This window comes from Nyctereutes procyonoides, unplaced genomic scaffold (assembly GCF_905146905.1).
Source record: "Nyctereutes procyonoides isolate TBG_1078 unplaced genomic scaffold, NYPRO_anot_genome, whole genome shotgun sequence".
Classification (NCBI taxonomy): domain Eukaryota; kingdom Metazoa; phylum Chordata; class Mammalia; order Carnivora; family Canidae; genus Nyctereutes; species Nyctereutes procyonoides.
Genome location: NW_026575026.1, coordinates 4193777 through 4337955, shown reverse-complemented (window position 1 = coordinate 4337955; position 144179 = coordinate 4193777). Strand labels below are relative to the sequence as shown.

The window sequence follows — 144179 nt, the reverse complement described above, 5'->3', positions numbered from 1 at the left end:
GGTCAGGTAGTTGCACATCTACATTCATCACCTTATTAATCATACCGCTGCTTGGAGGGAAAGCCCAGAAATCTAGGGTCCTGGGCTGGGAAGTGGCGAGTGCCCACTTATAGAGGTTTGGAACTGGCAGGTCTCCTACAGGGCCCTCCCTGTCCTTACAACTGCCTGGGAGGGCAGGGCCTGCCTGGGGGGAGCAAGAGAGCAGGGTAGCCCCTTGGGATAACTGTGCCAACCTCACAGGATGTTTGGGGAATTAATTGAAAAAAACTTATAAAACTACCTTGCACATTAACGCTCAACAGGTGTTGGTTTTCTTACCACTTCTTTTAACACTTACCATAGGTCATACATTGACTTTAAAATATATATGTATGAAAGTGTTTGGGGGCAGCCACGGTGGCGCAGCGGTTTAGCGCCACTTGCAGCCCAGGGCATGATCCTGGAGACCCTGGATCGAGTCCCACATCAGGCTCTCTGCATGGAGCCTGCTTCTCCCTCTGCCTGTGTCTCTGCCTCTCTCTCTCTCTCTCTGTCTGTCTCTATGAATAAATAAATAAAATCTTTAATAAAAAAAAAAGAAAGTGTTTGTATGGCTTTATTTTAAGCCTTAGCCTACTCATCAGGGCAATATTAGATATAGGTGTTTATATGTAACCAAAACCAGATAAATCAATATACAGTTGACCCTTGAGCAACATGGGTTTGAACTGTGCAGGTCCACTTATATGTGGATTTTTTTTGATACATGCAGGACAACATTATAAATGTATTTTCTCTTCCTTATGATTTTCCTAATGCGATTATCCCATATTTTCTTTTCTCCAGCTTGCTTTATTATAAGAAAACAGTGTGTAATACATATAACATATGAAGTATGTGTTAATCAACTGTCTGTTATTGGGAAGCTTCCGCTCAACAGTAGATTATTAAGTAGTTAATTTTCTGGGGCTCAAAAGTTAAGAGGGCTTTCTTTCAACGGCATGGGGGATGGGTGCCTCAACCCTCACACTGCTCAAGGGTCGACTGTTTTTTTGACTTGCAAACTAGTTTCTGGTTTAAACTGCTTACCCAAAATTCAACCCATCACTTTGGAAGCTAGGAATTCTCAAATTAAATATCACTTTGACTTTTAAAGTAAGGAAAACAAAAAGCCCTCTAATAATTGGCTTGCTCAGCCCTCTCTGCCTCTAGACAGTGAGAACATGTCTTGCTAAGCCATATCAAGTCTGCAGCTCCTGAAAATTTCTCTTGTTCCTGCTGTTGGAGGAAAGAATGAATGAATGAGTAAAGAGCAAAAGAAAAGTCAATTAGAAAGTGTTTCCACCCTGAGGGTTTCAGACCTTTACTTTCAGGAGCCGTGCTTCTCTTTCCAGCTCTAAATATTAAGTAAACCATGCAAAACTACCTACTCGTGGAATCTCCCTGAAACTGAAGTGTTTTTTCCAGGGAAAGGAGCAGGGTGAAAAAGACTTAAAGTGTTGTAATGAAGTCAGTACACCATGTTTATTGGATCATTTTAAATGGCCGTGATCTTTAAAATAAAAGATTGCACTTTATTACAGCCACCGAAAATGCCATTAACTTTGCAAGCATTTAACTGTTTCTGGCCTCAGGATTTCATAATAGAATTTGGTTTTCATTAAGGAATAAAATTTTAAATCAGTCTAGGCTATGGTTTCCTCAAAACATGTTTCAGTTGTTCAGTAAACAACAAGAGAGGGGACAAGACTGAATCTTGTGGACGGCACAGCTAAGGATTTACAGGGTAAATGGTCACTGTCCCTAATAACCTATAACTTTTTGGACAAAGAGATACAAAATCACTGAGAAAAAAAAAAGTTGATTGCTATTTTTCTTTTTCTTTTTTTTTTGATTGCTATTTTTCTGAATCAGAACTCTTAGCAGCAAGTAACGAGTATGTGGCTCTCACTTCAGGCACGGCCAGGTCCAGGGTTTGACAGGATATTAAGATTCAGTTTTCCTCCATTTCTTTACTCAGCTTTTCTCTTTATTGGCTCAATAGGCTCTTAGGTGCTTTCAGTGCTGTAGACCTACAAGCTCTACAGAGACTTACATTCTCCCAGCTTCAAATACGAAATGAAAGGGGTGAGGAGGGGAGATGGGAGGGGAGGAGGAAGCTAGAAAGGAGTTATAAAAAGGAGGGTTTTGTTGTTGTTTTCCTGTGATCCCAACAAAAGTCCCCAAACTGAGCCTCAGTGGTCCAGCCAGGGTAATGTGACCAATGACATCCAGAATGTGGAAGCCTCTCTTTGTCCAGTTCTAACTCAGGACCTATATCACTTCAGGGGTCCAAAAGTACCGAGTGAAGTCCTCCCCCGTCCTGATGTTATTGGTTTACAATCACAGTTACTATGTGTGCTTCTTCTCGCCCAGGCCTGGCCTCTCTACCATGTTTAAGTTCTGCCTTTGGGTAAATCATTCCCAAGTAGTCAGCTTATATTGTTATGCCAGCAATACACACCTAGCTTTATCTCTTTCTCAAGTTTATCACAACTTGGCTTCCCATATATTATATTTGGCTCTGCAGGGAACACCATGATAATTTGGGTTGTTGCAAGAAAGGAAAATATGTGGTGGAGATAACATCATTGGGAAGATGTGTGTTAGCTTGCTTTGAGGGATGAGTCTGACTCCTCCATGCATGGGACTTAATTGGATTTTAAAGTTGTTACTGCTGAAGCGTAGCTATAGAAAACTTTGGGGTATAGTCTGAGTTTGTCTTTCTGTTATTAACAGATAAAGGGAATATCGTATTAGTCTATTTAGTGAATTTGTTTGTGAACATATTTCATGATTCATGACACAGATGGCAAGGATCAGTAAGGTGGCAATATCAGCAATGCTACCTCCAGAAGCTTCTGAAGGAAGGACATGTACACCATGTAGCACGGTAATGAGAAAGATACAGATTTAGAATAATAAAATTGGGTTTGTATTTTGGTCCTACGGTTGTTACGGTTTGTAGGGTCCTGGACGATCGTCAAGTAACCCTGCATTTCTTTACCTACCAAGTAGGAATCACATAGGTCTTAGCCTCTTTTATAAGGCACGCAATCCCATTCATGAGGCTTCACCTTTGTAAACTAACTACTTCCCTTCTAATTCTATCATCTTTGGTGGTTAGGATTTCAACACATGAATGAATTAAGGATAGCCAAAGTGAACTAGAAAATATTGTTCAGCACTAGTTCAGGGAAGTTCTGAGACTGACAACATGTTAACAATATTTCAGAGTATAGAATCCCTGTGTTTGACTCTGAACTCTTTTTTTTTTTGTTTTGTTTTGTTTTGTTTTTTGTAGGTTTCTCTTAGCAGAAAAAAAAGCTAAAGATTAAGATCTGGAAAGAACAGCAAATCTCTTCACCAAGAAACAGTCAAGAAAATTACTGCTCTCCTAGCTCAAATAGAAACATTAATTAAAGGTAGGACACAGGCAAGAAGTAAAATGGAGAACTTGTAAGAGTAAATTATATTATAATTAACACTTAGTAATTCTAAATTTTAGAGCATGACTCTCTTGTTGCAGAGGCCCTAAAATTAAAGTATTGCTGAAGGGAGACTTTGAAATCCCTAGAGATGACTTTTTACCTTTTTATAAAGGTTCTTCTCACCTCATTCAGATTCTCTGCACAAGTTCATATGACAGAGCATATGTGATCTGTAGTTTGGGAAAATGGGAATGGATTTAGTTAAACCTGCGACTACCTGCTTATTTACAATGACCTCAATTGGGGGGCGGGGGTCTCCACTATGGAATCATATTCTGTATGTGTAATCATTCGATCTCCAGAGTTATGCATCTTCGCTTAATCATTTCTGGTGAGAAAAATACCTCTCTGATTACTGTATTTAAATCATGGCAAACATAGATTCCGGTATGTATACAAAATAGTGGATGTGTGTTTGAATCAGGAAGTAAATTAGGGAGAGGGGAGCGATGCAGAAGGACTTTGAGACAGGTACTATATTATACTCTTCTCGATTCTTCAGATTAACATAGTTATGTCCTATTACTCACAGCTATAAGGACATTGAATGCATACTAGAAACATCGTCACATGTCCCTCCAGCCAGAAGTACAAGCATGAGACAGATTACCACCAAGAACTTCTGTAGTTTGTGTCAGGGAAGAGAAATACATGGAACTGGGAAGAAAGCTCTGTGATCACATTTGGATTTTCTCAAAATACCTTGTAGGTGGGAGGTATTTCTCAGCTCTGTGCCAAAGGTTTAGAACCTGGAGGTAGGTGGTGGGGAAATAGAGGTGGAATCTTGGTTCCCATCCCCACTCCTCCACTAGAAATACTCTGTTTCACCTTCCTCGCCCAGAGCATGAAGAGGAATCCAAAGTCCCCACAACAATTTGTAGACTGGTCGCGAAGGCAGTAGTGTACGGTGGGGGCAAGAGTGTTGAAGGGAAGGGTCTTCATTGCTCCCTCCCGTCATGCACAGGCATGATCTCAAACCCTGTGGTTTGGCTGGAGGAAACAACCGGCAATGAAGCCATTACAGAAATAAACTTAGTAATCCAGTGGAAATTGGCTAAAAACAGGAGCTGAGAACTTACAAGTATACAAAAAGCAAATGTCTTTTAAACACATGAAAATAACCTGGATCTCCCTAATAAGGAAAATAAGACAAAATAGAACTGTAGCGAGATCCCATTTTCATGTGACAGATTGAGTAAAGAGGTGGGCATTTTATGGCTCAGGGGAGAGATGAGGGTGAAGGCACTATTGTTGGTGGAAATGGAAATTGATAAAAAATTTTAGAAGTCTGTTTGGACAAATCTACCAAAACGTAAAATGAATATATGGCAAAATTGATAATGCACACACATCTCCAAGACTTCCTTACAGATATAATCACCCTAACCTACAGAACCGTATGTAAATTGATGTTTATTACAGCGTAAAGACTGTTTGTAAGAACTAAAGAATGCAGACAGTCTAAACATCTGACACCAGTGAAATGCTGAGATGAATTTTTGCCTGTCCAATAGGATATCACGCAGTCACTAAGAAGAGGGACTTTCTGATAGGGACTGATTTCCAAGGAATTTCACTAAACGCAATAAGGTGGGTATGGGAAAGGCCGGATACTTTGCCACTCCTCCTCATCCACTGTCCCCCAGCCTTCCCCCAGCTAGGAGAGAAGGCCTTTCTGGCTTTCTGATAAGCCAGGCCTATTTAAGCCCCAGGGCCTTTGTACTTGCTATCTCTTCTCTGTGAATGTCTTGTGATTTTCGCGTAGCTGGCTTCTGCTCATTTTCTAGGTTTTAGTGCAAATTCCTCCTCTTTAGAGAGGCCTTTTCCCTGATAGTAGCCCTATCTTACTGAAGGAATCAGTCTGTTTTGCTAGGAACAGTGTGATACTACTAATATGTCTGTGAGTTGGAGTCTGAAATAGCTACAGTGCCCCAACTCCATCACTTGTGTTGAGTCACCCAGGGGTTGATTTTCCTCATAGGACATAGCAGTACTTAAAAACATCTCATTTTAAAAATTGTTTTATAGGCTTATTACCAACCCTTCCCTCTGGCACACACTTCAGCTTATTAGGATTTAAGGTCCAAAAGGACAGGAATTTTGTCATGTTCATCTCTATGCCTCCAATATTTGGAACTGTGCCAAATATAGAGAAAAGGTTCTTTTTTGGTTTTTGTTGTTGGTGGTTTCTTTTAAAGAGTTTATTTATTTGAGAGAAAGGAACAGCTAGCGGGAAGAGGGGCAGAGAGAGAAGGAGAAGCAGACTCTGCTGAGCAGGGAGCCTGACATGGGGCTCCATCCCGGGACCCTGGGATCATGACCTGAGCCAGAGGCAGATGCTTAAACTACTGAGCCACCCAGGTGCCCCCAGAGACTAAGTTCTTAATAAATATTGAATAAATGGGCAAATAAAGGAGATTATCCTATATGCAAAAATTATTTCTAGAAAGTACCCAAGAAAATGTTAGGCTGATTCTTCCAGGGGAGGATGAGAAAGGAAACTCATGTTCTGGTTTCAGCATGAGAGAAAAACAAGACAGGACACCGTGCCTGACCCAGGTCTGCTGATAGGCAAGGAGGTATTACTCTGCCCTTGCAGGACCATCAGTGTAATTAATAATGCCTCCTTAATAGCCTTCACTTAATATTCATGCAAGAGCTGCTCTGAAAGCAAAATTGTCACTTCGCATTGAAAATCAGGGAATATTCAGAAGCCATTTCCCAGCTCCAGCCTACCTTCTCTACTAGTGGGTTGGGATTAATCAAACCATATCTCCAAGACTACCTTGCCAACTGGCTTCCTATTAGGTTCTACCAGTGGGATCACCAGAGGAACACTGGAAGCAGCAAGGAGAGGAGGACGGGCTTATCTCCTTTTTCCTACTTCCTATGAACAATCCTCAGTAATAGGCTTCAATAATAGTTAGTGACGACTTCTTCCAGCACTCAGCATTCCTTTCTCACCAAGCTGCCTAGTAGCGGCCAAGCTGAGGCCCCTGGCAGTCCTCGTAGGGCAGCACGTGACATATCCTTACCAACTGTGCTACTCCTCCTGCACCTGGGGGAGCCCACTGGGCTGTGCGCCTCCTCCAGGAGTCAAGCACCAAAACTGCATGGAGTTTTCTCCCAGAGGCCCACCCACTAGATCTGTAGGGTCCCTCCTCCTAGCTCAAAGTTCTGGTTTAGGGCCTCTTCCCTAAGTTCTCCAAGCTTGAGAGTAGTAGCTGCTTCCTACAGTCATTACTTTCTAGGCACTTCCGCATATTCCTTTTGCTCTTTCAGCCTTCTAGCTTCTACATAACCAGTTCTCTAAACAGCTAACCCCCAAACACTACATGTTTGCACTGCATGAATACACTTAGCGGATTTTTTTCCCATAAATACAGTACATCACTGTAAATGTATTATTCCTTCCTTATCATTTCCTTAATAATATCTTCTGTTATCTAGTTTACTTGGCTATGAGAATATAGCATTTAATACATATACAAAGTACATGTTACGTGTTAATTGATTGTGTTATCATAAGGCTTCCAGTCAATAGTAGGCTATTTGTAGTTAAGTTTATAGGGAGTCAGAAGTTAAAAGTGGACTTTCAACTACACAGGGATGGTCACCTCCAATCCCTGCATTGTTCTAGTCAACTATAATTCTAATTATTATGATTTTTGTTTCCTTCCTGGAATATCACCAGTACAGTACTTATTCGGGGCCTTCTCTTGGTTTACACTTTTCCCCTGGGTAATCTTCATTTATCTTGACCCATTTATACCCCTCAAAATGCATATTCAACTTCCATCTACTGTTTTCATCTTAGAATGTAGTAGACACCTCAGAATTTTATGTTGTTAAAAAGTGAATTCCTGGTGCATCTATGCCTTCCTCTTCCAGAACTCCCCATCTCAATAAATGGCATCTTCATATATGCATTTGTTCAATGCAAAATCCTAGAAGCTATCTTTGCTTCCCATCCTTCCCAGACTTCATGTCCAGTATATCAGAGTGTCATCTTGACCCACTCCAAAACCACATCCCTGTCTATCCCTTTCCATTTCCAGGTCATTACCGTAGTCTGGGTTATCTTTATCTGCCACTTTGCCTCTTATACTTGCCTTCTAGGTCATTTCTATCTTTTAACTCTTGCCTTCCTAGAGTTTTGGGGTTTTTTGGGGGGTTTTCTTGGTTTTTTTTTTTTTAAGATTTATTTACTATTTGAGAGAGAGAAAGAGAGCAAGTGGGGGGAGGGGAAGAGGGAGAGGGTGAGAGAAGCAGACTCCTTGCTGAGTGAAGAGCCCTACAACACGAAACTTGATCCCAGGCCCCTGAGATCATGAAATGAGCCAAAATCAAGAGTGGAATGCTCAACTGACTGAGCCACCCAGGCACCCCTAGAATTGTTTTTCTACATCATAGTCATAATAATATTTTTAAATGTAAGTCTCAATGAAAATTAAATCCAGACTCTTTACCATGGCCTCATACGATCTGATTCCTGCTAGCACTTCCAACCTCATCCCTATCACTAGCTGCTGGCACTAACTGCTGTAACCACATAGGCCCCTTTTCTGCCTCATACCACATGAAGCTCTTTATAGACTGAGGTCCTTGGAACTCACTGCCTCTTCTACCAGGAAGTTTCTTCTATTGGTTGTTCACATGGTCTCGGTTCTTATATTTTCAGGGAGGCTTTTCCTCACCACCAAATCTAAAGTAGCCTTCCTCCCCTAATTTTTTCTATTATAAAGTCCAATTTATCTCCTTCATACTCTTATCTATAGATTATTTGTCCTTCTCTATGTTTGTTGTCCAGCTACATGGAGGAAGGGCCTTGTTACTTACTATTGTATCTCCCGCGTTTTTAGCACCTATTCCCTAAAAGGTCCTCAGTGAATATTTGCTGACTAAATTAATGAATGAGTGATTTTGGCATCCTCTAATTTAAAGCATCCTAACATCCAAGTCCTGAAAGTATACAAAGTTTTTCACTACATTGGAATGAAAATCTGTAGGATTAGATTTGTCTTCTATCTACTCTCTTTTCCTATCATACTACCTAGGAAATTTCATGAGGAAAAGAAGCATTAGGACCAAGACTTGATAACTGGACTGGCATTTTCTTTGAATAAATTGTATATGATTACAAGTCAAGGAGGAAGATACAATAGAATCTACCAGATTTTAACGACATTGAGAATCATGCCCTTTAAAAATATGTAGAGCAAGATGAAACAAATGTTTTCGATAGATGTTCAGGTGCTCTTCCCTAAAAATAACATACGTAACCACAAATCAATGTTTAAAGCCAGATGGTTAATGAAGGCCAGCCAGGAAACAGTTCATAGTAATGAATATGGTTATAAGCTCCCATTATAAACCAAACTGCAGCATAACATACTGTACCTATTTCAAATAACAGTAACTTGGTTATTTCATATTTTTCAAAGTTCCAAACTTAATTTACGTGGAAAAATGTTAGAAAGCCTGATTGATGAAATTAATTTTATCCCCAGTTGGTCAAATGGAAGGTGGCTTGTATTTTATTAGCAAGACCTATTCAAATGTGAGATGCCATCAGAAAGAAAACAATACTCAAACCCAAATAAAACATAAGATCTTTCAAAACATGAAAGAAGCCTCATCACTGTGGTTGAAAGAAATGTTTTTCCCTCAACTCTTTGATGTCTTTATAAATAGGACCCTAAGAAAAGAATATTCTCTTGCACAAAGTGCTTTAGAGACACTGCCACTCTAGATAAATGCTAGGGATGAATTTTACTTTAGCAGTGAAACCAAATATTCCATTTTACCTTAAAGTTCACCTTGATCTCAGAGAGGTGGCCTTGAAAAGGCATTCCGAGTTACCTAAGTAATATGAGTAGAAACAAATGCAATGCTGACCATTGGATATAATTCACATGGAGTGATTCTGCTCTTGGGAGACATGTTACACTGGGCCACCTTCTCTTAAAAGGATAGGATGCTCAGGATTGAGTACTGAGAAAGCCAGGGCTTCAATACCCATCACCACTTCCATCTAATTTGAAGTTGGCTGTTCACACTTTATATGTTTGGAATACAAACCATCATGATTGATGTGTAGGTTTGATGCTTCATATTTTATTAATTATTATTAGTTATTCTTATCAAACTGTTATGTGCTTTTAGAAATTCTGAAGCATGTTTTTTCCCCAAAATGTGACAAGACTATAGACAGACATGCTTAGACAAATTCGGTTCTTTTTTTTTTTTAACATTTTATTTATTTATTCATGAGAGACACAGAGAGACCCAGAGACCCAGGCAGAGAGAGAAGCAGGCTCCCTGTGGGGAGCCCGATGTGGGACTCGATCCCAGGACCTCAGGATCATGACCTGAGCCACGACAATTTCTGTTCCTATATAAGATTTCTGAACAGACCTCAGTTATATTTACTGAGGACTGGAGGTTTATTTTCTGAATTGTGTAAGACAGAGGGTCTCTGATCTGGGAACAAAAAGAAAAAGTTGAGGGTATGAGGATTATATCGAAAATTGGAGAATTCAGTAAATATAGCCATCTTCCCCCACTCAACTCCCCATATGCTGGTAGCCAGCCCTTCATCATCCAGAGAAGAGATTAAAGGTCTTGAAAACAGTATCAACTCAAGAAGAAATTCTAAAGATGCTGACATCAGAAACTTGTCAAGTAAATAGCCCAACCTGATGACCCTACAATGGAATTCACAATTTATAAGAATGCATTAATGCACTCAGTTCTAGGAGCTATGAAAAGACAATATAGTCCATGTGAGAAGACAATAATATGTGCATTTATAATTAAATCTAAAATATTATAAAATATGAGAAGACAATGATAATGTAAGAGAAGACAACCAGGGGTTGTCAAGCATAGGAGGCTAGCATATAATTTGAAAAATAGAAACCAGAACAGATGTAAAGCAATGTGGAGATAAGAGAGACTGTGCAGGAAAAAGAAAACCTAAGAATAAAAACAAAACAGCAGTAATATCTATAGAAATGAGAGATCATGCAACCAAAAACAAGAACAGGATGCTATAATAAAGATTCAGTTCATTCTATTACAAAGAAGAGCTTTTACAAATGAAAAATATTATAGTTAGAAATGAAAACTCAGGAGAAGAGTTTTTAGGAAGACTCTTGAGAGAATATTTAGACAATTGTGGAAGAGAGGTTGAGCAGTGATTACACACATAAAAAATGAAGCAAATGAAAACAATTGTAACTCCAGGGAAAACAAAATGTTGTGCAGGAAAAGAATAGTGCTCGTAGTTTACAGGATGTCTCAGCTAGAAACAGAATTTATGTAATCATAACAATGTATTAATATATAATATTAATTTAACCAAAATTACAATGTAACTCTACTAGAGGAGAAGGAAATGAGCGGACTATGCATATGTGGAGAGTAAAAGGAGGAAGGAGAGGGGGAGAGATATGTTGTCTCATCTCCCGTAATGAGAAGTCAGTTAACAATCCAGAAACTGAAAAATCAAGAATAGCGACAAAGAGTGTTACTACCCTCAGGAAGCTGAATGACATCATAATCAGGTGAAAGGGAAGAAAGGGATTAATTCTGGGGAGGACGAGAGGGGTGGAGTTATGCTGTGTTTCCTAGCAAAGTAGCTTACAACTAGTGGAGTCTTCGGATATTATGTATGATGGATCTTACTACAAATAAAAACTGAAGGGAAAGGAGAGTGAAGGAGTGGAGGCAGTGATAGGCCTCGGGAACAACAAAGCCAGGGGAAAGACGTCTGGGTGGATGATGGCCTAACGGTAGATCCCTAAGTGTCTCCAGAACTGGTAACAAGTGGGACGAGATAAGTCAACGCCCACATGGTGAGGCCTAGTGTCAGAGTCACGGAGCGGACGTAAGGATCCTTGGCCCCTTGTTTGTTCATTTCTGGCTTTGTCCGCACATAGATGGGTGACCTTGGACAAGACGGCTAATCTGGGTGCCCCCAACAGCTCAGCTGTTTCTCATTCACTTTGCATTCTTCACAGTGTGTGGCAGAGAGCTTTGTAGAGAGTCAGCACTCAGAGGCTTCTCTATAGATTATTTGGATTGCTGTTTTCCTTAGGAAAATGTTCCCCATATTTAAACAAATATGTTAAAATACATTTTTATAGAATAACGTGTCTGGAAACTGACAAGACACAGAGGTAATCCTGAGTAATCAGCACAGAAAGCTTTTATGTGATAACCCAAATATGGCCAAAATATTTTTGAAATTTCTCTGTTGTAATCATCTTCAAAACCGAGATCACTTAAAAAAAATAGTGACTGTTTTTGAAATTCAGAATAATACATGCTTTTTATTGAAAACTTTGAAAAATACAAAACACATACAGAATCAATGTTAATTTTACCAGTGAGAAATAATCACAGAAGAGTTTGGGGATATACTCCAGTTATTTTTCTTATTACCTGCATATGCTTGTATATACTTTTTACAAATTTGGAAAACATACTGCACATTTTGTGACTTGATTTTTTTCAGTTAATATGTTATAAATATCTCCCCTGATCATTAAATATAATTGTCACTATAATTTTCATGGCTTCATACTTGTTCAACAGATGCACAATAATTTATTGCCAGGTGTAGCTTAATGTTTTCCATGATTTGTTTTTATAAATAACATTGTAATGAATAGCCTATACATGAATTTCTTTTCATGTCTATTTATTTCAATGGGAGAAGGATTTTAACTTCCAGTAGTTATTTTAATTTCTAGAGATAGAATTTCTGGAAAGGGCTGAATGTATATTGTTCAAAACTCTTGCTACTACCAACTTTTCTCCAACTGTCTCATTCATCAGCACTCCACATTCAATACTTTTGAATATACTCAAAATTGGCAAAACTTGATTTTTGGAAACACTGAAATCCCTTACTAGACAATCTACTTCTACTCATAGATTATAAATTCTGAGGTTGGAGATCACTCCCTAAATGTCCATCTTATGTATTCCCCCCCCCCCCAAAAAACATCAAGAAAAGGTCATTTTGTGTTGGGACCTGATAAATAAGGTCAGTGATCAAACCGTGTGATGCTGTTTGGGTCAAAATAATATGAATGTAAAGTAATAACACAGTGTGTTCATCACCAACACACTTCGAAACGCTCCTAAGCATAGGGAACAACTATTGTAGAAGACAAACAGAAGACAATGTGGGGTTGCCTCTGATGGCTTCTTCAAATTGGTGGGTTTTTTTTTCCAGATTATTCAGAGGTGATACCAGTTAAAAGAAATCCCCCAAAAAAGAGAACACTCAGATGATGACAGAAGTGCATGCTGGTTAGTGTTGTTTTACATAATGAGACAAAATTGAAGTAAATATGTAAAAACAGATGAATAAAGTAAACCTCCATGAAAAGCCTGAGAAAAATAAGCATTGCTTTCTGTTGCTGTTTTTAATTGTCCTTTTACTGAAAAAGAGCAAAATTGGATTCTAAAAGTGGCTCTCAAGAAAAGCTTCCTTCAGCTGCTAAGAGAATGCTATTCAGAAATTGTTCTCAAAATTGAGATGGGCCCCGTGGTGTTTGCTCCGAGGCAGCACAAACAGCAGCCGGACTTAACACCCTTCCAGGTCAAGAAAGAGGAGCCTACGAGTCCGATGACCTGTAGCAGGTCCCAGTGAGAGGCCCCTTATCTCCCTCAGACACTGGAAATAGGACTCTACTCCCCATAAACCTGTTCGGCCTCTGGGAAGCCCTTGAGGTTCACCCTGCCTGGCCTCCCCAGCCGAGGTCGGCCTTGGTGACTCCCCTGGGGCTCCTCCTCAGCGCCGGGTCACACAGATTTTCTTCTGTCATTGGTGCCTTCTCTTCATCATCCAACTTGACTGCCTTCCAGGTCGAGCCAGCCTAGAGGGCCTAGAGGGGAGCTCACGTCTTGGCGGGAAGGAGCGAGCAGCTGTTTCCCTTGCTCCCTGCATAGGCCGGGCAAGGGCAGGCTGCCCAGCTACCCTCTGTCTCCAAGACACGAACTGGAAGAGGGGGGCTCCAAGGACGCCTCTGGTCCTGTGTTTAAAGCTCTGTGGATAGTGTCGAGACCTCCGAGTTAGTACATTTTGGTCCTGTAGTCAAACTGGGGAGAGGACAATGTTTATCTTCACTTTAAAAAACAAAAAAATAGAGATCCTTCATCACCTGCTCCAGTTCTGGTGCTAGACTAGGTGTTTTCACGTTTCTCAGCTCGTCGAAATGTGACCCTTCCAGGGAGGCAAGCTCACTACTTGCATTTGAACCACATGAAGGAACTGAACTAAAAGAGAGGAAGTATTATATCCAAAGTTAACCAGTTAGTAAATGGGAAAGCCAAAATGTAACCTTGGGTCCTATTAGTTCTAACCCCCCGACCCCGTTAACATACCCTCCCCATTTTCTACTTGCTTCTTGTTGCCCCCTCTTTTTTTCCTATTCAGGGTGACTTTCAGCCAGCTACCACGTTAGAAGGGAATTAATAGCAGAATTCACAGCATATTGCCTTTTTAAGTTTTGGTTGTATTTAGGAGGCAACCACAGAATGAAATCTCAGTAGTGAAATTTTAGACATCAGTGACAGATTGAGATGGAAGATGTTTCACAATTATAGTCTCAGAAGCGGATGCCGAAGAGATGGGTGGGACACCAAATTGTCTCAATTATAAAAAAATCCTGAAGTCAGAGGCCACACGTCTTTGTCCCTCTCAGTTGTAGTGACATGGACGGAACATCCTTAAAAAATGTCTTCTGATGAGAAATGATGAAAAACTGTGTTGGAGTTTCAAGAAAAAAAAAAACATCTGAAGGAGGAGATGGTAGCAGATTAAGGATTCCTTTGTAAAACACCAGTCTCTTAAAAATTTTTTTCACTTTTTTTCACAAATATTTTTTTTCACTATTAACATGAAAACCCCACCTATCTCTTTCTACCCCTAATTCATTATTAACATGAACATTCAAAATAATTGAGTAGTGGAAATGAAACATTTTTCCAGTTTCTAGGCAAAGAAAATGTGTTATGCAATCCTCTTTAAGTGTACGTACTGGTAATGCTGAAAGAAACTTAATTGGAAGTGAAAGAAAAATTTTGTTTCTTTTAAAAATTTTGTTTCTTTTGTTTCTTCTTTAAAAATTGTTAGCTCAGACCTTATATTGAATACACAGCTATAAAGTCTATAGAGCAGATATTCAGCATCCAGGGGGGAAAAAAGTGCATGAGATCTGAGCCAGCAGAGAGCACTGGTTCTCATTCTCAACAACCAAAACAGTCTTTGAACATCTAGTAAATATAAAAATCTGAGCCAGCCCGTGAGAAAATAGAGAGGCGGTCTTCAAATCTATTTGGGGAGACAGACTGTGTACACACACACCTACACATTAAAAGAGAACAAAACAAAGTGGATGCCATTTTGCTGAATGTCTTCCATAAATGACCTCGCTCTCTCCTGTGTCTCCAGGCTGTTACGTAATTATTCTTGCTTGTGAAGAATCATCTGTTGTATTCTTTCACCTTTTGACTTTATTTCCTAGCATGGAAAATAAAACCAGGTTTTTATCGTAATGGTTGAAAAAAATAACTTACTTTTTCTTTCTAAAGGAATGGTTTTTTTTTTACTTTGAGATAATTATAGGCTTCTAGAAGAGTTGAGAAGCAATCCACGGAGTTCACATGTACACCTCATTTGGCGCCCTTTAACGTTAACACCTTGCGTAACCAAAGAGATAAGAGGTGCTTATCTCTGAACTAAGAAATTACCACTGATACGATGCAATTAACTACAGGCTTTATTCAGATTACACCAGTTTTTCTACTAATGTCCTTTTTTTTTTTTTCATCCCAGGATCTCACTCAGGATTCCACACTGCATTCTGTTTGTCAGATCTTTAGTCTGTTCCAATCTTCAGCGTTTCCAACATGTCTTTTGTTGGGTTGTCTTTTATTACCTCGAGGTTTTGGAAGAGTACTTATAAGTTATTTTGTAGAATGTTCCTCAAATTAGGTTTGTTCAGTGCTTTCTCATGCTTAGACTGAGATTATGCATTATTAGAAAGAATACCACAAATGGGCATGCCCGTCATCGCTGTGCCACCCCATGCCGTGGTAGGCCATAATGGTGACGTTGATCTTGATTACGGCTGTGTCTGCCAAATTCCCCCACCCAAACATCTACTATTTTTCCTTTGGAATTAAGTATTCCTTTACTTACGGTATGAGATACTTTGAAATTATTCACATGGCCTATTTCTCCTTAAATTTCACCCACTGAACAGCTCATTTTTTAAGAAAACGTAAATGTAACTCTGTTACGGTACTCCCAAAGTAGGGAATCTTCAAACTGCCAAAGACATGTCATGTAAAACCAGAAGCACATGCAGAGGACATAAGGAGGGAAACAATTTGCCATCAGTACTAAAAAACAAAACAAACAAAATCAACCTTCCTTTTTTTTTTTGTATTTTTTTTATTGGAGTTCAATTTGCCAGCATATAGCATATCACCCAGTGCTCATCCCGCCAAGTGCCCCCTCAGTGCCCGTCACCCAGTCACCCCCACTCCCCGCTCACCTCACCTTCCACCACCCCTTGTTCATTTCCCAGAGTTAGGAGTCTCTCATGTTGTGTCACCTTCTCTGATATTTTCATTCATTTTCTCTCCTTTCCCTTTTATTCCCTTTCACTATTTTTTATATTCCCCAAATGAGTGAGACCATGTAATGTTTGTCCTTCTCCGACTGACTCACTTCACTCAGCATCATACCCTCCAGGTCCATCCACGTCAAAGCAAGTGGTGGGTATTTGTCGTTTCTAATGGCTGAGGAATATTCCATCGTATACATAGACCACAGCTTCTTTATCCATTCATCTTTCGATGGGCACCGAGGCTCCTTCCACAGTTTGGCTATTGTGGATGTTGCTGCTGTGAACATTGGGGTGCAGATGTCCTGGTGTTTCACTACATCAGTATCATTGGGGTAAATCCCTAGTAGTACAATTGCTGGATCATAGGGTAGCTCTAGTTTTAACTTCTTGAGGAACCTCCACACAGTTTTCCAGAGTGGCTGCACCAGTTCACATTCCCACCAACAGTGTAAGAGGGTTCCCTTTTCTCCGCATCCTCTCCAACATTTGTGGTTTCCTGCCTTGTTAATTTTTCCCATTCTCACTGGGGTGAGGTGGGATCTCATTGTGGTTTGGATTTGTATTTCCCTGATGGCAAGTGATTCGAACCTTCCTTTTTTTTTTCAATAATAAGAGTAGAGCTAAAATAAAGAGATACAGAAGGAATAGAGAAGGAATTCCAGACGGATTACATAGTTATCAGAGCTACATTATCATTTGTATTTCTTCCCTTTTTTTGGAGGTGGAGGGGAGGACAAGGGACAGAGAGAAGGAGAGAGAGAATATTATGCAGGCTCCACACCCAGCACGGAGCCAATTTGGGGCTTGATCTCATAAGCCTGAGATCATGACCTGAGCCGAAATCAAGAGCTGGATGCTTAACCAACTGAACCACCCAGGTACAGCCACCCTCACTTGTATTTCTTAACTCATTTTTGCACCAGTAAGTTATATGGTTCACAGATGGTTTAAAAATAATGTTTTTGGGGTTCCTCAGATCATGTACATAAAGAACCATGGGCTTTGGGACTTTTGAGTCGTTAAACTTTGTCAGTCTATTGAATGGCACTTGTATGATTGGTTCATTAATATTATCCCAATATTCGATCAGAACACTGCAAGACCTAACTGGAAAATATTCCCTCAGAATTATTTCTGTACCAACTGCCCTAGCCATAAGAGGCAAAAAATTCATGAACCCTATCTTTGCAGAATTTAATTGAGCCTCCCGGAGTCCCAACTGAATTAACTACAGCGTACATGAAAGAAAGTTACTATTAGTTGATCACATAAAAAAGGAATTTGAAATTAACGCATATAAAATATCAAAATACCTTTATTATAATGAACCAGTTATGTACTGCTTTTTTTTTCCTGAGCTAGTAATAACCTCAATATCCAATATGTATTTAGTATTTTCTATGTGCCGGCCACCAAGTTTTATACACATAGTGTCTCATTTAATTGCCACAGCTATATGAGGTGTCGAGAATCGTGAAGGGTTTGAGATGTCACCCTACCTACAAGCTAATAAGGTGGCCTGCCCCAGCATTGTGGACGCTGGCAGAAGATGTAAGACTCTTGAGTCAGAGACAAAGGACTTCATGACCCACAGAAGTAGCAGAAACCAGAATATCAGCATTCTCTTGGGCCAGTCCCCTAAGCCCCAGTTCCCGCAGGATGACAGAAAGAAGGTCAGGTGACACATACATACACAGTGGGTTCATCGTAGGAAAGGAGCCCTGAATTTAGGGAAACTGAATATTTTAAAATAAACAGTAATCATGCCACTCTTTGCTTGAGAGGGAGACGCTGTCACTGTCGCCTGAGGCAGTTTACTCTCCAGACATCCTACTTAAACAGTAGGCCAGAGGAGAGGTGGCCAGTGCCTCCGCAGCCAGGACGCACAGAAATGCAGGACGCTCGTGGAGTTACCTCCCAACATGATGTAAGTACTATGATCATTCCTCTTACGAATGAATAACTTCAGGCTTAGAGGGAACGTAGGGAGCCATCCAACGAAGGCATAACGTACGCTCTTTTCCATGAGAGTGTTAGTAGTTAGATGCTCACCATAAAGCGTTGCGAATGGTACAGGACTGGAGCTCGGCACAGAGACGCACCCAAGGTATACTTTTCATTAGGCATTTTTTAAAAAATAAAGTGTGCTGTCCTCTCTGTGATGCCACTTTTAAAATGTAATAATTGGGACACCTGGGTGGCTCCGTCAATTCAGCATCTGGCTTCAGCTTGGGTCAGGATCCCAGGGTCCTGGGTTCAAGGCTGCGTCGGGCTTCCTTTCCAGTGGGGAGTCTGCTTCTCCCTCTCTCTCTCTTTCTCTTGCTCTCTTTCTCTCTCAAATAAATAAATGAAATCTTTTTAAAAAATCAAGAATAAAATGCAAGTATTAACTTTCACATATAACTTCACATGTACTCTGCTCAAGGAGGAGATACGCTGTTAGAGATCAAAGCACGAGCTCTCAAGTCAGACAATGCCAAGTTGGAATTTCAGCTGAATACTTACTAGCCTCTCTAAGGCTGTTTCCTCATTCATGAAATGAGAATCCCTTGCAGGGTCACTGTAGGAGTTAAATGAGATCATGGGTGTGAAGCTCCCGGCATGAGTATGCTGGGACATAGTAAATGTTCAACAATGGGGAGCAATAATGATGACTTGTAGGCTGATTGCTAGAAAAGTCCCTTCAATTTCTGTTGATCTCAGAATTTGGAAAATCCAACAATAAAATCAGAAAGAGATTTTGAAGCCCTGTTTCTCTCTGTAAAAGCTTCTTTATTTTTCTTTCTTTTCTTTTTTTTTTTTTTTTTTTTTGGCATTGGGGTATGTCATAGTGAATTTAGCTTTTTTTGTTCCAAGATTAATTTTAAATGTAGGGTGAAAACTCTTCAAACTGTCAAAGCATTAGCTTTTAGCCTTGGAATGGATGTTGTTCTTTTAATATGTTTTTTTAATGACTTGGAACAGGAAAACTTGTCATTTTCCCTAACACAAGGTGACTAAAATACAAGTGTGTGGTGGGAACCAGACATGGGAGGAGCCCCGTAATTTACACTTGCCATGTGTGTCCTAGTGATCAAGTCAAAGGGCCCTTTGACTTTACCTGGGGAAGTGTGCTGTGTTAGAGACAGCTCTGTTGATCTTTTATCCATTCACATGGGGAGGTGTTGGAAGATGAAATTGCTTTTTACTTTGACTTAAAAGTTATGCCACAGCCATTAGATAAAAGCAAGAATAATTGCCTGCTCAGTGGGCAGGCTGCTACAGAGCAAGAAACACGCTCATCAAGCAGTTGTGTTTTTCAGCTTTGGCAGATGGAACATCACATTCTTTGGTTGAGTCCCTCCACCCTGTAAAACTTAATGATTTGCCCTCCCCGCAGATTGCTGAACAAATTATTGTCCACGATAGCTTGATGTCAATTTGCTTTCGAAAGCCTCTCAACTTTAACTAATAGTTGCAATCCAAATTAACAATAACCAAGGAAGTATGGAAATTATGGGTGCATTCTGGTAATTCACTCCAAACTAAGCTTGTTATCTGCATGAAATACAACCATGGCTCCATGAATAATTCTCAAAAATGTTGAATTCAAAATGAGCCCTGGGTAGGATAAACAGTAGTTGAATAATACTTAAATTCCACCATCTGGTATTCTAGTATTGTAATGTGAACTAAATTTCTTTTATTAGGTGTTTATTTGAGATTCTTTATGGATTCTTTCCTTCTGCAGAGGGAGCGCCATAAATTGGGGAGGAATAAGAGTTACGATCCAGGACAGTTTTCTTTTATTGTAATTCTCTTAAAGAGAAACACAAGATTCAGAATCTCAGCTATTTTCCCAAGGGGCAACTGAGGAAGTCCTGAAAGAATTTGTCTTAATTCAGAGCACTTATTTATAAGATGCCCCAAGTTTGGCAGGTGTGGAGGGAGGGAAGGAGTTACTCAGGTGGTAGGATAAAAAAAGAGTATATGGTCCAGGTTAATGAGAAGAAACAAACAAAATGATTAACAGTAGGACTCAGGGCAGGACCAAAACGTAATAACAAATACACAGTAATGGTCTCTGAAAGAAATTGAAAGAATAAAATGGAGAATCTTTGAAAACGAAATGTGTGTCATGAAAGGAAGATTTAATGGGGTCACCATGCTGGGGGAAAAAAAATCAATGTCATTTCCCCCAGAAACTTTTATACTAGGCTGTTGCGGTGACTTAATGTGTAATTTGCATGAGAATTATTTTTCTTCTTCCTGATGGGAGAAAGGCAATAGAAAGTTACCTGGAGGAAGCGGGGGCAGCAACAGTGGCCTTTACACAGCTCCCTGCTGTTTACCCAGGTACCTTCACACGCATCACCCACCTCGGGAGACGTGGGGCTCCAAGCTATCACCCCATCCCACCTGTCACCCACAAGTGAGGCTATGGAGTAATAGCCTGGAGGTCAGTTTTATTTTTCAAAACTCTCAACTTTAATGGCTATGGTTCAGGGCAGCAGCAGGCAGGGTGGCGAGGATATGCTGGGCACGTGCCAAGCAAAGCCACGATCTGCTTGAAACGCACCTTCCCTCTCACTCCACATTTAGTTCTTACTGAGTGAGGCTCTTCCACCCGAAGAACCCTGGCCCTGCACCAGCTGGCCCGCACATGCACCCCGGAGCAGCCCCCTACCCTCTCAAAGCCCCAGTTTCCTGAACTAACATTGATAGAGCACTTGCAGTTTTACAAGGCCCTCTGCACCCATCACCTCGTGGCAGGTTCACAGCCACTGCGGAAGGTACACCCTTCTGGTTCTCTTAAAAGAGAAAATTTAAGTTCGGCGTTGCTGGATGGCTTGCCCGAGATCATGCCTACCGTGCCGGTAGATGGCAGTCTCCACTCAAGACCTCAGGAAATCTGGGTTTGGGTTAGAGGAGGTCTGAGACCTCCTGCAGTTCTAGGTTGCCTGACTTCAAAGACTAACTGGGACAATCCACAACTATTTGTACATCGATAGTATTTTACTAATAAATTGCATAATAATATGGAGAATAAGAAATAAAATTAAAGTCTCGTTGTTGGGGTACTTCCTGACACCTTCTTTCTACAAGTGGGGTGGAGAGAACAAAAGATAACCAAAACCTCTGTCCACCCTTAAAGCACGTGTGCTGTAGTTTAGGCGTGAGCCATGTACATCACTGCCAGCAAAGCACCACAGACAAAGTGCTCGGGGAGCAGGGCAGGGAGGGGCCTAAGCCTTAACCACGGGACAGCTTCCACACCTAGAGCCTGCAGCACGGGAACCGAGGAATGATAACCCGGAAAGATCTTGCGTGCTGTCTACCTTCTTGGCTAATCTCTTCTCTGCCAAAAAAGACATTAGAATGGCTTTTTTTTTTCTTATAAATGATAATATTATTGTTATCTTTCTTGTGATTGGCTATCAGCAGAGCCCTCCTAGCAAAAATAGTTAGGCCGTATTTATTAAGTACCTTGAAATATGATTGATGTGTGTACTCAAATCCAGAGAATCATAAATCTAAGAAAGCATGCAAATTTCAGGCACCAGCTTCACTTTGGTCCTCAAAGTAATGTTGTCTTTTTGTTGTGGTGGTGGTGGTGGTGTCCTTAACAAGAGCTGCCAAAAATTCGCTCAAGTGGGACAAGTTCAATTTTTCTTCCTCTGTGTCTCATTTCTCAAAAGACTAACGTGAAACATTGGAATGAATGAAAGACCCAAGGACACAATGGGAAAAAAGGAGCGGACACAGAGCACGAAGGCAATTATCCCTGCATGACTGAGGTCTGACGGACTTTTCTACTCTTCCCGTAATTATTCCGTGTTAGTAAGTAGCATCGTAGGACATTATCCCAAAGCCAGAATGACTGGCCCACTTACACTTAACTTACAACGATGCACACAGTACAGATTTTCTCCATGAAACTAGTAAGATCGATGTCAGAACAGGCCTCAGAGGATATTGAGAACAGAGAACTCAACAGTGGATCACTCTGGCAGCAGATTAAATAAGTCATACATAAGCATCAGTTGCAATTTAGATTTCAGCGCTGCATCCAATGTCAGGGTGACTGTGTAAGATGAAGCAGGAGCAAAGCAAAGAAGGAAATTGTTATAATGCAGCTTGCGATACGACTTCATTTCAAATAACATCTTTCATAGAAACTGATATCCAAAGTGCTCTCCTGAATAAAATAGTACAAGGAAGTGGACAGCATGTGGTATAAATTACAGAAAACAGTGGTGCAAAGATATTATACGTGGAGCAAATTGAAGCATTCTATCATGAAGCCCACAGCAGTGGGATAGAGTGTGAAGAGGTACAGCATAGTGTGTAATTTTAGACGAAGTGTAAGAAATTTGGACATTGATAAGAAAGCCATTTTTCCTCCCACTTACGGTTTTGTGTGTGTGTGTGTGTGTGTGTGTGTGTGTGTGTGTGTTTAAACGACGTACTTACCATTTTCTTCTTGTAGAATGCTTTAAGCTGTGGATTTGATAAGGTGAATTCGGATGCTTTGCTTGAGTATTGCAATCAATCAGAGTGAGGGGTTCCATGTGAGGCCTCCGACACCTTCCAAACTATGCTGCATATGCAGAAGTCGCACGTCTACAGGTGGCAAATCCCCTCACAGGCACTGACGGCACGACAGACCGATCACATCCAAATGTTACTTCCACCACCTAAGAGGCCTATGGCCCTGGACGACATACAGCCTTTCTTGCCTCCGCTTCCTCATGCCTAACGCAAGTATTACCATGACATGCAACAAGACTGTCACAAAGATCAACAACGGAATCCATATGAGATGTGTAGCAGGGCGTCAGCACAGTCTAAAATGTTGGCCACCCTACACGTTGGGTGTAGACGGGAGGCCAAGTCCCAGTAGGAACTCAAAAATCACCAGTGAGAACCTGTGGATAGGTCAAAGCCCAATGGTGTTGAGATACAGCCGTCAGGATTCACTTCAGAGCGCTCCCCACACAGGTGGCCACCCACACAGTTGCACCCAGGGTTGTTGCCACCAGGTATAGGCATTCAGGGTCATACGACCCAAGAGTCATAATGGAGACACCCAAAACCACAGAGTGCCGACCCTCCTTGAGCCCTGGTTGAAGATCCAGAGTAGGTCTTTGGCTAGAGATTCATAAGGGAGGTCGGAGCACCTGAGGTTCATCCATTCAACAAGCGATTGCTGAGGCCCCAGAGCCAGGTTTCTCAGCAGCACACTCCTCCCCTGCTCCTGCTGACTCCCTAAGTTGGCTCCGGTGGCCTTGCCTGCTCCTCCCTGTCAGGTGGTAAAGTGAACGTCCTCCCTGAGGAGCCTGTGCTGCTCTGGTATTAGTCGCATGTTGTTATATGGCACGTGAGCCCCAAATTTAGCACCTTCCAGACAACAGACAGCCATCATCCCATCATGCCTGAAGGCCAAGAATGTAGGAGCAGCTCAGCCTTGTGGTTTGCGCCCAGGTCCTGCCCGAGGTGTCTCTGGACCCAGGTGGCTAGGCAGCACTGCAGGACTGTTCCCAGGCTCACTCGAGGCCCATGGACATTTCCCTTCCTCCTCTTACAGGTCTTTTCAAAGGACCGTTCATGATACGTGAGCAGTTTTGCCCAACGCAGGCGATCCAAGAAAGTTGGAGACCAAGGCGACAGCCGCATGGTCGTCTACTGTCCAATCTGGAACATGACATAGTGTCACTTCTCACAGGCCAACGCTGGTCCACCATGCAAGGGCATGAGAGCAGGAGGCCTTCCTGGAGGCTGGCACCTCAGGGCCTTGCCAGGTGGCTGTTCCAGGCCTGGCCACCCCATGGGCTCAGCCTCTGGGTGGCTGTGACCACCCCCCTGTCGTTCCACGGCTTCTAGACTACACTGTCCTCAACTACCCAACGTGCCCAGGCCCCTCCTCAGGGCCCGAGCCCAAGCGTCTGCCGAGTCGGGGCACCTGAGCACCCTGAGGCTCTTAGCCCGAATAGCTGGCTGGGGAGCTGGGGCTCCCGGGACAAGGGGCCGTGGCCTGCAGCGGACGCCTGGCCTGTGGCGGCCTCACCTGGGGACACTCCAGGGGCCTGTGATGGTGGTCGTCCTTGCCTCGAGCAGCCTGCTCTCTGGGCCTCACCCCCCACATCCTCTGTCCGCCCAAGGCGCTGTCCCTAGGCCAGGGCCCAGGCCCAGCGGCCGCCCCTCCAGGCCTCCCTCCCGAGCGGCCCTGGCAGCTCCTGTGACCGGGGGTCAGGGCCTGAGAGGCCACAGCGGCCGCTCGCTGGACAGACCCGGGAGGCGCTGCTGGCGAGGCTGGCCTGTGGGGTGTGAGGCGAGGGACCCCAGGTGGAGAGACCACCGTCGCTGGGCCAGACGCCCAGGGTGCCAGGGCCTGCTCGCCCTGGGAGCAGCCACGCGCCTTCCTCCCCGCCCTCCGCACGCTGTGGGCCCGGGGCGCCCGGCCTTGCCTCGGCCTCCTCGGCTGAGGCGGCTCAGCAGGTGCCCGGAGGCAGCCCTGGGGAGCCCCGAACCCCCTGCTCCTGACTGTGACTCCTCCTTGTCTCTCTTTTTATCATGAAAACAACGTAGCCGCTTTCAGGGACTGCTGAAAAAATACTGGGAAAGACAAACTCCAGTAACCCCAGGGCCCACGTGCGCCCTAAGCGGCTGCGAGACGGGAAGCCATGCAGTCCGTGCGCCTAGTGAATGGGGTCCAGCTTCCTGACCCCTCTTCCTCGGCCCCTTAAAACCGTACTGCACACATACACGCACCCTCAGTCTTGGGGTGGATTTTTGGTTTTAGGTTTTTTTTGCTTCCAAGATGTGTTTCCTCATTCTATTCTCTTCTCTTCCTGGACACCAAGCAATGGCCCGTGACATCTGCTGCCTTGCCAGCCTTGTCCGTGTCCGTGTAACAGCGACGCCGCTGCATCGCGGCCTGTTAGAATCTCCTTCCCTGCTTTTGGCATTTACCGTGGGACCCAAAGCGATACTCCCCTGGCGCTTCATGACTGGGCACAGGGAGCTTGGGCGTCTAACAGACCTGGGGACAGGTGCTGCCTCTGTCATCCAGGAGTTGTAGCACCTTGGATAATCCATTAACCTCTCTGGGAACCACCTTGTCTCTAAAACAGGGTTAACAATATATGTCTGCCTTGTGGTGTCAGGATGAATAAGTGAGTTACAGGATGCAAGGTCTTAGTGCTGGCCTTTACTAAAGGTCCAATAAACTTTAAAAACAACCTTCATAAAATATACATGTTTATGCAGTGTAGTATTCCAAGTGAAAAATAAAAATCATATTTGGGATATAACCACTCTATCCCATATTTGGGATATAACCCGCTCTAATATATGATGCCACAATCTCTTTATTTTTTTTATTTTTTTTCATTTTTTTTCACAATCTCTTTAAATTCCAGCTTTACATTTTGCAATATATAGGTATATGAAATATGTTGTACACCTTAAACTTATGCAGTTTTTTATGCCAAATGTATCTCAGTACAGCTGGGGAAAAATTTCTGATTTCAACCACTTGAATCTGATGCTCATCTATTGTTGAGTGCAGTGGTCTCTAACTAGTTAATGTATTTTGGTTGATTCCCCACCCCCCTCGGTGTCCTTTCTTCCTTCATCCTGGATGCACATTGCTCCTAGTAAAAATACTCGCCTGTGATGTTTATGTTCACACTGAAGATTTTTTGGGCTGATCCCTAGGTTTTTCATGTGAGAGTCAACACTGTGTGCAATGTGAAGTTGAATTTCAGGGAAATAAGTGGTTAAGCACCCAGTAAATGAATAGAGGTTCTGCAGAGATCAAACATGTGTCAAATAAGGAAGTTGTCAACTTCACAGGTTCTGTTTGAATCCTTGGAATCGAGGCAAAAGGAAGAATGAATTCTGCTGATTACTGCAGAGAGCTAGAGGAAGCTTTGGCCAAAAAGTCCTTTTTTTTTTTCTTTCTTTCTTTCTGTTTTTTTTTTCTTTTTTCTTTTTTTTTTCTTTTTGCTACTAAAGCTCTGTAAATAAATAAACAGCAATGATTTACATTTAAAATTTTTATATTAATATCTATAAATTTGGTTGGTCTTGGTAGTAATTAAACAATGAACAGTGAAATTTTACTAGGGTTGGGCTTTGTTTTGTTTTGTTTTGCTCTGAGGAGGGAGAGAGTATCATGATTGGGATGATATATGGGGCAAAGTGCTTAATTGCAATCTACAGAATCCACACTTGCAAATTTGAGCGGAAAACGAATTGATGCAAGGATATTAGACAATTCATAGAATGTTTGGCAGGGCCAGAGGATCCAACAATAAATCTGAACATCCATGAGCAATGGTCAACCACTCCTTTTCCGGCAGAAACACTACTGACACCTGGCACCCGTGCTGCTCAGAACTGGGTTCCAGAAGCACCGCCATTCCCCGCCCTGGGAACTGGATCCCCCACCACCTGGACTGCACCCAAACCTAGGCGCATCTGCTTCCTCACATGCTCTCTCCAGATCTGTCTCCAAAGGATGGTTCCTCTGGTTGGAGGAAACGAGGTCACGTGCCTGCCCCCTACTCTGGGGAGTCTGAGATTGCAAGTGTTTGGCTTCCTCGTTGGGAAGGTAAGACATACAATGTGGGAAATTAGCACAATGTAAGGAGAGTGCTCAAAGCTGTCAGTTAGCTCAAGTGATGACTGTATATTACAAGGTTAATCAGTTTAAGTGTGCTGTCTACACTGTGGATTTCTGTCCCAGAGGAGGAATTTCTTGCTGCCAATTTCTCAGCATTCTGGAGATGGACTCCATCTTCCTCACACCCCAAACTCTTTGCTGCCACAAAGAACATTTGCCATTCTTCAAACTTCTAGCCCTGCTTCTCTCCTCACCATCATCCCTAGTGTTAGTGTGGGATATTGAGATGATAAAAATATAACTGATAAAAGTATGTGTGAGAGCGTGTGTGCGTGTGTGTGTGTGTGTGTGTGTACTAGACACAGTGGAGGAACTCATGATCTCACCTCTGGTTTATGGTTAGATAGCATTGTAACAAAAGAGAAAGGAGTACTTTGTTTCTTAGGAATTTGATGGAGGAAATTCTTAGGAATTCTTAGGAGGAAAATGGGATGGATGGGTAAGATAATTAGAATATGCCTTATAGTGCAAAAAAATCATAATTTCACCGTTATTAGGCATGCAATCCTAAGACAGAATGCTAATTACTCACTCTAATTGGAAATATAATGATTAAAATGGTCAGTGTCTCCAAATAATAACTGTAGAGTAGTTAGGTGAGAAGAAAATAAAACTTTTTCAGTGGTATATTTAGAAACCCAATCAATCTTTGACATTCATAGCCAAAAAAAGATTCAGTCTGTTTTGTTAAATCTAATTGTAAGCCAAATAATTAGTGTATGGAGAGAATTCGTGAAGATATGGCAAGGTAATCACGAAGTAGGTTTGAATAACGGTTTTTACTAATGATGAGTTTCTCACTGAATCTGTATGCTTTGGAAATTTTCTCTAATACTGCTTCATATATTTTACAATACCTTTTAAAATTATAAATATAGGGATCCCTGGGTGACGCAGCGGTTTGGCGCCTGCCTTTAGCCCAGGGCGCAATCCTGGAGACCCGGGATCGAATCCCACATCGGGCTCTCGGTGCATGGAGCCTGCTTCTCCCTCTGCCTGTGTCTCTGCCTCTCTCTCTCTCTCTCTCTGTGACTATCCTAAATAAATAAAAAAATAAAAATAAAAATAAATTATAAATATAGTGTGCTCAGTGGGAAAAAATCAAATACAGAGAAGCAAAAAGAAGAAGAAAAGAACATCTGATCACCTCGTATGTATTACTGTATGCTTGGGCCGCCATAACGAAATACCACAGACTAGGTGCCTTAAACAACAGAAACCTATTTTCTCACAGTTCTAGAGACCAGAAATCCCATTATCAAGGGCTGGCCAACTTGATTCCTAGTCAGACCTCTCCTCCTGGTTTAGATAGCTACCTTCTTCTCACAATGTCCTCACATGATGGAGCAAAAACAGGCTCTCTGGTGTCTCTTCTTATGGGGCACTACTCCCATCATGACCTCATCTAGCCCCAGTTACACAAATGTCACACCTCCAAATACCATCACTGTGGCGACTAGAGCTTCAACATATATATCTTGGGTGGGGACATAAACATTCAGCCCATAACATAACAATTCAGAATATAAGCTCTCTTGAATTTCAATTCTGTTTTTTGCAAAAGAACAAAAACAAATATTGTAAAAAATGAAAACATACTGATTTGTAATGCAACTGCTTTTCATTTAATATATTCTGAATAACTCTCCTCTTAATGGTATAATTACATAATTAAATATTTAAAAATATTTTAAGTGCCTTTAAATATTATTCTGTAGCATTAGGGTTAATAATAGCATAGAATTCTACTCTAAGTGTATACTCTAATAATTAGTTTCCCAATTTGCCTACTGATGGACATTTATATTTTTTACAATATTTGAATATTTTAAATAGTGTTATAAAGAATATTGTTGTAATCATTTCTTTGTTGCATGTCTATAATTATTCTGAATTTCTGGGCTAAAGGCTATGAATATTTTAAGGCTTTTGATAGCATTGTCAAATTTCCCTTGAGAAAGTTTATTCCAAGTATATTCTCAGGTAGCAGTATAATAAAGACTATACTTGATGTCTTCACCCTTAACCTATATTAACACAGGGCATCATCAATTTTAAATTTTTACCAAAGATATACCACTATTGTTTTAATTTAATTTTTTTCATTGTTCTACAGAAGTTTTTAATCAACCTCTACTTTTGGAGGTTCCATTTATTGTTAGAAAGGTCCTCCCCACTTCAAAATTAAATAAGCTTTCATATCATACTTTTAAAGCCTTGTGGGAGTGCCTGGGTGGCAATCCCAGATGGTGAAGCATCCAACTCCTAGTTTTGACACAGGTCACATCTCAGGGTTATGGGATAGAGCCCTGTGTCCAGCTTCACACTCCACTCAGACTCTGCTTGAGATTCTTTCTCTCCCTGCTTCTGCTCTCTCTCTCTCTCTCTAAACAAATAAGTCTTAAAAAACTTTTTTTGTACCTATAAATTTTAAATACATCTTGAGTGTATTTTAAGAGTTAAATATACTTTCTTCAGATGATTACCAAGTGGTCCCAATGCACAAAACTCTCTTATTTCCTACACAAAGAAAAAATTCTAATTAGTAAAATATAAAACTAGGTCTAATTTTAAAGGGTCCTTAACTATAAGTCAGTCCTCATGGGGTAGAGACTGTGAGGACCCTATTATTATAAAGGTCGTATGGATTGAATATGATAAAATTAAATCTGTATATACACAACTTGGCTCTAGCATGGGAGGTTGTACATAATATTCTCTGTAAGTATACCTCACTCTAATCTTGGGCAGACTGGGTGGCTCAGTGGTTTAGCGCCTGCCTGCCTTCGGCCCAGGGTGTGATCCTGGAGACCCAGGATCAAGTCCCACACCAGGCTCCCTGCACGGAGCCTGCTTCTCCCTCTGCCTGGGTCTCTGCCTCTCTCTCTCTCTCTCTGTCATGAATGAATAAATAAATAAAATCTTTAAAAAAAAAACAAAATAAAAATAATCTTGAAATCAACAACACTTAAGATAACAGGCATAATTAATTTTGGTGTGTCAAATTAATCCTTGCTTTCTCTTGACATTTCCAATAAGGTTATTGATTATTATCATGATATTTCAAACACACATAGCTATCCAGTAAAACCTGGAAGTGCATTTGCCAATTCACTTAGAACTTCAAACTACCACTAGATGGAGTTGTTAAGTCTTCACCAAATTGGATCCATTAAAATGTAATGATCTTAAAGCAACAGATCGGCAATGTTTTTGTCAGCACTCCTAGACAGGTAATGTTTTTTTCTTGTGCAGGTCATTATTAACTCATCTTTATAAACAACCATTAAACAACCATGACTTTAGCTGAATTGGAATGAATGTCAAATTTATTTAATAAAAATTTGTGCTAGTAAATATTGCAACTTGGCCATAAAAGCTTTCTTCTCAAGATGAGCATGCAAAAATCAAAAGCATTACTGTATATATATATGTATTCACAGTAACCATTTGGAAAAACATAAGAGATGATCCCATTCACAATAAGCACAAATAATATAAAGTACTCAGGAATAGCTCTAACAAAAGATGTGCTTTATATAGAAAATTGTCAAACATTATTAAACAGCATTCAAAAGTCCTGAAATAAATGAAGAGATATACAATGTTCATGGATGAAAATACTAAATAATATACAAATGTTGGTTTCTCCAGATTAATCTACATATTAAATACAATTTAAAAAATACAGTTCCTGTTAAAATACCAATACAATCGCTTGTGTAAGTTAACAAGTGGCTATTAAACTCAAAATTAAGAATCCATATATAATTCATATATAACAACACATAGTTTAAAATAGAAGTTTAAGAAGAACAATGCAGAGGTAGGGAGTAACTTGCCTTATCTGACCAATGAAATAAAGTAGAGATCCAAGAAAAAAAAAAATCCATGGTGGCATCCCCAAAATCAAAGACAGAGGTGGTTACTCATGTGGGAAAACACTAAATTTAAATAAAGTTAAATCTTAATCTCACATGAGCCAAAATAAATTTCAGGACGACTAAAGATCTAGGTATTTTCAACCACAGCTTTAAAACTGTCAGAAGAAAATATAGCGTTTATGGGGTTTGGGGTTTTTTGGGGTTTTTTTTTTTTATCTCAGCATAGGCAAGAATTTCTCATATAAGATACCAAAGCACAAAACAAAATTAATAAATTTTCCCATGTGTTTTGAAACACATTCATGTTTCAAAATATCACCAAGAGGAAAGACAAGCCTTGGACCGAGACACATGCAATACAGAAAAAAATACATATGTACTTCTTACAGGTAAATTTTTTAAATGAATAATCTAACATAAGAGTGGACAATCTATTTACAGTACAGGAAAGTTAAATGGCCAATAAACATAGGAAAAGATATTTAAGTTAACTTAAATGCAACTTAAAACCAGACTGATGAAAATTTAAAAATCTCGTAACTCTGAGTTTTGTGATAATGGGTAGAAACTGGAACTCCTGGTAGACTGTAACTTGTCATCATTCTCTAGGGCAATTTGTCAATATTAAGTAAGATTCAAAGTGTTCATATTCTACAAGCCAGCAGTTCCACTTCTGGATATATTATAGAAGCAACATCTTTTGTAACAGCAAAGATTCGGAAAGAACTTAAATATTCTAAAATAGTTGAATGAATAAGTAAGTATGGTTTTTCTCATGTTACATTATCTTACAATTTATATAGAGTTTATAAACATGACAAGCAAGTTGCTTATGGGTATTTATTTATTTATCAAATTATAAAGAAATTCCTGGAAATAAATATCAAGTTCATTAACATGTTATTTCTGGAGAGGGTGGAAGGAAAGATACAGGAAACTTAAACTGTTCCATTTCTTTTACAAAACAATAAATCCAAAACAAATAGAGAAAATGTTGAGATTTGATCAAGCTAAGTAGCAAGTATATGGGTATTCATTATATATTTAAAATAAGTCACAACTTGAAAAAAAATTTTACTCCAACATTCTAGTTTAGTTTTTTTTTTCCCCCAAGTTTGGTTTTAAAGAAACAAAACTGTTCTGATACTTCAGTTCAGCTACCCCTAATGGCCTCACAGTTTTATAGTTATTTTTGCAATACTATCTTATTTTTGTGTTCAGGGAGCAATATTAATTAAAAAAATAGCAACGTACTTCTGTTTTTTGTTTGATTTTTTAAATGTTTTAAAGTAATCTCTATGCCCAACATGGGACTCAAACTCATGACCCAAGATCAAGAGTCCTACATGCTGTATTGCCTGAGCCAGCCAGGAGCCCCTTTTTGTTTGTTTGTTGTTTGTTTGTTTGTTTGTTTTTAAGTGATTACTTCTAGCACTTTCTCACAGGAACTAGAATTTTCATTTTAGTTTTTAGTTTTTCCTTTTAAGAAGCGATGGTATTTCTATTTCTAGAGTCATGTAGACTATTAAAATTATGTTACCAGAACCCTATAATATTATTGGAAGATTTTTGAAAAATATATTTTTTGTCATCTGCTTGGCTATCAGAGCCACTCATCTTGCAGCCACCCTAGGCCAGCCAAGAAAAAGAAATTATATTCATACCTTTTGTGCAACAAAGATACAGTTCCACTGACCAGATTCACTCCAACTCACACTTCTTTCTCTTTCATATCCACTATATGCCATTTTTACATAATAAGTCTCGGCCTCCAGTTTACAAATAATTGTATTAAATTATACACTGAGTAAACAGGAAAAAATAAATCTTAGCCATAGCTCTCCAGGATCCTGGATCAAATGGCAAGAGCCACTTCTCTCATGCCATTATCAGTTTCCACCAAACAAAATTAATTTGCAACAGACTTTTCTACTTTCAGCATCCCATAAATTATACCCCAGTTACTGTGAAGTAATGGGAGGAAAATTTTAGTGATTCATTTCTGTTTTATGAGAAACAAGACTGACATTTTTATCCCTCCTTACATATCTTCCCCTTAATCAACTATCCACTGTGCCATTGTTCTTCAAAATCATGCTATTCACTAGCATATTTATCTGATCCAGAGAAAAATTCAAAATATAAATGCCAACTTTGTTCCCCATCTTGGAAATTTGCAAGGAAAGGAGGAAGTATGAAAATCAATAAGGGAGAAAATGCTCATGTGAAAGAGATAACATTTCTCTTTCCTTGAAAAAAAAATTGCTTTTAGGGAATATCCACCTGCTAGAGAAATACATGGATGTCAGCCATTTAACTGTGGCTGAGTTTTAGAAGAAGAGGAAATAGATTTCCCAGTTTCTGATTTATATGGTATGTTAAGTAAGGATCAACTCTAGGTCATATTTGCCAGTTAGATATATTCTAAGAGTTGCCCATGGAATTAATTATTCATAATATTTTTCTGATTCTTGTAGAAAATTTGGAAAATGTAGTTTAGTTATAATGCTTTCACTTAGCATTGCATTGTAAACACAGTGTATTAAATAAAAATAAGTGCTTAAAAGTTTTAAAGTTTTCATACTTGAAAATGGACCCAAATGGAAATAGAATTTAAATGGACGCATGTACTCCAGTGATGTTTTACTGGAATAGCTGGATGTAAGTTGATCGGTTTAAGAAGTTATCTACCCAATTCAAGCTTGAAAACACTTCTCAAAAATCATTTGTATAAATAACATTCTATTACATTTGAAAATATTAAATCGGTCTCAGTAGAGTTTAACATTTATTGAGAATTCACTGAGAGCCAAGTTGTTCTTTGCCCTTCTTATCTTCTCCGGTTCTTTTTGTCACAGGATTGAGGAAAATAATTAGCCCCCTATAGAGTCGTAAACTAAGATCAGTTAGGGAGCAATATATTAACTCCCATTTAGTGCTCCTTCCCAAGTTCCATTAGAATCATTATTTGTCTTACACCCTGATCCAGTGTGTTTGTGGGATCCATTTCAGTGTCACTCAAATGCTGGTCTATTTCACTTCCATTTCCTGGAACAGTACAGGCTATCCTTGTTTATGTCCACAATGCATTCCTGGAAACCACACCATATAGGGATCTGTGGTAACAGATAGCATAATAGATTATGACCACCATAATAACTGGAACTAGCGTCATAATAGAGTCATAGTCCTAAATGAGGGACACAGAAACAAATAAACTGTAACTATTGCCAGCTGACTTACCATAAAAACAAAGGTCCGAAAACAAGATACGTCCATAATAATTTAGAGTAAAAATCATACTTCACCTCTTATAAAATGAGCAAGAGGCTTCCATCTACTTTGACAGTGGGTAACATACCGATAGCGCATTACAAAATGAAATTCAGCTCTCCTACACTGACCACAAATGAATTTAATAAATTCAATCAGCATTAATCTTCTCTTCCTTTCTAGAATTTCAGAGGGGAGGCAAACTGGTTTTGAGGGGCCCTAGATCTTTAAAAAAAAAAAAGTAGAAAATAAAAAATACAAAAAATCCACAAATATATCTCCATTTTTTTTCCTCTATAAATACCTGCATACAGTTATTGAAAACCACTCCACAGAGTAGAAGGGAGAATTTAGCAAAAGATTTTAAAAAAAATTATAAGAAAACAGATAAAAACAACAATGGTAGGGACCTCTGCTGAAAATATCTTTTCCCTGTGACATTTCCCAGTGCCTCAACATTTTCAAAGCTGCCTTTGTGGCTGTTCGGAGGCCACCACATTGCTGCGAGGGTCTGACACCATCTCCTTCCTGATCCGTTGGCGCTGCCATGCAGATTTCTTTGCCTGCTCTGCACAAGAGCGTTTGGGTGGATGAAAGCATGAGGAATGGATGTGAGAGACACCCTGATGGTCGAGTCAGCAAAACTTGGATAAACATAGAGGGCGTGGTAGACTAAAAGTGTCTTCAAATTCTTTGCTACTCTTTCCATAGAATCTTTCCACTCACCTTGAATCTCAGTGGTCTTAGTCACCTACTTGATCAATGTGGCAAAGGTAACATTCTGATTGATCCCCGTGGAGCTAGAAGTCCTAAGAAGTCTTATGGCTTCCTCCTAGGCCTCCTGGAACACTCCTTTTTGTTAGTCAGCTTCTGTGCTGTGAAGAAGCCCAAGAAACCCTGTGGAGAGGTCCACCTGGAGAGGAACAGAGGACGCCAAATGACAGGTAAGCTCCTGGTCCAGAGCCAGTGCCATCTTGAAGAGTGAACTACCTTCGGCCATACCAGTTGATGCCAGGTGAAGAAAAAAAAAAAAAGCAGTCCCTGCTGGGTCCTACCCACATTGCACATTTATGAGCAATTAACAGGATATTAGTAAATGACTGTCATGAATTTAAGCTAATGAATTTTCGAGTGGTTTGTTATGCAGCGATTGGTAACTGGAAAGGGAAGAAAGGCAGCGAAGAAAAATTTAGCCTTTCAAGCCTGGATAAACAAGGGGATAATACTTTTTCCAGGAGAGAAAAAGCAATGGGAACAGTGTGGACGACTTGAGTATATGAGGCTATGGCTGCGGACCAGTGAGAATTATAGTTAGGGTTTGGTACTGCTTACTCTGTTATCCATGGTATCATATCTACCTCTATAAAGTCCAATTAAATCTAGAGCAAACTGTATGTATATCTAAAAATATGCACCACAGGAAGAGGAAGCTTTTCAGAGAATAATAATATATTATTAACTAATTTGACTGGATAGTGTATTATAATTAACTACCTTTTATAACATATGAATCGTACACATAATGAATCAGATCGCTCTTAAAATTAATGAAATAGCAACATTCAAACTTCTTTAACTTTCTCTTTGTCTCTGATGGGTTCGAGGGGCATTTCAGACTTTTTATACCTAATTGATGTCCTGCAGATTATATATTGATAGATTGTCTATAAATAAGCAGTATATCTAAAATGTTTTTACTGGGGCACCGGGGTGGCTCAGTCAGTTAAGCATCTGCCTTTGGCTCAGGCCATGATCCTGGGGTACTAGGATCAAGCCCCAAGTTGGGCCCTCCACTCAGGGGAGAGTCTACTTCTCCCTTTCACTCTCCTTCTGTTCTCCCTCTATGCTCTATGCTCTCGCTCTCTCTCTCTCTCTCTCTCAAATGGATATATAAAAATCTTTAAAAAATAATAAAAATAAATGTTTTGGCCGGAATTATGTCTATAGTTGGGTTGTGTTTAAATGCTCTCTTGGTCATAGATTGTAGCCATATGAAAATTGAAGGCCTCTGAGGTTGCCTGGGAGTTTCAGTTGGTTACGAATCTGAGTCTTGATGTCAGCTCAGATCATGATCTCAGGGTCATAAGACTGAGCCCTGAGTTGTGCTCCATGCTGGATGAGGAGCCTGCTTAAGATTTTCTCTCTCCCTCTCTCTTTGCCCCTCCCCCCTACACTCATGTGCGCACTCTCTCTCTCTTTCTCAAGAAAAGAAAAGAAAAAAAAGAAAAGACAAGAAAAGAAAAAATTGTAGGCCTCCTTTTTCCCTAAAAGTAGGTAAACTTCTAAGTAATTTATCACTATAATCAATAACTTTAGAGATAAACTGGAATAATATGAAACTAAATAGTTGGGTGGAACTACAACTTTCACCCTTACTTATAGCTCATACTGTCAAATAATTTCCTAGAAATACCTTTCATCAACCCATGCAGTGTGGAATATTTGCATTCTGCACTTCATCCACTTTGTTAAGGAAGATTATGGTAAATATTAAAAAAAAAAAGACCTCAGCAAATAGCCTATAAAGTTGAAATTGGAATTATTTCTGTTTAATCTTTTCATGTGTCAAAAAGTTTTAAGGACATAACTCACAGCATGACTCTAGTGAACTAAGAGTCAATGCATTTTTGCAGCACTTAACTTTACTTGGAATGGCTTTCACCTTTTCCAGAACAGGTCAAAATAAAAAACGTATTGGAATCCCTTCCATCTTCTATCTCATCCACTGTAATTATTTTTTATATACACAGTGCCTGGCACATCTTAAGAAAGGAAGGGGAAACAGAGGAAGGGAGGCAGAGAGGGCTCCCTTAGAAACCTGCTTTTGCCTCACATTAAGAATTAACCTGAGACATTTGTGCTGTCTCTGTGATTTACAAAATGCAAATATATGCTTATATCTGTAGGATAATATGTCATGTATTGGGAAGATCTGAGTTCAACAGAGAGACCTGGTTTGAAATGCTAAATGTGTCACCTCATTACCATTAACGCCATGTGGATCTGCCTTATGGGCCTCACGGCATGACTTTCTTAGGACTCTCTCCTCATAGCCATGGCAAAAGTTGAGATGCTGAAAATAGGACAAAAAAAGGAACACCATTTACCATTTTGCTAGGTGACTAGCATAGCATTGGATGGAGTTTGGCTTTAACTTAGAAAGCTTTAAAGGGCTTGGGTTATATGTAACCGAGTCTGTCTTCTGTACTATATAATATCAGAACACTTATAACATGGATCATGGTGACTACCACTTAGTGAGTGACCACAAGGAATAGGCACTTTGCTAAGCTTTTATTATGATGATGATGATGATTGTCATCAATTTATTACAACAGGCCTATGTGGTAGTATTGTTATGCCTGTTCTGAAGACCAGAAAGTAGAGGTTAAATAACTATAAGGAGTGGATCCCACATTTCAGCTCCAGACCTTTAGGCTCCAAAGTTCCTTCTCTTTCCACTACCCTTACATTTATATTCAAAACCACTATCTTCACTGAAAAGTTATTAAGTGGCCGTTAACATAAATAGTATTTGGTGCAGAGTACATGTGAGTTTCCACCTTTATTTAGAAAGAACTCCCAATAAAGTTGTCCTATGAAAGTCCAATCCTGAGAACTCATTTCTTCTTTTTCTATAATCAAAGTCAATGTGCTGTTTTTTATAATTTACACAAGACTATTTAAGATACCCCAACTTGAGGACTCTAAGAGCAAATGTTGGATCTCAGAATTTCAGGACAGGGTTGGTTCATTTATTCTACACTTAGTATGTATCAAGCACATGGTTTGACATAAAGGATATAGCAATAATGACATACAGTTAGCTTGACCTTAATGAGCCCATGGCCATGCCTCTCCTTTAAAATCCAATGAAACGGCAGCCCGGGTGGCTCAGTGGTTTAGTGCCGCCTTCAGCCCAGGGCCTGATCCTGGAGATCTGGGATCGAGTCCCACATCAGTCTCCCTGAATGGAGCCTGCTTCTCCCTCTGCCTGTGTCTCTGCCTCTCTCTCTTTCCTCTCTGTGTATTCTCATGAATAAATAAATAAAATCTTTAAAAAAATAAATAAAATCCAATGAAACAAAATGCATTAATGTTATTGGGGTGGGGAGGATGAGGGGGAACAAACGACACTAATCATGTGGAGGCCCTGATTTTCTAGGTCTTAACACTGTTGAACTACTAAATTCAGGACCAGATTATCTTAGGGCAGGTAAAAATATTGATCTCTCCTAGAACTGACACGTAGGCCACCTCTTTCAGAATAAATGTCAAAATAGCATTCTGTTATGAATTTCCAGACAGAAATTGAAGCTCACTGATGCAACTTCAAATTCCATCAAAGGATTAAAAAAGAGGAGAAATGTAAGAGAAGCCTTAGACATGGTTGGGTACTCTTAGATGTGGTTAATACATCTTAATTCTGTTTGCAAACACCCTTGATATTGAATAACAAGGAGAAATTAGGATGTGGTTTACTGAAGCAGGCGTTCCCCAGGAGAAGCAGTTTAATCTGTGACCTCTGACTAGGCTTTCTCATCTATTGCTTGTTTGGGGAACCTCTCTCTGCTATACTCCCTCCCGCATGGCTGTAAAGACATCATCCAGCTTATTCCTCCTCCCCGTGCCTCTAATTCACATGTCTTCTTCAAGTGAGGGAAATCGGCTCCCCCTGGAGTAAACATATTACTGACAGCTCCAAAGTGAAGGCAGTTCTAACCAGAGTTCCCCCGGCCCGGCTGCAGGGCTATCACTTAGGAACTGGCAGGTGGTGAATTGACATATGTTAGGAAATAGCTCTCAGAGCCTCCTAAAACGTATAAAAGAAAAACAGATGATACCACGGTGTGCATGTGCGTGCATGTGCGTGCGTGTGTGTGGCTTAAACTGGATAACTAGAACATCACACCAGATGTGTTAAGATGTTTCTCTTTAAAAACATTTTGCTTCCTGAGAAGGAATGAGCGGAAGCAGGAGTGTGAGACACGCTCCCCAGCAGGTGTGCAGTCTCTTTTCGTAGATTCTAAGTGTCTGTCCTGATTAAAATCCTTGGCCCACAGTGACAGGGCAAAAAACCATGGATTCGGTAGCCCCATCGCTGTCACAGAGTTTATAGACTGATGGATTCCTCAGCTGCCCGTAAGAATGGGTTAGAATAGAAGAGAATCCTGAGGGAAAGCACATCATGCAGAGGCCCAAACTGCACAAGGCAATTGAATAGGATGGGTTACTCCGTAAGGATTGACGGGTTAACCTCCAACGGTGCTTTGCTGGGCAGTCCCATGGGACAACATGCGGGCGAGGGACGTCTCCACTGTCCAGATTATGATCTGCCAAGGACCTCTGCTGTTTTTGTCTCTTTTGTCATTCCCCTCCCTCGGGGGACAGCACTCTCAATCTGCACTCAGGAACCGTCCTTTTCTCCTCTCCACATAGTTGCTTCTCCACTGGTGGGCTGGCCCGTCTCCAGGGGTGAATATGTGATCTGAGTTTGGCCAATGAGTGAATTCTAACCTCGTGGCTATGAGGTCCAAGTGCTGAACACATAACCCAAGTTCGGCAGTGGGACACATTCCTGAAGCTTCTCTGGTAGACCCGTGAGAAAAACAAGGCCTTTCTTCCTGTCGGAATTCAACTTGTTGGACATGACCATTGAGCTTCCAGAGACATTTTGCCTCTGTGAAAGAAGCATTAAAAAAGAAGCATATTCAAAAATTAAGCCAACATGGAGGAAAGCAAAGGGAATGGGGGGCAAAAGGAAAGAGAGAGAGAGAAAGAGAGAGAGAGAGAGAAAATGGCTGGACACTGATGAGGGCTTCAGCCTGTGGATCCAAACTATTCTTAAACTTTTAATTAGTTGAGCTCATTATGCCCTTTGCTTGAACTCAGTCTGAACCAGGTTACATTCGGTGACCATTAAGAGAGCATGACAACTACATGAGAAATCACTCTGGGCTGAGGAAATGAGGGAAGGTTCTATGGAGGAAATAGCACTGGACAGTATCTTGAAGGAAACTAGAATGGAGTAAGCAAGAGATGGAGAGAAGGACATCGCTGATGGTGCAGCTGCGTGGTCCAAGGCATCGGGGTCACCCTGAGAAGGGAAGGTGCTACAACAGGGTCCCTGAAGCTTGGGATACACGGAGGACCCCAGGTTGGATCTTGGTCCCCATCACCCCATCTAGACCCCAAAGAGCCCTGTTGACTTGGGGAGGAAGGTACTCCCCTAAAAAATGGATGTGCTTTGAGGTGAGGAGACCCACAACCTGGAGACTCTGTACGGTAGTAATAGAGACATAAGCAGAGGGACCTGCCTGAAAAGGTGGGAATCCCACATCCACAGTCTGAAAATCCTGGCTCCACCTTGAAGGGAATTTCCCTATTAAATAGTGGTTGCTCAAGAGGAACTACAGAAGTCTCGATTGGCTGAGAAAGGTCACCACTGTGGATGGTGGCTCTCTAACATTTTTGAGCACAGTAAGAGAGCTGGGTTACGTCAGAGCGCATATGCACATAAAAAATCAAACCAAAGTCCACACAACAGGACTTACCTTTACTATTGGCTATGCCCTCCGAAATGTTCTGCTCTGTGTGATTTCTCTTTTTCTCGCCAATGCTAGCTGGACTCACTCACTCGATTGCACGACCCGTTTTCAAAATAGCAGCTTGAAAATCACGGACCTAGAATAGCTGTCGGGAAGCACCAGCAGATGTCACTGTAGGTGACCACAGCAGTGTGACAGCTGCTGCAGGTGACCATGGCAACAGCTGCTCCCTGCCGGCAACCACCGCATCTGCTGTCGTGTGTTTGTTTCTATTTAATTTTTGTATAGACCGTATAGTCGTAAGGTTTTACATTTCAAAAATGTAAGAGCACACAGTGAAAACTCTGCTGCCCGTCCCTGCCTCTTAGCTACCCAGTTCCCCTCCTCAAGGGCAAATCAGTGCTGCTAGTTTCTTCTGTTGTCTTGCGGACATGCCTCTTGCATCTCTAGAAGACACACACACATCCTTTTTTCCCTTCTTTTACGCAAAGAATAGCATAATTATAACAAACTCTTCTGCACTTTTCCTCTTTTTCCTTAGCACGTTATAGCGATTTCTTCTTCCACCAATACAAAAAAAGAAAACTCCATTCTATTTATGACTGCACAGGATTCCGCAGTAACAAGTATCAGTATCTTGACCAGACACCTACTGACTACACATTTAGGTGGCTTGACATTTTTCTCTCACACACAATGCTACATCGAATAACTTTGCCAAGTCCTCATTTCCCACATGTCAGAATGTTGATCCCAACCTCTTTGGAAATGGAATTCCTGAGTCAAGGAGTGGATGATACACTTGTAACTTTGATACCTATGCTCAGATTGCTTTCCATGAACTACTAGTCTAGTTTGCACAAGTTTTTCACATGAATCTTCTTAAAAATACTGTTACGTTTCCTGATCTTTGCCAATGGGTAGGTGAATGATGTCTCAGTGTGGTTTTGATTTGCATTTCTTTGATGAGGAAAGAGATTGAGCATTTCTTGGAGAGCCAATGTTGTATCTAGGGCTACTCTTTTTGCACGTTCTTTACATCTACTTTAAACAGCAACCATAAGATGTGTCAAGTAAAGCAAGCACTAGCACTTGCCTTAGCTTGTCTAAGTAACAAGTAATTGTATGTATCGATTGAGCAAAAACTATATCCTTGGCAAAGTACTGTGCCAGTACTACGGAGCGGATGAAAAACATACCCTAGTTATCATTAATCTGTGTGGAGCCAACCTAATTATTCCAGCTGCTTTCATAGCCAACACACTCTTAAAGTGCAGATAACCCCTAGGCCAAGATCAACCCTAATGGCAGATAAAACTATCCATCATCTAAATCCCTGTTAGGAACAGATAACTATCCTAGGGAGTGGTAATACAAAGATGAGCAAGACAGAATTTTGAGGGGGAAAAGTAAAAGTAAGCAACAAAATTAAAAGTATTTGTACTGAAAGCCATTTGTGGTACAACAGGGTAGGAAGTCAGGAGCGGTCAGTTCTGCTGGGGTAAAAACGTTCAGGAATCATGGTAGAGAAGCAAAGCTCTTTCTTGAAAGGGCTCTTTGATTTCACAGCCCGTCCCACCTCACCATCCTTGCTTGAATTCTCAAAACAGACGTGGTTTTCTCCAAAACTGAATTTTAACTTGGCTCATTCCTTCAAATTAATTGCACATTTGCCTTACGTTGATCATTTATCTTCCTTCTAAGTTATAATCATCTTAAAGGCAAGGAGTCAGTCTTACTTATGCAAATGACTGTACAATGTAGGCAATCCGTAGATATTCTTGAATAGGTAACAGGAGAGGTAGATGGTGAATACATTCCTTCCAAAAGGCCTTCTCTAGTAATGGTTACCCACTTATCACATTATTGGTCAGTCAAAGCATTTTTTGCAGGTGCAACACCCTGCAGATGTCAAAGCCAGGCCCCACCTCTACTCAGAAAACACTTAGGAACCTATTTCCATAAGCATGTCAACTAAGGATCAATCACTGACTATGGAGTATTAGCAGGACACTAGATTATCAAATGGCTACGTCCATGTCAGGTAGGTATTATGGTTTTTATAATACCTCAAGGGTTATTTAATTCATAATTTTGGAAAACAGGCAAGCAGTAAAATGTATACTGAACTGCCAATTTAGGATTATATATATAAACTATATATATATATGGTTATATATATAAACCACAAAGGATGGTTTATGAAAATAACTGATATGTCTACTCTAGGTACAGTCTTATTAATTATTACCCTCACTTTACCTGGAAGTTATATGACTTATAATATACATGCATGTACATACATTTTTAAAACAGTAAATGACCCTGTCTTCTACTGACCTTAAAAGGGGTTACACCTTGGACCACCAGCTAGAAGATCCATGACTTAGTCCTTCAAGCCTTAAATTTAAGGGCACTCACAGACTTCTCCCAAATCTCTCTTTTCATTCTGCTCGTTTTGACTCTAATGGCTGTGCTGACCACTGGAAGACTTAATCCAGTTTGGGTTGCAGGGCCGGCTCTCTCTGGACTCCTCTGCTTATTGGGTTTAATGATTCCTGTGCCTTATGTTTTAGAACATGGCAAAGATATATGTTTTCTGTTCCTTGTTATGACGCTGGGAAGAATAGCTTATAGAAGAGAGCTACTTTTTTCTGAGCTCTTTTCCTCTTTCATGCAACAAGCTCCCTAGCACCCTGGTCCACAGTTATGACTTTGCATAACTAAGGGCTGCAGGAATTAAACAAAAATCTTTTTGTCTCCCTCTTTCTCAGTCAATAGGAGCCAAGAGCTCAAAATATGCTTCTTGCCATGTTTCCCCTTCTTTATAAGTTAGCCTTTGTCATTAATGTTGTCTTTTTTTTTTAAGATTTTATTTATTTATTCACGAGAGACACAGAGAGAGGCAGAGACACAGGCAGAGGGAGAAGCGGGCTCCCTGCAGGGAGCCCGATGTGGGACTCGATCCTGGGACCCTGGGATCATGCCCTGAGCCAAAGGCAGACGCTCAACCCCTGAGCCATTCAGGTGATCATCAGTGTTGTTAATAGCAATGTGAGATGAGAAATCTCTTTCATGGAATTTTTAAAAAGCTTTATTTTCTTGCTCCTTTCTCTGTGCATTTATTATTTTCGCTAAAGTGAAACTTTGCATCACTTCCAACAATAAAGTTACTTTTTGGGATTTCACCTGTTACTTATTTGAGATCATAAAGAGTCTAGGAGCAAAGCTGGCACTCATAAATATTGTACCAATGCTCAGACCTGCCAGGCCACCTACCATATATAACCCTTATGTCGTACCCAGTAGGTCAACCCAAAGACCTCAAACGACAGCTATATGGTCTGTTCCAAGTGCCCTGTGTGCCAAGGAAAAGTCTAGGTATGTTAGATATATAGCTTTTGATTCTCTTTTGTACCCAGTATGTCTTTGCATTAATAAAGCAAACCAAGAGCAAATATTTCAACCTTCTCAGACTACACTTGGAAGTTTGGAAAGGAAAGTTTTGTTTAAAAAAAAAATGCATTCTGGTAGAGTTCAAAGTGGCCTGAAACTATAAAATGTGGGGACGATTTTGATTCTTATTTTACATTAAAAATGCTCCCAGAAGAGCGAGAATTTTAAGTTATGAAAATACCTCATTTATCTCTGTGACATTTATGAAGTATTTTTATTAGATATAATTTCATTTTTGTTAACGTAGGCTCTCAACTCCATCAAATACTTAATGCAGTAAAAGTTTTAAGACCATCTTTATTATCAGAGGCATGCATCAGTTTTGATGGTAGTATTTTCAAAAGCGAAACTAAAATCATGAGAGACTCTCTCTGCTTGGCAGTACTATCCACTAGTACATTCTTACATCTCTGGTCCCTCCTTATTTACAATATCCAATCAAAATAAAACAAATGGTAACATTAAATCTTGAAGGCAATAATAAGCCAGGGAGGTTCCCAAGTCCCATAATTGGATGGTCAGCTCTCAGTAAGTATGTGGTTATTGTAACATTTCCATCATGAAGAGAAGGAATCAGAGATGAGTAAAGCTCTGATTTGGTTTCAGTCATTGGAGGTTCATCCTTTACCAAGGATATTCGGTACTAGAAAAAGTCCTTTCAAAGGATTTGCATTTCAAACCGCAGCCAAACTAAATAAAATCTTTAAAAAGAAAGAAAGAAGAAAGAAGAAAGAAAGAAAGAAAGAAAGAAAGAAAGAAAGAAAGAAAGAAAGAAAGAAAGAAAGAAAGAAGAAAGAAAGAAAGAAAGAAAGAAAGAAAGAAAGAAAGAAAGAAAGAAAGAAAAGGACCCCTGGGTGGTTCAGCAGTTGAGCCCTTGCCTTCAGCCCAGGTTGTGATCCTGGAGTCCCAGGATCAAGTCCCACATCGAGCTCCCTGCAGGGAACCTGCTTCTCCCTCTGCCTGTGTCTCTGCCTCTCTCTCTCTCTCTCTCTCTCTCTCTCTCTCTGTGTGTGTCTCATAAGTAAATAAATAAAATATTTAAAAAAAAAACCTGCAGCAAAGGCAATGCTTTGTGTTCCTTTTCTCTTTCTAACACCAGAAAAATAGCATTTTACAGCTTTTCTTATAGTTAGATTGTGGCCATGTGACTGATTCTGGCCATTGATCTATAAGGGGAGGTAAAGGTGCCTTTGCCACAGGAATCAAGGCCACATGTTGAGATGGCAAAATCACAGTATGGAAGCTGCCCGAATCCCTGAGTCACTACACAGCTGACAGTATCATTCTTGCATTAGAATTTTTATAAACAGGAAATAAACCTTTGTGGTGTTAAGTTCTAAAGATTCCAGGATTCGTCTGTTACTGCAGGGTATCATAGCCTGTCCTAATTCAACTGAGGAAACAAATTTTCAATATAAATAGTATAAAAAATGATTTGATTGGACTTTATCTTAAAGAGAAAAACATAATTTGAAAATCACTTTGTTTTTCTCTTATAGTTAACAAAATGTAGATTATGCTGTTATTATGCTTAAAATAGTGAATGAATCACATGTTGGGTTTTTGATATTTTTTTTCCTTATGGACTCATATATGCCAACCAAGCTTCAAAAACTGTTTGAAGATGGAGTAAGTCCCTTTATCACCCTTTGGAATTACTAAATTGAAATCTAATACACATCCATTGATACACCCTAAGGATTTCTCTTAGGTAGAAGTATGAAATTTAACCATCGCAAGAAAATCTTACTTTTAAAAAGTTAACTGTTAGGTTCTTAGAAAATCCTTTTGGAAGCTCAGAAAAGTTCATATAAAAAAGAATGTTTTACTACTTCTTAAAAAGAATAGGTACTATGATTTTTACTGAACTTCCTAATTCTGGATCTAATTCTTTTTACTGAATTTCCTAATTCTGGATCTTTATTTAAAAAAACATTTTTTTAAATTGGAATTTAGTTCAGACTGCTCAACTAAAATCAGTGGAAAACCATCTGCTATTTAGGTACAAATACACCCAGAAAGGAGAATATGATGGGTTGGGTGTCATCCCAAGACCCCACAAGGGGGTTTTGATACAGAAAGCAATAGCAACTACAACAATTGAATTGAAACATGGTGAAAGCTTTAATATACAGAAATTACCACATGTAACCAGTACATTGAAAGAAGTTTTTCAATAGGCAGTACTAAGAATCCATAATAATAGAATATAGTACATATAAACAAGAAAAAAATCCTAAGCCTACCTGATCGGAACTTTTGAATAACACTTAGACAAATATTCGTTGGAAAGCAAAAGGTTGTATATTTTCTTCACTTCATTTCCCCAAATGGAACATTGTCTTTTTAAAACATTCTTAATTCTTAGACAAACTCCATGAAAAACATAAAGATTTGATCCCTCATTAGATACCTGTAAATCTGGTATTTCTGGTATACTTCACCAATTTTTACAAAGGCTTCATTGCACAGATTTCATATAAGCATTGAATAGATCATTTGACCCATTAAACTCAATTTTAATTTCATATGAAAATTTTGGAAGTTTGTATATTTTGCTAATTTGGTATGAACATTAATAAGAGAGTTAAGTTAGTCTAATCAATGTTAATCCAATCTATTGAATATTACATTTACATAATTCAAAACTCAGAAACTTTAGAAGGCATGCAAAATATAAAAGCCAATCTTCCGGGGTGCCTGGGTAGCTCATTTGGTTAGGCATCTGACTCTTGTTTTGGGCGCAGGTGGTGATTTCAGGGTCAGGAGATCTCTCTACCCTTGAGTTGGGCTCCATGCTCAACAGGAAGCCTGCTTGTGATTCCCTCTTGCTCTGCCTCTCTCTCCTCCTGCTCATGCTGTCTCTCTCTCAAATAAATAGATAAATCTTAAAAAAAAAAAAAAGTCCATCTTCTACCCATATTCCTCATCTGCCCGGGGCCTACAGTCCTCTGCAGATAACCACGATCTTAGACGTTTGTGAATCATTGCAGCAGTACTCCACGTGCGTACAGGCAGACACACGTACAGACCAATGATGGTTTTCACTTCTTAGCTTACCTTTCTTCTCTGAAGCAGTGAACAGTCTGCACCCGGAAACAGTCATTCCAGGCTTTTCTACCCGTCTCTCTTCTACCTCGCTAGCCCCTTCTGCTCCATCTCCCCTGTGGGCACTGCTTCTTCCGTGCATCCCTTATAAACCAGTTCTTCTGTGTTCACATGACATGTTCTTCCCAAGTGATTTCATCTATTCCCATTGGGGAGTAAATAACAGTATTGGCATCGAAGTACTTTTGTGTGCTAAAAACATCTCTTCAGAAGGGAAGAGTATGCAGGATCAGGAGGCGTTAGGTAGGAGAGAAAGGGGGGGGGGAGACATCTAGATGGAAGGAAGCATCCAGAGAAAACACAAACAGATGAAAGACGGGCAAGGTTTGCAAACAGCTGTCAGCTCCATGTCTAACTTAATAAATATTTGTTTTGTGAATATTGAATGAAAGAATGAATACTATTCAAGGACTTCCTTCATCAGAACAAAAGTAATTATTTCACTAAATCAGCCATGGAAATATAGAAACTGAATGATATTAAACCTAAAAGAACTGGGCACCTGGGTGGCTCAGCAGTTGAGCATCTGCCTTTGGCTCAGGTCGTGACCCCAGGGTCCTGGGATCAAGTCCCACACTGGGCTCCCTGCAGGGAGCCTGCTTCTCCCTCTGCCTGTGTCTCTGCCTCTTTCTGTGTCTCTCATGAATAAATAAATAAAATCTTTTTTAAAAAAAATTAAAAATTAACCTAAAAGAACTGGGTCTGTGAGTGATTTAACGTGCCCTGGCCAGCACACTCACATCACATCCGCGGGTTATGACCAGCATCTCTCCCCGCTGTAAGCCGCTCCTGTGTGGCGAGGTCACCCAGAATGCTTTGCAGGTTGCCAGTCTGTGAACCTGTCTCCAGATGCTTTAAAAGATTTTGCGGCAGAACCTGAAATTACACTTCTCCACAGGGAGGAAGCCTTCACTTCCAGTTGTGCGGTGTTTTGAGTCTATCAGCCGTAATGAGGGCCAGTCACAACCCAGTTGCTTTCTAACATAACACCCCAACGACACATTAAACAGTTTGGAAAGCATTTGTTCCCTTTTTGGAAACAATTAAAAAATAAACATTTTCCTTTTTTATGTTTTTACACCACCCAAGAGAATGGAATAATCCCCCAAAGTTACAAAGTTTTGCCCAAAGGCCAGAGTGAAAAGAAGCCACTTGGTAAATTTAGCTGAAGAACATTCCTGCTCCTGTGAGGACAGCATTCTGACTGTTTAGGCGATGGGATTTTTGCCCTTAACAGAATACTTTCTGTGACTTAATCTTTATGTCCTCCTGAATTGATTATTTCTGTATCTGCAAGATTGCTGAGCTGCATCAGCAACGGACTAAGGCCACAAGAGCCGTTCCTTGTGGAGAGCCAGGACTGTGATCCGGGCCTGTCACTTCATCACTTTGCACTTCATAGGCCTCATCTGCGTCCACATCGCAGAAACAAAAAAAGAATCATATGAAATAAAACTACTTTTTGCTTTTTAAATTTTTAAAAAAGATTTCTCTACTTATTTGGGAGGGAGAGAGAGAGAGAATCTCAAGCAGACCTCCCACTGGGCACAGAGCCCAACACGGGGCCCATCCCTCCCTGTACCCTGAGATCATGATCTGAGCTGAAATCAAGAGTCAGCAGCTCAACTGACCGAACCACCCAGGTGCCTCTAAAATTGCTTAAGTCCTATAATTGTATCATACGGTTGCCGTAGGGATCACCTAAACTTGGAGTTACGTCCCATTTGGGTTACATGGGTTATCCTTATTGCAGTGAGAAGGAATTAGCACGATACAGTAGAACCTTGCACACTTCCTTCAAACCCGGTGAGTTCCCAATCAGTAGCCACATCACCTGCATTCTTCTGCCTGGAGGGGAGAATAGAATCTTCATCTGTCTGGGCTGTGCCGCGCCCCGAACTGAGGTCCCTTAGCTTGGCAGTAGGGGAGTATATATGACAAACGATTTTTTCCTAAGTCTCTGTGGGACCTCTGCATGAAGAAGGGTGTATTCCGACCCTTTGTATTATTTTCCACCAGGTAAAACCATGACCTCAATGAGATAGATATTCAATTATAGCTTCGTTGCAGGAGATGCATAGATATTATTCACACACCCTCACTGTGGACGCACAGCCTTCCTTTCAAAAAGGGCCCAGTGACCCTGATATACTTTGCCAAAGAACAGTGGTCTTGAGCTAATAATTCTATGTTCCCAGAAGAAAAAGATATCATTACATGGAAATACCAGAGGTCTCGAGCCCGTTTGGACGGTTTCAGGAAGCTCCTTCATAACAAGTAGTGTGGTGTGACTGAACAAAATGGCCCCAAAGGGAGGAGAGCTGGAGTTGAGTAATCCTGCTTTGTCCTGTGTGACCCTGACAAGCCACAGCCTTTGTGGCACTTGTTTCTTGACCAGCAAGACCAGTCTATAGGATTCCCAACATCCCTTACACTCCATCATGCCGGAAGTTTTCTCATTACAGCTTTCTTTAAATATACAAATCCTGATGGAATGTGTGGAGGGGGAAAATAGAATGGAGTTTGAGTCTCTCAGTCTGTGTCCGTGAGTTTTAAAAACCAGTCTTCAATCTGAGAGGCAAAATCTTCAGTGGCGCTAATAAAGGCCTGATAACAATTTTCTCTTCCCCATGCAAATGTGGAAGACGCGATCTGCATATAGGCTAATTTTGTCCACCACTGAACCAGAACAGATCCAATGACTCTATCTCAGTGAGACTGCAAAGGACATTGATGAGAGAGATGAGAGGCGATGAAGCCTCCGTATTGAATAAATTATCTATTTGCATCAAAAAGTTTTGGTGTCTATTCAGATGCCATGTTTCTGAAAGGGGCAAGAATTCCTTGGTTAGTTCAAGAAATTTGAAGCCAATTTGGGGTTTCTAGTCAATAGAAGAAAAAAAAAAGGCAACCGAGAGTACTAAGTTTGGTTCAGAATTGGAATACCCCTGAGTCTCAGCGTGCCACTTATATTGCTAAATGCATGACTTCCCAGGCATCGCCATGTCTCTCAGTTTGTTCATAACTTTGTAAAATTAATTTGCTTTAGCATCAAAGATTTACTTTAAGGTAATGAGATCAGAGCATAAGTATAGGGGAAGTCATCTTGCAGAAAGGTTAAACTTAACAACAACAAAAAGTTTTCATTTTCTCTACACAAAGGTAATCTTAGTAAATTCAGATAAAGAAGAAATACAATTTTTAAAAATTAGAGTCACCTGCAAGCCCACTGGTCCATGAATATTTTTATGAGTCTTCTTAAATTCTTTTTCAGATATGAATGGGGATGCTTGTTTTTTAACAAAGATGGGACCAAAGTGCACCTACTGCTTTTTAACTTGCTGTTCTTTCCAACACTATATATTGAACATTTTTACCTATCCCTGGATTTTCATGTGTAAAGAGACAGTTTCAAATGGGCAAGCTAGGAAGACTTAGAACTTTTTGTGAGATGCCCGAGGGGTCTTCAGGGTTAGGCGTGTGGCTGAATGGACAGAGTTCCATCTCCACCTCTTGAGCCCAGATCCCATCTTCATCAATGGAAGCCTTTTGAAAAATATTCTCTAGATAGATAGATAGATAGATAGATAGATAGATAGATAGATAGATGATATAGTTTCTGTTTAGGAGATTCCTGGGTGGTGTTTAAAGATTTCTGATGCTCCCAGTGCTCATCCCGTCAAGTGTTATTCTATATGTTGGCAAATTGAACACCAATAAAAGATAAATTTATAAAAATAAAAAAATAAAGTTAAAAAATAATAAAATAAAATAAAGATTTCTGATGCTAAAAAGAAAATGTAAAAATTACTGCTCCTCATCATTTTTAATGCCTGTGATTTTTGGCACACCATCACTGACCAGCCATGTGATTGCTGCGGTTTTAAAACACCCACAAATTCTTTGACACTCCATAAATATATAGACATGGATATTAACCAAGAACCCATATTAATCAGAATGCCTTCAATGGCAATGACAGATAATCCAACCCAAAAGGATGTGTGTAAAAAAAAAAGATTATATTTATTGGCTTATGTATCTATTCATCTTAGCTCCAGGAAAGTCTGGACCCAGCGCTCATCAAATCTCAGCCTGTCTCTAACTCAGCATCTCTGAGCCATCCTCTCTTCTCTGCTAACCTCATTTTCAGACAACCTATTTTCATGTCAGAACCCCTGAAATTTCAGGTCTACCAGTTTTACATTATAGTCAGAGTCCTTACTTAGACTCAGACTCTGAGGACTGACCAGAAAGGAAGTTTATTAAGGGACTGCTTTGGGGGGGCTACAGGATTGTTGGTAAAGGCTGGAGAACTAGACCCACAGCCAAGCTTCCAAAAACAACGATATAAAGAAACTGGCACCAGTTGTCCCACTGCCGCCACCAGCACAGGTGGTTTTCACTCGTGCGGAGAGCTCAAATGCTGCTGGTCCTAAGGTCACTCCAGGGCCAGAAGCTCAACAATGCACCTACTGCCACCCTGAAAGCCATATATCTTAGCCACGATCTTGCCCAGCCAAACCGGTACCCAGACCTTCCTTCCTGGAGCCATTGGCTTCCCTAAGTTTGACTTGACCAAGTGATCAGTAAACACATCTCGGGCAGGTGGCTGTTCCTCCCTGGGTTGAATTTCTATAAAACAGTTGTAGATATTTTGTTGCATTGGTTAAATCACTCCTTCTTTCCAACCCAGGACCCCCTAGAGTGACAGTCCAGGAGTTACTGGCTTGAATACAGACCCAATTGCCCTATTTGGGCCCAAGAACATAGTTTTACTCCACCCTACAGAGTCAGGATGTCGGTTTATGAACCAGAAGCAAGATAGAAGGATGTCTCCCTTTCTAGAACCCTTCCGGCAGACAAGCTAATTCGTACGACTAACATACTGTGAGCTTGCAGGAAAATGTTCTAAAATAAAAGCCATGTGAGAAATGAAGTTAACTTGGCAAATAGTCAAAATATAAACTGCAGATGAGTTGATGACATTTCATAATTTAAGCTTTGCTTAATTGAAAAATAATTGAGACTTCTCACAATCTCTTATGTGGGACTTGTAAGAAAAGAAAAATAACATGCAGACAAGAGTATCCAAGTAGCTTTTAGTTGATAATACAGTTCCTGTGGGATTCTTTTTTTTTTTTTTAATTTTTATTTATTTATGATAGTCACACAGTGAGAGAGAGAGAGGCAGAGACATAGGCAGAGGGAGAAGCAGGTTCCATGCACCGGGAGCCCGACGTGGGATTCGATCCCGGGTCTCCAGGATCGCGCCCTGGGCCAAAGGCAAGCGCCAAACCGCTGCGCCACCCAGGATCCCTCCTGTGGGATTCTTAATGTGTTTGGGTCTTTCACTCAAATATGACTTAAGGATTTTAGGGCAATTGTTGGTTCTGGATGAGGGGGGGTTTGAGGCATCATGTCTTCAAACATCCCTCGGTCCCTATGGCAAAACCACGTCCGTCCATGGAGACATGGACACATCAACCCTGAGAGTAACAAACATCTGACTGATCTAATGACTCTTGTTAAGCTTTCTGTGTTCACCAGATGACCTTTTAATCACATGTACCTTGACCACAGAGGGGGAATAAGCTTTTCATTCTGACTAGGGGTCCTCTATCTACTATGACAACTATTTTTCATTTGAAGTCAATAAATTCACACTGATACCTCCTTCAGTCTCCTGGGCTGCCTGGGCTTAATCAGCATCACAGAACTTCTAGAAAGTGACCGTTATTAGAGGCTTTTCCTTGAGCCCACTTGCAAAGGCTCATCTATCTGGAGATTTCTATGCTGGAATCTAAGACTAAGCCACCATGGCTATAATACTAGAAAGCAAAAAAAAAAAAAAAAAAAGTCTAAGAAAAGTGAGAAATTATAATTTACCAAGGAAAAAAGGACTGAGGGTGAATGATATTGCAAGTGGGGCTTCGGCATCCACCACTGGGTAGACGGCCCGAGTATGCACAACCTACAAATAAACACCTTCTCAGAGCCTGTAGGCCAGAGATGCATGTGGCCCAAGCAGCCTTTGAGGTGAACCCTATTCTTCCCACATGTCTTAAGTTTATGGTGAATAAATAGTGTGTCTGTGTGAGAGACAGAGGGACAGAGACAGAGGTAGAGGGAAAGAGGGGTGGGAGGAGTCCCTCCATAGATTTTCCTGGTGGCTGGCCTATACATCAAACTAATGCCAGTCCAGACTTTCCACTCTGATAGATATCGAGCAGGTGAGTAGGGAAGGGAGAGCAGCGTCAGGGTGGCTCCCACGCAGCTGCAATCACATGTCCTGGGCTTGACCCCATACAGCGTCCTGACGTGTGTGAGGGAAACAGCCCGAGAGCTGTGTGACCCCTCTGTCAGCAGTGCCACCTCCACTATGACCACCATAGTGACCGTTAAGCGCCTTCCCTCTCCCAGACCTCAGGGGAGGATGTGCTCCACTTTCAAGCTATCCACGAATAGACATTTTCTCAAGTGTGGACTTTGCCAAAGTCAGATAAGGATTCATTAATGGACAATGACTGAGTGCTGAGGACATTTCAAGGGGTTATGACAGTTTTCACTAGAACTACAGGGATGCAGCTGGGTAGAAAAGCACTTTTTTTTTTTTTTTAAACAAAAGGAGCCATAGTCTCCAGAAGAGAAAAAAAAAATGTTCTGGAAAGACAAAATAAGCAATGTTTTAATTTGCATTTCTCTAAATGTGAATGGAGTTGAACAGCTTTTCATGTAATTAAGGGAAATTTTTATATCCTCTTTGAGAGTTGCCTGTTTCTATCTTTCCCACATTTTCTAGTGATTTTGATGTTCTTCTCCTCTATATTTTCTTTTTCTTTAAATAGACTTCATGTTTTAGAACAATTTTAGATTTACAGAAAACTTGAGAAGATAGCACAGAGTGTTCCATAATCCCACACCAAGTTTCCTCTATTATTAACATTTTACATTAGTATGATACATTTCTTTTCTTTTTTTAAATTGATTTTCTTTTTTTCTTTTTTCTTTTGTTTTCAATTCAATTAATTAACATATAATGTATTATTGGTTTCAGAGGTAGAGGTCAGTGATTCATCAGTCTTCTATAATGCCCAGTGCTCATCACATCATGTGCCCTCCTTAATGTCCATCCCCCAGTTAGCCTATCCCATCCCCCTCCACTCCAGTGATCCTCAGTTTGTTTCCTGTGATTAAGAGTCTCTTAATGATTTGTCTTCCTCTCTGATTTCATCTTGTTTTATTTTTCCCTCTTTTCCCTTATGATCCTCTGTTTTATTTCTTATATTCCACATGAGTGAGATCATATGACAGTCTTTCTCTGATTGACTTATTTTGCTTAGTATAATATCCTCTAGTTCTATCCACATTGTTACAAATGGCAAGATTTCATCCTTTTTGATGGCTGAATAGTATTCCATTGTATATGTATATACCATATCTTCTTTATCCATTCACCTGTCAATGGACATCAGGGCTCTTTCCATAGTTTGGCTATTGGGGACATTGCTGCTGTAAACACTGGAGTGCAGGTGCCCCTTTAGATCACTACATTTGTATCTTTGGGTAAATACCCAGTAGTGCAATTGCTGGGTCGTAGGGTAGCTCTATTTTCAATTTTCTGAGGAACCTCCATATTGTTTTCTAGAGTGGCTGCACCAGCTTGCATTTCCAACAACAGTGTTAAGAGGGTTCCCCTTGGGATCCCTGGGTGGCGCAGCGGTTTGGCGCCTGCCTTTGGCCCAGGGCGCGATCCTGGAGACCCGGGATCGAATCCCACGTCGGGCTCCCGGTGCATGGAGCCTGCTTCTCCCTCTGCCTGTGTCTCTGCATCTCTCTCTCTCTCTCTCTGTCTGTGACTATCATAAATAAATAAATTAAAAAAAAGAGGGTTCCCCTTTCTCTACATCCTTGCCAATATTTGCTGTGTCCTGTCTTGTTAATTTTAACCATTCTGACTGGTGTGAGGTGGGATCTCATTGTGGTTTTGACTTGTATTTCCCTGATGAATGATGTTGAGCATTTTTTCATTTGTAAGTCTTCTTTGAAGAAATGTCTGTTCATGTCTTCTGCCCATTTCTTGATTGGATTATTTGTTCTTTGGGTGTTGAGTTTGATAAGTTCTTTATAGATTTTGGATACTAGCCCTTTATCTGATACACAGGGATGTCCACTATCCCCACTGCTGTTTAACATAGTACTAGAAGTCCCAGCTTCAGCAATCAGACAACAAAAAGAAATAAAAAAACATCTGAATAGGCAAAGAAGAAGTCAAATTCTCCCACCATGATTAGTTGTCTTCTGTTTTGTTTGTTTGTTTCTTTTTTTTTCTTCTTCTTTTGTCTTCTCTTTTACTCATAGGACTGGAGTTACAGGCTTTTTGGAAGAAGACCACACAGGTAGTGTCATTTTCATAACATCGTAACAAGGGTGCATACTATCAGCAAATAATCTATGAATATTGATATTGACCTTGATTATCTGGCTGACTCAGTGTTTGTCAGGTTTCTCCATTGCAAAGTTACACTTTATTCCCCACTTTTTCTGGAGCACTCTTTAAAAGGAAGTCACTGTGCATAGCCTGCACCTACAGAGTGGGGAGTTATGCTACCTGTCCTTGGGGGTGGAGTATCTACATAAATTGATGAGAACAAAGGCAAAAAAAAAAATGTAGTTTCAATTAAATCTCCTTACAGTTTACAGCCTACCGATAGATACCTGAGACCTGCAGAGCATGACGTTCGTCAAGGAGTTCATGGCTGCCTTAATGGCTTAATGTGTCTATTTCATCAAAGACTAAACTCAACCTTGATAATAGCTAAATCTTCAATGTCCTGTAAGACTCTCCTTTCAGCGTACAAAAATTCCTTGGAAACCTACCTTATCTCCACCTCCCTTCTGTCCACAAAACTTAAAATATATAATCAACCACCCATCCCACCTGCAGCTGCAGCTTTTTCTGCCACGAGTCATACCCCTGTGCTAGAATAAAAACATATTTTTTGCACCAAAAACATCTCAAGAATTCTTTCTTAGCCATTCACTAAGTTTCATCATAAATTATTTAGAATTCTCTGCACAGATTTGTGTATTCTCTACCATTTATTACTTTATTTAATCACATAATTATTTCAGAATGGATTCAGATGTTTATTTTATACTCTAAACAATACTATTTTATTTAGTTATTTAAATTATTCCATCTTTGGGAATTAAAACCATGTAGGCATGGAGCTTTTTTGGATGACTATTTAAACTGCTAATTCAATGTTTTTAGTAGGTATAGGACTGTTCATTGTATATTTCATCTTTTAGTTTAAGGAATTTGTCCATTTTAGCACTTTATTTGTCAGTCTTAGTAGAGATTTATCAATTTCATTAATCTTTTTAAAGAAATGGCTTTTATTTTCATTGATTTTTCTCTATTGTCTTATACTTTCAATTTCATTCATGTCTTATCTTAACATTATTACTTATTTCCTTAGATTTCCTTTGAATTATTTTGTTCTTCCTCTAGTTTCCTTTTTTTAAAAGATTTATTTATTTATTATTTATGATAGACATAGAGAGAGAGAGGCAGAGACACAGGAGGAGAGAGAAGCAGGCTCCATGCTGGGAGCCCGATGAGGGACTCGATCCCGGGACTCCAGGATCGCGCCCTGGGCCAAAGGCAGGCACTAAACTGCTGAGCCACCCAGGGATCCCCCTTCATCTAGTTTCTTGAGGAGGAGGCTTTATTTATTTGAAACTTGTCTTATATAAATATTTAATACTATGAATTTCCCTCTAAGTACTGCCTTAGTGGTATCCCATAGATTTTGCTATGTATTGTATTTTTATTTAGTTCAACATTTTTTTATTCTCCTTGAGAACTATCTTTTGATGAATTTAGAAGTGTACTTTAAGTCCCAAGTGCTTAAAGATTTTCCTGTCATTTTTTCTTTAGTTTAATGCCATTATGGCTAGAGGATGTACTTGCGTGATTTCCACTCTTTTGTTAATATTGTTTGACAACCCAGCATATGATTTTCTTGGTAAGTGTTTGTGCACTTCAAAACAATGGTATTCTGCTGGTTTGGGGTAGTTTGCTTTACCAATGGCAACTGGATTCTGTAGGTTGATAGGATTCAGGTTCCCTCTGTCCTTGATGATTTTCTTTTCTACTAGGTATATTTTACTGAAAGGAGAACGCCATTTCTTCTTCTTCTTCTTCTTCTTCTTCTTCTTCTTCTTCTTCTTCTTCTTCTTTTTTTTTTTAGAAACAAAACTTGCAAATCATAGCAGGCCTTTCTCTGCCTAGCTTGAGATCACATCACCTAGCTTCTTGGCAGTTGAGTGTGAATACGTGATTAAGTTCTGGCAATGGGATATGAGCTGAAGTAATGTATGTCACTTCCTAGTTATACCAAAAAAACAACACAACTGCCTTACTTTTATCCTTACCCTCTTGGTTGTTGGGAAGAGGAGAAGAGCTGGAATAGAAGTATCTTCATCCCACAGATGGAAACCACGTATTGAAGAGGGGAGAAGAGCCTTATACCACCCACCTCTGGGTTATTATATGAGCAAGAATTATACTTAATTATACTATATACTATACTATACTATACTGTACCATACTATACTAAACTACTTAACTTTTCAAAAGATTTTATTTATTTACTTGAAAGGGAGAGAGAGACAGTGTGAGAGGGAGAGCAGAGGGATAAGCAGACTGAAGCAGAGCTCATTCCCAGGACCCCAGGATTATGAGCTGAGCTGAAGGCAGGTGCTTAACCGGCTGGGCCACCCAGGCACCCAAGCCACTTTATTTTGAGGGGTTTTGTTACTACAATTTAGCTTATGTACTGTCAGATAGCAAAATTTAAAAAATAAGTTAGACTTATATATTTCATCATGAATAAAAGTCAAAAATACAATTTCCAGTGAAAAGAAGTAAGTTGCTGAACGATTAAAAGGTTTATAGAAGTGAAAATGTGAATGAGAAAGTTACATAGTTTCTATATAAAATATAAGTTTTTATAGTCTTTATATAAAATAAAATTATGAAAGGTATACACAGTATGTTACATTCAGTTTAAGAGATACATTTAGGGAAGATGGTAAAACAGTACTCAAAGGACTTTGTTATATTTTATTTGTTTCTGAAAATACTAAGCAAATATTGCAAATTTTATAATTTGGCAAAACTCGGTGGTAAACATGTATATTCATGATAAATGTCTCTAAACTTATTCAAATGCTTGAGACATTTCATAACAAAAAATAATTTAAAATAATTCATGGAGAAAGTATTATTTGCTTTGAAAGATATATGATTTATTTACAGTCATATTTTATCAGTTTGTTTTCATTTCATACTGTTACTGTAATAAATTACCACAAAGTTAGTGGCTTAAAAGCACACAAATTTATTATCTTACAGTTTTGAAGGTCAGAAGTCCAATATAGGTCTGGACTGAAATGAAGATGTCAGTGGGGCTGCGTTTTCCTGAAGGTTCTAAGGGAAAATTCATTTCATTACCTTTTCTAACTTTTGTAGAGGCTGCTCACACATTCATCAGCTCATAGTCCCCTTCCATCTTTAAAGCCAGCAGTAATGGGTCATGTCTTTCTCAAGATGTGTTCTCTTTCTTGTGGCCTCTTCTTCCTTCATCCTCATTTAAAGTACCATATTATGACATTAGTCTCACCTGGGATAATCCCTTCATCTTCAAGTTGGTTAAATCTTAATTTCATCTGCAACTGTAAGTCCCCCTTGCCATGTAGAATCACATATTCACAGGTTCTGGGAATTGGGACATGGACCCCTTTGAGGAGCCATCACTCTTCCTAACATAGGGTCCATTATGTATTCTTTGTTAACAAATAATAGAAATTGTCTCTAACTGAAGCAAATAGGAGATTTATAAAGTGGATAGAGGTTTAGCTAATAGACTTACAGAGAAACTGAATAATTTTGCGTTGGAAAAGATGTGAAATAGCAGCTTTGGATATCTAGAAAGTAGGAGGTGATAGACAATATTTAATAGACATTATTATCTCAACGAATCAGCTCCAACTATATTTTATTCTTATGCTGCTCAAGATTCAAATTCCAGGGAAAGATAGAATCTGACTGGTTTACCTTGAGTAGTGTGTCCACTCCTCGGCCAGAGTTGGAATGAACATCTTGATTGAGGGACCCACCAAGATTGTATATGATGAAAGGAAGTTCTTCTCCAATAAAAAACCTAGATATTATCAGAAGGAGAAATATATGTTAGGCAGACAAAACAGGAGATGCCCACTATAGTAGGAAAAAGTAATAATTGTAGTATCAGCTATGTTGTTATAGAATCTTGAAAAATTGTATGTTTTATGAAAAAGTTCCAATTGGGAGTGCCTGGGTCGTGCTTGGGGAGATGGGTATCCAACTCTTGATTTCGGCTCAGGTGATGATCTCAGGGTGGTGGGATTGAGCCCTGCATCGGGCTCCACACTCAGCTGGGAGTTTGTTTGTGATGCTCTCCCTCCGTCCCTATCCCTCCCCAAGTAAATAAATAAATCCTTAAAAAAAAGTTTAGTTTGTCTAGCATAGAACATGAAATTGCACTTGCAAAATTACAACAGGAAAGTGGGCTCAGCTGTGTAGCGTTGATCATGAGTGCACACGTGAAAGATCTTACCTAGTGTCATAGGGAATATGCAGCTATGGAATGTTTTAGGATTGAGGAATAATACAACTGAAACTAGCTAAGGAAGCTCAGGTTAATGGCTTTGGGAGCAAATGGAATAGGAAGTCAGATTCAGAGATATGGTTATGCCCCTAATAGTTAAGAACAAATCCTACCTAGTTATTTTTGCTCTCTCTTGGATTAGGAGCTAAATTTCTAGTGAAAGACAAGTCTGATTTCCTAGAAACCAATTATTTTTTTTTAAGATCTTTGGAGAACGATGCAAGATTTAAGATTTTCTGTGATGATATATCTAACAACCCCTACAAAGACTCAGCATAATCTCCTACAATAGCGACCACAAAAACAAGCACACACAAAACCTTCTTTATGGTCCTCTCTCCATTTTTTGTCCATCGGATCCCATAATTATTTACCTAATTATTCCACCTTTTCGGAGTCCATTTTCCCATTATTTAGTAAAAGAATTACACATTCATTGTAGCCACATCTTCAACTGGACTATGTTCCACATAAAATTAAAGATGATTTTCAAGGAAAATAATAAAGTCATACATTTGAAGTTTGATGGTTAGGCTTTAAAAAGAGAAATTAGTGAAGTAAGTTGTTTGAAGGTCAAAAATGTTGCAACTTACATACATGATGAAGATAAAAAGAACTGCTGGTCAGAACTCCTAAGGAATCCTAGAAGCAATGTGAAACTCAAGCTGCGAATCTGAAAAGGAATGTAAAGTATTAACAAGTACTACCAATGTACCATCATCATTACCTAGAAATATTTTCCCCTTGCTTCTGAAACATCATCCATTTTTATCTGGATTATAACAGCTCTTCTATCTGCCTTGTTTTTCTGGCCAGTGGAATAGATGAGTCATTTCACCATCTGGGCTAGAGGAAAGGGAGATGTATGGCTGAATAAAGCTGAATATTATCTGTGTAATGATGGCCCTGTGGTCCAAAATATCTCTCTTTCTCAGTGTCCTCATCCACACTTAGTCTCTCTCCAAAACAAAATTAGGGGGTATTCTACAAGAGCAATTTCTGGCTACTTATTCCCAGCTCTAAGTCAACATTTCCAAACTTTTGGTAATAGGAAGTCCAGGCAACATTGACTTTTTGAAGGTTTGGTGATGGCTGAAAAGGTTGGATTAAATTAATTTAGCAAAACATATAGCAGCATTTTTTTTTGAGTGCCATTCAGAATTCTAAATAACGCTACTCCCCCAAAGCAAGATCAGCACTTGAGGAGGAAAATGTCAGTCTTTGCTTAGAGGTGGAGTTAGGGTTGCCCAAATGCTGCGTGTTTTCAATTTATCATGTGTGTGTGTGTGTGTGTGTGCGTGTGTGTACACACATGTATACTCTGCTAAATACCAGGGTACAGTGGTGAACAAAGTAGATAGTTATCTTGTCCTCATAGAGTTTAAAGATGAGTGGAATCAAACATGTAAACTATATATAAAATACATACACATATATATCAAGGAATCTGAGACCTCCATTTAAAACCTAATGGGGATGCCTGGGTGGCTCAAACTATTAAACCTCCAACTCTCGGTTTTGGTTTGGGTCATGATCTCATGGTTGCGGAATGGAGACCTGTGTCGAGCTCTGCACTCAGTGTGGAATCTGTTTCGGATTCTTTCTCCCTCTCTCTCCCCCTCCACTCCTCCCCACTCGAACTCCTCCTCTCTCCATCTCTAAAATGAATAAATAAAATATTTTTGAAAACTAAAATAAAAATAAAGCATTACAACGCCAATTGTCAAATTTTGCTTCTGTAAGATTACTTTCTTTTCATAAAGAGTTAATGCAAGCCATATGGTTCATAGCTTTATATTGTTATATTTTGTATGTATAGCCATATGCTCTGTTTTCAATTTTTTAAATATGGATAAGAATTTCGTAGAAGAAACAAACTTGCTGATAAAATAGAAGCCTGAATACTGCCATGCATTGCTGAGGAAAAGATAGAGGTTATGGTGAATCTGTTGATCAAGATATATGAGGTACAGTTGATGAAACTGGTAATGCTCAGCAATAAAAATAGATGACATAAGTGTATATAGAATTTCAGAAATTTAGAGATGAAAGGGATCTTATTAAGATAATTTAGTCCAAATATTTCATTTTGCAAAAAAGAATAATATGATAACTTTTTTTAGGTTATGGATTTAGTCAGTAGAGGAATCAGGATTACAACTGAAATCTCACAACAAGTCACTGTTCTTTCTCCAATATCATTCTAAATTTCCATGGCAGCTGGTTTCCGATTTCAAAATGGCTTTTGTCATCAATCAATCAATCTCATGATCATCATCACTTAAATTTATTGAATGCTCACTATGTGCTGATTACTGATTTAAGAACTAAATTATCTCCTTATAGTTTACAATAACTCTTTAGGGTAAGTGCTGTTACAATCTCATTTTTTAGATGTAGAAAACAAGAAGTAAAGAGGTCTTTCAGCTACTAGGAAACAAAGACGAGGTCAAATATTGGTCTTACCCCAGTAGTTTTTAACTACTCTTAACTACTCTGCTCTGTTCTGAGTAACTAGAGTCATCAGTTCTAAGTCTCATGGGCAAATGTTATAAGAAGAAAATTTTCATCTAATTTAAGGAGAAAATTTCTAAAAAAACAAAAAAAGGAGAAAATTTCTAATATTCTACTTCTGACAATTTAGAATTGAAATGAAACCCTATTTCAATGAGCTCCCCCAATACTATAAATGTTGAAATGGATCTTGGGAACGGACTTCCGCATTAAGTAGGAAGCTGAACCAGTTGGTATCAGCTCTCCCTTCTAAACCTTCAGATTTTTTGTATCTTTTCACTAATTGTGTGAGAGTGTTGTAGATCTCAAAGCCTGTTTGTTCATTTTGCAACTACTAGACTTAGAAGAATGTATTTTCTAAAGGTATCTAAACATTCACATTTCCAAAAGTTATACTGAATGTTGGTTCCAAACGTTGGCTGTGGGCTCTGAAGTGTCATTTCTTTTGAAGCCTCTGTCTTTTCTGTTGGCTGCCCCAATCTTAACCTCCTTCCTATTTGAGGAATTCCCTACTATACATATCTTAAGGGGAGGCAGAGCTTCCCATTGTAGACACAGAAATGTCAGGTATTTGCTTTCCTACTCTCCATTGGCACATGACTGGGGCTCCAGTTAACCAGGTGCTCTCTCTAGGGACTTTGACTCAGGAGCTAGTAGCTATAAAGAAGCAGTCAGGGAAGAATTTGTTTGGCAGCAACAGCAGCCAGTTCTGACTGCAGAATCGCCACAAGCACCATCCTGTGCTGCTGTAGGCTGTATCATCCGTGCTCAGTGGGGTCATAGCAGTTCCTCCCCAGCCTGGTTATGTCGCATGCCTCAGGCTGTGATTCTGCATGCCCAGCCTCTGTTCTCACCGGTTTCCCAAGCTTGCTTCTCCAGTCTTCTCTACATGTCTCTACAGTTACCCAATATTTTTTCCATAATTTTCTTTTTTTTTTCCCTTAGTTAACTAGTTTTGGTGAATTACAATCTTAACTGATACAGTCCCTGTCATAAGAAAATAGGATCTATCGATTTCTGTTGAACTGTATATACTTCCCTTTACAAGTATGAGAATTGTTAGGAATGTAAACTCCACTATATTTCGTGCTCTGTGCCAGGCAATGCTAAAGGCATACCCAGGTGTATGATCCACAGGATGTCCTCTAGGCTGGAATGATCTATTGCGTCAAAGAGTATGTTTGAGCCAGTATGTTATCTCCTCTTCCTCCTGAATCTACATGAAAGTAATAATCAAGAAATTTAAAAGTGTAAGTCGTAAATTATAAAAATAATTGGAGGAAGGACATAACACATGTGAGACCTCAAATTTTTTAGAAAACAGAGATCAAATGCAAGAATTAACTGATTGGAGCCAGGCAGGAAAAAAAGCTAAATACTCAAGGATACTTGGAAAGAATTATTAAAGTTGAGGTGGGAAAAGAGCAAACTTAATCTCAGAGATATTTGATATTTCAGAAAACTAGGCACTACTACTGCAAAAAGCAGAAGATACAGTACTGAAGAAAGATCACTGAAAACCCTAAGTGCTGAACAATAGAAATACACTTTAAGCCACATTTACAACTTGAAATATTATTGAAACCAAATTGAAAAAATAAAAAGAAACAGTAAAATTAAGGTTGATATATTTTAATTAACCCAACAGATGTAAAATAGGATTTCAACGTGTAACCGATATAAAAGTTTAACAATTTTTGAGATATTTTCCTTTGTATTGAACTATATCTTTATAATCTGCTGTGTACTTTACACTGCTGCGCACCTTAATTCAGAGGTGCCACAAAGCAGGTGCTCAGTAGCCACATGTGGCTAATGGCTACTGCATTGCACAGTATAGGGTCTATATGAAAGCTACAGAATGAAGATAAATAAAATAGTCAAGTATTTCTCTCCAAGACAAAAAGATTAACTATGTTTTTTTAAATTTTGTTGAGGGATCCCTGGGTGGCGCAGTGGTTTGGCACCTGCCTTTGGCCCAGGGCGTGATCCTGGAGACCCGGGATTGAATCCCACGTCGGGCTCCCGGTGCATGGAGCCTGCTTCTCCCTCTGCCTGTGTCTCTGCCTCTCTCTCTCTCTCTCTCTCTCTGTGACTATCATAAAAATTAAAAAAAAATTTAAAAATAAATAAATAAATAAATAAATTTTATTGAAATTCAATTAACTAACATATAATGTATTATTGGTTTCAGAGGTAGAGGTCAGTGATTCATCAGTTGCACATAACACCCAGTGCTCATGACATCACGTGCCCACCTTACTATCACCCAGTTACCCCATCCCCCCATCCCTACCCCTCCAGTCACCCTCACTTTGTTTCCTATGATTAAGAGTCTCTTATGGTTCACCTCCCTCTTTGATTTCATCTTGTTTTATCTTTCCTCTCTCCCCCTATTACCCTGAAGAAACTGGACAACCCTGCAGCAAAATTTTGGCATTTTAGTATTGACAATTCTCTCAGCAAAACAGCTAGTGCTCCTCAAGGTGAGCTCTTCCCCTCGACAACACCCATTCACATTCATTGAACTTATAATTTACTTATTACTTTCAAGCCAGAGCACAAATCAAGGGTTATCGTGCACATGAAGAAAGCTTGTGTTACGAAAAGAATATTGATTTAAAAATACTGTAGATAACACTGAAGGAAATAGAGATACTTCAAAGTATGGAAGGGAACTTTAAAAACAACATAAACCTCTAATTAGAATCTTTGGGCTCAGTAAGATGGCAGTATTAGGAGTTTTATCTTTCCTCCACAGAACACTGATTTTTGACAACCACCCATAGATCAGAGTACCTTGGTAGGAGTCTAGGAGTCCAGGGGAGACACTGGAGCAAAAAAATCCAAGAATGAGTGCGTTTAAGAGGTTAAGAAGAAACTTTACCCATGACATCCCTCCCCAAGGCAGCACAGCTAAGGGCCAAGAGAGACCTTTTAAATATACAATTTATCCCATTGGGGAAAGTGAGAACATAGTGAATGAGTACCTCTGAAAAATGGAATATTATTTTGCTTTAAAAATATAGAAATCCTGGGACTCCTGTGTCGCTCAGTGGTTAAAGCGTCTGCCTTTGGCTCAGGGTGTGATCCTGGAGTCCCAGGATCGAGTCCCGCAGCAGGCTCCCTGCATGGAGCCTGCTTCTCCCACTGCCTGTGTCTCTGCCTCTCTCTCTCTCTCTCTCTAATAAATAAATAAAGAATCTTAAAAAGCAGCATAGAAACCCTGCCTTTTATACAACATGGATGATCCTGGAGGAAATTAGCTAGATACAGAAAGACAAATACTGTGTGATCTCACTTATATATGGAAACTCAAAAATCAATTCATAGTAACCAAGAGCAGGATGGTGGTTATCAGGGTGAAAGAATCAGGGTAAATTTGTCATAAGGTGCAAATCTTTAATTTTAATATAAACAAGTTCCAGAGACCTAAGCATGGTGACTATAGTTGACAATAATTTATTGCATACTTTAAATCTGCTGAGAGGGTATATCTCAAAAAAAGAAAGAAAGAAAGAAAGAAAAGGTAACTGTATGATGTGATGAAAATGTTAAAAAGCTTGACTGTGATCATCATTTTACAATGTGTATGTATAGCGAAACATCACATTGTATACCTTAAATATGTGTAATTTCATTTGTCAGTCATACTTCAGTAAAACTGGGGAGGGGGAGAAACTTTGGGAAGATTCAAGAAAAGATTATATCCGAAAAAATAAGGGCAGTATGGCCTAAAGGAGAGAGAAAACTTAGAAATTAAAAATATGATGGCTGAAAAAAATAGTTCAATGTAAAGAATTAAAGTCTAAAAACTCTAAGAAAGCTGAAGAAAACTAGAGAGGATGAAAAGGTTAGAGAAAAGAATTGCAAGCTATCTAAAATGCAAAGAAAAGAGAGGGGAAGAAATAGCAATCTAATAATATAGAAAAGTTTCTCTGGGCTCAAAGATTGTGTTCTATATTTATACAGAAAAAATTTTACTTAATGCCTAAACAGATGAAACAAAATAAACCCACATTTAGAACAAATTGTTACAAAATTTTAGAACAAAAATTATACAGAAAATGTGCTAAAAGCTTCCAGAGAGAGAGAAAAAAAAAAGCAGGTCATCCATTGTTATTATTCATAATCAGTTTCAGAAAACTTAATACACTCTTGCAAGTTTAAGCAGAAAAAAAGATTTATTGCATTATATAAAATGGCTGGTTGAGCTGATAAAATAAGATTTAATCTGGGCATCCAAGAATGATCGCCCAAACCACACCGAAAAAGTGGGCCACCGAGAGAACATCTGTTCTTGCCATCAGCAGAAACACAGCATCAACAGCTGCTGGGTGATCCAAGGAAACCATCACTGTAACCCCAGTTCCAGAACCCCATCACTTCCACCACGATCCACAGAATTCTAGACCAGGCACTAGTATCTTTTCACAGCTCACAGTGATCCTTTCAATTCCTCTAACCTGAGTTTGCAGCAGAAATAACCAAAATGGTAGAAGAGTGGCATTGACTTAAGACCCTCATTTTCACCTTGCAAATCTCCCATGGATGTGTCTAATTGGCAGACTCCAAATCACACCCGTAACCGTAGCAGTTACAGGATCTAAGCGAAGTTCTAAAGGTTCTAGTTTCTCCAACATAGAGGGATATGTTAGAAGGTTGTAATAAAGGCTGAAGGCTGAAGAAGCCAGTCATATCGTCCACCATAGTATGGCCCCACGCTCTTTTTAGGATTAAACTTTTACACAAAAACAGCTACCATATAACGCCATTTAGTTTCTCTGGGAAAGGAGAGAACCAACATCTTATCAATCACCACACCTGATTCTCAGTCCTATGTTGATGTCCAGACACCCAGTGGTTCTCAAATCCTAGCCTGCTTTAGAATCCCCCAGTGGGTTCATTAACCACAGTGCTGGACCCCACTCCCCATGTTTCTGACTCAGTAAGACTAGGATACAATGTGAAAATTTGAATTCAGTTCCTAGGTGATGCTGCTTGTAAAGTTTCAATAGTATGAGAACCATAGGTGGAAATCATAGAATAAACAATGTCACCAGCTGTAATTGGTGGAGCATTTATAATTTCTTTTTTCAAGTACCTATTTCATGTTCTTTTCCTTCAATGAGGATGCGGCTGGTCAAAGCTCTTTGACTATTTGTGAGGATTCTCAGCATAAACTTGGAACCCATGATTATAGACAGCTCCTCCTCGGCCAGCATGGATCATTGAATCCCACTTAAGTACCTCGGGACACTGGGTGGCTCAGTGGTTGAGTATCTGCCTTTGGCTCAGGTCGTGACCCTGGGGTCCCAGGATGGAGTCCCACATGGGGCTCCCCATAGGGAGCCTGCTTCTCTCTCTGCCTATGTCTCTGCCTCTCTGTGTGTGTCTCTCATAAATAAATTAATTAATCAATTAATTAATTAATTAAAATCTTTAAAAGAAATAATACATTAATTAAAATCTTTAAAAGAAATCTTTCCCCATCACCTCTTTCACCACTAGGTGGACCTTATGTCTTCAGGAAATACACTTCCAGGGAGTGTTTCATGACAGTTTAGTGTTTCTGTTACATCACCTAGGGTTGCTTAATTAGGATGACCTTTTGTAACAAAATACTGTAAATTCATAGTACTGGCTTAGCGGTTGGTCAGCGAGTGGTGAAGCAACTGATTTCAGATGCTGGAAAGATGGAGATCCATGCTATGCAATGTCAAAGCATTTGATTAAACAAACAGCTATCACTGTGATAATGTGGGATGTGGACAAAGTGCTCCAGGAAAAATGTTCTGAAAACAGAATGTTAGAGGTGTATATTGTTACTACTGATTGTTTAGCAAAGTATGAGATTAAAGAGATGAGCTCAGACAAGAAATGGTTGTGTGCAAATAGGAATAAAATAGAGAAATTCCAGAAATTTGGGGGCTGCAAATGATTGGAAAAATGAACTTCCACCAGACCCTGAACTATAGATAAGACTAAGAAAAATAAAATAAAATAATAAAAAATAAATAAAAATAAAAGACTAAGAAAGGTTTTGATCGACACAGGACAATTCAGACTAATATTTAGGGGGGGAAATCCAGTTTAAGAATATAGCTTTCCCATCTAAACCTGACAGTCATCACTGTTAAATTGAAAGAGAAGCATGGAGGCTAAGATGCAGAGATTAAACCAGACTTGAGAATCAAATCTGGCACAGAACTTTGGATAATGGCTCCTATATCATAAAACTGCTTGGAAGAAAAATATCAGAACTTTTGTTAAGATTTGGAAGGAGTTATATTGATAAAGAACTATTGAGTCTACATTAGAAATGCATTTCCCTGTTCAAACTTTAAAACAACCATTTGGTGGACTTCTGGTTGCAACCACAACGAGTTAACTTCCATCAGACTAACTTTCCCACTTAAAGCAATTATAAAAACTGGGGAAAAACACGTAAAACAAATGTTTGAAGGCATTGAAGAGTTAGCAAAGCAAGTAGAACTTGACAGCCTGTGATTCTTGAGAGAATTTAAACCCCAAGGTGAACTTCACGCTACTCTGGCTTTTCCCCTGAGCATATACATCAAATTGTGGTATCAAGGACCAGAGTCCAAGCAGAATTTGGTTCTCTTAGTGCATGGTGGAAACAAGAGGTCAGAGTACAAAGTCACCAAAATGGTGAAACTAGAATGGAAAGTCCCCAAGAGGAAGGAACTGCAAATAAGGAACCTCAAAATCTTCATATAAATTCCCTTAAAGTTATTGGCTGACTCTTAAATGATGCAGGCAAAGAGCAAGATTCCAGGAAACCAAGCAGAAAGAGTGACTGAAGATTATAAAGAACTAGGGAGAGGTTTCAGTCGTCATGCAGTCTGGGAGTCAAAGACAGGAATGTAAGTCCTGCCAAAAGACAGAGATCTTAGTAAATATCCCAGGTCTCCCGTTGAGAGCCCAAAAGGTAACACCCTAAGAGTCAGAACCACATCCAACGCATAAGGGCTACATCCTACTAGGAAGGACAAAACCGAAGTGGAGTAGTCTAACAGAGCTTAAGACCGAGCTTCCAGGTTCAAGGTGACCTGCTGGTACATCATGATCACTAATAACTGTGTCCATGCTAGGCTAATAAAAAAACTCAGATCCTTCACATTCTTTTCTTCCATGCTTCCTTTATTCTATCGGCTAGATGTTGGTACTCAAACTTTAAATGAAAGCCACATATTGAAGATGATTGAGCTCAGGTCCCTAAATGTGAAGCAGAGCTTCCCGCCTGTCCTACTGAATGGGCGTTTAATAATAATTTATTACATAGTCTTACATAGGTACTACTGAGTCCTAAGGATTTTAGTTGTTTCAGTGGCTAGAGTATCTTAAACAACCTAATATATACCTCATATAACCTCTCTATCACCTCATTTAAATGGATGGCATAGTTTTAATTATATCTGGTTTTTTAGTTGAAGAAAGTTAGGCTCAAGACAATGGAATGACCAATGTAAACTAAGGTCATTCTGCTCATAAATGACAAGGCTAAGATTACATTTTCTATTTCTTCTTGAGTCAGTTTTTGTGGTGTCTTTCTAGAAATTCGTCCATTTTTGCAGAGGTTTTCTAATCTGATAGCATGCACATGTTCTTAGTTTTCCCTTATAATTTTTAAAAAAATTTCTGTAAGTTTAGTAATAACGTCCCCTGGTTTTAGTAATTTGAGTATTCTCTCTTTTTCTTGTTCAGTCTAGCTAAAGGTTTGTCAATTTTGTTGATCTTTTTGAAGAACCAACTTTTGGTTTTGTTGAACACCAGACATTTAAAAACGCATAATGTGGAGACTCTGAAAATCAGATTCTTCTTCCTCCCGGGGGTGTTTTGTTTTTGCTGTTTGTTGCAGTTGCTTTTGGCTTGTTTGGTGACTTTTCTGAACTAGCTGCATAAAGTCTGTATTCTTTGTTGTGTGTGGCCATGAAAAGATTCTGCTTGGTTAGCTTAGTGCTCAGCCTGTGATTAGACAGATTTCCTTACATGTCTGGAACCAGTGTGTCCCCCAGAGTTTACTGAAGGTCTCTGTGTGTTGTGGCATGGGCATGGCTTCAACACCAGGCCAGGCATTGCCAGCTCTCCCTTAACCTTCATTTTTGGCTTCTACAGAGCCTCAAGGTCAGCATATGGTGAATGCTTCGGGCCTCCTTGGGTTTTTCCTGATCTTATGCACAATTTAGCACAGCCCTGGGCGTGTGTGTAGGTTTCTAATGTGTGTGGGTTTCTAGATTCCTATATGTTGGAGTTTTTCAAAATTCCTACAGACATTTTCCAACTTTTCACTCTTTTTGGTTAATCTGTTGTTTGTCCCAACTGTTTCCACTGCCTAAGGTGACTGGAAAGTTAATCGATTCCCTCTCATTCACGGTTTTTGACAAATGTATCTGGGGAAAAGGCTTTTTGCACTGGTTTGGCTCTGAATCAAATCAAATGAAGACAGCCTTGCAAGTGAGATCTTCCAGGGAACCACCAGTTCGGTGAAATTATTCTCTTAGAATTAGATTTTGAAGGCACTCCAATCTCACTAGGCTTCATTAGGTGGCTGCCCAGCTGCTGGTTTTCACCATGATCGTGGGCTGCTGCTTTTCAATGCAATAGCCAAGCTGTAACTGGGGGGACTGGGTTTAAAAAAGTCAAAACAGCACAAAGAGACTGTTGTTTTTACTGAGAGACTCAGCTGTTTTCTTGAATAAATGCTTCCTGGATTGCTGCAAGCCTTTGTTAATATCCAGAATTTGGAAAACCTTTATTCTGACAATTTTGCCAGCTTTCTTACTGCTTTAGTGGAGAAAAGAACTTTCAGAGGTCCTTATGCCTCCGTTTTGCTGATGTCACTTTAAGGCTATATAATTAAAACTCAGGCCCTCTCACTCTTTGACCAGTCAGTCCTCTCTATGATACCTGTGGTCATAAAACTTTACATGCATCTGAATCACCTGGAAGGCTCACTAGCCTATAGATTGCTGGGCTCCACATTTAGAGTTTCCAATTCAGGTCTGAGTATGGACCTGAGAATGTGCATTCTTAGAAAGTTCCCAGGGATCCCTGGGTGGCGCAGTGGTTTGGCGCCTGCCTTTGGCCCAGGGCACGATCCTGGAGACCTGGGATCGAATCCCACGTCGGGCTCCTGGCGCATGGAGCCTACTTCTCCCTCTGCCTGTGTCTCTGCCTCTCTCTCTCTTTGTGTGACTATCATAAATAAATAAAAATTAAAAAAAAATTTAAAAAAAAAAAAGAGAAAGTTCCCAAGTAATGCTGATGCTGTTGGTCTGGGGATCACTCTTTAAGAACCACTGTTTTACACCACTCCTTCAACGCGTTGCCTTAGGGGGTGCTTCTGACTCTGGAATCAGTAGTAATTATATGTATAAGCCAATAATATGTATTATTATCTCTACATTATACATAATAAAATAATACATAAGGTAATATGTATTTAGTACTTACAACATGGTAGGTATGATATGCTTTACCTTTATTAGATTTTTTAATGCATTCGATGACTCATGAGTAGACATTATTGCTTTCCCCATATTTAATTTGGAAATCAAGGCCAGAGAGGTAGATAGGTTGCCCAGAGGCACACAGACATAAATGCAGGAATTATTATAAGAATATGGCTTGATTCTAGAATACATGCTTTAAGCCTCCTCCATGGCAGTGTTTCCCAGAGTAACATAGACCCTAATGCCTTGGATGACTTCCATTGGAACATGCATGCAAGATTAAAAACAATGACTCATATAGTGAGAAAGTGATTCCTATTTTAGCTCTATTTTTCTATTCTTTAATTACATCATAATAAAAATGCCATTTGCATGCTTATCTTCAATACCAAGCTTCTTATGCTTGGTAACCTCCCTGTTTTAACAGGTTTAGAGTTTAGGCTCAGAGACATTCGTAGGCAAGTTTCTAGCTGTCATTTAAAAGATTGTTTCGTCCACTTTTCTTATGGTTACTTTCAACCTAGGTGGATGATGGAGGTTTTCCATCATAGTCCTTTTACAAAGTTTACCCTCTTAAAGAAATTGAAGAAAAAATACATTTATTTAAAGAAAATAATAAATAATACCGCGAATCGTATACACAGATATGGTATGAAAAAGATTGAAATTTGAGAAACCTTGCCCTAACCAACATATTAGTATATCCAAATGGATCAATATGCAACATCCCAAAGGGAGATTAAGGAAGTGTGTTTAAAATATAAATTGTGTTTCCAAGAGGGAGAGACTTGGATGGAAAAAGAGCCACAGCTTCTAGAGCAACATGTATAAAGCAGAGAAATACCAAGTGGGAAATGCTTTCTTGGATTAAAAAAAAAAAAAAAAAAAGTACTACAAGGGTGGGCTGAGAATTAGATTTGATTTCACAAAATGTCTATATAGCAAATCGTCGTAACTGAAGTTCCCATAGTAAACCTTGGATAATTTGTTTTAATCACCAAAGTCCCGGTTCTCCCGCAGATTTTGCAGTTGCCAGGGGCAGCTCAAGAAGTAAGCACTGGGTGTTATTCTGTATGTTGGCAAATTGAACACCAATAAAAAATAAATTTATTATTAAAAAATAAAAATAAAAATAAATAAATAAATAAAAAGTCTTCTCTATTAAAAAAAAAGTGGGGCTCTTCGTTCTTGTGGGGAGGGATGCGATCAATATACCCGAGCCCCGGGCGGGTACGTGGTGGGGCGGAGGGGCTGGGTTGGGGACTAAGGTGGGAGGAGAGCAGGACCGTAACCGGAGAAGCAGACACGTTCAGGAGAGGGGGGGAAAAAACAAAATTTAAAAAAAAAAAAAAAAAGGAGGTATGCGGGCCGAAGACACCATTTAGCATCACGGACATGATTCAGTCAACTGTTACCCGTGTTTAAATTAAGCAGAAGGCCCAGGGACTACAGCTGTTGTATTTATTGTCGGGGCAGGTGATGGGAGCTGGTCCTTCTGGGCTGCACAGCCCCTGAGCCTCCCGGTGCAAAGTGGGAGGGGGGTCAGGACCCGCTGGGGGCGGAGGGGGGCAGGCAGGAGGCCGAGTGCCCCGCCCCCACCCCGTCCCCACCTGGGCGGAGGCGCAGGGGGCTGCAGCGTCCCCGCGGGAAGGGGGAGGGGAGGGGCGGGGACGAGAGGGGAGGGGGATGGGGGAGGGAGCGGGAGGTCGAGTGCCCCGTCCCCGCCCCCCCCAACCTGGTGGGACGCGCAGCGGCCGGAGCGTCCCGCGGCGGGGGAGAGGGGAAAGGTGGGGGCAAAAAGAGGGGAGGGGCGGGGCAGAGAGGAGGGAGGGAGCGGGAGGCCGAGTGCCCGCCCCCCCACCTGGTCGGGAGGCGCGACGGCTGGAGCGACCCCGCGGGGAGGGGCAAGAAGGACGGGAGGGGAGAGGGGAGGGAGGGGAGGGAGGGGAGGGGAGAGGGAGGGAGGGGAAGAGGAGGGAGGGGAGGGACTGGGAGAGTTTGGGAGGCCGAGTGCCCCGCCCCCGCCCCCCCCACCTGGTGCGGATGCTGGGCGGCCGGAGCATCCCCGCAGGGGTGGGTGGGGGCGGGGCCCGCGGAGCGCGCGGGGGCGGGGGGGGCGGCCGTGCCCGCGCTCGCCTGTCGCCCCGCCCGGCTCCGAGCGGCAGCGCGCTGGCCTCCGGCCTGAGCCGGTCACCGGGCGGCCAGGCCTCCGCGGCTTAGCGCTGAGCGGGAGCGCGCGGCCGGGGGCGGCGTCGGGGTCCCTGCAGTCCCGACGCTCCCGCCCCATCGCGCAGGCTCCGCCCTGTCTCGCAGCCCGAACCACAAAAGGCCGCGCGCGGAGCCCGCCCCGCCCCGCCCCGCCCCGCGCGTCGCAATGCCGCAGGGGCCTCGGCCAGGCCGGGCGGGGGGAGGGGGCGGGGAGCGCAGCCGCAGCCTCCCGCCCGCCGGCCAATCGGCGGCGCCCTCCTGGCCCGGGGCGGTCTGCGGCGCCGGCTCGGGCCGAGTCCCTTCCCCTTTCTCTGCCACGTCCCAACCGGTGACGTGAGCCCACTCCTCGGGTCCCCATTGGGCGCGTGGACTTTTCCTGCAGAGGCCCTGGGCGTCGATTGGCCGGCGCCGCCCGGGGGCGGGGCTTGCGTGCCCGCCTCCTCCGCCTCCGCCGCGGCGCTGGGGGCGGGACGCGCCGCCGCCGCCGCCGCCGCCTCTGCTTCCGCCGCCGCCGCCGCCGCCGCCTCTGCTTCCGCCGCCGCCGCCGCCGCCGCCGCCGCCGCCGCCGGCGCCGCCGCTGCGCGTTCCGCGGGGGAGGAGTCGGAGGCGGAGAAGAAGGCGGTGGTGGCGCTGAGGCTCGGGCGCTGCCGTCGCTGCGGGGCCGCTGCACTGTTGGGTGAGCCGTATTTCCTTTTCTTTCCTCAAGCCGAGCTTGTCGTGGTGCGGGGAGCGCGGGGGTCGGGGCGAGGGCGGCGGCGGCGCGGCGGGGGCGCGGGGGGGCGGGGGAGGCGCGGGGCCTGCGTCCGCCGCCGGCCATGGTGGGTGGGGTTGGCGGCGCCACGGGCCCGGCCCCGGCCCCGCGCTGCCCGCCGCCGCCGCCGAGTGCTGCCCGGCGGCCCGCGGAGCCCCCGCCGCCCCCGCCCGGCCTGCCGTTGCGGCCGCTCCCCCCGGGCCGGCCTGCCTCCCGGGGCCCTCGGCCGCGCCGACCCCCGCGCGGCCCGTCCCCCCCGAGGTCCCCTCGTGCTCCCGCCGGTGCTCCCTCCGTGCCCCCAGCTCCCCCAGCTCCCCCCGTGCCTCCCCAGCTCCCCTCGTGCTCCCGCAGCTGCCCCCCAGCTCCCCCAGCTGCCCCCCAGCTCCCCCCGGGCTCCCTTGGTGCTCCCCTGGTGCTCCTCCGTGCTCTCCAGCTCCCTCCATCTCCCCTTGGTGCTCCCTTCAGTGCTCCCCTGGATGCTCCCCCTAGCTCCCCCCCAGTGCTTCCCCCAGCTCCCCCGTGCCTTCCCATGCTCCCCCAGCTCCCGTCGGTGCTCCCCCCGCCCCCCAGCTTCCCCTCCCCAGCTCCCCCCAGCTCCCCCTCCGGTGCCCCCATGCCCCCCCGTGCTCCCCGCAGCTCCTCCCGTGCCCCTCCCCGTGCCCCCCGGTGCCCCCGCCGCTCGCAGTGTCAGGCCGCGCTCCCCGCCGCCCGGAGGCCGGCCTCCCGCGGATGGCTGCTTGCTAAATCATTTTGCGCACCTTCGAAATGCTGAGTTTAAAGCCGACCCGAGGACCAAGTTGAAGAAAAAAGGGAGGACGTAAAATACTTTTTTTTTTTTTTTTTTTTTTGCAAAGAGGAAGAATAATCTGTTGAGACTTCCCTCGCCAGGCATTAAAATTCTTTTTTTTTTTTTTTGCTTCCCGTATGCACAGACCCTGCTTTGAGTCTGCTGCCTCTGTGAACTTTATGTTTATGTGGGTTTTTTTTTTTTTTAAGGCTTACTGTATTTGCTTTTTTTTTTTTTTATCATGATCTATTTGGTCACATTTCCTTAAAATGGCAGTCCCCTCTGCCGAGGACTCCAGATCATTCCAAGAGCATGTCAATAAATATGAAAATAACAGAAAGAAGCGTGTTAACGATTTGTGGGTTTTTTTTGTTTTTTGTTTTTTGTTTTTTTTTTTTTTTTTGTCTCATAGATTCCATCCCATTTTTATAGGAGATGACTCTAAGTCCTGAAAATTGGCCCCAGACACGCAAGCTCGATGTAAAATTTGACAATATAAGGAAAAGGACTATGGAGCAAGACTTGGACACTTGTCGTCCTCCTGTCCTACTCCAGTCTCTGAAGTTAGCCATTTCCTGGGCATTTTTAGAAACGCATTTTTAAACACATACATATAAAGTCGGGGTTCAGGGGCGAGGCGGGAGGAATACCAAACACATCGCTGCGTCCCTCCTTCCTCTCACCTGCCCACGTGTCTGGCCCACCTTGGTTTGTTCTATAGGGCTCTCTCTGATAACTTTGTAAAGGGTAAGCGGTATTTCATTGGTTTGGAGGAGCTAGGATTATTTGTCCTATTGAAAGACATTCGATTAGTTTCTTTTCACTGTCAAATACTGCTTTATTTGAAGCCAACTTTTTAATGCATTGATTAGTTTTTAGTTGCACAGTTTAAACCTTAAATTTTTTTTAAAAATTCCAACAGTTGGAAGAATGAACGTAAGGTAAATAGTGCAGCACCCACTTCCCCTTCTGGTCCTGCTTTTATTCTAAAAGTCACCTCTAGTTAGGGAAACGTCCCTTGTGTGTTATCACTTCTGGAGCATAGATTCCCTCCAAATGGAGTTCCTGCGTTAAATGGTATGCATGTTTTAAATTTTGATGACCATTTCTCCCTCTTTCCAGAATTATTCTTGACTGTTTCTTATGCATTTCTTCCCCAGATGAACTTTAGACGCAACTTATAAATTTTAAAAAATCCTTAGTTTTTCGTTTTCTTTTTTTGAATGTGACATTGAAATTTTAGATGGATTTGGGGCAAACTGACTTTTGTAATACTGAGCCTCTCCCCCAGAAATATGTGCATGTATGGTGTGTCTCCCTTTTATTCACATCTGGCTTTATATCCTTAGTTTGGGTTTCATAGTAGTTGTGTCCCCGCCCCCCATGCTATGGCATTCCTTCCTAGTAATCCTGGCTAGAGTGTGATGTGATTTGCTCTAGTGGATAGAAACTTGCAGGAACATTTTCTCTCTCTTTCTGGTTACAGGAAAACTTACGGATTTTTTTTTCTTGTTTATCATGAATCTAATCACTTTTGAGTTGGTGATTACCTAGAAGTGTTCACATCTCTCTGGCTTTCTTTTCATTTTTTTATAACCTGTATTTTCCTCATTGCTTTGGCTAGCATACACTTGCCGTATAATTTTTAAGAATAGCAGTGGTGGCTAAAAATGTGGTGTTGTTTCTGACTTTGAGGGACTGCTTCTGATATTTTAGCATCAATTAACGATGTTTGCTGAAACTTTCTGTTAAACGGGAAATGTTAAGTTAAAATATTTTCTTCTCTTTTTGGCTTTCCAAGATGATTTTGTTGTTGTCTTTAATTTCTGATGACGTTTTTAAAAACCGTAAGTGGGTGTTGAATTTTATTGATGGTTTTGACTTTTGAGTGGTTATGTAAGGGCATCACCAATTTCCCTGGTTAGTATTTTCCCAAGAGCGTTCCATTTTATTTTTTTGTTTTTTATTTTTTTTTTTAATTTTTATTTATTTATGATAGTCACAGAGAGAGAGAGAGAGAGAGGCAGAGACACAGGCAGAGGGAGAAGCAGGCTCCATGCACCGGGAGCCCGACGTGGGATTCGATCCCGGGTCTCCAGGATCGCGCCCTGGGCCAAAGGCAGGCGCTAAACCGCTACGCCACCAGGGATCCCAAGCGTTCCGTTTTAAAGAATCAACTTCATTGAAGACAATTTACATGTAATAAAATGTTTTAATTTAAAACGCACAGTTCAGTATGTTTTGACAAATATGTATATCCTTGTCACCACGACCACATTCAAGACTAGAATGTTTGCATTACCACGGTCAAGATAGAGGATATTTCTATCATTCCCAAAAGTTCCCTTCTGCCCTCTACAGTAAGAGACATTTGTACCCCTCAGCCCCGTGAAATCATTGTCCTCTCTTTCTCACTCTAAGTTGGTTTCATTTGTTCTCAAATTTCATATAAATGGAATTATATAATATGTACTGTTTTGCATTTAGTTTTTTTCTCTTGACTGATGTATCTGAGAATCATACATGCTTTTGTTTGTGTTTAACTGGTTCATAGCTTTTTATTGTTGAGTTGTAGTCCATGGTATTGATTAACCACAATTTGTTGACAATTTCACCTATTTATGGATATATTGATTGTTTCTAGTTTGGAGCTGTGTTTGATAAAGCTGCTAGCAATGAACATTCATTCATGAAGTTTTGTGTGAACACAGATTTTTGTTTCTCTTGGGTAAATACCTAGAAATGGATTTGTTGCATTGTATGGTAAGTGGATGTTTAAATATTAAAAACTTGCCATACTGTTTCCCATTTTACAGTTCCAGTTGCTCTACGCTCTCATCAACACTTGGGTATTTCAGTCTTTTTAATTTTAGCCCTCCCAGTGGGTAGGTAGTAGTATCACACTGTAATTTTATTTTGCATTTATCTGATGATTAATGATGCTGAAAATTTGGTCTTGGTCATTGTGTGTCTTCCTTTGTGAAATATCTGTTCAAATCTTTTGCCCATTTTTAAACATTGTCTCCTTGAGTTGAAAGAATTCTTTATGTATTTTTTCGTGTAAGTCCTTTGACCCACACAGACAAATACATACACAGTGCAGTCGGAAGCTTACCTTTTTATTTGCCTAACTTTTCAAAGTAGAGGAGCTTTTAATTTTGATTAAATTCAGGGAGACGTGGGTGGCTTAGTCTAAGTGTCTGACTCTTGGTTTCAGCTCAGGTCAAGATCTCAAGGTCATGAAATCCAGCTCTGTGATGGGTTCTGGGCTCAGCTAGAAGTCTGCTGGAGATTCTCTCTCTCCTTCTTCCTCTCCCCCTCCTGCTTGCGCTTGCTCTTTCTCTCTCTCTCAAATAAATCTTTAAAAAAAAAATCAGTTCATCAGTCTTCTTTTATGATTTGTGTTTGTGTTCTAAGTTTCCTCGATGCAAAGTTGTACAGATCTCTTGTGTTTTCTTCTACAGGTTTTATAGTTACAGTTTTTATGACAAGGTGTATCCTGCATTTTGAGTTAGTTTTTGTATCTGGTGTGAGAAGGGTTAAGTCTCCTTTTCTCAGTTCTAGTACTATTTGTTAGGAACACTTTCCTTATTGAATTAACTTAGTCAAAAACCAGTTGACCATATGAGTCTATTTCTTGACTAACCCTTGATCTGTGTTATGTCATTTTGTCAATACAACATTGTCATGATTACTTTGTTACTTTATAATAAGTCTTAAAGTCAGGTAGTGCAAGTACTCCCAACTTTATTCTTTTTTTTTTTTTTTTGAGTCTACTTTTTTTTGTTGTTTTGAAGTTTTTATTTGAATTCCAGTTAGCCTAAAGTTTAATAAATAGTTTTGGGTATGGTATAGTGATTCAACACTTATGTACAATACCTGATGCTAATCACAAGTGCGCTCCTTAATCACCATTACCTATTTAACCCTATATCCCCTTCCCACCTCTCTTCTGGTAACCATCAGTTTGTTGTCTATATTTAAGAATCTGTTTCTTGGTTTGCCCCTCTGTCTCCTTTTTGTCCCTTTGCTTCCTTCTTTTGTTTCTTAAATTCCACTTATGAGTGAAATCATATGATATTTGTCTTTCTCTGACTTAACTATTTTTCAAAATCATTCTGGGTATTCTAGTTTCTTTCCTTTTCCATGAAATTTTTTAGAAGTGACTTACTGGTTTCCAGCTTTCTTTATTAGGTATAATAGGGCCTTTATCGAGTTATTATAATATATTAAGTACTTTTTTTTTTAGTACTTTTTATATATTGAATATTACCATGTTAAGTATACCAGGCCTTTTATCAAGTTAAGGATGTTCCCATTCCTTTTCTTTGATTGTTGGGAATTTTTATCAAGTGAACATTGAATTTTATTGTATTTATTAAGATAATAAATATTGCTTATCTTTTTGATTTGTTAATAAGATGAATTGCATTGCTTTTTTTCAAATGTTGAATCAACCTTGCATTCATTTAGCATGATATTATCATTTTTATAAATTTGTGGATTCGATTTACTCATCATAGTTTATTGAATACTTTTTTGTATTTATGTTCACTTAGGATGCTTTTTTGTGTAATTTTTTTGTGTTGGAATCATGCTGGTATCATAGATTTTGAAGGTGTTTCTTCCTCTTACATTTTCTGAAAAATTTTGGATAAGAGTATTATTATTTTTTAAGATTTTATTTTTGAGACACACAGAGAGAAAGAGAGGCAGACACACAGGCAGAGGGAGAAGCAGGCTCCATGCAGGGAGCCTGATAGGGATTTGATCCTGGGTCTCCAGGATCGTGCCCTGGACTGAAGGCAGGCACTAAACTGCTGAGCCACCCAAGGGTCCCCCCAAGAGTAGTATTTCTTTAATAAATCTTTCTTGTTAGAGTTTGAAAGCTAACCCATCTGGGTCCAGGGTTTTGTTTTTTTGTTTTTTTTTTTTTGAAAGGTTTTAAAAGATAAATTAATAGTTGTAAGATGATTAGGATTATCCACTACTTCTTGAAAGGTTTTGGTTTTCGACTACATGAATCAATTGTACTCACTGTATGAGTGTTAGTGGTTTGTGTCTTTTTTTTTTTAAAGATTTTATTTTTTATTATTTTTAATTTTTATTTATTTATGATAGTCACACAGAGAGAGAGAGAGAGGCAGAGACACAGGCAGAGAGAAAAGCAGGCTCCATGCACCGGGAGCCCAACGTGGGATTTGATCCCAGGTCTCCAGGATCGCGCCTTGGGCCAAAGGCAGGCGCCAAACCGCTGCGCCACCCAGGGATCCCGGTTTGTGTCTTTCAAGGAATTTATCTGTTTCATCTATTCATCACCAGAGTTGTTTCTTTATTTTCCTTTTAATGTCTGTAGCTACTATAGGGATGTCTTTTCATTTATTCCTTATGTCGGCAGTGTTTCCTCTCTTTTGTCTTTATTAGTTTGTGTCCAGGTTTACCAATTTCATTAATTTTTCCAAAGATTTAGTTTTTTGTTTTATTGCATTTTTTAAAAAAACCTTTTTGGTTTCATTGATTTTTTGGTCTTTACTATTTCTATATGCCTTTGGTTTTAAATCCATTTTGTTAGGATTTCATAAGGTGTGAGCTTGGGTCCTTGATTTGAGACCTTTTCCTCCTAAACACTACTTTATATATTCCTACAACTTTTGTTATGTTGATATTTTCTGAATTCTTATGGGACTTTCACTTTGACCCATGGTTATTTAGAAGTATATTGTTTCCTTTCCAAATATTTTGTGATATTTGCCTATGTCATTTTGCAATTGATTACTATGTTTAATTTTTGGAGGCAGACAACATACTTTGTATAATTTCCTTTAAGTTCTTTGCAGTTTGTTTTATGACCCAGAATATGGTCCACCTTAGTAAATGTTCCATATGTCCTTCAAAATAATGTGTATTTTGCTGCTTTTGGGTGGATTATTCTGTAAGTTCCGTATTTCATGTTAAATGTTATATTTTACATTAAATATTCTATAATTGTCAAGTTGATTGATGGTGCTTATTAGGTTTTCTGTTTCCTTACTGAGGTTTTGTCTACTTGTTTTGTTGATTAATTCAAGAAGAATTGAAGTCTCCAAATATAATTGTGGATTTGTCTAGTTTTCGTTTTCTAACACTTTTTGCGTCATGAATTTTGAAACTCTGTTGTTAGGTACATATATATTTAGGATTGTTATGCCTTGTTGGTAAATTGACCCCTTTGTTGTTATATAGTATGCCAACTTATTTTTGACATATTCCTTCCTTTGCAGTCTACTTTATCTGATGTTTAATATCACCACACTATTTTTCTTTTGATTACTATTTGCATGATAAATCCTTTTACTTTACATCTGTACTTTTGTATTTAAAGTAGGTTTGGCGTAGACAGCCCACTTTTTTTTTTTTTAAATCCATCCCTACAGTCTGGCTTTTTAATTAGGTTGTTTGGACCATTTATGTTTAGTGTAATTACTGATGTGATTGGATTTAAATCTATCAACTTAGTAGTTTTTTATTTAACTTGTCTGCTGTATGTTCTGTTTATCTTTATTATTAGCTCAGTACTTACACTTACTTTGTCTCCTTAAAAAATTTATACTGGTTTTTCTGTGTTTTGTATCATACATCTTTAATTCCAGTCTATATTCAGGCAATATTACACAACTTTTTATATAGTGTCAGAGCTCCTCAACATTATATTGCCAGTTTCTTCTTAACTATCTTTTGCACAGCTATTGTCATCTATTTTATGCTGTAATTTCACATCACCTTGCTAACTATGTTTGCTTTAGGCCTGCATTGCCCATCATGTCACTAGCCAGTGTGACTATTTAATTTGAATTTAGAGTAGTTAATATTAAGTTTAAATTAATTTCCTTTGCATACAATCCATTTTTAAGTGCTTAGTAGCCACATGTAGCCTTTAGCTTTCAGATTGAACCGTGAGATGACTGTTTCCATCATCCCAGAAAGTTCAGTGAGTGCTCCTTCACTTAAAAAACTTCTGTTTTGAAGTAATTAAAAATAAGGAAAGCTATGTTTTACATATATCTTCACTTAAGTTTAAAGTTCCACATTTCTTTGTAGAATCAAATGTCTGTTTTATACTCTTTCTTCAGTTCAAGTTTACTGGTAACATGTGTCTTGGGTTGGCTATAATGTACCCTTTTTTTTTTGTTTTGGTTCTTTTTGGAGAGTACTTTGCTGAGTATGGAAGTTTTTGTTCGTGCTGTTTTTCTTTAAAGATGTCATGTGTATTGTCTTTCTGCTTGCACAGTTTTTGATGAGAAGTCAGTTGTAATTCTTCATTCCTCTGCATCAAAAAATTTTTCCTTTATTTTTTTTTAAGATTTTTTTATTCATTCATAAGAGAGACAGCGAGAGAGAAGCAGAGGGAGAAGCAGGCCCCATGCAGGGAGCCCGACATGGGACTTGATCCTGGGTCTCCAGGATCACGCCCCGGCTGAAGACGGTGCTAAACCACTGAGCCACCTGGGGTTCCCAATTGTTGAGTTTTTATAGCAGGTTGAAAATGATTTCTGTTGGGGTGTGCATGTTTTCTACTTACAGAATAGTGTATGTTTTCTGATCATTGTGGAATTAATTGCAACTTAGTAACAAAAATAACTAGAAAGGCTCCAAATGTTTGGAGGTTCAGCAGGATATTTCTAAATAGTGAATTAATCAAAAAGTCACAGTATAAATTAGAAAACATTTCAATCTGAAAAAAATGTTGCATCAGAACTTATGGGATGGAACTGAAGCAGTACTTTGAGAGAACTTTGTAGCTTTGTATGCATATATTAATAAAAAAAGATTAGAAGTTTAAGCTTGCAACTGAAGGGAATGACAAACCAAAATCAACTTAGAAAAAAGGAAATGGTACATATCGAAGTAGAAATTAAGGAACTACAAAGGATTTAGTTTGTTTTTTTTTTTAATTTTTTTTTAAATTTATTTATGATAGTCACAAAGAGAGAAAGAGAGAGAGGCAGAGACATAGGCAGAGGGAGAAGCAGGCTCCATGCACCGGGAGCCCGATGTGGGATTCGATCCCGGGTCTCCAGGATCGCGCCCTGGGCCAAAGGCAGGCGCCAAACCGCTGCGCCACCCAGGGATCCCAAGGATTTAGTTTGTTGAGAGGACTTTTCAAAAGTAGTAAGTCTGTAATGAGAAGGAGAAAATGAGAAGAGACAAAAGTTACCCATACCAGGAATTTAAAAGGAGGCATTATTACAGATCCTATATATATTAAACTGTTAATAAGGGGAAGTTATGAACAACTTTATATTAACGTTTGATAACTTTTTTTGACTTTATCAAAAACTTTTCCACAAAGACAACCCCAGGCTCTACTGAGAAAAAAAAAAATCTTTGACAACATTTTATGATTTTAACATACTCTTGATAGGAAAACCTGACAAGAGCCTGACAAAAGGGGTAAAATTATAGGCCAATATTTATCATGAACACAGATACTGAAATAATACGGTGGCATAGAATGTATACTATAGATTACAAATTTTTCCAAGAATGCAAGGTTGTTTTAATATTTTTAACATTAATCAGTGTAATTCATCTCTTTAACAGAATAACATAGAGAAAAAATAAGATCGTTTCTATAGATACAGAGAAATCCTTTGACAAAGTTTAGCATCCATTCATGATAAAAATCCTTATCAGCTTAGCACTGGAAGCAATAGAAGGAAATTCCTTAACTTCCTAAAGCGTATCAGAAAATGGGGGCACCTGTGTGGTTCAATTGGTTAAACATCCACCTTTGGCACAGGTCATGATCTCAGGGTCCTTGGATCAAGCCCTGAATTGGGTTCCCTTTTCAGTGTGAAGTCTGCTTCTTCTTCTGCCTTTGCCCCTCCCCTCCTTGCTTGTGTTCTTTCTCTCTCAAATCAATAAATTCTTTTTTTTTTAAGTATCAAAATGTCCAACTAACTCAGTGAAAAACCTTTTTTCATGTCCAATATCCTTCTATTCACTGTTATATTGTAATATGTGTTATACAAGGTCAGTATGCAAAAAAAGAAAAAAGAAAAAAAAAAGAATTGTAAGTTGTCTACTAGCAACCAGAAACGTGTAGAATAAAACTAGAGAAGTATATTTAGAAGAGCATCAAACTATGTAATCTAAGAATAAATATAATAATAATTGGGGAAAACTTCTATACTGAAAATTATAAAACTGCTCAAATATTTTATTTTTAAAAATTTATTTTAAAGGGAAAGAGTCTGGGAATGGAGCAACAGCAGGAGAGGGAGAGAGAGAATTTCAAGCAGATGGCTTGTGCTGAGCATGTAGTCTGACTTGGGGCTCAATCTCTCGAACCTGAGATCATGACTGGAGCTGAAATCAAGAGTTGGATGCTTAACTGACTAAGCCATCCAGGTGCTCCCAGAGACATTTTAAAATATTTAAATAAATAGAGAAATATTCCATCTTTTTGTAGTAGGAACCTCAACATTGTTACCATGTCCGTTTCCCTCAGGTTGAACTATAGGTTTAATACAGTCTGAAAATCCCAGAATTTTTTTTTTGGTGGGGTGGAGGGGGTCAAATTGGATTCTGGAATTTATATCAAAATACAAATGTCTTAGATGTTAATACTTATTATGTATTTAGAGTCATTAAGACAGTGTGTATTAGAACAAGGTAGATAAAAAGGCCAGTGGAAGAATATGAATATGTAGAAATAGACCTTCACCTAAACCATTCTTGGTTTATGGCCAAAGCTCCACTGAAATTAAGAAGACAATGCGTTTACTTTTAATAAATAATGTTGACAAACTGGATATCCACATAGTAATAAAATGAACCTGGATTTATACCTGGTACTGTCTTCAAAAGTTCATTTGAGTTTTTGATCATGGATCTAAATGTGAAAGCTAAAATTATAAAGCTTGTAGAAGAAAACCTAGGTGACTATCTTCATCACCTAGGCAAAAATTTCTTAAACATAAAATCAATAAATTAGACTGCATTAAATTAAGAATTTCTATTTATCAAGATAACATTAAGAAGGTAAAAGGCAGGGCAGCCCCGGTGGTGCAGCGGTTTAGTGCCGCCTGCAGCCCAGGGTGTGATCCTGGAGACCTGGGATCGAGTCCCACGTCGGGGACTTTAATCATTTGGAAGGGGTAAAAGAGAACCTTCTGAAATGATGGTAATGTTTTATATCTTGATCTAGGTGGTAGTTACTCAGATATATAACCTGTGTAAAAATTCATTGAACTATGATGTGTGCTCAAGAGTTTTGTACTTTTTTAGTTTTTCAACGAATGATTGGAGAGAAAAGGAAAGTACTTGAAAATATTTATCGTGAAAATTTCCAATCACATTTCTATGGAGTATAAGGAAACCATATTTATATATCTTGCATCAACATTTTGCTATGCTTGTTTTTTTGTCTCTCCAAACCTACTCCTGTGAGCTTTTTTTTTTTGGTAGGTAACACATCCAAGTGTCTAAATATCAGAGGTATATTAATTTTTTATTCTGAGCATGTTTTATGAATTTTTATCAAATGAAATTTGCTACATTTGGTATGCATAACATTGAATTTTCTATTTTCGGGATCCCTGGGTGGCGCAGCGGTTTGGCGCCTGCCTTTGGCCCAGGGCGCGATCCTGGAGACCCGGGATCAAATCCCACATCGGGCTCCCGGTGCATGGAGCCTGCTTCTCCCTCTGCCTATGTCTCTGCCTCTCTCTCTCTCTCTCTCTCTCTGTGACTATCATAAATAAATAAATTTTTTTTTTTTTTAAAAAAAAGAATTTTCTATTTTCCTTTTTCCCTACTCTTCGTTTTTTTCTTAGCTCATTGACATGGAAATAAATATATGGTGTTTCTTTATTTGGAACTGATTTGACTTGGCCTCCCAGAGGAGGGTGGAGTAGGGCCCTTCTTAGTTTTTCACATCTGAAACAGATCTTCCCATCTAAATAAGAGGTGAATTTGAGGAATATTTCTTCATCCTATTCTTTAATGGATTATTTTATTCTTCATCTCAATTTGTCTTTGGCTTTAATCTTTTTTTCCCCCTAGCTGATTATATTTCCAGTGAACCATAGAAGATTTTCATTGTTCTAGTGTGCTGGCTATATGTTCATTCAATTCTTTCTTCACAGATTTTTCTCTATGGGAGTCTTTTAGAAACAGAATTTTTTAACATTTGTTTATTTATTCTAAAGATTTTATTTATTTGAGAGCTTGCTCAGAGAATGAGAAAGCACAAGTGGGGGTAGGGGTGGGAGGGAGGGAGAGGGAGAAGCAGACTTCCTGCTGAGCAGGGATCCTGACATGGAGCTCCATCCCAGGACTCTGAGCCAGACGTGGGCGCTTAATTGACTGAGCCACCCAGGCGCCCCATTTTGTAACAATTTTTTAAACAATTTTTGGTGAGATAGAGGCTTTACCATAACCAATTAGAAGTAAAGTTTTTAAATTACTTAAATATAAGAATTTGGGATTATCTAAAGGTTTGTTCCTGATTACATATATTTTGTGTTTTTTAGTGAAAATTTCACTATATCAATAATGAGTTTATTCTTTTTCAGTAATTTACAGAAAAGTTGTCAAGAAAGATAGTATTTAAGTAAGCTTAGCTTTTTATCTTTGTGTTACTAGGAATAGCAAACCCATTTGACCTCAGAAATTTAACAGTTGTTCATTTACAGAATCTAGTAGTCACATCCTGGAAGTTTTCTTACGTAGCAGCCTGTGACTTCAAAGTCTAGTGATTATTAGTACATTATTTGATTTGCTGCAATTGACTCTGTTAATTTATTAATGTGTCCACTTGTTTATAGCAATATATGGGAGTAATATTACCTTAATTCTTATTTATTGTGTATCTGCTGGTTATATCTAGTGGAATATTTTGCAGTTGTCTGTATGTAAAAGCAGCCATTTGTGCCTAGAAAAGATAAGAAAAATCCAGAGACAGATTAAAAACAATATGTGAGTATGAGAAATAATTTAAGTACAAGTTTAGATTGTTATTCAAAGTAGATACTTTATTAATCTCTTAGAATATTTACTTTGCCTTAGCAGCTTAAAATAGAGGAGATAATGTTAGTAAACTAAGTTAAAATATAATTGGTTCTAACATATACAAAACAGCCTGCTAGCAGCATTTGTCAGTTTGCATTATTGAATTTATAGCTCAAGTTTGATAATAATTACCAGAATTTTGTATGACTGAATAATTATTTTCCTGAAAGAAAATCAGGCTAGATAATTTTAGAAATTTGTTTTATGAGGAGTTTTAGGAAATAATTTTAGAACATAAATATAAGAGAATAAGGAACAAATTTTCCAATGAATTTGGAAGAGTAATCAAAACATTGCCCTTCAGATGGTTGGATTAAATTTATTTGCTTCTTAACTTTTCTGTTTCTAGGAAGGACACTTAAACAATGAGTTATTTATAAGCAGCCTACTAAATGGGAGGAAATGGTTGCAAATTATACATCTTTATCAGGGTTAATATTGAAAACATATTAAGAATTCATACAACTCAATAGCAAAAAAAAAAAAAAATCCAGTTAGAAAATGGGCAGAAGATATGAGTAGGTATTTTTCTGAAGACAACATATAGATGGGCAGCGGGTACGTGAAAAGATGCTCAACATCACTAATCAGAGAAATGCAAATCAATGAAATATCAACTTACATCTGTTAGAATGGCTTTTAGCAAAAAGGCAAGAAATCACGAGTGTTGATGGGAATATGAAAAGAAAGAAACCCTTGTGCACTCTTGGAGACCATATAAGCTGGTGCAGCCACTATGGAAGGCAGAATGGAAGTTTCTCAAAAAAATAAAAATAGATGATCCAGCTATTCCACTCCTGGGTATTTATCTGAAGAAAACAAAAATACTAACTTAAGAAGATATATGCACCCCCATATTCATTACAGCATTATTTACAACGGCCGAAATATGGAAATAGCCTAAGTGTCTGTTCTTGGATGAATGGATAAAGAAAATGTGGTATAAAGCCAAGGAATACAGAGGTTTACTGGCATTCACCAGAAGCCAGAAGTGCGAAAAGGATTCTCTGCTAGAGCCTTTGGAAGAAAATATGCTGCTATTGACTCCCTGATTTTGAACCCTTAATCTCCAGAACTATGAGAGAATAAATTTGTCATTTTAAGAAAAAAAAAAAAAAGAAGAAGAAGAAGAAGAAAGAAAAGAAAAAGGAAAGCAGGAAGGAGGGAAGATTTTCCTGGAGAAGAAAAAAGATGCAGTGTGTGTGTGTCCTTGCATGCACACACAATGGAGTATTATTCAACCATAAAAAATAATGAGACCATGCCATTTTCAGCAAAATGGATGGACCTTGAGAGCATTATACTTACTAAGACACAGAGAGACAAATACTATATGATCTCATATGTGAAATTAGTAAAAAAAAAAAACAAAAAACAAAACTCATAAAGCTCATAGATACAGAGAACGGATTGGTGGTCACCAGAAGTGGGAGTGGGAGGCCAGCAAAATAGGCAAAGAGGGGTAAAAGGTACAAACAAACACTAATATGTCAATTATACCTCTGTTGTGTGTGTGGTGTTTTGTTTTTTTTCTTTTGAAGTGTGTTATTTTTGGCTCCCAGCACATAAGGTCACAGGGGTATAGATCCAAGCTTTCAGGTGAAATTCTTTTGGAAATTTAACTGATTTCTCCTTCTCTTTGACTAAAATTTCACTTAAATCAGCCAGATTTAAATTCTAAAAGTAAGTGTTCCTGATTCAGTAGCTTTTTAGTAAATATTCATTAGATAACAATATAGGAGCTAAGCGGCAGTTCTGACGTTGCCTGCAAGCAAAACACCAGTATAATTTATTTTGACACTGTCAACCCTAACATGGCACTTCCTATGCTGAGAATGAGTATATCTTTTAAAAGGGAGAAAATACACTTTTATGAGTTGGTATTAGAAAATCTTTGTTCTAGTAAAAGGTAGAAGTATGAGAAAATCTAGTATCTAAAGTATACGTAGTTTAAATTATTTGTATTTTTTACTTATTACACTATAATTTGTTTTGCTTCAATAGACCTAGCAGCTCTGAGCATTTGTATCTCATAGTTTCTGAGTCAGAAATTCTGGAGCAGCCTGGCTGAGTGGTTTGTCTCACAGCCTCATGAGATTGCAGTCAGGATATAGGTCGGGATTACAGTCACCTGAAGGCTTTATTGGGACTTAAGGTGCTGCTTCCCTGTGTGGTTCATTCACATGGCTATTACTGGAAGACATCAGTTCCTTCTGGCTCTTGGCAGGAACTGCCAGTTCCTCAACACGTGGACTTTAGGATTACTGGAATGAGCTCATGATATAGCAGCTTGCTTCTTCCAGAGAGTGAGCTAAGAGAGCAAGGAGGAAGCCACAATGCCCTGTATGCCCTGATCTTGTGCATTATACGTTGTCACTGCTGTCACATTGTCTTCAGTAGAAACAAATCACTAAGTACGATCCACACTGAAGGGGTACAGATTCTGGTTTTTGAAGAAAGAATATCAAAGAATTCATACAACAAAATTGTTCATTTATCCACTTGTTCAGCCGTTTACATACATGTTATGTTAGACCATGTACTAGAAGCAGTGCATTTAATAGACATAGTGCATTCAAGTAAAAATAAAACAAAGCATTTGTCTTTAAAATCACCACTCTAAGTCCTACTGCTTTCCCTTTACCTATTCTTTTGAGGGTTGTTTCTGTTGTCTCTTTATAGCTGCTTGCATAATGATGCTAGTTAAAATGATAAGGTGATGACTTCTAGGCTAATAAGATCTAGAATTAATACTTTGTTGATTGACTCCTTTAATTCTTAACAGCACATGTATATAATTTGCTTTATGATAATTAGTAATATATAAAAATCCCAAAGATTTTGAATTGAATAATTGTCATAGGTAGAGGGGAATCATAGGTTACTTATCAAGTGAATAATAGTACAAGGAGTGAGAGACTAATTCAGCAAAGCAAGCATCTTTTCAGAGGGAAGGAACTCAGAGACCGAATGTTTCTGATTCAGTTGTGATACAAATTTGGAACTGATGAATAACTATTTATCTGACACACCACTGTGGTGGTTATTTCTTGTTATTCATCCTCTCTCCTTCCTGTTCTGCTTTTTTCTTTTTTATATTGAAATGAGATTAGCACTTTTGTAGATACTTGACTATGGCTGGCCCTAGGGGAAATAAAAACATTTAGTATCTGCAGAGAGGTTCTAGTCTACATTCCATTCATAACGCATGAACCACTATTGAAAGTAATAGTAATAACAATAATAAGAAAAAGCAGAGAACAAGAAAGGAAAGTATCAGAAATTTATTTATTTATTTATTAAGATATTTTAAATTTACTTATTCATGATAGAGAGAGGCAGAGACACAGGCAGAGGGAGAAGCAGGCTCCATGCAGGGAGTCCGACACAGGACTCGATCCCGGGACTCCAGGATTGCCCTCGGCCAAAGGCAGGCGCCAAACCACTGAACCACCCAGGAATCCCCGGAAAGTACAAGAAATTTAAAAGATTATTACAGAGAGTATTGGAAGGCTGGAAGTAAAAGTAGATGAAGCTTACCATCTCAGAGTGAAAATGAGAAAGATAAGTTTACAGACAAAGGATTCATCTACGTAAGCCAAATACAGAGAAAATAGGAATTTTTAAAAAGGACGTCTTTGAGACAAATTGACAGGAATCTTTAAAACCTAATCAGGCCTCTGTAGGAGAAATTTTAAAATGGCCTACCCCTAAAACAGTCCTTGTGACATTATAGAATATCATTTATTAAGAGGATATCCTAAATATTCCAGGAAGAAAAATTTATTTACTTACTAAAAAATGAGAACTAAATAAGCAGGATGGGATGCTGTATGCAACATGAGATGCTAAAAAACAGTGCCTCTCAGAGTTTGGAAAAAATGGTGTTGTCTTGCCCTAACCTAAAGCGTGCAAGGACCCAGAGTTTACCTTCTTACATAAAATTTCTGAAACAATTACTTGATCTTCTAGTAAAGACAGAGACACACACCTCCATATTGTGTGTCCCATTGTGAACATGGGATTCAAATCAGGAGACTTAGAAGTATAACCAAACGTTATCAGAGCAGGGGTCACAAGCCTTGAGAACAAGTAGACTAAGTTTAGATGAGGATGTTGGAGGGCTCAGAAGAGAATATCTTTAGGAAACAAGTGGAATCGCATTAAAGAATTTTTCAGGGGCACCTAGGTGACTCAGTCGGTTAAGTGACCAGCTCTTGATCTCAGCTGAGGGCTTGATCTCAGGATCCTGAGATCCTGAGTTGGGCTCCATGCTGAATATGGAGCCTATTAAAAAAAAAAAAAAGAAAAACCCTGTTACTCAGAAACCGTGATTCCCAGTTTTCCTGTACTCTTTTCTGCTCCAGTTTTCTCTAACTGTCTATTGACAGTATTCTCATCAGGCTTTTATATCCACCGTTCTAGCCAAGGTGCCCTTGTCGAGATCTTCAGTATCCTGCATGTTGCTAAGTTCAGCAGCCAGTTGTAGATCCTTTTCATACTTTATCTCTTAGCAGCATTTGGCACAGTCGTCAGTTCTTCTGTCTGAGGCACTCTTCATTTGGCATCCACACTCCGGGATTTTCCTTTTCTCTCATTGGCCTCTGTCAGTTTTTCTGATACTTCTTTTTTCCTGGCCTCCTCGTGTTGGATCATCACAGGGCTCAGTCCTTAAACTTTTTTCCTTCTCCAAGTACACTCAGATGTCCTGTCTTCCAGGCTCATGCCTTTTTGAATATTATCTATATACTGATGACTCCCACATTATGTTGGCAGCTCAGTGTTTAGTCAACTGCAGACTCCTATCAGTTCTACTAGAGTGTCTGATAGGAGTCTCAAATTCATACATCAAAAACCAAACTGAAGAGACTGGGGCCCCTGGGTGACTCAGTGGTCGAGTGTCTGTCTTGGGCCCAGGGCGTGACCCTGGGGTCCCACATCAGGCTCCCCACAGAGAGCCTGCTTCCTCCTCTGCCTGTGTCTCTGCCTTTCTCTCTCTCTGTGTCTCTCTCATGAGTAAATAAATCTTTTTTTTTTTTTTTTTTTTAAAGTGCATTGAAGATACCTTCTCCAAACTTGCTTCTTCCACAAATTTTCCTATTTCAGTTCATGGTAATTCTTACGTTTCTAGTCAGCCAGGCTATAAAACTTAGAATCAACCTTGATTCCTTACCTTATTTTATAACCTTTGTCAGAAGATTTTGTGGACACTGCTTTCGCAGTCAGCACCTCTGTTTTTACCCTGGTCTAAACTATTGTCTCTGGCCAGTATGATTTTGAAAGCTTTGCAACCAGGCTCCTGGCCTCTGACCGTGTTCCTCTTCAGTCTATCCAAAACAGTAGCCAGAGTATTCCTCTTAAAACAGAAGTGAGGTAATATCTGTTCTGTGTTCAGAACTCTTCAGTGGTGGTCCAGCTCATTCAGTATAAACCTACATTGCTTGCATCATCCTGTGAGGGCCCATGTTATCTGTCTGTTGCACCTCACCCCCATCACACCCACCCTAATTAATTTTCTAATCTCACCTGTTGCTCTCTTGTTCACTCCATTTCAGACTTCTTGTGGTGATCACATCTGGAAGTTCTCAACTCAGGAACTTTCTTTTATTCTGCCCGAAATGTTTTTTTCCCTAGATTGACACATGGCTTTCTCCCTCACAGGTGTTTGCTCAGATGATCCTTCTCAGTGAGGTTTTCCCTAGCCACCCTATTTTAAGTTGCACACCCTCAGCAACTCTTTATTCTCTGGTTTATTTTGCTCCATGGTATGTATTGTCTATTTATTTACTTCTTTTTTTTAATAATAAATTTATTTTTTATTGGTGTTCAATTTGCCAACATACAGAATAACACCCAGTGCTCATCCCGGCAAGTGCCCCCCTCAGTGCCCGTCACCCATTTCCCCCCCCACCCCCCCGCCCTCCTCCCCTTCCACCACCCCTAGTTCGTTTCCCAGAGTTAGGAGTCTTCATATTCTGCCTCCCTTTCTGATATTTCCTATCCATTTCTTCTCCCTTCCCTTCTATTCCCTTTCACTATTATTTATATTCCCCAAATGAATGAGAACATATAATGTTTGTCCTTCTCCGATTGACTTATTTCACTCAGCTATTTATTTACTTCTTGTTTTGTATAGTGTTAATACCATAATTTTAGAAGGGCAGGAATATGGACAAGTATTTGTCCTCTTTGTTCATTATTGTATCCTCAGTACTGGAAATAGTGCCTGGAACATGGTGAAATAAAGCTTTATTCTAAAGAAAAGACTTTGGGGGCGCCTGGATGGCTCAGTGGGTCAAGTGTCTGCCCTCGTTTGGCTCCGGTCATGACCCCCAGGGTCCTGGGATGGAGCCCTGGGTCAGGTTCCCTGCCCAGTGGGGAGTCTGCTTCTCCCTCTCTCTCTGCCTGCCATTCTACTTGTGCATGCGCATGTGCTATCTCTATCAAATAAATAAAATCCCTAAAAAATAAAAGACTTAGGGTGAAATACTCATGAACTTAAATCCATGGTCATCCTTTACAATTGCCACATACTGTACTGTGAATATGTGAAGATTTAAATTATTTCAGGTCGCTTTTCTTAGTACTAAAACAATATTAATTAGGGTTTATGTTTTTGCCAGTATGGTAAGTTTTTTTTTTTTTTTTTTTATTGGTATTATTTACCCTTTAGCTGTTGCTAACAGTATGACTTGGTTCAGATATATTAGAGGATCACAACCTGTTACTGAATTTATAATTTAATGGGAGAGTGTATATCTGTACTCCTAGTTGTATATTAATACATAATAATCTATGACTAGACACATAACATATATGGTTAAGCTCATTTGCAGAACTATCTTTTTTTGTATGCTTTTTTTACTTTTAAAATTTGAACACAATTAACATATAATGTATTATTGTTTCAGAGGTAGAGTTCATGGATTCATCAGTCTTATATAACACCCAGGGCTCTTTACATCCCTCACGTGCCCTCCTTAATGTCCATCCCCTCCCCCCGCCCCTCCAGCGACCCTCAGTTTCTTCCCTTTGGTTAAGAGTCTCTTATGGTTTGTCTCCCTCTCTGATTTCATCTTGATTTATTTTATCCTCCCTTCCCCTTTGATCCTCTGTTTTGTTTCTTAAATTCTACATATGAGTGAGAGCTTATGATAATTGTCTTTCTCTGATTGACTTATTTCCCTTAGCATAATACCCTCTAGTTCCATCTTCATGGTTGTAAAAGAACTATCATCTTCTAATAAGTGGTGATGGTCAGTTAGCAATAGCTCCAGTGTTTAAGTAAATAAGGTGTTTAAATTGAAACGTAAGCCCTTACCACAGTTTTTTAAAAAGCACAGTTTGCAACTTTTGAAATAATGGATTAATTTATTTAAAAAAAGGTCTTTTTATATTTGTTACATTATAATATTTAGTTTTTCCAATTTGGGATTAAATATTTGGGATAAAAATATCTGAATGGTAAATTGATTATTGTAAAGAATATCATTTTTTTTTTAAGATTTATTTATTCAGAGAGAGAGAGAGAGACAGAGAGGCAGAGACACAGGCAGAGGGAGAAGCAGGCTCCACGCAGGAAGCCCGACGTGGGACTCGATCCCGGGTTTCCAGGATCACACCCCAGGCTGCAGGCAGCGCTAAACTGCTGCGCCACCGGGACTGCCCAAATATCATTATTTATACACATTAATTTTTAATCGTCATAAGCCATTTTACATTTTTTAGGTATTTTATTTATTCATTCATGAGAGACACACAGAAAGAGAGAGGCAGAGACACAGGCAGAGGGAGAAGCAGGCTCCATGCAAGGAGCCCGATGTGGGACTCAGTCCCAGGGCCCCGGAGTCACGCCCTGAGCCAAAGGCAGATGCTTAACCGCTGAGCCACCCAGGCGTCTCGATTATACATTTTTAAAATGTATAAAGTCTGTATTCTTAGGGTTAACTTCTTTTAACAGTGCCAGGGCTAAAGGAGCTATAGTGCTTGATGGAGAAGCAAAGATAGCATAGTGTGGTAGACTCCCAGATATTTTGGTCAGATACTTCATTCAACGCTTATCCCAGTGTATTTGCTTATTTACTTTTAAATTATCATTTATCATTGTTATCATTGTCAGTCTTAAGGATGATACATATTTACAACAAGGTTTTTCAAGAGGAGATGTAACTTTTCAAATAGCCATTTTGGTAGTCTAAAGGTTTTTGATGGCCTTGTCAGATTAGATTATATTTTTCTGATAATGGAGCTAACAAAGAGCTTCACTAGGAGGAGTATTAGTTTTGTCATTTTTGTTTTGTGCTTTTTGTATTATTTTGTTTTCATCCATTGTTTCTTTGTAGGAATTGTCTGCAGCTTATCGTGTGAGTAAAAACTAGATCACATCCATAATTGCACTGAACTGGGCCCACGAAAACTGCCATATATGTCACAGTATACTGAAAAAGAGCCGGCAGGTAAGTGAAGTGTCTGTGTCAGTTCTGCATTGAGGATTTTGTGTTTTCCTCTCTAGATACCTGGAGTACAGTATATAACGTGGGATCATGGTCTTATTTAAGGGCATTTTTGGTCCACATATTGAATATTTGTAAAGCTTAATTACTAAGTTTTGATATGAAAATAAGTATACAAATTCTTATATTTTCTTTCTGTACTTCCTTGGCTTCTCTTGTGCTTTACATTTTGGAGACTGTTCCGGAATTGTTAAGGGCACTGGTTCCAAAGTCATTCTATTCAGTTATTGGACAAGTTGCTAAATACTGAATTTTAACTTTAATTTTTTGATCTTTAAAATGAAGTGCAGTATCTACCTCATAGGTTATTGAGGGGAATAAATAACTATAAAACTTGAGAACTGTATGTTATAAATACATACATGTTTTTCATTTGTGCTTGAAAGCAATTATATTTCTTATTTCAATGCAATACAACAAAAATACGTAACTGTTCTATTAACTGACTGTTTCATATACTGTTGCAAAATATTTTATCTAGCTCTTGTGTAATATATGTAAAATCTAATTGACTAAAGAAAGTTGAACTTTTTTATATATAGATATGGTAATGTTCTTAAAGGTGCTGCTGTTTACTGCTATGTGTCCTTCAGCCATCAGAACTTAGTATTTAAGTTGTGCAAGTGTTTCTGGCTTTTCCTACCGTAATGTATACCATTGGTAGTTTTGGAACATTGAGGTAGCATGTCTTTGACTTGGCTCATCACTGTGTTCTTTTGGAGAATTTTATCTGACCCTAATCTTTGGGCTATGTTTTATTATGGTCCAGTTGGTTCTTCATGATAGATAGTACAACTGCCAGTTAAAGAAGTTACCTGTTATCTTGGGTAGGAATGTATTCACTCTTAATGTAATTAAAATCAGCATTTCATGTGCTAGTAATTCAACAAATAAGTATTAAGCAGTTATACATAAGGTACTTTGCTTATAATAATTTGGAGAATTATTGTCCCAATCATTAATGAGCTTTTTTAGTATGGTGTATGAATTTGGCATATGAAAAATTGTTTTTAGTAGGTCACATCATAAAAATCTAGACTATCTTAAAAGTACCAAACTTTAAAAGCTTTTTTTTGGAGGGGTAAAGAGGCACATAACTCTCTAACATGTTTCATGTCTACCTTTCACGTATGTTTTACAGTATTAGTAAAGTATACAGAATGTTCAGTAGCAAGTAATAGGATGTATGTTGAACTAATATCCCTGCTGGTCACCAGAATAAAAATCATTGTGTGCCTCTCTTATTTTCAACTCTGTTTTTCAGCAATGGATCAAGAATCCAGCAAGGCTGCCTGGCCCAAACCAGCAGGAGGGTATCAGACAATCACAGGCAGGAGATACGGAAGAAGACATGCCTACGTCAGTTTTAAACCGTGTATGACCAGGCACGAAAGAAGTTTAGGTCGAGCTGGTGATGACTACGAAGTGTTGGAACTAGATGATGTTCCAAAGGAAAATCCCACAGGTGTGCGACATGGAATTACATAAGAGCTGTTAGTAGCATGTAGGAATTGATCTTGTAATATTTGAAATTGTGTGTGAGCTTTATGTGTCTATGAGTACAATCGTGTACATTTCCTATCAAGAAATTCAATTTTGATACTTTAATTGAATTTGATATTAATACTATATACATTTAAACCTAGAAGAAAATAGAATACAGCCAATTGTTAAAATATAGTTATACTGCCTTGGCAGTGATTACCTTCTCACATCCTTCAGCCAGTGGAAATCTTCGTCTCTCAATCAAAAAAATTTGCAGTGTGAGCTGAATATATTTTTCTTGCATATTATGTTGAATAGCTTTTTTGTTTTAATTGTAGCCCCAAATAATTTAGCTTGGCTAATTTGATTTTTTTAAATCATTTTATGAGATACAAATGTCAAGTAATAGTTATTTAATTAAAATTTCTTAATATTCAGTGGTTTGAGAAAGTATTTTGCAGATACCCATATACTATAATTGTACATTTTGGGGCTGGAGTGTGGTCTTCTTATTCTGAGTAAATTTGATAATTCTACATTATTTTTACTGTCATTTATAAACAAGAGTCAAAATTATTAGCTGATAAGTTCATTCTGTTAAAGTAGCCTTTCTGTGATTTGACAAGATTGATCCTTAGTTATTTCTAACTTACAAATTTTTATTACAGTAATTCTCAGATACCTTCATTTTTTATTATTACAATGGTAGTCATAAAAGGTAGTCAAGCTTAAAAGTGATTTGTAGAAATGATTTTATTCTTGTCTCAAGATTGTAACAAACGATGGCAGAGAAATTCAGCATGTTGTCTTTTTTGTTCTTTTGTAATCATAGCTATCACATATCTAAAGTTAACACATTATTATAGATATATTATAAAAAATCCATTTGGGGGATACAAATCTAATATTATATATCTGGAGACTGAGATATAATCTTCTGAATTGACATCGAACCAATAGAGTTTCATTTCTGTTAGATCTATAGCCCATTCTTTTATCTATCAAAAGTACTGTTGAAGTTTTTTTACCTGCATGTAATAAAAAAAGTTAAGTTTGAATTGTGTGCCCCAGCAGCTGGTAGGGCAGATTGGTTACCCTGTGACTTGACTTATGCCTCTCATTGTGTAGTTTTTCACTAGCCTCTCCTTTTAATGTCCTATACAGAATGTTTTAGGTATAAGGATTTACGTGGAAAACTTCCAAAGACATGTGACGGAGAGGTTACTGAGGGGCTACACAATGGCATAAATGATCTCGTAGGGTAACCAGGGTGCCCTCTCAGTTAAAGGTAGGGAGAACAGAAGTCCTGCTGGAGAAACTCACTTGTATTCAAGTGGGTAATAATTGGCATAATTTCTACTTGAATAGTCATTATTAAATAAAATTATATCTAATTGTCTCCAAATATGTTTTCTTTGTTCTCTATGAAGGTTCTAGTCCATTGGATCAAGTTCATTCTTCTTTACCCAATGACCCTTTATTTGAAAAAAGTGAAACTGAAGTTCCCATTTGTGATACAACATTGAATGAAACCATTGAGAGCAGTCCATCCTTCGCTGCAGTGCATCATAATGAGGAGGGCAGGGAGACTTTAGGAAGCAGTACCGATCTTCATAATCACTCTGAGGGAGAATATACTCCAGAAGTTTGCAGTGCTTCAAGTGTACAAAATGGAATTTCACTGGTTCAAACGGACTCTTACAATCCAAACGGCCCACATGGAGAGGCCAATGACCGTCTTCAGCTTTCTGCAGAGGTTGTGGAAGGTGGTGGATATCAGGAAACATTGGGCAATACAATATTTGAGTTGGCAAATGGAGAGGTAGAGGCATACACTGCTCTTTCACCACCAGTTCCCGCTTTCAACTGTGAAGTAAGAGATGAATTTGAAGAGTTAGATTCAGCACCGTTAGTCAAAAGTTCTGCTGCTGATCCTGAGTTTGTCAGTCAGAACAATCAGGAATTTCAGAGGTCCTCTTCTGAAGATGAAGTTGTTAGAGAGAAACAACAAAATAGTACTAGCCAGGAGAGTCAGAGAGAAAGTGCAGCTGAAGATGCAGCATGTGCCCCTGGGCATGTCTGCCGTGAACAAAATACTAGTGAGAAGAACAAGAACCAGGGAAGTTTTCCTGAGCAGGTAGTGAGGCCCAAAGTTAGAAAACTGATAAGCTCAAGCCAGGTGGACCAAGAAACAGGTTTTAATAGACATGAGGCTAAACAAAGAAGTGTTCAGAGATGGAGGGAGGCTTTGGAAGTTGAGGAAAATGGCTCAGATGACCTCTTAATAAAATGTGATGACTACGATGGAGAACATGACTGCATGTTCTTGGATCCACCTTATTCAAGAGTGACTCGTAGGGAAACAGAACATAACCAAGTCACGGCAGAAAGTGGGGCCACCGCGGGAAGGCAAGAAGTCGTGGATAACACCTTCTGGAATGGCTGTGGAGATTATTACCAACTGTACGACAAAGATGAGGATAGGTAAGATTTCATGCAGTGCCTGGTCGGATTGTGTAGTCAGCACAGCAGTTTATTTCTAGTAACCGTCATGTTTGGTGCCTGGTCGGGGAATTAGGTATACTGACTTGCCAAATATTCTGATTTTCTGGGTGCTAAACACACGTGCAAATTCCTGGTTTGTTTTTTACAGAAACTTTCTTGGAGGCATTTCAGGAGTTGATAGAAGTTGTAAGTTCAGTCAATGATTATTAGTTATTACAAAAAAATAGAAATACTATGTATGTCAATTCATAGTACTTCAGTTAATAAAATGCAACGTTTATTGTAATAAAAAGGTAAACATTTTTCTTTTAAAGTAAACATTTATTCTACTTTTTTAAAAAGATTCTATGTTAATCCATCTTGGGCTTAAAAAGTGATTAAGAGGGCAGCCTGGTGGCTCAGTGGTTTAGCGCCACCTTTGGCACAGGGTGTGATCCCGGAGACCTGGGATTGAGTCCCACGTCGGGCTCCCTGCATGGAGCCTGCTTCTCCCTCTGCCTGTCTCTGCCTCTCTCCTCTCTTTGTCTCTCATGAATAAATAAATAAAATCTTAAAAAAACAGTGATTAAGATCACAGAAAATTTTGATAATATTGTATTAACTTTGCTAGTATTTGTTAATGTCCCCTGTTTCTCTGTTCTTCTTGTTGCTTTTTTTTATCACTAGGTTTATTTTCTACCTGTTTTTATGTAGTGTTTGGTTTTTGGTCACAGCTCAGTGTGGTGCATATTATCATTTCCCCCATTTATAGACATGGAAACTGAAGCACAGGAGAGTTAACTTCACAAGGTAACAAAGCTAGTAAATTTTGGAGCTGGAATTTGCATTTCTGTTATTGCCCAATCCAAATATACTGTTTTCAAGAGAACATAACTTTTTTTTTCCTCTTTTCTTTTCTTTTCTTTTCTTTTCTTTTCTTTCTTTTCTTTTTTCTTTTCTTTTCTTTTCTTTTCTTTTTTCTTTTTTCTTTTCGAGGGGAAGAGAGAGACCGAGCATGATTGGGGCAAGTCTCTAAAGGGACTAGAGAGGGAAGGGGCAGAGTAGTAGGAAAGGGAAGGAATCTTAGGGGCAGGCTCCATGCCCAGCACAGAGCTGGATGTGGGGCTTGATCTCACCACTCTGAGATCATGACCTGAGCCAAAATCAGAATCAGACACTTAACCAACTAAGTTACCAGGTGCCCAACAATTTTTCTTAGAATAAGCATGCTGGTTTCTAGTATATAATCTTTCCCGCCCCCAACACTGTAAGATTATAGAATGAAGAGAAATGGAAAAAATTTTTTTAACCAGAAAGTACTACAAAGGAAGACAGTTTTTCTTCTGAGTATGAATATATTTTATATATTTCATGCCATAAAATTAATAAAATATATTTGATTTTCTTTGGACATACGGTTATAAAGCTTCTATAATACAATGTAAATAACTTAAAACAGTTGACATATAATTTCTTTTACTATCTTTAAGTTTATAAACTTCAAGGATGGGGGAACCCTGGGTGGCTCAGCAGTTTAGTGCCTGCCTTCGGCCCAGGGCGTGATCCTGGGGTCTCGGGATCGAGTCCCACATCGGGCTCCCTGCATGGAGCCTGCCTGTGTCTCTTTCTGTCTCTCTTTCTCTCTCTCTCTCTCTCTCTCTCTCTCTCTCTCTCTCTCTCTCTTTGTGTCACTCTCATGAATAAATAAAATCTTAAAAAATAAAATTCAAGAGCTAGCAGACAATATTTATATAACCTGTTTTTTAAGCTTAAAGGTAAAATTATTTAAGAACTTTTGCCTAACCTATTTCTGTTTTTTTAGGTTGGGTCCACAATCTTTTATGTAAAATCTGCAGACTTCTTAAAATGGAAATTGACGGCAAAACCTGAATTGCTTGTTAGCTTGCTTGATGCAGATCTGGATCAGAGCTGACATGAGCCTTTGTTTGAAGCATTCCTAACATTTTGCTGCAGAAATATGAAAGTGTTTGATTACTGAGTTTTTTTGGCTTACTTCTAAATCTCAGGGGAAAAAATCTGAATTCCAAACATACTCAGTGCTAAGGTTTTTGGATTGGATTGTGAATTTTCATTATACCTCTAGCTTACTCTTAAAAAAAAATCAACTTAATAGTCTTAAATAACTTACCTTTTTGAAAGTGTGAGAGTGTTGCATTTTTCCTTAAGTGATATGTCAATATTCTAAGCAATAATAGGCTATTTTACAAATAGAATATACAGAGGAGGGAACACAGTAAACAGAAACTTTTTTTCTTTCACTTTAAAGTAATGTATTGATTTATAGAACCTGAAGTTGGGCTGTGCTTAAAAGATGGAACTAATTTTGAAGCAGTCATTAAGACACATTGAAATGGCCAGAAACAGGGTTTTTGTTTGTTTGTTTGCTTGTTTAAGACTACCATCATAGAATAAGTTCTCAAGGAAGACAGTTTTACCTAGAATTCTACTCACATTTGCATCTGTTGATAGTATTGAGATAGGTTTAGGACTGCATTGCAATAGTCTGGACAGTTTGAGTAATTGTTTCTGCTACTGTTTCTAGTTCCTCTACCTTCAACTCCCTGCAAAGGATCACAATTGCCAGAATGTTTTTTAATATGCTGTCAGAAAAAGTTTGAAATTTAATAACCATACATTCACACTTAATTTCATTTCTATCTCTTGTTCATCTACTTGATGTTTTACTATAGTCCTGCTGAATTCTGATAATAGCAGGTTGGAGAAATGGGGAAACAGTTCCTCTACAATAAGTGTCTTGATAAAGTATAAATACCCTTTGCCTTGAGTCTTTGAGGTTTTTTTTGGGTTTCCTTTGCTTTATAAAACTTAAAGATGCTATACTTGAAAATTTTTCTTGTCACGTTTGTATTATAATAGCTACAAATAGAACCGTCATGTCCAGAACTTAACTAAAACCTTGGTGACATTTTTAGTTATAGGAATTTTGGCCACTTTTAAAAAATATAATTCAAAAAATATATCGTTAATATATATACTTTAAAAGTGAAAAGTATTTGAATGAATGCCTGATCCGTTTCCTCCCTGAAAACTTTTAAATGATCACTTAATCGTATCTGAAACTTTACACTCTATGGAATAAGCATTGCAGTTGGTAGGATTGCTCTGAGCTGTTTGACGGGAACTGAACACCACCTTATTAAATTAGAATTGCAAGGGGAATTTAATAGGCAGTATGTAATTACCAGACTTGGAATTAGACCAAAGAGCTAAGGTTAACATACCGCTCTTTTGAAATACACCCTGAGAGCTTTAATAACTGAGGACAAGATCTTGAGTTTAAAAGAACCTTTAACCATGCCAGCACATTTTAACCTTGGGCCTAACTGGAGGAAGAGATATGCCATCCACTGAGCGCTTCTTAGAGCACTTGAGGTTTCCTTCAGGGTTTTTTTTCTGTCCCTAAGCCTTGACATCGCTTAAAATTTAAAGGTAAAAAAGTCCTTACCTAAGATAAAAATGTCGGGACACCTTTTTTGTTATTCATGATTTTGGGAAAATAAAAGGAATATCAGCTATTAGTTGATTTCAGTTTGATATATTCAAAAAGGATTTATTGAAATCCTCCTGTCAGACTTCTCCCAGGTACTCTGCAAATGCAAATAATAATGATTCCTGTTCCCTTGGTGTTCACCAGGCTTATGAGGAAGTTAAGACCTATAGTTAATTATCATGAGGCTAAATTAAGCTTCTTTCCTCTTCTCTATAAATTAGCTAAGAGCCAAGCAGGAGCTTCTCTGATATCCCTGTATCCCAACAAATAAAGCATCTGTGAGCAGCCAGCAAAGATCCAAAAGCATATGCTGTAACATTTGAGCAAATCTTTTTATCTTGTTTCCAAATTCATCGAAGTTTAGAAGGAGTAAATTAGGGATAAAGAGTTTTGTTCCTTAGACATGCTAGGGAGTTACAGATTACTGTATTCTGATATTTAGGGAAAAGACCAGAAAGTTGTAAAAGGCAGGCGCAATTCAGAACCATCTGGGCCTTATTTACTAAATTAAGCACCTTATAGATTTGAATAACTACCATTTGTATCACTATATTACAACATAGTTTGTTGTTGATAGTGCTAAAATGTCCCAGACTGCTTAGGTTAGACTTACTATACTGTCTGAAAATGCAGTAATAACTGTCTGAAAATGATATGTCAACATAATTTCCATCCAGAGTATTTTCAATAAAATTCAGAAAGTATTTTTGATCCTCAGCTAGTCAGATAACAAAATTATCCAGATTTTCAGTTTTTCTAGGCTCATAGTAGTTCAGTTTTTATGGATGTGATAAATGCCAGGGAAGACTAACAAAACAGTTTGTTGGGGAATTTAAGGAATAAGTGCTTTGGATGCTAAGGGGTTGCTTTTGGATGCTTTTATGTCTTATTTCTATCTAAGATTTGTACTAACACAAAGTACCTTATCTAGAAATCATATTTTATTCTATATGTGAAAAAAGTGTTTTTGGTTCACAATTGAATGTGAAAATGTAACATTTAAGTTAATAGTTGTCTGCTGTTGAATATAGCTGTAAATTTTAACAGGAGACAATACTTAAAAGACCATATGAAAAACAAAGTGGTACTTAGTTTTTATTTTGAGAATTTAAAACATTTAACTCATTGGCTTTTATATTCAAGGGCAAATGGGTCCTCACTATTCTGTGATCTTTTTTAAAATTTTTAAAAGATTTTACTTATTTATTTACTAGAGACACACAGAGGCAGAGACACAGGCAGAGAGAGAAGCAGGCTCCCTGCAGGGAGCCTGGGGCGGGACTTGATCCCAGGACCCTGGGATCATGACCTGAGTCCCCAGGCGCCCCTCTGTGATCGTTTTGTGTCCTATTTGTTCTGTTGGTTATTCGACTTGAAAAGTTATTTTTAAATCTTTTCTCACTCTACTTTAAGTTCCATACACTCTTAAAACTCTTAGGAGAGAACTTTGTTTCTTGCTTTCCTTGGGTAGTAAAATAATTAAATCTGAGCTTGTTTTCCTGTTCACCATATTGCAGCATGTTAGTATCCTTTCCTGTTTTTAATTTTTTCTTCAGTGAAGAGAGATGACTCGTCCATTCTGTGTCTATAGTTATATCTTACACCTGACTTTATTATTCTTATACCAGAATTGCTTCTGTCCACCTCATTCTGTATTTTTCTAAATCCTGAGGGGAAATCTTCACTTGATCTTGCTTTTCCTTTAACAACTGGCCTGTTTGTCTTCTCTTCCATTGCTGAATTTTCAGAATAAGTTTTCCATACCCACTGTTTCTATTCCTGCACTCTGCACTTTTAAAGGCCTTGAAACTTACAGTACTATTTCTCTATTCTCTGATGTTAGCAGTAACCTCCTCCTTCTCACAGCCAGTTGAATTGCCTTGGTACCCGTGTTTTTTTACTTGAGTGCTACTGTTGAGCACTCAAGTTTGTCACTCTCTATAATTTCTCTTCCATTGACCTATATTTGTTTTTTCTTTGCGGAGTCTTCTCTGAAGGATCCTCTCAAGGATCTACAGACTTTTTAAAAAGGATGTCCACAGACAGTAAATACTTTAGCCTTTGTGGACCAAAAGGCAAAATCATGGATATTCTGTAGGTACTTAAATAACCATTTAAAATGCAAAAAAAAAAAAAGAGAGAAAAGCCAACCCCCAAAACAAACGAAAAGCAAAAGACATTCTTAGCTTTCAGACCACTAAAGGACAGGTGGCCAGATTTGGCTCATGGGTGAGGACATAGCTTGCTGACCACTGGTGGAAAGAGAGACTAAGACTGAAGTGCCTTTGGTGACCAGGAGGCTGATCTTGCCATTCAGTAAGACAAACCAAGGATTCAGAGTAGATTTTCTTCAGTAGAGAAAAGAGGAAAATGATAGTGTGCTGGTTGGAAATCCAGTTGAAACTGTCTAAGCATACAACTTATATAATAAAGTAATTATCACCTTTATTAAATGCTTAGCATTTTCAAAAATTGTTCTAAATGTTTATCTACAGTATTCACTTAAACATCTCCATAAACTTGAAAAGGAAATATGGTATTTGAGTAAAAAAAAAAGTTGTTAAAAGATTTGCAAACAGTTATTGATGGCTTACTATTTATCTGGCACTATTAAAATGTTTTTTATATATAAATGCATTGACTTCTCATATGAACTCAGTTATTAGATACTGTTACTAAATTCACCTGATGTGTGAAGTGATAAAGGCACAGAAATGTGAACGTGAAGTACCTTTTTCACGACTAATAATTGGTGGATTCAAATCCAGGCAGACTGACTCCAGAACCTGTGTTCTTAACTACTGTTCTCTAAGAACAATATTAATGTGTGACTGTGGCAAAAACTGTGAGGGCAGTAGGCATGAGACTAAATTAAGCTTCTTTCCTCTTCTCTATATATTGGCTTAATTCTGTGAAATACTGCGTTAGTTAAAAAAAAAATGAAGGATTTTGGAGTAATATTATGTATGTACTATTTGATGGAAGTTGCAGCAATAGTGGTATTTAGAATGCATCTTTTGAAAGGTGACTTGTGGGACTGAGATTAAATTTAGGGACACCAGTTTAATAATTGATTGTCTAGGTATAGATTTGGAGAAGAATATTGGAGCCAGGGATTTTAGGAGAAATGGAGAGAAAGGAGACGTTTTACAGAAAGAATGCAAAGTAAAAAGGATTTAAACATAGGAGTTTGTGAGGAGTCAAAGATACATGAATTTTGGCTTGAGAACAGGAAAATACTATTAGCAGATAGAAAAATCAAGAAGAGACTTGTCTGTCAGATAAATTTTATTTTATAATTTTTGAAAAAGATTGTGAAAATCTAAAACTTATTGGAGGGCAGTTAGTGATTATGAAAGCTAAATGGTCAAGGCCAGGGATATATGTTTAAAAGTTACCAACTTAGAGGTGAGGGTGATATATAATGAGTAATGATACAGGCCAGCAATCTGCAGATTTTTTTCCCTAAAGGGCCAAATAGTATTTTAGTATTTTACTAAGAAGCTGAATTAAAGATAAACTTGTAAAAAAAAGTTTTTAAGGGATCCCTGGGTGGCGCAGCGGTTTGGCGCCTGCCTTTGGCCCAGGGCGCGATCCTGGAGACCCGGGATCGAATCCCACGTCGGGCTCCCGGTGCATGGAGCCTGCTTCTCCCTCTGCCTGTGTCTCTGCCTCTCTCTCTCTCTCTGTATGACTATCGTAAATTAAAAAAAAAAAAAGTTTTTAATTCAGAGGCTATAAAAAAAAAAAAAGTAGAAGGTCCACATTTGGCAGAAAGGCTGAGTTTACCGATCTGTAATATAGGCTTCTTAAATATATTGACTACTGATCATAGGCATTCTTTTTATATTAAAATTTGGAGATAGTCCATCAATTATTTCATTAAGTAAAAAAAATTCAGAAGTTTTTACATATTATTTTCCTGAACAGGATCATAACAATGTTTAAAATACAAGGTTTTCTTTTAAGTAAGTAAAGTTGCCATAAGTTAATAAGGGAATCTTAGCCTAATTGTTAAAATTGGAGCTGGTAATTTAGCTTTGAATTTGAGAGGCTTCATAGTCAAGGAAATGCAGTTCAAGAAGTCTTTTAAAACTATTTTCTGTGTTAGATTTTTACACGGGCACAAGTCAAGAAGTGATTTACTTCACCTTAGATTATTTTGGGGGTTACAGAAAATTTTACAAAATAAAAGCAATTTGGGTCCTATCCAACTGAAGGAATACTTGCTATACCAGAGCTATATAGCATTCCTTCTCCGGAATGTTTGTGCCCCTGCTGCCTCTCATTTACTGAAAATTGGAAGTTGATTTTATTATTTTTACTTCTAATTTCTCAGAGCTTACATTAGTGCTATTCTTTCTTAATAGCATCTTGATCTCTTGGATTCATCAGGAACTTACTAGTCTACTTAATATATCATTTATAATATGACCATTAGTAATATAGCATCATAAAGAAAAGTTATTTCTTACTAATTATCACGTCCTTCAGAAACAAACTAAAATTTATTAATTTTTTTGTTTCTCAAAAATCATGGCAAGGGAAATCTTTAAGGGGATTCTTAACCAGAATGGTTGATACAGTTGGAGGGGGTATTTAAGATTTATTTTCACCATCAATATGTAATATTTTAACTTTGTTGTGGTACAAGATGACTGTACTTTAAAAGTAATTAAATGTAACTGAATTAACTAAAAAATATAACCAAAAGTCATTTTCTGAGGTTTTTCATTAACCTTTTTATCATACCTTTTGGTTCCTTATCTAAATATTCTCTTAGCTGAAATTTATTTTGTATTCACAGTCCAACCAAAGGACTTTAGTAAAGATTTGTCAGTGCAATTTTTTATGAATTTGAATCTCCTTTCATTTTAAAGTCTTTTGTAAAATAGGAAGGAAAAAAATCGTTAAGCTTTTAAAATATGGTTATAGTGAAAATTTTTTATTCATAGAGGGTATGTCCCCAGTTGTCAGTATGTAGTTAGAAAGTTGTTTTAGTTGGGTCAGATGAGTAATAAATCTATTATTTATTTCAGATAGCATTTAATTTATGATTACCAAGTTATATTTAAAATTTTATTTAGAAATAGGTCTAAAAAAATAAACCTATATCTAACCACTATGGAATTACTTCAGTGAAGAAAATAATAAATTGATAAATCTATAACTTGGCCATATGCTATATTCATTTGAAAAAGTTACATTCTGCTGAATGTATTTCTCTATTTACTTTTAAATTTTTTTAAAATGGATTTGGCACCTGATTTATAAGCATGTGTGGGATCAGTCATCCACTGTCTACTATGATGCATTTGTCCAAATGACAAATGCACAAATAGTGACAGTTATTGTATTTCTGTCCTGAATTTGCAGTTCAGAATGCAGTGATGGAGAATGGTCTGCTTCTTTGCCTCATCGGTTTTCTGGTACAGAAAAAGATCAGTCATCAAGCGATGAAAGCTGGGAGACTTTGCCAGGAAAAGATGAAAATGAACCTGAACTACAGAGTGATAGCAGTGGTCCTGAAGAAGAAAACCAAGAATTGTCTCTACAGGAAGGGTATGTTTAACAGTGAGATTTATTATTTGTATGTGTATTGCCCAAGAACGGCATACATCATATTCAGATGTTGGGTATGCTGTTAATTGCATGTATAAGCCTTATGTAAGTCCTACTGATTTTTTAAATTATGATTTTGGTATTTTACAAAGCACAATAAAATTAAAAATTCTAGTAATTTCATTATCTTCTATTGAGATAACAGTATGTATTTCCACTTCACATTAAAGAAAACTTGGGCATTTAAAAGATTATTTTGAAAAAATAAATAAAATAAAATAAATAAAAGATTATTTTGGTTAAGTTAGGTGTGAGTGGATTAGGGCTGCTATTCCTGTACAACAGAGATGATGGCAAGAGGGAAGGGGCAGCCTGGAGGGAAATCAGTGATACATTCATAGAAATTGAGAAAGTTGCAAAAATTGAAGTTTTAATATTTCTGCCTAATTGCATAAGATGGTATCTCTGAAATCAGTGATTGCTGGTAAACACCTTTATCTTTTCCCTACTTTAATGGGAATGCTCTAGTACAGGGTTGTTAAACTTACGCTGTGAAGGGCTGGATAATAAGTATTTTCAACTTTGTGTCCCTGTCTCCATTGCAGCTACTCAACCCTCGTGTTGTAGTGTAAAAGTGGCCGTGCACAATATGTAAATGAATGGGTGTGGCTGTCTTCCAACAAAATTTTATTTATAAAAACAGGTGGCAGGCTGGAAATAACCCATGGGCCATGGTTTATAACCTGGCTCTAATATTTCCTAAGTAAGAATGATTCTGACTTCTGGGTTGTTTTTTATACACACACACACTTTTTTCTTCTAAATCACACTAAAGAAATATGCTGCTGTTGTTTTTATAGGTTTCTAGCAAAATGTCTGTTAAATTTTATTATAGTTTTTTTTAGCATCAGTTGAAATGATCTTAGTGATTTTTCACCTTTGACCTAATGATCATGAGGAATTATTTTGTTACTGAATTCCTGAATAGTCAGTTGCCCTTCCTTCTTGAAATAAATATGATGGTCATGGTTTGTTGTTGTTTTAATGAGCTGCTGGATTCTGTTTGCTGATATTTGACATAGGATTTTTATGTCGAGATGCATAAGTGTGATTGTCTCTTTGTCTAGATAACAGTGTGATAATTGCTTTGTTAAAACAATCTGTATACTTTTTTTTAACCCCTTGATGTTTAGCTTATTTATTTTTTCAACCGTTTAAATATTTTACTTAAATCGCTTATTCTTTTAAAGGTTGCTAGTATTTTCTTGTGAAACCTAGGATTGTATTTTATTGTGAGTTAGTATCTGTTAATTTAAATTTTTTTCTGATAATTGGTGGGTTCTAATTTTTAGTCTCTAATGGAATCTATTTTGGTAGATTTGGTTTTCTTAATTCTTTCAGCTTGGACTAACATTAAAATTTGAACTTCGCAAAAGGTACAAATTTCCAGCTTGAGATTAATTCTGTAAGGAGTAAAATGTATTAGAGAATCTGTAAAGAAAGAAATTTGCAAGCATAATTGGTTTGACAGTGATTGAAAATGGTGTTTTTTTTTCTCCTTCTGATTTTATGTTTGATCTTCTTGAATCACTATTACTTAGTTTACTAAGTAGTATTGAGCTGGGATCTAAAAGATAATTCATGATTGAGGAAGAGCTTGTTGGGCAAAAGGAAAGGTAGTAAGAGCAGAGGTACTATAAAAAGCAAAGGGCTTGATATGCATAAAGGTAGTGGGGCTGAAGGGAATGAGGGAACAGAAGAGTGGTAGGAAATGAAGTGGGCAGGTAGGTACCAAACTATGCAGGATATATAGCATCTGGGATTTATTTATAGAACAATGAGATTGTGACTGGAAAGATCTGATATTTATTTATTTATTTATTTATTTATTTATTTATTTATTTATTTATTTATTTAAAGTTTTACTGACTGATTGGGGGGGGGGAGCAGGAGCAGGGGCGAAGGGCATAGGAAGGAGGAAGAAGCAGACTCCCCACTTAACAGGGAGCCTAATGGAGGGCTTGATCCCAGGACCCTGAGATCATGACCTGAACTGAAGACAACAGACAGACGCTTAGCCTGCTGAGCTGCCCAGGTGCCCCAATCTGACAGAAACTTAAAAGACCACTCTAGTTGCTTTGTTCCAAAGATTGAATTAGATTAGAAAGGTATTTAAATACAAAAGAGAGAAGAAAGTTGGACTAGGCTGTTGGACTAGGGGTGGTGAGGATTAAAAAAAGTAAACAGGGCAGACCCGGTGGCTCAGTGGTTTAGCGCTGCCTTCAGCCCAGGGCGGGATCCTGGAGACCCAGGATCCAGTCCCATGTCGGGCTCCCTGCATGGCGCCTGCTTCTCCTCCCTCTGCCTGTGTCTCTGCCTCTCTTTCTCTTTCTCTCTCTGTCTCTCATGAAAAAATATATGAAATCTTTTTAAAAAAACAGGTTTAAGAATATCTTTGAGTTATAAATAATAGAAGGGATTGAGTGTGAGATGAGGGAGAGTGAGGAATCAATGATGGCTGGGTTTTTTGGTTTGAGCATTGGGTAGTTGTTACTGTCATTGACCTAGATGGGATGGTCTGAGGAGAAGAATGGAAAGTACAAACTCTTTCTAGAATTTTTAAGTGCCTATTAGACTGTGTAATGCAGATGGTAAATAGATGCATAGATATTTAAGTTTTAAGGGAAATGTCCCTGATTGTAGGTTGATAATAGAGATATATGGGTAGCGACAGAGAAACATATGTGGAAGTTATCAGTTACTTGGGTTGATACCATACAATAATAAAGCTCCATAATTTGTTTTAAAAAGATAAAAGTGAGGGGGGATGGGGACAGAACTAAAGTACTAGACAGCAATAGTATTTAAGTTGAAAGAGGGGACACCAAAGTTGAAAGATATTGTTCAGGAGAGGGTTCAAAGTTAACTTTGGACATAAGTTAAATTTGTATGGTAAAATTTCAAGGGTAACCACCAAAAGAATATAGAGTTATATGTACTGGAAACCTGTAGATAAGAAAAATTAAGACATGGAAAAAGAATATTTAAAGTCAATCCAAATAGAAGTAAAGAAAGGGAGAAAATTATTAAAAAGGAGGAAAGAAAGAGATTGGTAAAAGTAAAATGGAACAAGTGCTGCAATAAATATAAATTGCCTCCTAATCTCTGCTTGTAAAAGACAAAGCTTCAATCAGTTTGATTTTTTTAACTTAAATGCTTTTTATAAAAGATACACTTAAAGCTTATGTATACAGACAGACTGAAAGTAAAAGGATAGTTAATGATACTTTAGGCAAATACTAACCAAAAATGGAACAGTTAAATTAATATTAGCAAAGTAGATTTAAAGATAAAAAAGCATTATTGGAGAGCATGAGAGGTCATTATGTTACAAGTCTAGTTTATCAGTAAAATGCAGCAGCTTTAAGCTTGAATATACCTAATAAAATAAGCAAATCAAAATTTAACCAAACCAGAGAATAGTGACAAATTTACTGTCATATTATTGGGAGGTTTTAAAATATCTTTCTCAATTACCTATAATTCATGGATATAAGAAATTCATCTGTCTTTAGCAGATTTGAGCAATTCATGTAAGCATGGTTTAATGAACACCCTACTCTATGGAATAAACACACACACACACACAAAAACTGAGCATGAACTAGGCTACAAATCACAGATACACATATTTCAAAGATTCAGTATCCTGCAGACTATATTCTCTGACCACAATGTAATTAACTTAGAAATAAAAAACAAATCTAAAAATTTTAAAGATCCGTACATTTTTATATTCATCCTTATAAATAACCAGTAGGACAAAAAAAAAAAAAAGAAATTATAACCAAAGTCTAAAATGCTCTCTACTTACTGATAATGCGAATACTACTACAATTAAAATTTGAGGGATGCAGTGAAATTCAAAAAGGGAAATTTATCTTAATAAATAAATAAATAAATAAATAAATAAATAAATAAATAAATAAAGTTATAAAAGAAGAAAACCTGAACATGGAGAAACTGTGCATTTAACTTAAAATAGAAAAGGACTATTAAAATAAAGAAAATAAGGAAATTCAGAATTAGAATTAGGAAAGACAAAAGCAAAACTCAGTATGATTGAAAACAGTTATGATAGAAATGGTCAAAGAAATTAGAAGGTGATATTTTGAAAAGTTAAGAAAAATAGACAATCCACTTAGTGAATAAAAGAAATAAAGACAAGGCACAATACTGAAATAAAAAAGCCACAGTACAATAAAAACTGGATAGGGTAAAAAGAGTACTGTGAACTTTTTGCCAGTAAATTTGAAAACTTAGAAGAAATTGACAAATTCCTAGAAAAATGTAATTCACCAAAACTCCTGGGAAGCCTGAATAATATTTTAAGTATTGCAGATATATAATCAGTAGTTTAAAATCTTACTGTAGAGAAAACAACTAATCCAGATGGTTTTATTTTTTATTTTTTAAAGATTTTATTATTCATGAGAAATAGAGAGAGAGAGAGAGAGAGAGACAGGCGGAGAGGCAGAGAGAGAGAAGCAGGCTCCATACAGGGAGTCTGATGTGGGACTCGATCCTGGGTCTCCAGGATCAGGCCCTGGGCCAAAGGCAGGCACCAAACTGCTGAGCCACCTAGGGATCCCTCCAGATGGTTTTAGAACTAAATTCTCCTAAACTAAACTTTCAAGGATCATGTCACTCCACTCTTCAAGAGAATAGAAAAAGAACTATTTCTCCAAATCATTCTTCAAGGCCAGTTTAACCCTAATACTGAAAGAGTATGTGAAGGAAAACATTTATTAAGTACATATCAAAATCTCAAACAGTACTGGAAATCTGAATATGTAAGTACATATTTTTTGAAGATAAAACTCAATTTCCAATCTGAGTTTATTCCAGAAATGTAAAGGTGTTTTAATGTAGAATACCTTTAAGTGTCATTCACCAGCTTAACAGAATGCAGGAGAAAATTCATATGATAGATTCTGTAGATACAGGAAAAAAAAATCACTTATTAATGTTCAATACCTCAACATGGTAAACACTCAGAAACTAGGATCAGAACAGAATTTCTTTGATCCAATAAAAGGTATCTACCAAAACATCATTTTTAATAACAAAGCATTAAAAAAAATCCTTTTAAAAATCAAGAGTAAGGGCAGCCTGGGTGGCTCAGCGGTTTAGCGCCGCCTTCAGCCCAGGGCATGATCCTGGAGACCCGGGATCGAGCCCCACATCAGGCTCTCTGCGTGGAGCCTGTTTCTCCGTCTGCCTGTGTCTCTGCCTCTCTCTCTCTCTCTCTCTCTCTCTCTCTCTCTCTCTCACTCATGAATAGATGAATAAAATCTTTTAAAAAAAAATAAATCAAGAGTGCACATAGCACCATTTCAACAGCCATCCATCTTTGGTGGAGGTTTTGGTGGGCATGGCTTGATGGGAAAATAATAAAGGACAAAAAGACAAAAACAAGGGAATTGAAAATGAAAGAAACTAGTAGAAAATATTTATAGAATGTTAATGTGCAGGATATAAAGAACTCCTAGAAATCAAGAAGAAAAACCATCTAATTGGAAATTGCTCAGACATTTTGTAGATAATTCACCAAAGAGGAAATATTAATGATGAATAAAAATATCAAAAGATACTTAAATCATTAGTAATCAAGGGAGCATACATTAAGATCACAAGGAGGTAGCATTTTTTTACCCACCCATTAGGTTAGCAAACATTAGGAAATTTGACAATGTCAGGTGTTTTGGAGGATATGAATGCTTGTTGAGGGGTGAAGTAGGTCAGATTCACTGAAATCATGTAATAATTTTAACATTTGCGTGGTAGACTATCAGCCATATCAGGTATGTATTTTAAGTGTATAAGAGAAACCTCCCCACATGGCCCAGGAGTTTTGTACAAGAATGTTCATTACAGTATTTTTCACGAAAGCTATAAAACTGGCTATTACCCAAATATTAACTAATAGGAGAAAAGTTACATGGAGTATCATACAGCTCTGGGAATGTATAAGCCACGCTTAGATGCAAAACACAAGGGAATCTTGGAGATACAGTGCTGAATGAAAACAATTTAGGAAAAATTAATGTGTATGCTGTTTCCCAAAGCTTAAAAACAAGTTAAATATCTTAAGTATATAAAAACTAGTGAAAACTTGTTTCAAAAAATGGAAATACAATAGCATCCAGATCTTTTCTCTGGGGGATGAGGCTAAGGGGATAGGATAGGTGCAGGGCACAAGGTGTATACTAGTCAGTGATAATATTCTAGTTCCTGCTTTGGGTGGTGGGTTTTATAGGTGTTCAACAGAAGGTTTATAACTTAAACAGATTGTATATATTACATTTGAGGGGGAAAAAAGGAATTAAAAATTAAAGGGAATTGAAAGAGAGTAGAGACAGTCACCATACCTAATTCTTAGGAAAGGAAGGTGCCACAGATGGATGCTGAGCCTAGGAAAATGTTGTCCTCACTCCCCAAAACCGGAAGCTGACTGTTGGCTTATAGAATGTTCCAGAGGAGAGTAACAATTACAGGAAAGATAAAGTGAAACTCTTTAAGATGAGAAGGGTTAGGATCCACATCTCAAGGAGAGGGCTTTTAGGAGCAGAGACTTCCATTGTACCTAGCGGGAAGGCAGTAGGTAGGTACAGGTGTAGGTAAGTAAGTCTGTAGGTTCACAGTGGGAAGGTGAGTCTCTGATGCCTTTAGTATTCTTGTTATTACTAGATACTGAGAGTGGGGAAGATAGAAAGATTGAAGATTGCAAAATTGAAGGAAAGAAAAAAAGGTGGGAAATAGGCTTTCACAGAGCTAGACAACAAACTTATTAGGTAAATATTGAATAATTGCTGGACAGTATTGAATGTCCATTTAAAATCCGTATTTTTGAAGTTAAAGTAGTGTATCACACGTGTGTATTTTTCTTTAAGTTTTTCCTGCTGTTTCGGTGACTCTACAAACTTTTTACATAAATACTCAAAATATTGTAATAAAAACTTAATATTTTGCCTTTCTTGTGAACACTGAATTTATTTCAATAAAGAGACAGTTCTTCAAATTAGGAAGACAGTTCTTCCATCTTTGTGACTAAATGACATGGAACAGGGTACCATTGATTTTCTAAACTATAATTCCTTTTGAAGCTTTTTTGACTTTTAATTCAAATTTCAGTTATTTTCCTTTGTACTTTAACTCCAAGATGAGGATTTGAAATCTGAAAAACTTGCTATACAATTAGAATTATTAAAAATGAGCCTATGCCTAAAGTTTAGCAACTAATTAATATGTGTCTTGATTTATAAAATGAAAGGCAGTTAATTAAATACCAGTTAATTAGGAATGCTTATAATGCTGTCCAGGATTTTATGAAATTTCTTATAATATAGATTATTTTATGAAAGCCTTAGCCCTTTAAAATGTTGGCATTAACCCAAAGGTTTAAAGTTTGTGCTGCAAATAATGGATACTCAAATTGCTGATCAGTTAGTTAGCTAAAGGCAACCCCTCAGAATGTAAAATCAGAGTAGTTAGTATTTTCAGAGATTTTATTTGATTTGTCTGCCTTTCATTTCTCAGAAAATTTTATGATGCATGGTTATATAATAGCATATTCTAAAACTTTTTAATGAAAATTTCTTTAAAATATTCCATATTGGCTTGGCTTATTAATATATTTTGATGATTTTAATATTGCTACTCACATATTACTAAATTTAGTTTCTATTACTGAGGAATAGGGATCTTGAATCATTAAGGAAATATATATATCCTATATATCATAAAGGAAACATCAGTCTGTGTATCTGAAACTTTGAGTTTAAGTGTAGCCTGTGGTCAAGAGATTAGATGATGCTGATGGACTTCTAGGATTTTCACTGGGAGTAGTAGCTTGTGGGGATTCATCATGAAGCATTTTCAGCTTCCTCTCGTGGCAGCAGCATTCATTTCCTCCAGGCTCTGCTGGAAACGCTCAGAAGGAAAGGACAAATCGGCAGTTTCCCTTCCCAGTTGAAATACTTGTGAATTTAGTGGTGGTTGTGGTAGGCACATGCTTCCACATCTTCCATCTACTGGAACCCTTTTCAGAATTGACCATTCGGAGACAGATTAGACAATATGTCTTTTTAAATCTTGTAAATTACTGTTTAACTTGATAATGGCATTTTGTTAATTTTTGAATTACCAAAATGAAATGACACTGAATGTATAAGTTTTTGTGAATGTGTTACATACATATGGTATGTCTGGCGTGTGTGTAAATGTGTATGTATAAGGAAAGAGAGAGAGAAGACTGAGATGTTGCTTTAAATATTTTCAAGGTTTTTGAAGCATTGCAACTTACATAATATGCTTACATTCCCATGGGGGTACATGTTTCTTTTTGTTAGCTCAGAAAATGAAAGATACTTTTGATTCTATTGTTAAGAATCTTTCTTTTCTTCTTTCTTTCTTTCTTTCTTTCTTTCTTTCTTTCTTTCTTTCTTTCTTTCTTTCCTTTCTTTCCTTTCTTTCCTTTCTTTCCTTTCAAGAGCAATATTCCTTTTGTTACAATATCAAGCCAACTCTGGCCCAGCACAGTGCCACTCTACTAGCCTGGTAAATTTTGTGTTAAATGGTAAGAATTGATGTGAACCTTATGTAATATGTTGAAAGCATATACCATATACTTGTGATTTGCTATCTCTATGACTACATTATTATGAGTCATTAAAGACAGAATCAAATGTTTAAGCAAAATACGTAGCCAAGAATTGCTTATATAGTAAAAGAATATTAATGACATGTTATAAATTATTTATATTCAGAATAACTTAATATTATTCTTCTTTGAATTAAAAAAATAAGTATTTCTTATACCGAATCATTTTCACCAATATAAACTGACTCATTTTGATTTTTATATAATAGAAAAAAAGCATTTTTTATAGGAGTACATTAGAAATAACAAAAATTTCCCCAAATTATTTTTTAAAAGATTGCTTTTCAAGGATTTATTGTTAACATTTGCAACACAAATAGAGTATCTGTTGTGTGCTAAGCACTTATTGCAAAGGGGTGAAGTTACCATGAGATAGAGCGCACTGTTTGCCTTTGGAAAGCTACCAGTTTAGGAGGAAACCGGTGAGTCACCAGAAAAGTTCTAAGACAGTATGACAAGTGCTTTCATAAAAATGTAAACACAGAATTTTTGATTTTGTATTTTAAATCCATATGGGTTTCATTTTTCATTGGTCCAAGTTATGATGCATGAAAATATCTACCATATTAGATATTAAACCTTCAACAAGTTAAGCATATTTTGTTATCCTAATTTCTCTGATTTTACTAGAGGCAATACTAGATAATAAATTTTATAATCCTGTTATTTTGAAGTGTTGTTTAGGACCTGAGATTAAAGAAACATTTATGGATTAGGTGTAGAAAGAGATGCTATTTCCGTGCCTTTAACATGTGTTGATTCTTGTATGTGGACATCATCTACATCTCTTTCATAAATGTTTTTATCCCCAAAGTTAAATTTGCACATTAGAATGAATAATTCTCTACATAGAATTATTATTGTATAATTCTAATTCTAATTATTCTATAACTCTAATTCTAATTATTATTCTATAATTCTAATTCTAATTAGAACTTATATGTTACTGTATAACATTATTTCTCTTCTTAAAATCCGAACTAAAATTCATCTTCATCAAAACTATGCTCTAATAATTAACCTCCTTTTGATATACTAAAAAGTATTTTCTGTTAAATAGAATAAATAAGAAAAGCCTACCAGTATAATTCTCTTAGTTATAAATTCACAAAGTACCTTTTGTTCAGTCATTGTAGCCTTGACTTTTGTTTTTCATGTATTGTAATTGATTCTTTTCACAGATCTTTGTGTTCACATTTCTGGTGTTTTGACTTTTAAGTTGTGTAATTTAACTATCCTGTCTGTGGCATCTAGGTTTTACATCATGCTTACAATGACACTGAGAGTTTTGTAAAAATTTCTCTCATGATTTTTCCATTACGTCTTTGTTTTAGGAATGGTGGGGGCAGGGGGCACACGCGTTTTTAAAATGTAGATTTGGAATTTGTTAGTGGGTAAATAATGACAGATTTAACCTCCTTCCCTCCACATGAGTACTCAGTTGTCCTAATATCATTTATTGAATAATTCTTTTTTCTATTGTTTTGAAATGCTTCTTTTTTGTCTTCCTTGTTTTATCTGTACCATTGGTTTGTCTGTCCCTGTTCCAGTGAGTTTATTTTCTAGTGGGAGAAAGACTAACAATGAACAAGTAAGAAAATGATAAAGTAGAAGTAAATTCTCTAATGCACCTAAGCAGAGTTATGTGGTAAGTCACTGGACAGCTGCTTAAAATGAATGGTTAAGACAGGTCTTTCTGAGGAGCTGATATTTACTCTGACCTAAATATCAAGAAGGGAATAGCTGTGCAGAAATCTGGTGAAAGAACACTGTAGGGCCACCTGAGTGGCTAAGCATGTGCCTTCTGCTCAGGTCATGATCGCTGGGTCCTGGGATCGAGCCCTGAATTGGGCTCCCTGCTCAGGGTGGAGTCTGCTGCTCCCTCTCCCTCTGCTGCAACCCCTGCTTGTGCATTCCTATTCTCTGTCTCTCTCTCTTTTTCTCTGTCAACTAAATAAAAATCTTTAAAAGAAAAAAAAAAACATTTCAGGTAAAGGAAATGGCCCCAAGGTAGAAAGAATGTGTTCCAAACGTAGAAAGAATCATTGAAATATAGTAAATAGGAGGAAGAGTGCTGAGAGGTAACAGTTGGAGAAGAGGGCCAAGAAGAAAGCATGTATGATGTAGGGATTTGTAGGCCAGGCTGAAGAATTTGGACTTTATTCTAACTGTGAGGGGAAACTACTCAAGAGCAGTATGGTGTTTTTTTGTTGTTGTTGTTGTTGTTTTTAATTTTTTAGAGAGCGCATGTGAGTGTGCACGAGCATGGGAGAAGGGTTGGAGGGGGGGGAGAGAGAGAGAATAGAATCTTAAACAGGCTCCTTGTGGAGCCGAATGCGGGACTCAATATCACAACCCTGAGATCATGCCCTGAGGCAAAATCAAGGCAGATGCTTAACTGACTGAGCCACCCAGGTGGCCTCAAGAGCAGTATTTAAAAATTAAAATGGTCTAGAATGAATTTTTCTTATTTTTCTTCTGCATAAAGAGAAATACAGGAGCATAGGTAGTTTGTATGTCAAATAAATAGGTTTTCATGTAATTGGGAACTATTTCTGTATACATATGACCCTGTAACAAATTGCTTCCCTTTTAAATAACTTTTCAGTTAAATCAGACTTTTAGAATCCCAAAAGTACCAAGGGTTTAGAACTCAATAAAGAATCTATTTGCACTAAATAGAGCTCTTTTTAGATAACAATTTTATGATGTTTTAAAATAATATCTTTTCTTGGGCACCTGGGTGGCTCAGTGGTTGAGTGTCTGCCTTTGGCTCAGGTCATGATCTCTGGGTCCTGGGATCGAGTCCTACATCAGGTTCCTCACAGGGAGCCTGCTTCTCCCGCCTGTGTCTCTGCCTCTCTCTCTCTCTGTCTCTCTCATGAATAAATAAATAAATCTTTAAAAAATAATAATAATTTTTTTTCTTCCCTTAAAATGTTTATATTAGGGAACAGACATCTTTGGAGGAGGGAGAGATTCCTTGGTTACAGTACAATGAAGTCAATGAAAGCAGCAGCGATGAGGGAAATGAGCCTGCCAATGAGTTTGCACAGCCAGAAGCTTTCATGCTGGATGGGAACAATAACCTTGAGGATGACTCCAGCGTGAGTGAGGACTTAGATGTGGACTGGAGGTATGTAACAGTGCGATTCCTGTGGTTAATTGTTCATTGAGTAGAATTTGTTTGTGATGCTAAATTGAAACCACATCTCTGATCTCAGAAGTGTTCTCACCTTCCCATCTGTCAGTCTTCCTCTTCTGATCTCATTCTGGATGTCCCTTCCTACATGGACACTCCCTCCTTCTTTTCCAGGCAGTGACTTCTTTTTCTCTTTGGCCTTTTGGCTCTCTTGAAGCCCACCTTATATCCTTGTTATTTTATAAGCTCAGGGTTTGAGGTTTCCAACTTTTAAATTTAGCTGTATATGCTGAATATAGCCTTCCATTTGATCCTTTAAAAAAAAAAAAAGAATCCTTAATAAATACTACTTAAAGAATTTCAGAATCTGTGATTAAATGAGAAGAATCCTAAGAAAATAGTTATCCTTCTGTGTATGGGAAATATAATTGTACCTTCCCAGAAATGCTGAAAGTATTCAGTTTACTTTATGCTGAAAGGAATAATGAACTTCAAATAAAAGAAGCATATAAATTAAGTGGATTATAGAATTGTTACGTCTCATGATATAATGGTCAAAATTTAACTGTTTTGGTTTATAGTTAGATTTATCTTTCAAATGTGCAGTATGCCTCTGAAAGCAGCTAGTTATTGAGATGTAGAATAATGTCCAACTGATGTCCAACTGATCTCTTCTTGTTACTTTTTCTGGAGAAAATATGCTTTTGTACTACCTTTGTGTCCGTCTCTACAGAGATACAATTACAAGAATTTATTTTGTTTTTCCAGTTAAAATTCCATCACAGAAAATTGAGAAGAGTATAGATAAGGAGAACTCATTCATATCTCCCCCCCCCCCCAACTACAGATTTCTAGAACTTCCGTTTTTGAGTCCTCCTTTGTATCTTTAGTGTCTCTTCCTGTGTGGGTAGCTACTTCTTTGTGCTTCTCCAAATTGTTCCAGATATGAATCTCAGGATCTCCTTGAAATCCTCCTTACTGTTTCCTATCTCTCACTTCCCAGGGTGAAAATAATTTTATGCACAAAGCAGACTTTCATTGACCATTTTGTGGAAGTACAAAGTGGTTTTTCATCACAGCCACACAAACAGTTCATAATTCCATCATAAACATTCCTGGCTCCAAAACCCGTTTTCTGGCTTCCCAAACTTTGTGGCAAAGCAGTGGCTCACCTGGTCCTGGACTTGCTGGTCTTGGTGTTCTATCCCCCGCCCCCACCCCCATGTCTGTCTGTCCCCCTCTTCCTGAACTCCTTGGTGTACTGCTGTCTTCTGTCTCCATTATGCAAAGTCATTCCCTGTAATGCTCAGCAGATGACAGATTTGTCGCTTTAGTTCGCTTCATCTGTGCATGTTGGGAGGCAGTTACGATCTAATATGAAGAAATGTTTTCTTTTGCACATTTTCAAAATTTTATGAAAATAATTTTTTTACAGCTCCATTAGGTAGGTCTGTAGTTGCACTAAAATTTAATCATTTCTTCATTGAAATAGTGCAGTGACTCTTTCCCCTCATATAACTTGTTCTGTGCTTCAGGTGGTTTCTTTATGGCGGTTTAATAGAGGTGACATCACTGAGATAAGTAGTATTTATTAAGATCTTGATATATATTTCTAAATAACTTTCAAAAAAGGTTTTTCCACATAAAAATGTAAAGAAATAATTGAGGTCTTTCTTAAATATAATTTTAACTTAAACTTGAAGACTTTTTAGTGTTGGTTCTAACTCAGTGACAGTCCCTCTGGACATGGCTGTTGTTTGTTGTCAAGATTTTAGAGATGTTACTGATTGTCCCCAAATGTGGGGAGCTTCAGAGTAGCTTTTTTTTTTTTTAATATGGAAAACATTTTAGCATTGATTTTAAGAAAAAATTTTGAAGGTTACTATTTTGAATTTTATGTAGATATGACAACACTTCATTATTTGCGTATGTGGCACTATATTAATTTATGTGGCAGTCGTTACAGGTTGATGAATTGAAAATATGATTTGGTTTTCATATTAAAATAATGTCATTTTGACGACTAAAAGGAAAAGCCATGGCAAACAGCACTTCTTATCTCTGAAGCCAAAATCTTAACATTTTTGTTTCACCACAACTTAAAAAAAAGTTAAAGCTTTTTTGATTCTTTAGTTTCAAAGAAAATGGAAAAAAGTCCTCTATCAAAGTTTATTTATTTGTTTTGCTGTCATAGAAGTGTTACCGCAGACTACCCAGAGACTATTTTATAAACTAGTGTGGTGGGAGTTGGTTTCAGATTTAGACAAATCCTGACTGTACCATTTTTTGTTTTTTGATAACTACTTAACCTATCTTCCTGCAAGAAATTGGGGTTAATAATTATTAACCTAATAAGATTGTGAGAAATTAATTCCCTATAGATAGGACCATGGTTTAATAACAAAATTTTAAAAACACTTTTGAAATTACTTCAAACTTCAGAAAAATGGCAAAAATAATACAAAGAATTTCCATATATTCTTCACTAATAGTCCCTAAATGTTAACATTTACTGCATTTGTATTATCATTCTCTTTCCTTTGTTTCTCTATGTTTATGGCATTTTTCCCCCCACCATTTATGAGTAAGTTGCAAACAAGGTGCCTTTTTACCCATGGTCTAGAATGAAGTCCCTAAGAACAAGGACATTTTCTTATATAACAAAATAAAGTCTTCAAAATCTGGAAATTAACACTGATAACAATACTATTCTCTAATCTACAGAATTATTCAGATGTTTATAATTGTCCAATTATATATATATATGCATGCCAGTAGAGAATTTTTTTTCTGTCCAATCTGAGACCATTCATTGTTGTTGCTTAACATGTTTCTTTAGTCACTTTTAACCTGGAACATTTCCTTAGTGTTTCTTTGTCTTTCATAACTTTGACATTTTTTAACAGTTTGGGCCATTTATTTTTTTTTTAGAATATCTCTTAGATTTGATGTCATAATTAGACTTGAGTTACAGATTTTTAGCAAGAACACCATAGAAATGATACTTTGTTTTTCTTAGGTCATATCAGGAGACACATGATGCCAAATTGTCCAATTACTGGTGATGTTAATTCTGATCAGTTGGTTAAGGTGTTATGTTTCAGATTTCTTCACTGTACAGTTGCCATATTTTTAAATAAAAATAGGCATCTAGTGGGAAGATAACTTTGAGACTGTAAATCTTCTCAGTCAAACCTCCATCTACTAGTTTTAGTATCATTAGTGATTTTTGTTTGAAACACTTGTATTACCATGGTGATTGCTAGATGAATGATAATAGAATTTTTAAATTAGCTGTTATTTAGCAGTGACCAAATTTATGAGCATATATATTCTGCTTTGAATGCCTAGCTCTGCGTAGTCTAGAAAAGAAAAGAATTAGGAGATAGTTGACTCTAACCGTTTGAAGGAGTTTTCTGCAAAGGAAAAGTGGGCTTAGTTTGTATTACTTCAAAAGGCAAAACTAGAGCACTTACTTTACAGAAGTTTCCTACTTCTGATAGGGCTCTCCCACACTGGCACATACCACCCCAGAAAGCAATGTTTTTACATGGAGAAAATGATTCTGCTGTTTCTTGAATGCCTACTCTGGTGCCATCTTTGTGCCAGGCATGTGTAGGTTTATTTTATAGATGAAGAAACAGTAACAGTTAAATAAATTTTTCACATTGTTTATGACTCAGTTAAATGTAAAGTTCAGTCGCTATTTCACTGACTCTGGGGCTCTTCCTCTTTGCACTATATCTCACTGCCGGGTGAAGGAGTTCTGGTATTGCAAGGGAGATCGGAGTCACTGATTTGTATTTTAAATTCTAATTTTAAGTGCTCGCTTTGGCAGCACATATACTAAATTCTAATTTTGAAATCTGTGATTGCGTGAGAATGTTTCTTTGAACATGTGACGTCTGCTAATTTTTAGATTCTACTAAGCTTTAATCTTCATAAGAATACTTTTGTATTTCTTGGCAATAGATCTGTAATTTTGATGGCACAGAAGTTGACATCAAAATTATTTTGAGCTAGCTAGTGTAACTGGATGTTCCTGACTCTATTCAGCTTCTCTTGGGGACATGGACATCAATAGACGTTTGCCTTTAGATGGACAAAATAAGTTCAGTTTTGGAGATAGTGGATTTGAGGTGGTGGGAATTAATTGGGCTCATGTGCCCCCCAGAAAACTAAAAATGTAGGTGAACAGCTGAAGAGGGTTTGGAATTAGGTGAAGGGTTAGAAATTAACCTACAGTGGGCAACCCAGTGGCTCAGTGATTCAGCGCCGCCTTCAACCCAGGGCCTGATCCTAGAGACCTGGGATCGAGTCCCACATTGGGCTCCCTGCCCATGTCTCTGCCTCTCTCTCTGTGTGTGTCTCTCATGAATAAATAAATAAAATCTTAAAAAAAAAAAAAGAAATCAACCTATAGAAAGGATAAGTGAGACACTGGACTTGAATGTAGTTTCCGGGGAGCCAAGATTAGAAAGAAGAGGACTGAGGACATACTTAGAATTCCTGGATTTTGAAATATGTGGTATTTCCAAGACTAGAGGAAAGTAGGAATCTATGTCTAGGGATGGAGGAAGGAGATTAGGACCAGAATAAAACAGATTTTCTTCAAGGACACTACAGTCCTTTAGAAAAAAAAAAAAAGGTAATAAAAATGAGAATTTAAGAGCTAAATCTTTTTCAATCTGAATAATGATGGAGGAGGCCTACTTCTAACTTAGAAGAATAAAAGAGATTAAAGAGAAACACTTGAGAAAATTAAATATTTTTTAAGGCCAAGTAATTAAGCAGGACAAGGTGAGAAGAAAAAGAGGCTTTGACACTAATGATAGACTTAAAATAAATGCATCAGTTATCTTTACCATGTTCTCATGTAAGTTTAGGTTGGCAACTCAAACAAACAGAAGGGGAAATATATAGGAAAGAATTAGAAGGGAAGAAGTACTACCTTTATCCCAGGCCTAAGCAGTCCCCAAAGTTAGAACCAGAAATGTAGGATTTTTCCTACAAACTTGTGTCATGAGTGTGGTATCCTAATTCCTTGTGCTTGTATTTCACTTCCCTGCTGGTTCTTCCTGCCCCTCACTGCATAAGACTTACATGAAAATATTTTACTTATTTTAAAATATATTAAAATAAAATATTTACCATTAAAATATTTAATATTTTCTGCTTACAGTATGTTTATTGGGATGCTAATATATCTTCATAAAGATTTCCCAAATCATGGCTTTTTTTTTTTTTCTTTTCCAGCCTATTTGATGGCTTTGCAGATGGATTAGGAGTTGCTGAAGCGATTTCTTATGTGGATCCTCAGTTCCTCACCTACATGGCACTAGAAGAACGCTTAGCCCAAGCTATGGAGGTATTTTAGTGACTGGCTCTGATGCCCATATATAATTTGGTGGGATGCAGAATTATAAACATTAAAGGGTTTCTATTAAAAAGTGAATAATTTTTCATTAATAACATTTATTGAATAGTGATTGCCACTAATATATGTATATAAATTACTATGGACATTCTGCTAATTTGCTAAAATTTGCAGTATTTCCAACTGCAGATTGGAAAATGTTTCACTTACATTTAGAAAATACACTTTTCCTTTATTGAATTATCTGAGTTTGTGGTTCTGATTGTCTATATAAATACACACACAGGTGTATTTGAGAAATGGAATTGAAGATCTCTAAGGATATGTTACAAATCATTTCTCTTTTTTTGCCCTCATGACTTCTAAATACTGCCTTGCTGCTTAATGAAGTTAAAATTTTTACTCAATTACCACCATACACATACGTACTTAAATAAGTGTGGCACATAATTTTGTCTTGCTTTCTTTTCCTTATTTGACTAAAACACAAATACTCATAATTGTATTTGCCTAAGGTCAGAAGCCCAAGCTTTTCACATTTAGGATCTTCCAGTGCACTAGTGCATTTCATTATTAGAAGTCTTTTCTTTAAGTTAATATTTCCAAAGTAGAAAAATAATATGAATGAGTCAAAAGTGAGAGAACAAAAATGAATGAGAGAACTTTCAGGGACATTATAACAGCATTTTATCTTGAAATTTTCTGAGGTTAGAAAGTCTAGAGTCATAAATTAGATAGTAGACCAACGTGTCTATCTACATATACATACATGACTTTTTTACATGTGTGTAACCTTCCACGTAGATCATTGATCAGTTATGCTTTGTTTGGTGTGTCTTTTCTTTTTTTTTAAAGTAACCATACCAAGAATACTGTGTACTAGAAGAGTCGGAAAAATCATTGTAAGACAATATACTTAGGACTTTTCCCAGATTATTTCTTGCCCTACTAAATTCTGACACATAAAATAATGGTACAGAGTGATAACTTGTATCCGAAATATATAAAGATAACTTCCTTGTTAGTAAATATTAAGTGACCACAGTGGAAGATATCCATTCTTGAGTCTGGTTTCACATTGCTTAAACAGTTCTTTCCATTATTATTATGCTGATAGTTTATTATCTCCTACAGTATAGAGATATGTTTAAAAAGAAATTTTGAGGGACACCTGTGGATGCTCTGTGGTTGAGCATCTGTCTCCCCTGAAGGAGCCTGCTTCTCCCTCTGTGTCTCTGCCTCTCTCTCTGTCTCATGAATAAATAAATAAAATCTTTTTAAAAAAGAAAAAGAAATTTTGAGAAAAAGTTTTATTATTTGTTACCAGTAGGAAACATGACATTTGATTGGCATCTTGAAAGAAGCAGCAGAAAGATTGGTCAGGTGGGTAGGGGTCATACTGTGTAAAGGCACGAGCTGAGCAAACAAAGACAGAGTCAAGGAAGAAGTTCGTACACCCAGGGAACGTACAGTCCCCACGTTGTCGGCTGCTGCTCTTAGGGAACCCAGTGACCTGGCGCTTTTCATTCTGACCCATCATCTGTCCTTCTGCTTCTGGCAAATGGTGTTAGGTGTCTCCCTTTGCTGTAGTTTAACAGCTTGCTCAGACTTAGTGTTCTACTGTATTTTATTTGAATTCAGTTGACAATCTATACAGTTCGATTTTCTTACCACTCTAGAAATTTTTATTTTTTCTATGTCTAATATTCAGTTAATCATTTTGAAAATGAAGCTGAAATAATTTAATAATTTAATTTATAATTTATGATTTTTCCTTTTAAATTTAACAGTGTTCTTTAAATGAAACAAAAGGAACTAATAAACTGAGTGCTTTTATTTTTTTCTCAAATAGCCTGATCTCTCTTCAGCACTGGTTGTTTTCATTTCTATTATTTTCCTAATACCAGACTGATCTGTTTTTCTAGATAGAGGTTTTTGATGAAAATATTGACAAAAAACATTTGGCTCATATCTTGTCTCAAATTTGAGTGAACAGGATGAAATATTTAAGATCTTTAACTGTTTGATACAATGATGTTAAAGCCTTTAATTCTGAATAAGTTTTGGGAAAAAAAATTTCCCTTTGCACATTTATGTTGACTCCTAAAATCTTTTAGCAAAATCCTAAGCAGTATTGTTGACCATATCATATCCCTTTGCAACAAACACACATTCAAGAATTTAAATATAGAACGATTGGTTTAGACTGGGTTAAAATTGTAGCATCTGACTGTGATCAAGAACAAACTTATAAATGTTGATAAGTATTTAAACATAAAGTAAAATTTTCCTGGCAGTGTATCTCTTAATGAGATAGATGGAGATTTTTTCCATCCTTACTACTTTTATGAGTGAATTTTATTTATTCTTAAAATGAGATACAGTTAACATCGGTTTTGTTTCTTATCTTTATGAATGTAAGCTTGAGAAACCTTGTTCACATAATAAAGTGATGGGGATGGAAGAAGTTTATCATAGCAATGTCACTTAGTTTTTCTGAGGTATTTGCCAAAATTACATCAACTTGACAGATTGTTTAGATCCTCCAGTCTTTTTTTGAAAGCAGGTGCTGGAAGCTACCTACAAAAATATATTATTCAGTCATTACTTCAGTTTGACCCCAGTATTTCAGATCGCTCCTTTGAATGGGTAGGAAGGATGCCTTTTTTTTTTTTTTTTTAAGATCTTATTTATTTATTCATGAAAGACTCAGAGAGGCAGAGACACAGGCAGAGGGAGAAGCAGGCTCCATGCAGGAAGTCGTCCCGTGTGTGACTCGATCCCGGAACTCGGGGATCACACCTTGAGCCAAAGACAGATATGCTCAACACTGAGCCACCCAGGCGTCCCAGAAGTATGCTTTTATTTATAAAGGAAAGGTTAGTATAAAAAGGAATATGGGAACAGAGAACCAGCATGATACTTTGATGACAGGTACATTCTTAGGCAGATAAGTTTGAGGAAAGGTTACAAAAGAAAGAAAGCTAATTGAATTGAAATTGAGTCTCTCAAGACTCTTCATGCCCATGGACCTCTGGAAAGTCTGTACACACTTAGCACCTCATATATACTGAGTAATCAGCCTTAGGAAAGTAGTATATGAAGTAAGAGCATGCAGTTTTGAGTTAGATTGATTGATTTAGGCTTTGTGACCTTGAATTGTTCACTTAACCACCTTAAGTTTCAGGTCCTTATCTACAAAATAGAAATAGTACCATATACCTTATGGCTTATTGTGAAATTATGTTAAAGCACTTAGCAGAATAGCTGGTATAGTGGTAAGCTGTTAGTAAGTGGTTATATTGAAAGATTTATTCAAATCAGCAAACAGGTGGTAATCATCTAGAAAACCTGGATTCAGTGATCATTCAAAATCAGTATTAAATCATTTGTTATAAATTTTCATTCTTTAAAAACAAAATTGGATTTTTTTCTTTAAAAACTAAACTTTGTGCTTGCTCACAAAGGATTATGCTCCTTTAAACCTAAACATATTCCAGTTGTGCTGTTTAGTCTATATGTTGTCTTTCTGACATGTGGACTGACTGATGAAAATATCCAGCCTGAGGTATAGATAGATTTTTGTATTTTTATAGATTTTCATAGCAGTCGTTTCAAAGTGGGCTTTCTTACTCTTGTTGCTTATAAGTGACTCAAATCATCTTAAGTATTTGTCAGTACCGAGCTTATAAATTATTTTCACATACGTGAAATTCCAGGTATGTATTAGCACTGCAAGTGTGCAGATAATTATCGGAAAGAAATAATGAACTTACTGAGACAATCATGTATCAGAGCCTAAGTATCCTACTAAAAATGGTACTTACTCTAGATAATAGCCCTCTTTCTTTTTTTTTTTTTTTAAATTTATGGCAGTAGTACAGATGAGTTCTTGCAGTCTGTCTACACAGGGAATGGGAAGAGATTCATGATTATAGTTATGTGAGAAAGAAGGGACAAGTGATAGGCTCTTACACCTTCCATTTTCTATTTTCCTGATGGGAAAGTTTAATATAAAGAATTATTAACTGTAATAGCGGATTAGAGTAGCAAGAACTTAGAGTAAGGAATAAAGATATTTCTGAAGAATATAGAAAAAGCACATAGAAGGAATGGTCACCACATGTTGGGCTAAGATCACATAAAGGATCCCACTCCACCCCAGGGCTGGGATCCACACTTTAATGGAGATGGCACAGCTGTGGCTCACTGAATGGCAGAGAAGTCAGTGTAGAGCTGCACTGGCAAAACTGACTGGAATTTGACCCTGGGGTGCTGCTTTGGAAAGCTATTTATAGGGAGATGTCTAACTGGAAGCACTCTTCGACAGAACTGCCCAAGGTGGGTGCTGGCGAAGCTCCTGGCCGTTAGCATTTCAAGAGCTAGATGCTGGAGGGAACCATGCATGCCATGGAAGCCTGTCTGAGTCCAGCAGGCACGCTGGGATTAGAAGCAAAATCCCTTTCCTTCTGCATGTCCCTTCAGCATCTTCTGTGAACAGAGCTTAATTAACATTGTGACAGCTATCAGAGGAAAATACTTAAATAGCCCAAATCACAGAGCTGACAAAAATAGTGAATTTGGATTTGAGGAGCAGTAATTGATAACTGGGGAATGGTCCAGTTAGATCCCATATACACCTTTCTCACACATCTGAACTCCCAAGAGCTGTGCAACTGTATTTCCACCTGACGAAATATAGCTATTCTTAAAATGAAGAAGTTTCACTCTTTCTCAAGAATCAACAGATGAACAGACTCCCAAGGGTCATTATATCCAATGCTAAATATTAACTACTCCACAAATTCAGTCACACTGAATATCCTCTTATATGAAGATTAACTTGTAAAATTAACTGCTGTATGAAATAAAAATGGGAAGGACATAGAGAAAGAAAATGGTTAGCAGATACAAACATATAGAAAATATGCAAAGCCTAATAGTCCTTTTTGTTAAAATCAATAACCCATTCCATATTTTCTCTGCCTTATGCAAGAATCTCAGGTGGGTAGGATTCGTTACTTAGTGGAGTGACCCAAATTTACATTCCTGAAGATAACGTGTTCTCAATCATCCTGCCCCCCCTTTTTTTTTTGGATGTTGTCATTCTCTGATATCTCACTGGTGGGCACAGAAGTAATAAGAGATGTACACTCCAAGTGAGATTATCACAGGATATTCAAGTTGAGGAAGTCTGGTCTGCAGAGGGCACGCTACTACTACTGGAGAAAGGGGGCTCTGAGTAACTTGGGAATTCAAAATAGTCTCTTTCCTCTTGAGTCCAAACAGATGTTCCCATTTTAAGTATCAGAATCCTGATTTAACCAGTCATACAACTTTTGAGAAAGTTGACAAGACAGAACTAAACCCGCATTTTAATTCAGCAGTTCATACAACTAAATTGTGTTTGAGGGATCCCTGGGTGGCGCAGCGGTTTGGCGCCTGCCTTTGGCCCAGGGCACGATCCTGGAGACCTGGGATCGAGTCCCACGTCAGGCTCCCGGTACATGGAGCCTGCTTCTCCCTCTGCCTGTGTCTCTGCCTCTCTGTGTGTGTGTGTGTGTGTGACTATCATAAATAAATAAAAATTTTTTTAAAAATTGTGTTGATTTTAAGAAATAAGATGTTTGTTCTAGAGCTATCATGGAAACTCTGTGGTTCTTACCACTCTCTGTGGTTCTGCGAGTTAATGGACCCGAGTTTGTCGTTTTCTCTTTGGAGGTTAGCAAGGGGATTCTTCAAGAACCCCACCCCACATTAGTTTTTATAGTTGGCATTATGACCATAGAGTCAAGTGTAACAAGTACCTGGGCTCCCAAGACACATGTCCTAGTCGGCACTTCATTTCAGTGCACCGCAGTGGTAGCTGGATTGTGGTTAATATGATTATTTGTAATCAGGCTTTGGATTGATAATATTCCATTCCGTTGGCCAGGAGCAGGAATAGCAGATTTAAGGAATAATCTTAGGACTGAGGTAGAGCACACACACTCCACCCCCACCTCCACCCAGGGCTGAGATCCAGACTGTTGGGGAGGACACAGCCATGGCTCTCAGAGAGGTGTTTGTGCTACTCTGCTGGCAGAATTTGCTGGAAATCTGCCCTCTGGAGTGCTAGAGAGACTGTTTACAGGGAGGTGGCTAACTGGAAGCACACTGCTGTAAAGCCACTCAAGATAGGTGCCAGGGGAAACTGCTGGCTACCTGCTACTGCGTCTGTCAGGCACTGGAGAAATGGCATGTGCTTCTGTAGCCGGGCACTGGAGGAGCCATCTGTGATGCAGAAGCCCATGGTCGGTCGGGCAGGGACCTGCCCAGCGAGCCCACCAGGACCAGGAGGCAGAGTCCTTCTGTGATGGCTCTCCAGAGCCCTCTACCGACAAGACCTAAGGTCATGCCAGCAAGGGAAAAAATAGTCAAAAGGCCCAGATCTATGAAAGGTGAATGTGGAGCTAAGAGTCAGCTATTCATTTTCTGGCACATTATTTTTCTTTTTGCAGTCTCTGCAAATTCAGTCTAATTGGTGTTCCATATTATTAACTATATTTACTAACTCGTGTGATGAACCTTTTGCTTCCTCCTGTTTTAGTTCTGACTTTGCTTAGGCCTTGGCCCTATCCTCTCTTGTAAGTCATCTCAAATCCTTTTTGGAAAGACATAATTCATTGTGAGATTATCCAGGCTAAATCTTGAAGAGTGCGCAAAGGTGATGCCTGCCATCCAGGAGAGCACAGTGTTAGCATTCAGGACGAATCTTCCTGGTCTGTAGGGGGGCCCGTTAGCGTTTATTTGTGGGGACGTACACACAGTGTGTAATTTACCCTTGTAGCCATTAGTCAGCATCAAGTACATCGTAAACAATTCCCTCTTCTCCTCTGTGCCCTCCTCTTCCCAGCCCACAGCAACCACTAATCTGCTTTGCGTCTCTGAGTTTTACTACATTAGGTACTCATTTAAGTGGAGTCGTACTATATTTATCCTTCTGTGACTAGTTCAGGAGTGTATTGTTTAGTGTTCACATATTGGCAAATGTTCCAATCTCCTATTATTGATTTTTTGTTTCTTGCCATTTTGGTCAGAAAGAGAGTTGGTATGATTTCAGTCTTCTTAAATTGGCTAAGACTTGTTTTGGAACCTGTCGTATGATCTGTCCTAGAGAATGTTTTGTGTGCACTTGAGAAGAATGTGTAGTCTGCTGCTGTCATGTGAAATGTTCTGTATATCTCTTAGATCTATTTAATTTATCTAAAGCGTAGGTCAAGTCTAATGTTTTCTTTCTTTTTCTATCTGGAGGATCCATCCTTTAAAGTGAGGTATTGGGGCAGCCCGGGTGACTGAGCAGTTTAGCACCACCTTCAGCTCAGGGCGTGATCCTGGGGTCCCAGGATCAAGTCCCGCGTCAGGGTCCCTGTGTGGAGCCTGCTTCTCCGTCTGCCTGTGTCTCTGCCTCTTTCTCGTGTGTGTGTGTGTGTGTGTGTGTGTGTGTGTGTGTGTGTGTGTGTCTCATGAATAAATAAATAAAATCTTTAAAAAAAAATAAAGTGAGGTATTAGAGTCCCCTCCTGTTATTATATTGTTGTGTAATCTCACTTCAGATCTGCTTTCATTTGCTTCATATACCTAGGTGCCCTAATATTGGTTGCATATTTGTTTGCAATTACTATAGCCTCTTGATGAATTGACCATTTATCATTTAAAAAATAACCTTCTTTGTCACTTAGTAGCATTTGTGGTCTGCAGTCTGTTTCTTCCAATACACATATAGCTACCCCTGCTCTCTTTGGTTTCCATTTGCATGGAATGTCTTTTTCCATCCTTTACTTTGAGCCTGTGTGTCCTTAAAGCTGAAGTGAGTGTGTTGTAGGCAGCTTATATAGTTGGGTCTTGCCTTTTCAATTCAGCCAGGCACTCTATGCCTTTTGCCTAAAAAATTTAGTCCATTTACATTTAGAGTAATTATTGAGAAGTAAGGACTTACTAGTACCATCTTAAAATTGTCTAGCTCTTTTGTAGTTCTTTTTCCTTTCTTTCTCTTTCTGCCTTCTTTTGTGACTTGATTATCTAGAGTAGTATTGTTTGATCTCCTCTTTATCTTTTGTAAATCTAACATAGATTTGTCCTTTGTGGTTACCATGAGGCTTACGTGAAACATCTTAATACTCTGTATTTTGCTGATTACTAAACTTAGATTACATACAAAAACTCTACTTTATTCCCCCTCTTATGTTTTTGATGTTATAATTTACCTCTTTTTATATTGTATATCAACAGTTTATTGTAGCTATTGTAATTACTTTTGTCATTTAACCTTTATACTCAAAGCAGTTAACACATTACCACATACAGTATCATAATATTCTGATTTTGACTGTACACTTACCTTTACCACCCACAGTTTATCCATTCATCTGGATGGGTACTTGGGCACGCATCGCATTTCCACCTTTTGGGTCTTGTGAATATAAGTCCCAGCTATAGTTCTAATTTACTGTAGCCAGAAGGGCTAATCAAGCCACAAAAGGATTATACTGGGTGATCATACGATCTGTTGTTCCTGTCATCCTTAGAATAGTGACTCTATATAGACACTGAGCCCCTAAATAAAGTTCATATCCCAGGTAACCTACTAATAATAGTGAGCTAGTCATGTGGGTGTGCTGATTTTGTGCCCGTGGTAGATACAGCCATTCAGGAATAAATTATTTGCTTCTCTAACTTGAAGATTCATCCAGTAACCTCAGTCACGTTTTATCTTTCATGTGTTGAGCCTGTCCAAAATATTTACTTTCTTTCATGTTATTGATTCCATACAGAAACTCATAAGTTGGAAGAGGTAGCCACTCTTCTGAAATTATAAGTATGATGGGCAAGTAGCTGATTATTGAGACAAGATAGATTTTTGTTCTTGTGAAAAGTAAGGTACCCTTTTCTGGTATGTTTTTTGACGTTTTGGTGTGATGGTTGTTCCTTTTGGGAGGAGGCAAAAAGGACAGGCTACTGAAGCAGAGAATAGTGGTTCATGTACTTTTGGAACACACCTTTAAAAATAGTTTTCTATTACTATTTTAAAGTGTTTTCTAAAAAGGAACTGTGACTTTTCTTTTGCAGACTGCGCTGGCACATTTAGAGTCTCTTGCAGTGGATGTTGAGGTGGCCAATCCACCAGCCAGTAAGGAAAGCATTGATGGTCTTCCAGAGACCCTTGTTCTTGAAGACCACACTGGTAAGTGCAAAGTTGATCTCTAATGTCAAATGACACGTTGCATGTTTAAGTATATCAGTACACATAAAACATAAAATGCTGCTACTAGAAGCTTTCATTAGTTTTTCTATGAAACCAGATTCTGACAAACTTTCACTTAGTAGAAGACTATTTTTAATTTATTAAGTCATGGGCTAGAACAAGTGTGCCCCAAAGTCTGGTTCTTCTATCATAGGTATCATCTATGAGTTAATATATTTTCAGTTATATTAAAATTGAATGCTATGGGATTGATCAGGTGATTTCTTGTTTTCAGCAATTGGTCAGGAGCAGTGCTGTCCAATCTGTTGCAGTGAGTATATTAAGGATGATATAGCAACAGAGCTTCCCTGTCATCATTTCTTTCATAAACCTTGTGTCTCAATTTGGCTACAGAAGGTGAGTTTTATTTTTACTTGTTTTTAAATTAGTGTTTTAATAGTTGCTCCGGAAAGCTAATGATGATTATGTCTTTTAAGCATATTTTATTCAGCTACATAGTTGTAGTACTTTTTAATTAAGTGTTGAAAATTGATTACCTTTTAATGATTACAGATTAATGATATGAAACTACTTTACTGATAACAATGCTAAAAAAACAATATAGACAACACTTAATTGCTTGACATATTTAATCATTTCTGGAAATGATTAAATATCAAAAAGTCATTTTAGAATAAAGCTAATTAGATCTTTAATCATATCCCTGAAATATGTGTTTTCAAAAATACCGCAAGCAAAATAAAAGCCTTTGATACTATTCAAAGTACTAATATTCTAATACAAATCAATGTCTTTGAAAATGTATATGAGAAATATGTAATAACCTACCAGATACCTCCTGTTCCAACTGTATCTGTCCTCCTTAAATATTTACCCAATAATTTTTAACTATATTTGAATTACTTAAGAAAAAAAAAGTTTTACTTAAATCTTCTCTGTGAACTCTATTTTTACATAAAGTATATTTATAGACAGTTAAGGTAGAAGTTTCCTAATCCCTTTCATCACCTATTTACTTATGGATATAGCTCCTTCTCTTTCTTACAACCACTCTTTTCCTTTTCTCCTTCCTTTCTTCCTCCTCTGTCTTTCCTTCCTTTCTTTTTCTTTGCTGTCGATCCCCTTCTACAGCCACTTCATTATTGTCAGAGTTCTACTTAAGATGTGTAAAATCCAATGCAGAAATGTTCACCATTCCATTATAAAATCTGGAGTTTCTGTCTTGGCTTTCAAGACCTTCTGTGATCTAGCCCCCAGCCTATCTGCTCATATTTACTTCCTTTGTACACTTTATTATGTTTGCTTAACTGGCGTAGTTTTCCCCCTGTACCATCAGTAAGATTAGATGGTCTAGGTAGGGCCAGCTTAAATTCCACCTTTTCTGGCCTTCATATCCCCTTTATTTAAACTCATGGTAGTATCTAAGCCTTAAGAAGGATCTAAATTTTCCTGCTGTGTGTCAGGTACGGCTAGATGACTCTTGTATTTTCTCATTTAATTCTCACAGTAACTCTGGGACACAGTGGGATAATACCATTTTCCAATGATTGTTACTCATCCAAGACTACACAGCTAGTATGTGGTTGATTGGGACCACACTCATCTGACACTAAAATACGGTTGCTCGGGCCCAGTCCATATGGCAAGTGCACAATAAATGCTTGCTAAATTCTTGAATTGTAAATATTATATATGTTATACCGCTTTGATTTATCATTGACTTGACTATCAAGGTAATAATCTCTTTGGTTTCTTTCCTGTCAAGAAAAAGCCTTTCCTCTGGGGAGAAGATCCCCAAGATACAAATCTTTATCTTTGAACAGCATGATTTCTATCAGGGCTCTCGTGGGGGTGGGGGAGAGGTCGCAGGGATATATTCGCAAGGGAATGAATGATCTATCACCAGATGACACATCTCCATAGTCTTTGATTGGTCTGAAGATGTACTCACAGTATGATTGCTTTCCCTGTCCCATCTTCCCTCCTAGGTCTACAGTTGATGTCTTTCATCATTTAGAAGGCATTTAACTCTCCATATCTTTTTGAAAAGGAATTATGTGGCTAATAAAGTTTAAGCTCCATGTGTTTAAGTGAGGCTTCAGTATATAGGGAAGTCCATCTTAGGGGATCATTTGGTGTTACAGGTATGTGAATTAATTAGGTGTGTGGCATCATGGAGTAAATAATAAAACCAATTCAGTTCAGGTGAGGACATGCCCTGTGACTCCTTGCTCACATTCCACCGTAGCACCAGTGCTGAGCAAGGGGTGTAGTAGACCGTCCATTAATACTAAGTGAAAGATGACTGACCTGAAGAACACAAGCACAATTAGGAAACATTATTTACCCTCAGAAAAATTAGAATCTGATTGGGATGAAGAGGAAATAGCATCACAGTTTGCCTCTCTGGATTGTGTGAGTTTGGAGTTGATTCAGTTTTTAGGATAACAATACTGTTTTGTAAAAAAAAAAAAAAAAAAAAAAAACAATACTGTTTTGTTTTGTTTTTTTTTTAGTTTGCTAAGATACTGGGTGGCACCCTAAAGACTCTTCCTTTGGCTCTGACCTTATTTTCTTCCCTCTCCAGTCGGGAACGTGCCCCGTGTGCCGCCGCCATTTCCCACCTGCCGTCATAGAGGCATCAGCAGCTGCGTCCTCCGAGACTGAGCAAGAGGCCCCCCCTTCCAGTGACAGCTCGGCGGATGCCCCCTAAACCTTAACCCTCGGATGAGATCACCCTGTCAAAGTCAATCTGCAAATTCCTTCTCAATCTGATGTGCAAATAATTATATATAAATAAATTTAAAATGCTATATATAGTCTATGCCATAGTTTAGAAAGAATATTAACCTTTCTAAACTAAATTTAGGTTTGCAGAAAGTACTAAACATTTTCAAGCTGAATGTTGAAGCAGTGCATCCATTTTCTTTAGTTGACTATGTTGATATCAGTTGTAAAGTCAAGCTTACCAATTAATAACTCTTTCCAGAAGAAATAAATCCTATATGTGGCATCTATTATTGGTTTTGTCTGAAGTACTGCCACTAAGTGATTATAATTAAGCTCTCCTATTTGCATCAAATGTGAAGACTGTGATCACAACAGTAGTAAAATTTGGTTTCATTGGAAATAAAAAGAATTCTAAAACATGCTTTTTGATTGGTTGCTTTGCTTTTGCTATATCAGAACCTCTTGGTTCATAATACTGAGGTTTGTTTTTGTTTTTTGTTTTGTTTTTTAGGAAGGTGTCTACTCTTCCATCTTTGTTTAAAGTTAAAATGCTAAAAAAAAAAAAAAGGCCAAAATTTTGGCTAAAACATCTCAAAATTTTAAAATCTTAAATGTTGTAATCCCCTTGGAATGATTAGATAGTAAAACAATTTTTTTTTCTTTTTCTAAATGGTGGATGTGCTTAGAGTAATGTTAGTAAAGCATGAGTGTTTTACTATGGTTGGTGCTTGAGATAAAGTTAGTAAAGCTTATGAGCAATCTCGTGTGCTCAGTGTTTGGTATGAAATGAATTAGATGGCCTTATGAAATCCTTCTCCCTTTCTACTTGGTTACAGTCATACTTGAAAACATTCATGACACGTTTGTTAAATACTTTTTTAATTTATAAATTTATAAATATGCTTATTTATAAATTTATAAACATTAGATACAGTTTGTTTAAAGTAATTTTGGAAAGTCTGAAAACATACATCAGATGTTTAAACATTCATTCTGTTGTATCCCAAGGAGAAATCCGATCTTTAAAAAACTAGAAGGTTAATTGTACCAACTTGTATAAAGCATAAAATTGATGGGGTGTAGGACAGATTTTGGCCATATCTTTTCACAATATATCTAAACCTTACTGTGTTATAATTTATTCTTTTAAAGTATTCCTGAACAAGGATTACTCATAGTGCATTTTCAGCGTTTGTTTCTTTAATTTATTTTGATAAAATTATTCACCTGAAAATAAATAATAAAAATGGGTTTGTTTTGAATTAAGCCAAATTAAGCCCTGGGTGAAAGGAGGAGATGACATGATCACCTAGTGACTGTGAGCAGAACTGAGCATGTAACACGGTTCCTTTCTGATTTTCCTTTCTCTAAAAGAGAGAAGATCGTGACCCCAGATTTGCACTCTAAAAGAGTTCTGTTCAGATTCTTCTATAAAAGTGAGGAAATGAGCTTTCCTTAGTTGTTTTAATGGGAAATTTGGCCCCCAGGGTCATCCATTATTATATAACCTCAAAATGAGATTGCACAGCTTTCCATTTAGGTGGTCACACCCAGTAGGCAAATACGTGCAAACGTGCACGTAATATTTAACTTACAGATGGGATTTGCTGTCAGCACCAGAGAATGATAGGTGTCAGAATGCCGCATTTGAGCAAGTAAAATTGTAAAGCACGTAGTGAGTGTACATCCATCTGGGTAGTACATTGATAATTTGGTTTGGACACGTAAGAAGAATATTTATGGCTTCCCAAATGCAAAATTCCATTTTATTTGTGTAATTTCTCTGAGTATTTATATTCCATCTCTTTCCTCCGTTCTTAAATGAATTTTCACTGTTGGCACATTTGAGGCTTAAATATAAGGAACATAACACTTGCATTCTAATTTTTGCAAAATTGTAAATGTGTGTCTGGTATTTACAGCAAAATACTGTGTATCCTTTTATGGGTAAAACAAAACTGAACATTGCATGCCTGTAATGTGGTGACTTTGTAATTTAGGGATTCTTTGGGGCTTCTGTGACTTTGGAAATGCTTACATTCAGGCCTTAATGTTGCATTAGCTAGCATGTTCCCCCCTGATGTATATAGTCACTGTTGTATAAACTAATCTTTGCCTGTTTTCTACTCCGTGATATTTCCATACCATATTTCACTGATGAGCAGTAGCGTCAAGGAGTCAAATCAGATTAAAATTAATTCTCATGTGTATATCGTGGAACTTTGTGGCTAGTGTGGTTTTTAATTTTTCTCTTTTCTTTTTCTCATTTCTTTTTCTGTTGTTTTCCGTTAAGTAATATCGATCAGTTGTGATGCTTACTGGTTAAACTGACATTGCTACAGATTGCTCTGTAGTAAGCCACAAATTCTATTTAGGCAGTATTAAGGGACGTCAGTTTTCTTCTCCTAGTAGCAGCTGTCCCAAAGAAAATATTTCTTCTTTGCCTGTTAAGGTTTAGCTGTTATCTGCCAGTTGTTAAGAGGTTTTGGTTCCAAACTCAACCAGTAGTGTTGAGAGTTGAACTTAAGATAGCGGTTGTACTTTTTGCTTCCCATCTGTTTCTATCCTTCGTTCTTGGCTCCCTACTATTTATAAACAGCTGCTGTGAAGGAGAAAAGTTGAATAAGAGTTGGCTTAAAAAAATTTTTTTTTTTAAGAAAATTGAGACTTTAGGATTTTCATTGTAACAAGTTGATACAAGCAGAGGCTGAAAAGTTCAGATTCCAAAATATCGTTTGATCCTCTGAAATACTGTTTGGGTCCTTTTGGAAAAGTTAAGAATATATGAAGGTAAGTTAGGAGTAAGTATAAATATGGATAAAAAATACTGTTTCTCTTATTTCTCTGTTAAGTGACTTGACTTAATTTTATTTTTTTTGAACATTTTCTTCTTCCTTGTAATATGAATGCTGATATTTAAAGGTAGATCCATGTGGTTTTCTATTGTGTTTCTTAATTGTTTATCTCTGAGCTAACTCTTAAGATTATTTGTGATTTGGATTTATATATAAGCTGTTAAATATATATGAACTGTAAAATGGAATGCAAGTTTTCAAAAGCCCAGGTCTAAATGTAATGATTGGTTTATTGTTCCGTCACCCCAGTCCATCTTTTTCCGTGTAAATCATAAACAATAAACAGGATGTACTCAGTGGTCATTTCTAATATTTAATTGTGTGCAGTCACCTCACTTCTATCATCTGAACCCCTGGGGGATTTGGCGTTAATGGCAGAGAACACGGCTATTAAGAAAGTCTGAAATAGGCTCTCGGGCAGGTGATTTTATAGACGTTGAACTCTGACCTAAGAAGGCCGGTCAGAGAGTGTTGTCCGGAACTGGTGCAGGGACTTCTGGAAGGTTCTCCTGCCGGATGTTCTTCACCCTCCTGTGGGTTCGGCAAGAGCCCGCCCTCCACACTGACCCAGGACTGCAGGAACCCTCCAGAGTCCAGGACCGAGGCCCACCTCTCCTCGGGCTTCCTCCAGGTCGGGCAGGGGGCAGCGGAAGATTCCTCCAGCCTCCCCAAGGGTTCAAGGACCTCACCTCTGAGAAGGGTAGATAGAGTGCTGCTAGGTTATGCACACATTCGGTCGGAAGACGGCGTTGTGTTGAGAAGCTGTAGGTGTTGAGAAGCGCGATTGCCCTCTGCAGAGGAGACGCGCTAGAAAACCAGCCTCGGGCCCAGACGCCGGCGGGCGCGCCGCTTGTCTAGGGCCAGGGCCTGCAGGTGTCCAGGGCTTCCACCCGGCCACTGCTTCCGGAGGTTGCGTTGGTAGAAGAGGGTCACCCGGGTGTTGGGCCAGCGCAGTGCGGCCTAGACCGGGCCCGTGGCTGCCGCGCTCCCCTCCGACCCTGCGCTTGGGCCCCTCGGGGCCAGCCTGGCATTGGCTCTGACGGTGCCCCTTAGAACACGGCTCGGCCAGGGGGGTCAGGCTCTGCCGCCCGCGGGAGCGCTTATGGCCGGCAGGGCCAGGACCGACCCCGCTGGGCGAGCCGATCCCACCGTGGTCTGCTGAGCTTCGGGCCATGCTGCTGTCCGCGTCCCGCCACCTCTCTCGGTTTCCTCTTTATTAAGTAATGAATCTAAATTACAGGTTCAGTACTGCTATTTGTGCACGGGAAAACATTTTTTAAATGTCCTTTGTTGATACGCAAAGTCGTGGGAAATACGGTTGCTTTCCATCGTTTGATTTTGGCACTATTTTTTTAGGACTGAAGAACACTTCAGGTGAAAATCATAAAAACATCTTAATCACCTCTCAGAAGTTGAAAGATTTTGACAGGGGAACTTTACTGAAACAAAATTTAACCAATAATTTTTACTCAAAGGCCGCATGCCTGGATATGGCAATTTATTCCATCTTGTATTTTTAGTTTATAGTCAAGATATAGTTTTATAGTGAAAATTAGAGGGAAGAGGTCTTTATGGAAAGATACCACCCCTTAGCCACTCACTGTCAGAAGTTCTACAAAACCAGTATGATTTTCTTTGATTATAACAGCATCTTTTCTTAATGCATTGAAAAAAAAATACATTTATTTATTTGTTTGTTTGTTTATTTATTTTTGAGACCAAGAGAGCCCGAGCAGGGTGCGGGGAAGGGATAGAGGGAGAGACAGAAGCAGCCTCCCTGCTGAGCAGAGAGCCCTAAGTGGTATTCGATCTCGGGACCCCGGGGTCATGACCTGAGCCAAAGGCAGACACTTCACCAACTGAGCCACCTAGGCACCCCCCCTCAAAAATGCATATTTACATTATAATAATAGTTTTATTTATGAAGTGCTAAGTATTAGACATCGTGTTAGGCTCTCTTTTAGTTCATCTTCATCATGAATCTGCAGGGTGGATTGTTTTGTTCCAACCTCACAAATTAAAAACATTAAAAAAATGAGTCCTGGTTCTCAAGAGCTCAAGGGTTCGCTCTTACTGTGCTCCAACACTTCCTTGTGGGTTGGAGCAGCCTGTCTGATCCGTGTTAAGACTTGAATAACTTGAGATGCCGTCCGAATTTTAAAAATGAGGAAAAGAAACGGGGGCTCCTTGGAATTCTGAAAAATATTTTGTGCCTCCCTGCTGCGTGATTTTGCGCTAAATGTTAGAGACCTCTTTGCTCCCTCAGTCACCTGCTGCTGACCGAGCTTCTCACGTCCCGGCTGGTAAAGTGTCTTGGGCACCATCAAGGTCTGCTGAGAACCTCCTAACGGGCCCCCGTAATCTGGGATGCTTGGATCCTTCTGCCGACACCGGGGGCCGTGGGGCATGCTCGGTCTCTTCAGCCGGGAGTCCTGGCTCCCGTGGACACCTGCCTCCAAGTGACTGAGCCCCACCCTTTCCTGCAGCCGCCGGCGTTTGCCTTCCACAACTGTACTCCTGCCAAAGGGTAGAGGACCTTGACCCCCAAACTGTTTCATCAGTAGGAACAGACAACGCACAAAGGATTTCCTTTTTTTTTTTTTTTTAAGATTTTATTTATTTATTCATGAGAGACACAGAGAGAGAGAGAGACACACACAGGCTGAGGGAAAAGCAGGCTCTCTGTGGGGAGCCCAACGTGGGACTCAATCCTGGGATCCTGGGGTCACGCCCTGAGCCAAAGGCAGGCACTAAACTGCTGAGCCCCCAGGTGTCCCCTCCTTTTGATTTCAATCCTTACATGGGATTCTAAATTCTTTCCAGGGATGTAAGCTATGCCCTTGCTCCATTTATCTTTTATTCCTGTTGTTTGTTTTTTCCTTTTTTTGTTAAAAGACCTCAAGTGGGGGGAATCCCTGGGTGGC

General features: G+C 38.6%; 1 protein-coding gene across 2 annotated transcripts; it reads left to right on the top strand.

Moving 5' to 3' along the window:
* Positions 1–74535: 74535 nt before the first annotated feature.
* On the top strand, positions 74536–141554 carry PJA2 (praja ring finger ubiquitin ligase 2). Of its 2 annotated transcripts, XM_055315277.1 has the most exons (11): positions 74541–74693; positions 93271–93374; positions 95952–96065; positions 97387–97587; positions 99038–100091; positions 109000–109185; positions 120858–121043; positions 126306–126417; positions 135535–135649; positions 135945–136066; positions 138258–141554. In XM_055315277.1, exons 3-11 carry the CDS (start codon positions 96035–96037, stop codon positions 138381–138383), a joined length of 2133 nt encoding a protein of 710 aa, XP_055171252.1. In that variant the 5' UTR covers positions 74541–74693; positions 93271–93374; positions 95952–96034; the 3' UTR covers positions 138384–141554. The 2 variants fall into 2 exon arrangements, with proteins under 2 accessions (XP_055171251.1, XP_055171252.1); XM_055315276.1 differs by lacking the exon at positions 93271–93374 and having other exon boundaries at positions 74536–74693.
* Positions 141555–144179: the final 2625 nt, after the last annotated feature.

Excerpts from the sequence above, each read along its gene's own strand:
- PJA2 (XM_055315276.1), top strand. The coding sequence starts at position 96,035 with ATGTCACAGTATACTGAAAAAGAGCCGGCAG. Across the intron at positions 96,066-97,386 it reads TACTGAAAAAGAGCCGGCAG|CAATGGATCAAGAATCCAGC; the intron begins GTAAGTGAAGTG and ends TCTGTTTTTCAG. Across the intron at positions 121,044-126,305 it reads GACTTAGATGTGGACTGGAG|CCTATTTGATGGCTTTGCAG; the intron begins GTATGTAACAGT and ends TTTCTTTTCCAG.